General features: G+C 41.8%; 4 protein-coding genes, 1 long non-coding RNA gene and 1 pseudogene across 6 annotated transcripts; 4 read left to right on the forward strand and 2 right to left on the reverse strand.

Annotated features, from left to right (window-relative positions):
- Positions 1 to 11,762: 11,762 nt before the first annotated feature.
- LOC129829562 (tumor necrosis factor receptor superfamily member 14-like) lies at positions 11,763 to 17,251 on the reverse strand. 2 transcript variants are annotated; one of them, XM_055891333.1, is made up of 10 exons: positions 17,116 to 17,249; positions 15,340 to 15,455; positions 14,918 to 15,017; positions 14,698 to 14,823; positions 14,414 to 14,569; positions 14,165 to 14,252; positions 13,869 to 14,050; positions 13,675 to 13,694; positions 13,389 to 13,437; positions 11,763 to 13,183 (listed from the first exon to the last, which is right to left on the reverse strand). In XM_055891333.1, the coding sequence occupies exons 2-10, from the start codon at positions 15,367 to 15,369 to the stop codon at positions 13,143 to 13,145; spliced, it is 792 nt and encodes a 263-aa protein (XP_055747308.1). In that variant the 5' UTR covers positions 15,370 to 15,455; positions 17,116 to 17,249; the 3' UTR covers positions 11,763 to 13,142. The 2 variants fall into 2 exon arrangements, 1 of the variants encoding a protein (XP_055747308.1); XR_008755402.1 differs by having other exon boundaries at positions 13,134 to 13,183; positions 13,389 to 13,694; positions 17,116 to 17,251.
- A 16,657-nt stretch (positions 17,252 to 33,908) lies between these two features.
- On the forward strand, positions 33,909 to 81,523 carry LOC129829575 (tumor necrosis factor receptor superfamily member 14-like; the record flags this gene model as incomplete). The annotated part of the gene is made up of 6 exons (XM_055891357.1): positions 33,909 to 33,990; positions 65,983 to 66,072; positions 66,881 to 67,006; positions 67,256 to 67,414; positions 67,613 to 67,697; positions 68,318 to 81,523. Coding segments are annotated over 6 exons (675 nt in total), but the record flags the coding sequence as incomplete, so codon positions are not given.
- LOC129829579 (uncharacterized) lies at positions 37,185 to 46,699 on the forward strand. The gene is made up of 5 exons (XR_008755406.1): positions 37,185 to 37,452; positions 37,649 to 37,733; positions 38,355 to 38,766; positions 40,804 to 41,561; positions 46,068 to 46,699. It is a non-coding gene; the product is annotated as an uncharacterized LOC129829579 (long non-coding RNA).
- On the reverse strand, positions 51,111 to 58,843 carry LOC129829572 (tumor necrosis factor receptor superfamily member 14-like). Its single transcript, XM_055891352.1, has 6 exons — positions 56,140 to 58,843; positions 53,948 to 54,066; positions 53,518 to 53,617; positions 52,894 to 53,019; positions 52,616 to 52,771; positions 51,111 to 52,454 (listed from the first exon to the last, which is right to left on the reverse strand). Exons 2-6 carry the CDS (start codon positions 53,975 to 53,977, stop codon positions 52,363 to 52,365), a joined length of 504 nt encoding a protein of 167 aa, XP_055747327.1. The 5' UTR covers positions 53,978 to 54,066; positions 56,140 to 58,843; the 3' UTR covers positions 51,111 to 52,362.
- Positions 81,524 to 111,826: 30,303 nt separating the features above from the next.
- Positions 111,827 to 117,524, forward strand: LOC129829655 (tumor necrosis factor receptor superfamily member 14-like; annotated as a pseudogene).
- Positions 117,525 to 121,474: 3,950 nt separating this feature from the next.
- Positions 121,475 to 137,491, forward strand: LOC129829584 (tumor necrosis factor receptor superfamily member 14-like). Its single transcript, XM_055891359.1, has 12 exons — positions 121,475 to 121,748; positions 132,040 to 132,158; positions 132,747 to 132,846; positions 132,941 to 133,066; positions 133,195 to 133,350; positions 133,496 to 133,583; positions 133,717 to 133,948; positions 134,079 to 134,168; positions 134,330 to 134,372; positions 134,480 to 134,876; positions 135,990 to 136,173; positions 136,671 to 137,491. Exons 2-8 carry the CDS (start codon positions 132,129 to 132,131, stop codon positions 134,121 to 134,123), a joined length of 777 nt encoding a protein of 258 aa, XP_055747334.1. The 5' UTR covers positions 121,475 to 121,748; positions 132,040 to 132,128; the 3' UTR covers positions 134,124 to 134,168; positions 134,330 to 134,372; positions 134,480 to 134,876; positions 135,990 to 136,173; positions 136,671 to 137,491.
- The last annotated feature ends 6,688 nt before the right edge of the window (positions 137,492 to 144,179 follow it).

The following is a 144,179-nucleotide window of genomic DNA, read 5'->3' on the forward strand; positions in this document are numbered from 1 at the left end:
AAATAACCTCTCACTCAAGGTCAACAAAACAAAGGAGATGATTGTGGACTTCAGGAAACAGCAGAGGGAGCACCCCCCCATCCACATCGACAGGACAGAAGTGGCTCAGGTGGAAAGTTAAGTTCCTCGGTGTACACATCACGGACAAACTGAAATGGTCCACCCACACAGACAGCGTGGTGAAGAAGGCGCAACATCGCTTCTTCAACCTCAGGAGGTTGAAGAAATGTGGCTTGTCACCTAAAACACTCACAAACTTTTACAGATGCATAATCGAGAGCATCCTGTCGGGCTGTATCACCACCTGGTACAGCAATTGCACCGCCCTCAACCGCAAGGCTCTCCAGAGGGCAGTGCGGTCTGCACAACACATCGCCGGAGGGAAACTCCAGGACACCTACAGCACCCGATGTCACAGGAAGGCCAAAAAGATAATCAAGGACAACAACCACCTGAGCCACTGCCTGTTCACCCCGCTATCCTCCAGAAGGCAAGGTCAGTACAGGTGCATCAAAGCTGGGACCGAGAAACAGCTTCTCACGGCCATCATCCTGTTAAACAGCCATCACTAATATAGAGAGGCTGCTGTCAACATACAGACTCAAATCTCTTGTCACTTTAATAAATGGATTTAATAAAGGTATCACTAGTCACTTTAAATAACGACACTTTAATAATGTTTACATGTCCTACATTACCAATCTCATATGTATATATTGTATTCAATAAGAACTACTGCATCTTGCCTATGACGCACGGCCATCGCTCATCAATATATTTATATGTACATACAGTGCCTTGCAAAAGTATTCAACCCCCTTGGTGTTTTCCAATTTTGTTTACAACCTGTAATGTAAATGGAATGGACATACACAAAATATTCCAAATTGATGAAGTGAAAAAATAACCTGCTTAAAAAAATGCAAAAAAATAAAAAACTGAAAAGTGGTGCGTGCCTATGTATTCACCCCCTTTGCTATGAAGCCCCTAAATATAAATAAATAGATCTGGTGCAACCAAATACCTTCAGAAGTCACATAATTAGTTAAATAAAGTCCACCTGTGTGCAATCCAATTGTCACATGATCTCAGTACATATGCACCTGTTCTGAAAGGCCCCAGAGTCTGCAACACCACCAAGCAAGTGGCACCATGAAGACCAAGGAGCTCTCCAAACAGGTCAGGGACAAAGTTCTGAAGAAGTACAGATCAGGGTTGAGTTATAAAAAAATATCCAAAACTTTGAATATCTCACGGAGCACTATTAAATCCATTATTTAAAAAAATGGAAAGAATATGGTACCACAACAAACCTGCCAAGAAAGGGCCGCCATTAAAACTCACCAACCATGCAAGGAGGGCATTAATCAAAGAGGAAACAAAGAGACCAAAGATAACCCCGAAGGAGCTGCAATGCTCCACAGCGGAGATTGGAGTATTTGTCCATAGTACCACTTTAAGCCGTACACTCCACAGAGCTGGGCTTTACTGAAGAGTGGCCAGAGAAAAGCCATTGCTTAAAGAAAGAAATAAGCAAACACATTTGGTGTTTGCCAAAAGGCATGTGGGAGACTCCCCAAACATACGGAAGAAGGTACTCTGGTCAGATGAGACAAAAATTTAGCTTTTTGTCCATCAAGGAAAATGCTATGTCTTGCGCAAACCCAACACCTCTCATCACCCCGAGAACACTATCCCCACAATAAAGCATGGGGGTGGCAGCATCATGCTGTGGGGATGTTTTTCCATCAGCAGGGACTAGGAAACTGGTCAGAATTGAAGGAATAATGGATGGCACTATATACAGGGAAATTCTTGAGGGAAACCTGTTTCAGTCTTCCAGAGATTTGAGACTGGGACGGAGGTTCACCTTCCAGCAGGACAATGACCCTAAGCATACTGCTAAAGCAACACTCGAGTGGTTTAAGGGGAAACATTTAAATGTCTTGGAATATCCGAGTCAAAGCCCAGACCTCAATCCAATTGAGAATCTGTGGTATGACTTAAAGATTGCTGTACACCAGCGGAACCCATCTAACTTGAAGGAGCTGGAGCAGTTTTGCCTTGAAGAATGGTCAAAAATCCCAGTGGCTAGATGTGCCAAGCTTATAGAGACATACCCCAAGAGACTTGCAGCTGTAATTGCTGCAAAATAGGTGGCTCTACAAAGTATTGACTTTGGGGGGTGAATAGTTATGCACACTCAAGTTCTATTTTTTGTCTTATTTCTTGTTTTCTTCACAATGAAAAATATTTAGCATGTTCAAAGTGGTAGGCATGTTGCGTAAATCAGATGTTACAAACCCCCCAAAAATCCATTTTAATTCCAGGTTGTAAAGCAACTGTAAAGGTTGTCAATGTCGTTCTCCTCCTCAGACGAGGAGGAGCATGGATCGGACCAAGATGCGGATTGGTAATTGTACATGTTTAATGTAAATAACAAGAAAACACTATAAAATACAAAACAACAAACGTGACTAACCTCAAACAGTCCTGTGTGGCCCAAACACTGACACAGGAAACAAACACCCACAAAACACCAGTGAAACCCTGGCTGCCTTAGTATGACTCTCAATCAGACAAACGATACACACCTGTCTCTAATTGAGAATCATACCAGGCCGAACACAAAACCCCACATAGAAATAGAAAACCTAGACTAACCCACCCAACTCACGCCCTGACCAACTAAAACAAATACATAACAAAGGAAAACAGGTCAGGAACGTGACAGCAACAAAATACGAAAAATACCAAGGGGGTGAATACTTCGCAAGCCACTGTATTCTTATTCATCCCTTTACATTTGTGTTTATAAGGCAGTCGTTGTGAATTTGCTAGATTACTTATTAGATATTACTGCACTGTCGCAACTAGAAGCACAAGCATTTCGCTACACTCGCATTAACATATGTAGTGACCAATCAAATTTGATCATGTACTGAACAGCAAGTTGTGATCTTTGTCCATTTGATAAGGTTTAATGGGTATACAGCCATATACTGATTACCACAGCAGTGCTATAACTTTAATAGTGTCATCTATCCTTCTATATCTTACCCTAACTACAGTATAAAAGTACTATAACTATAACAGTGTCATCTATCCCTCTATACCTGACCCTAACTACAGTATAAAAGTGCTATAACTTTAATAGTGTCATCTATCCCTCTATATCTGACCATAACTACAGTATAAAAGTACTGTAACTATAACAGTGTCATCTATCCCAAACACTAACTACAGTATAAAAGTGATCTAATTATAAGTGTCATCTATCCCTCTGCCTTTGAACCATAAAGGTGGACTAACATTTAAACTAAAACAAATTTAAAAAGAAACAAAAATGAAAGTAAAAACTTGAAGCTTCAGGTTACAAGACTCTTCAAACTAAAACTGATACCAGATCAAACAGATCACAACACACATCTATCATGAAATATAAAACCTGTCAAACTAAAAGAAAACCAATGAAAAGCCACATTGGTATAGAAATCAAATAGTTAAATTGAGGAGCTGAAGTAACCTTGATCACATCACATACTTTTCTGTGTTTTTCTTTGTATTGAAGGTGGAGTTGATAGTGTGTCTGTCAGAGGTCAGGAATCAGAGGGAGGTGGAGAAGGAGGTGCAGGAGAAGAGCCAGCAGATAGCCAGTATAGAAGAGGAGTTCCACAGGCTGAGAGAGGCCAGCCATTGGTGGGGTCCTGAACGAGGAGAGTTTATAGCCCTGTTGGACAGAGGAGCAACTCAATCTGAGACAGACTGATAATGGAATTTATATGTTTAAATGAATGATTAGAATATTCCACCATGAAAACATATAATATCTGTACAATATGTCTTTATTGTATCTTAAACACAGACTGTCTGAGCAAGATTCAGTGCCGACCTGACTAGAGATTTGGGAGAGGACAGGGAGTACTTCTCAAGGTCTCCCTAATCTTTGTCGGCTGGGTAGTGATACAGTATGTGCGTAGGATACCTACCGTTTGTGTGTGGAAGTATGTGCGCAGCTATAAAATTGATGTTTTTATATTCTTGACTTTAGAACGTTCTCTGAATAAACTATACTTGCCTTTTGCATAAGCTGAGTCTTTGACTAATTATTATTATACCCATGGTATTACAAACCTCGGGGATTAGTCAAAGCTATTGATTGTTAGTAATTAGTAATTATCATTGGGATTGAAAATTCTCTTGACACAGACACCAAGCCATACAGAATGAGGTTAACCCTTAGTAAACTCGTCAGAGTTAGGAATTCGTTATTAACATTTGAATTATATAGGCTGCATGTAATGTTATCGTTTGGCATAAAACGGATCTAATCTTGCATGGGGGCCTTGTCTGAGTCTTGGAACATGGCCACAAACACAGCTCTTCAGATATATAGAGAATGCAGTGTAGAGGAAGACAACAGAGTGTCACTTACTGAACAGATGAGAGAAGTGGAGAGAACCAACCAACCACTGATGAGGGAGTTAGAGGAGGCCAGGAATAATCATGTGATCTCTTCTGGTGTGTTCACATGGAGATACAGTATCAAACACAGCTTTAGATTCTAAACTGGGGGAGGATGAGCCCACAATCCTCAATCAACCCTTAGCTCTCACCCCCTGAGATCTGAAAGGTTTGAAAAGGTATAAACAATCCTGTCAATTAAAGGTGACACTCTTATTGTATGTTATCCCAATCAATACTGTACACTGCAGGTACAGTGAGTTCCTTGTGTAGAACTCTGTCCAAAAAGGAAGGAGAGCTGATCACTGCTAAAGGCCAGCAGGATGAGTTGAGACAGCAGCTGAAGAACCAGTTTGACCAGCTACAGGTCATGTCCAGGAAGGTAGTGAAGGACAGGTTAGTCCAGCTATAGACCATATCCAGGAAGGTAGTGAAGAACAGGTTAGTCCAGCTATAGACCATATCCAGGAAGGTAGTGAAGGACAGGTTAGTCCAGCTATAGACTATATCCAGGAAGGTAGTGAAGGACAGGTTAGTCCAGCTATAGACTGTATCCAGGAAGGTAGTGAAGGACAGGTTAGTCCAGCTATAGACTGTATCCAGGAAGGTAGTGAAGGACAGGTTAGTCCAGCTATAGTCCATATCCAGGAAGGTAGTGAAGGACAGGTTAGTCCAGCTATAGACTATATCCAGGAAGGTAGTGAAGGACAGGTTAGTCCAGCTATAGACTGTATCCAGGAAGGTACAGTATGAACAGTAGGATCATACATTGAGCGGGTAGATTTGTAGATGAGGCTGTATGTGTCAATCAGACCTGGGTCATATATCTTTAAATACTACCGCTGCTCATGATTTAGCTTAACTGGCAGGTAGAGTTTGTCCTTTATGGACTATTCAGTTGTTTCCATTGTGTCTAAATATAGCACACACTTTATTTTCAGTTCACCTGTTTACATGACGGTATGAGGAACTAACTCCTGGTAATGGAGGAGGAGAATGACACCCTGATGCAGGTTGCGACACACCTTTCCTGTTACTTCATCAGATAAAAGTGTTAATACGCTACACTTCCTCTTAAAGAGACAAAGTTAGAAAGCCTGGCTCACGGTTAGGAAGCCTAAATACTTGTGTGTCTGTAATGTACACTAGAATAGAATACAGCATATCTACTGTGTGTAGTTGGAAACATGTTGTGTTTGTGACTGTTACAATAAGACAAAGCTGAAAGTGAAACTTGAAAAACCAGCCTCTTTCTGTCTTTGAGGTTTCTCATTGAAACATTGCTTGACATAATCAATGCACTTGCCCTAGTCTATTTTCATAGACATCCATGAGCAAAAATTACATCACTTTACAATGTATTTTGGTATCATTAAGTGAAAGATTAGTGGAATCTGTGTGGGTAGCTGGACAGGTAGGATGACTGACAGTGAAGGTGAACAGGTGGTCACGTGTCAGAAGAATGGATGAGACTGAGGCAGGAATTCCTGTCACGCCCTGGCCTTAGTTATCTTTGTTTTCTTTATTATTTTAGGTCAGGGTGTGACATGGGGGATGTTTGTATGTTTTTGTCTCGTATAGGGTGTTTGTATTGTATAGTTTTTTTTTGTAGATTTCATGGGGTTGTGTTCAGTGTAGGTGTTAATGTATGTCTATGGTTGCCTGGATTGGTTCTCAATTAGAGACAGCTGTCATTAGTTGTCTCTGATTGAGAGTCATATTTAGGCAGCCATAGGCATTAGGTAGGTTGTGGGTAATTGTCTATGTTTGACGTTAGTAGCTTGTGTCTGCACTTTCGTTTGTAGCTTCACGGTCGTTTGTTGTTTTTGTTTAGTTTGTATTAGTGTTCGTGTTCATTTTTCTTCTTCTTCTCAAATAAAAGAAGATGTATCTATATCACGCTGCGCCTTGGTCCTCTCTTTCACCCGAAGACGATCGTGACAGAATTACCCACCACAAAAGGACCAAGCAGCGTGATAAGCAGCAGCAGGAGCAGCGCACACAGGAATCATGGACTTGGGAAGAAATACTGGACGGTAAGGGACCTTGGGCACAACCGGGAGAATATCGCCTCCCTCGTGAAGAGCTGGAGGCAGCTAAAGCCGAGAGGAGGCGATATGAGGATGCAGCACGGAAGCGAGGCTGGAAGCCTGAGAGTCAAACCCAAACATTTCTTGGGGGGCGGGGGACTACAAGGGAGTGTGGCGAAGTCAGGTAGGAGACCTGCGCCAACTCCCCGTGCTTACCGTGAGAAGCGAGAGTACGGGCAGACACCGTGTTATGCGATAGAGCACACGGTGTCTCCTGTACGTGTGCATAGCCCGGTGCGGTACATTCCAGCTCCTCGTATCGGCCGGGCTAGATTGGGCATTGAGCCAGGTGCCATGAAGCCGGCTCAACGCGTCTGGTCTCCAGTACGTCTCCACGGGCCGGCATACATGGCACCAGCCTTACGCATCGTGTCCCCGGTTCGCCAACACAGCCCAGTGCGGGTTATTCCACCTCCCCGCACTGGTCGGGCTACGGGGAGCATTCAACCAGGTAAGGTTTGGCAGGCTCGGTGCTCAAGGGAGCCAGTACGCCTGCACGGTCCGGTATATCCGGCGCCACCTCCCCACCCCAGCCCAGCCCAGGACCACCAGTGCCTACACCACGCACCAGGCTTCCAGTGCGTCTCCAGAGCCCTGTTCCTCCTCCACGCACATGCCCTATGGTGCGTGTCTCCAGCCCGGTACCACCAGTTCCGGCACCACGCACCAAGCCTCCTGTGCGTCTCCAGAGCCCTGTGCGTCCTGTTGCTGCTCCCCGCACTAGCCTTGAGGTACGTGTCCTTAGCCCGGTACCACCAGTTCCGGCACCACGCACCAGGCCTACTGTGCGCCCCAGCACCGTCTGCGCTGTCCGTCTGCCCAGCGTCGCCTGCACTGCCCGTCTGCCAAGCGCCGCCTGCGCCGCCCGTCTGCCCAGCGCCGTCAGAGCCGCCCGTCTGCCCTGAGCCGTCAGAGCCGCCCGTCAGTCAGGAGCCTTCAGAGCCGCCCGCCAGCCAGGAGAATTCAGAGCCACCAGGAGCAGCCAGAGCCGCCCGCCCGCCAGCCAGGAGCAGCCAGAGCCGCCAGCCAGGAGCAGCCAGAGCCGCCCGCCCGCCAGCCAGGAGCAGCCAGAGCCGCCCGCCAGCCAGGAGCAGCCAGAGCCGCCCGCCCGCCAGCCAGCCAGAGCCGCCCGCCAGCCAGGAGCAGCCAGAGCCGCCCGCCAGCCAGGAGCAGCCAGAGCCGCCCGCCAGCCAGGAGCAGCCAGAGCCGCCCGCCAGCCAGGAGCAGCCAGAGCCGCCCGCCAGCCAGGAGCAGCCAGAGCCGCCCGCCCGCCAGCCAGGAGCAGCCAGAGCCGCCCGCCAGCCAGGAGCAGCCAGAGCCGCCCGCCAGCCCGGAGCAGCCAGAGCCGCCCCTCAGTCCGGAGCCGCCCCTCAGTCCGGAGCCGCCCTTCCATCCAGTTGCACCCTCTAGGATGGTATTCAGTCCAGGACTCGCTGAAAGGGTCGCCGCTCCAGAGGCGCCACCAAAGCGGGTAGTGACTATGGTGAAGTGGGGGCCACGTCCCGCACCCGAGCCGCCACCGTAGGAAGGCCCACCCGGACCCTCCCCTTCTGTGTCAGGTTTTGCGGCCGGAGTCCACACCTTTGGGGGGTACTGTCACGCCCTGGCCTTAGCTATCTTAGGTCAGGGTGTGACATGGGGGATGTTTGTGTGTTTTTGTCTCGTATAGGGTGTTTTTGTAGATTTCATGGGGTTGTGTTCAGTGTAGGTGTTTATGTATGTCTATGGTTGCCTGGATTGGTTCTCAATTAGAGACAGCTGTCATTAGTTGTCTCTGATTGAGAGTCATATTTAGGCAGCCATAGGCATTAGGTAGGTTGTGGGTAATTGTCTATGTTTGACGTTAGTAGCTTGTGTCTGCACTTTCGTTTGTAGCTTCACGATCGTTTGTTGTTTTTGTTTAGTTTGTATTAGTGTTCGTGTTCTTTTTTCGTCTTCTCAAATAGAAGATGTATCTATATCACGCTGCGCCTTGGTCCTCTCGTGCACCCGAAGACGATCGTGACAATTCCTTTAACCATAAAGTGGTATATTTACTGAGTAGTCTGTGCTGCATAACAAAGGAAACAAAATAACATGTATCCAATCAAATTCATAATCACCAAGATCAAATCATAACAATCATTCATTATTAACATAATTAGGGAATTCAACAATCCAGTTCATTAAGAAGAAGTCAATAGTAATCACCCGTGAGTCATTTAGGCTCTTAACTATTTATCATAAATCATGAAATAAATACAAACAGTGAATGGTCATTCAATCTATAATCTCCTTTAGTTTGATATCAAAGTAGATCAGTTAGCAAACAATGACGTTTCTCATTTCACCCTTTCAATTGTCTTCATGTGTACATGTAATTAATTTAATTACATATTAACCCTATCGATTGCATAACTGGCCTATGAGGATCCGTGTGGACGCGATCATTTACAATTCACATTACACAATATGTTTGAAGCGCGCGCTCCAAGCCGCGCTCCGCGGTAATAGCTATAAACAATAACTGATGGCCCACTCTCGCGATCGCAACAGATAGTTCAGATGAAAGTAACAGAGTCGGTGGATTTACGTGGATTCATGGACGCACAGAACTTCGAGCAGACGGAGTTAAGGAAGAGAAAGCAGCGAGATCAGGCGATGCCGTTTTCCTCCTTTTATGTAGATGAGATCTGTCGGTCATTGCCACCTGACCTAATTAAAGTGCCCCTGGCCCAGCTGAGTAAGTGGCCATGAATTAAAGGATTATTCCACCAACTCCATGGGCCTTTTCTACATTAAGTGTTTTGCAAGGCTTTTCACTAAGAACCACAAAAAACCTGACTCAAGCAGAAAGAGGTGTAACCATGTTTCAGACTGGAGAGGCATGGGGTTGGAACACTTCTATTCTGTGGTTATGTAACAGGGTTATATTGGTGATTCCCCTTGCCACTTTATTGTTAAGCCAATGGGTTTTTGGTTTTAGTTTTGTCTTGCCGTCACCTACTCAACATGGCATCTTATTGGCTGGTTTGCGTAGCTTGCTTACGAGGGAGGATGTTTCAGTTAGAATCGTCCCAGTGAACAAGCACCAAACCAGCGGTAAGTTGTTGGTTGCAAAGCACTGTACATCAAAAGTGATTTTTATACTCCCAAGTGATGATTTAAATGTACAATTTATATAAATTTGTTTGTAAATGTTATTCGAACATCACACATAAGATGCAGTGTTTTTTGGAGAATATTGGTTGTGCATTTTGGTTGTAAAGAATTCCCGCCAGTACTAGCTAGCAACTTACTGTGTCTGGTGGGGGGGGTTCATATATTTTGTACAGTGCGTGAGTGCAGAGTTGGATGGTGAGCCGTGCATTGCATGACGTGCAATTTTGTGCTGTTCCTATCAGAATAAATCTCCATGACTGGTGCTACACGTTGGAATTCGTGTCGAGGATTGATTGTACACAACGCAAGAAGAGTACTGTTACAGTTAGAAAGAGGCTGGTTTTTCAAGTTGTCAAGCAATGTTTCAATGAAAAACCTCAAAGATTGGCAGGTAATGTTAATGAAAGGGTTTAGATAATGTATCTCCAGCAACACAGGTCTCACATCCTGTCATGGGATAGGTTGATATAGGTTGTACTGCCCTCTAGTGTCATTAGCATTTACAGACATGAACTAAGTCTAATGTCAAGCCAATATCAATACAAACGTATTTCTCATTGATCCATTGACTCTGCGATCCTCCAAAATGTTTGTCTTTGTGAGAAGTCTTGCACAGAAAGGGTGTAGTTCACAGGAGGTTGGTGGCACCTTAATTGGGGAGGATGGGCTCATGGTAAGGCCTGGAGCTGAAAGGTTGTAGTTCACAGGAGGTTGGTGGCACCTTAATTGGGGAGGATGGGCTCATGATAAGGCCTGGAGCTGAAAGGTTGTAGTTCACAGGAGGTTAGTGGCACCTTAATTGGGGAGGATGGGCTCATGGTAAGGCCTGGAGCTGAATGAGTGGAATGGTATCAAACACATGGGAACCATGTGTTTGATGCCATTCCATTTGCTCTGTTCCAGCCATTAGGACCCGTCCTCCCCTCAGCAGCCCCCACTGGTGTAGATCATGTATCTCCAGCAACACAGGTCTGTCTTTAACTCTGAATTGTGAAGGGAATCATTCAGTGATCATCAAATGTGATCATTATCAAAGTCAAATATGATTTGATGTTTGGAGGCTCAGAATCCCTGCTTCCCCAGGAACAGTAGCTAATGAGGATCATAATAAACGTGTCTTCAATGAGAGATCCTGAAAGTGGTTGAGTCAACTGAAGAGTCATAACAATCTTCCAACTGATCCTTTATTCTGACTGATGCATAGAATGCTTGCTACAGCTCCAATCATATTATTTTCCAGAACCACAAGAGGATTGTCACAAATATAATCATATTATCGGTTGACTCTGTCCATGTCCATGTCAGCATATGCTGGAATATAATATATCTGTTTTGAATAGTCTGCACACCAGTGAGTCCGTTGTAACAAAATAAGTTAATTATTTAGAAAGAGCATGCATCCGGTCACTGGCTAGGTGGCAGTAGCATGTAGCAGTGGCATTAACAGATATTAACTAAGACTAAACAGGAAGCATCTGAATTCAATGTAAAAGAAATTGTTTAGATAATGTATCTCCAGCAACACAGGGCTTACATCCGGTCACTGTCTAGGTTGTACCGCCCTCTACTGTCAGTAGCATTAACAGATATGATCTAATGTCAATCCAATATCAATCCAAATAAATTGTCATTGATCCACTAATTGTGATTCTCTAGGTTGTAGTCCAGCTGCCTGAGGAAGTGTCCCAGAGGAAACAGGAAGAAGCTGAGGTTAAAGGTCAGACGAAGCAGCTCAGCCGGACGCTGAAAGTGGAGAAGCCTGAGAGGCCTAAGTCTGCCAGGAGACCATTGACTCTCTGAACCTGCAGAGCATCAGCAGCCTAGTGGCCCTGGAGTAGATAAAGACCAGGGTATGACTGACCTCTCTCCTCATTCATAGTCCTTATCATGCTGTCACCGTAGACAATGATGTAGTAACCAATGATGTGGTAACCAGTGATGTAGTTATAAAAAGAACAGAAAGGCCTGGACACTGTATATGCTCTTAACTACCACATTTAATGACAACGGTTCAATCCTTTTTCATCTAGACTTTATTAGGCCAGCACCTACAGTACCAGTCCAAAGTTTGAACACACCTACTCATTCATGAGGTTCTTTATTTTTACTATTTTCTACATTGTACAATAATAGTGAAGACATCAAAACTATGAAATAACACATATGGAATCACATAGTAACAAAAAAGTGTCCAAATCCAAATATAGTTTATATTTGAGATTCTTCAAAGTAGGCACCCTTTGCCTTGATGACAGCTTTGCACACTCTTGGCATTCTCTCAACCAGCTTCATGAAGTAGTCACCTGGAGTGTGCCTTGTTAATTTGTGGAATTGATTTCCTTAATGTGTTTGAGCCAATCAGTTGTGTTGTGACAAGGTAGGGGTGGTATACAGAAGATAGCCCTATTTGGTAAAATACCATGTCCATATTATGGCAAGAACAGCTCAAATAACCAAAGCCAAACCACAGTCCATCATTACTTTAAAATATGAAGATCGGTCAATACAGAACATTTTGAAAGTTTCTTCAAGTGCAGTCGCGAAAACCATAGAGCGCTATGATGAAGCTGGCTCTCATGAGGACCGACACAGGAAAGGAAGATCCAGAGTTAACTCTGCTGCAGAGGATAAGTGCATTAGAGTTACTAGTCTCAGAAACTGCAGCCCAAATAAATGCTTCAGAGTTCAAGTAACAGACAAATCTCAACATCAACTGTTCAGAGGAGACTACGTGAATCAGGCCTTCATGGTCAAATTTCTACAAAGAAACCACTACTAAAGGACACCAATAAGAAGAGACTTGCTTGGGCCAAGAAACACAAGCAATGGACATTAGACCAGTGCATCCTGCACCAGTTTCCAGTAATCTGTGTCTCAAGATATTATCAAGTCCCATTTGAAGTTCCATAGTCTGGGCTGACAGACGTTGTGGTCCTGAAGTTATGAACACATGTGACTTTCCCCTGGGAAGAGGAGAGGGTTCTCACCTCCCGAAGCTGTTACCTAGCAAGTTGAAGCTAATTTATACTCATCACATGGTCCTTTCCATTTTAGACCAGTCTGTAGGCTGTAGGTAGAGCAGAGGTTTCTCACTTATAGGCTGTAGGCAGAAGCTGATATGTTTCTGCCCTTCTGAAGCATCTTACCAGTGGCGCCCACACAAAAAGCTAGCTATTCGGTGACCCAAGTGGGGACAGTTCAGGCTGAGGACAGTTTCAAACATCCCCATATGATACAAAGGCACAGTGGTCCTCTCCCAACAGGTATCTAGAAGTCACATTCTTCCTACTGGAGGTTGGGTTTCAATGTGTTTCATTTCTTTACACTACAATTGAATGTGGTGTAGAATCCTGTTATTATACCAACCAGATTCTACAATATCACATTTAACATGTAGTGTTAAGATACACTAGCGATGGCTGGACCAGCCAGCCAGTGGACCACAGATTACAGAATGTGGAGTCCCTGACTGTGACGGGGGCTTGAATCTGGGGAAAGAAGTGATTTGTAATTGATCAGTAATTAATTTACATTCTGGACAATGTTTTGTAGTACAATAGCTTGTCCTATATTCTTGTATCATATCATTGGTCTTAGCATTGATGAAGTTATATACCATTTACACTTACTTAAAAATATGTTTGAAATTCTATTCTGTACACATATTTTGAAAACCTTGAAGGTGTGCCTTACCGTTTCCGTTTCCCCCAGACAGCATTGGTATTTCCTGATCTGGGGATGCCTATCAAATGGAATCAGAAATTAGTTAAACACATTGGGCCAGTTTCCCGGACAGATATTACACTCAGTCCTGGACTAAGAAGCGCATTCAATGAAGGCTTTCCATTTAAAATGCTTTTTATTCCAAAACTAGGCGTAATCTGTCTGGGAAACTGTCCCAATAAATTAAAATGTCAGTCAGAAGAAAGCACAAAGTAGTACAATGTGATGAAAGATATTCATAGATTTTCAAACATACCTGTGTATGTATTTGAGGGTCTATAAAAAAGACAGATGACCAATATTGTAATAAACATACCATGTAACCATGACGATAACAAACAGTAGTAATCTACACTATGAGAAGTAGAACATGTAGCATTCACAGAGTAAACTGAATATCACAGGCAATGAAAACAATGAATGGTACAAATACAATTCCAGTCATCTTACCTAAGTTTTGTCTTGTTCTCTCCATTTCTCTTTTTCTCATAAATAAAAAAACACCAGCTATGGTGGCTATCAGAAAAAAACATATGAGAACACCAGCTATGATTCCAACTATGGGAAGTGAGGCTACTCCACATTCTGAATCCGACCAAGGAGTTCCTGGTTTTATTTCCAAGAATTCACATCTGTTAAAGACAGAAATCGAGGTATGTTTTTTAAAGTTTCCATTTGAGTATATTAATGTATTTATATCTTCAGGGGAATAAACTTTTGAAACAACTAATCATGTTCACACTTACTCTGTGTGTTGTTGACAAGATGTTAATGATCCATCTGAATAAGTTTTACCGGGGCAGTCAGAACACACAGTATCTGTAGATGTTGTTCCTGCACAAATACATGTTGAAATGTTAATGAAAATTGCATTTGTTCCCTCCCTTTATTTTTAATTCCATAAACTGTAATGATTGTTCACAATGAAGATAAAAACTTGACTCAATTGAATTATGACAACACAATTAGTATTATGAGTGAGACAGAAGACCAACCTGTGTGGCTGATGAATAAACCAGGTTCACAGCTGCTGTGTCTCTGGGCTGCTCTACAACCATCCTTAGTTGGGTCTAGACAGTAGAACCCCTCCAGTGTCCCACAGACAGTGTCTGATGAAGGTCTACATGACTGCTTTACCATCAAACCCAAACCTATAGAGAAAACATGGCATGTATTATCTGATGTAGATACAACTGACATATCCTCATAGCATAACAACAGACTAACATATCAGTGTTTGTGTCTGGCTTTCAGGGCAGACACACAGCACCACTCTTACCTGGATCACAGTTGGTACACACTTTGCATTTTATGAGACCATTGGGCTCATCAAGGAATGTAGAATCAACACAGGGCACACAGCTGGTGCTGGTGAATTCAGTACAATGCTTATGTACATGATTTCCTGGGGAAGAGAATCACAATGTCATGTTTTTCTGTTAGTGTTGATGATGTATTAACGTCTGGTGATTCATATGATGTAAAGAGACGGTCCTTACCTGGTGAACACATGGGGCAGCATTCATCCCCTATTCTGTACTCGGCTCTACCACATGCAATACAGGATCCAATGCTTTCAAGCACCAATATAACAGGTATCTGGAAGTAGAGGAAAAAATACACTAATCACTAAAATTGAAACTGATGTGTATTCATAAAACTTAAAGAACTAGTTAAAATTTCCCTAACTAAAATATTCACTATTCAAATATGTAATTATGTAGAACTATTTTTAAACTGACTTTTGTAAATATGGTGGCGTACTGTGAGGTGAGTGCTGTTTGATGCCAGGAATTTCTGTTGCGTGAAAAGATAGCCTCATACAAACCATCCTGATCTCACAAGTGTACTTTGTTTCAAAGCGTACGAGGCTAGTAAAAAGATGCTAAGTCACAATGTGCAAATCAAATGTTTCACTTACAGTCCATATGAAGCTTTCAAACTGTGCCATGGTTCCTCATTCCTCTCCAACTCACTGGAAGACCCACACACTGGATTTGTGAAGTTCTTAGGTTTGAAGTATCGAGATGAACTGACCTGTAGACTTAATGTATTTTAGTACATGCACAGTAAGAATAGCTCTATTATATTATTCGGCTTAAATATTGCATACACTGCGCAGTTAATAAACATAATATAGTAATGTACGTTGGCTGGCCACCCTTGAGTTATCAGTCACCACCATCAATAGTGAATGAAACTGAAGCATAATAACCTTTCAATTTGTAAATGATGATGTCTTGCTGAATTAAATCACAGAAAGTTTAAGCTAGTTTGAGAAGTATGAAACAGAAATTGGCTATTTATTATTAGAGAATGCTGCCGTCTTGTGGTGACGTAGCCTTGTACATTGAGCAAAGTCCATTCTACCAAAGACAGCACAGCACATTTATAAACCGTGCATACGTACAAAATGGACCCTAAAACTTGCTTTTTCAAGCAAAAGTTGACATTTATAAAAACCGAACTTGACATAAAAATAAACCCAACTTCCCTCAAACTTTAGACAATGCCTACACAAAGTTTCTAGTGGTTGAAGTATAGCATTGGAAACTAGTATTTTATGCAAATGGGGGATATGACGGACAGGCTTATTCATAACAATACACAGGTAAATTAATTAGATGCAATCATTTACCGTTAGTGAGAAGAGGGAAAACTATTTTGTTAATCTTTGCATTTTAAAATAATTACAAATAGGCATCCATTTCCTAGGCAATTATTAATAAATGTGTTTTGCATAGATTGCTGTCTTGTATCTCAATTGCTTGAGGATCTGTTCTCTCCCCCTTTCATCTGCACTGATGGGTCAATACTTGACAGTTGAAATCAACATTAGGTAGATTGTTTGCTTTTCATGTATTGTGTGTATATATAGATATGTTTAGTGTAATTGATGCTCATGCATGGCTCATATGCTGAGACCATGGTCTCTTTTGCAGGACTCCCTGCTTAAAGGTTAAATAATTAAAAAATATATTTCCATGATCATTGCACAAATTCCTCACCTTTTCTGTGATATTTTCATACTCAAGAGGTAGCACAGGCCTACAACAAGGAAGCCATTCACGAGTCCTTGAATAATATAGTGTTGCTGGTCTTTAACTCCTCCCATTACATTGGCCACAAATAAAATCACTGTATATGGAAAACATATTGGCTTTTAGAGAAAAAACGATTCTAGGTGCCGCAGTAAAAGTATGCATGTTTTGACCTTTTATATACATTTTTGTAAATACATACACACGGTTTATAAATGAGGCCCCAGGTCTGTTTCGCAGCATTCTACCCCCACAGCGGGGCACAGAACAAAAAGTACAGCCAGGCAAAGTCTGGGCTGCTGACGGGCAATCATGTGATGTTGTGTTCCTTATATTCTTTTGTCCGTTTAAGATAAACAAACAAGCATTAATGAATAATGACAAGGCCATAGCGTTTCATATTTCAAGAACAGTGAAAATTCAAGTGAGTTTAGCAGCGCACTTTTAAAAATCAGAAGGGATTTACGGGAGTCAGTGGCAGAACAGAATATTGAAAACAGAAGGGCGAGTACAGCGGAGCATAGGCCTGCCTATTCGTTGTAGTAAAATGACACAATCATTCATCAATATGAAAATATATGATTCTTAATGTTAGGCTGCAGCGCTGAACATGTAAAGTAGACTATTTCTACGTAAATATGTCATATTTATATTACCGCAGCCTTGATCCCAGTAGTGTAGGGCCCTGGATTAATTTTACTTTCACTTTACGATCAGCGTCAGTGTTGCGAACTCATTTTCAGGGTAAATTGCTAGAGGCAGGTTGATTTGTTGCGTAAAGACGTTGTGATGTCATTGCGTGATAACGTAACTGCGTCATTACGTAAAATACACAATATCTCGGAAAAAAATATGATTTGACATTTGTTCAGGTACAGACTTCCACTCTTTTCTGTACGATGTTGAACGTTCTGTTCAAGATCAAAAATTCGTGACCAACTATATTCATTGGGTTTGGCTCGTCGAACCTGTACTTCTGCTGCTGCAGTCAGCCAACAATGATTTGCAATTTGTTGAAATTTCTGCAGGCCTGCTGCTGCCTGTGCACGAGCTGAGCGCCTTCTGTTGACATCAGTCACAATGCACTTTTGCATTTAACAAAATTGCTAAATTGGCATCACTGATCAGCGTAACACGAAAGTTTTCAAAATAAAAGTTCAACATAATAACAAAACGCATCGACCTTTTTAATTCATGATATGAAAAATAAGTGCTATTTTTTTCATATTTAAGTGACATTTGCAACATCTGGGTTTTAAAACATGTTCCATGGTCAAATAAATGCCCCCAGTGCAACTCACTGTATTTGAAATACATATTGGCTTAAAAGCAAACTATTCTAGGTGCTGAAGTAAAAATATTGTAGGGAATACTCAGTAGGGTCTGTAGAATGTATATTTAAGTGATAATGCCCGAGAAGCCGGTGTGGAGGATATTGGCACGGGACCGGACAAGTCGCGTGCGTGAGCATTGCAAAATAAATATATACATACATGTTATTCAATCATTGCACCCACACTGCTCACGACCGTCTAACTCCCGAGTGGGTTATCGGTCTAAGGCACTGCATCTCAGTGCTAGAGGCATCACTGCAGACCCTGGTTCGATTCTAGGCTGCATCACGACTGGCCGCGATTGGAGTCCCATAACGCGGCGCAGCATCTTTAGGGTTTGCCCGGGGTAGGCCTTCATTGTAAATAATGATTTGTTCTTAACAGACTTGCTTGGTTAAATAAAATAGAACTTTGTTCTATTTGTGACGCTCAACACGCTGCAAGTCCTGCCTCCCATCTCCTCATTGGTTTTTAGAAGCATGTACCCACGTGGGTGATTGAAAGATGAACCGAGGTCCACACTCCAGTCGGTTATGGTAATGCACCGTAAAGTTGTTTGCCAAACGCCATATAAAGTCCGAAGAAGCCTGAAGGAAAGAGGAGAGATTACTAGAAACTACATTTATCTGTGTATTCATTGTTGGAGTAGAGGACCTGCATTTCAGGTAAAATAACAATCCAATGTTTATATCCCAGGACAAATTAGCTAGCAACAGCATGCTAGATAGCTTGCTATAAATGTTTAATGCTTTTTGACCTTTCCCCAAATTAATATAATTGGTTCAGAGGTTGTTCTGATATTTCAACCTGCGTGTCCTGATCTCTGGTGTGGGGAGACAAAATCAACATGTGGGCGACGGTGCACTCAGATGCACGTGTGCAGTTTGGTCAGCATTTTTAGACCGCTGCACCACTGAGGCCCTTGCCTGTTTAACTTACCAACAAGCAAGCATTAATTAATAATGACAAGACCATAGATTTTCATATTTCAATAACAGTGAAAATTCGAGTGAGTTTAGAAGCACACTTACAAATTCGAAGGCAGTTGAGTCACTAGACATTGTAGAACAGACATTGTAAACTAAAGGGAAAGAACATCTTAGCTTGTCGTAAAATTACAAATACAGTCATTCATCAAGATTAAAATGTAATTCTGTTACTGCACTGAACATGTTAAGTAGGCTATTTCTACATATACACAAATAATGCATATTTTACCCTGCTTGGTTCGCATTGACTATTTAACATTTTTGACCAAATTGGAGGCACGGCTACTGATAAACCACTATACAGTTTAAATGGATAATCCACCCCCAGAAATAAAAACCATGAAACTCCAGTTTATTTGGTGAAAGCCTATGTTCTATCAGTGGGTAAAATAAAACATTTCCCCATGATGTAACTTCTAAGTTGTGAAAATCAGGAAATCCTGTAAGAACGCTTCACAGCTATATCATTATTGTCACTGGAGATATGGGATTACACACTGTCACATTTCATAAAACAATGACCTACACTCCAGACCGCCAAATCAGCCAATAGATGGCCTTCCTTGCCTTCTTCGTCTGGAACACATCCATCCATTTATATTGTCATGACAAAGTAAAGCTTTCGTTTAGATGTGCAAAATATAAACAGTGTACTAAATAATTAACCTCCAATTCTCCTTCAAGTACCATGTAGCAATGCGCTGAGTCTGTAGGATAACCGAACACGCTTCAAGCTAATATTAGATTTAAACAACCATTACACCATGCCCAAAACGGACACGCCATCGTGAGCAAATTGATTTTGTCCCCCCACACCAAACGCGATCACGACACGCAGGTTGAAATATCAAAACAAACTCTCAACCAATTATATTAATTTGGGGACAGGTCGAAAAGCATTAAACATTTATGGCAATTTAGCTAGCTAGCTAATTTGTACTGGGATAAACATTGAGTTAATTTACCTGAAAAGCACAAAGTCCTCTACTCCAACAATGAATCCACACATAAAACGGTCAAACGGATTGTTTCTAGTCATCTCTCCTTCCTTCAGGGTTCTTTTTCTTCTTTGGACTTTACATGGCGATGACCCAGGAGCAACTAGAGAGGAACATCAGAACAAGTCTAACTTCACCAGTACCACCATGGCTGAGGACACAGGGGGAAATGTACCATGGTACAGGACCCTACTACATGAGAAGGTACATCATTTTATACAGATTGGTGTGGCCCAGTCTGAAGACCTCCCTGTAGACACTTTAAATAGCCCCTAGTAGATCTAGAAGGATCTGATGGTTGTTAGCACTATGGTTGGCTCAGTGGGGTGTGCACCATATTGGAGGTCAGTATTGACTGTAGTTGTAGTATTGTAACCCCTCCTTTTAAAGGAGCAGAACATAGTGATGTTAGGTGAGGAAATCACTCATCTGTCAGTTTGAAGAGGTGAAGAAAGACCAAGAGATCTCTGTGCTTCAGGAGGAGCTGACAGAACTGATCCTTTCTCATTATGAGGATGTGGTCAGAGGTCAGGTAGGAAGTAGGGACTTCTCTGTACTGTATATTTCAGAGTTCTGTGAGTTTTGTAGCTTATGTACTGAACAACAAGTTGTGACCTTTGTCCATTTGATAAGGTTTAATGGGTATACAGACATATACTGATTACAACAGCAGTGCTCTATCTTTAACAGTGCCATCTATCCCTCTATCCCGGACCCTAACTACAGTATAAAAGTACTATAACTTTAACAGTACCATCTATCCATCTGCCTTTGAACAATTAAAGTTGACTAACATTGAAACTAAAACTAAATGAAAAAGAAACAAAATAGAAAGTAAAAACTTAACTTCAGGTTAGAATACTGTTCAAACTAAAACTGATACCAGAACCAACAGAGATCTAGAATTAGACTGTTCAAACTAAAACTGAAACCAGAACCAACAGAGCACAACCCACATCTATAAATAAATATAAAACCTGTCAAAATAAAATGAAACAAATAGTGAAAATGATGAGCTGAAGTAACCTTGGTCACCTCACATACTTTTCTGTGTTTCTTTGTATTGAAGGTGGAGTTGATAGTGTGTCTGTCAGAGGAGGTCAGGAATCAGAGGGAGGTGTAGAAGGAGGTGCAGGAGAAGAGCCAGCAGATAGCCAGTATAGAAGAGGAGCTCCAAAGGCTGAGAGATGCCAGCTCTGGGTGGGGTCCTGAACATGGAGGGTTCCCAGCCCTGTTGGCCTTGCCTGTGTCTTGGAACATGGCCACAAACACAGTTCTTCAGAAATAGAGAATGCTGTGGACAGTGAGGAGGAAGACAACAGAGTATCACTTACTGAACAGATGATAGAACCAACAAACCATTGATGTAGGAGTTAGAGGCCAGGAAGAATCATGTGATCTCCTCTGGTGTGTATGAACTTTGCAAGTATATAAACATCTTTAGAACTTAAACTGTGGGTGGATGAGCTCTTAATCCCAAAATACATCCCTAGCCCTTAACCCTTACCCCCTATGTACTCTGAGAACTGAAAGGTTTGGATAGGTGTGAACAAACCTGTGAACTACAGCTGACACTTATATTTTCCCAATCAATACTGCATTTGTACTCTGCAGGTACAGTGAGTTCCTTGTGTAGAACTCGGTCCATAAAGGAAGGAGAGCTGATCACTGCTAAAGGCCAGCAGGATGAGTTGAGACAGCAGCTGAAGAACCAGTTTGACCAGCTACAGGCCATGTCTAGGAAGTTATGAACATGCTTTGAGTGTGTAGATTAGGCTACATAGCTATCTATGTGAATCAGACCTGGGTGAAATATGTACTACAGGTGCTCATGGTTTAGCTTAACCAGCAGGCAGAGTTGGCACTTTTGGGACACTTCAGTTCTTTCCATTGTTCCTCAATCAAGCACATCTAAAGTCCTTTCAAATACACTGTGAATGTGACTTTTCTATGAACTGCCTTTACTTTCAGTTCTCCTGTTTACGTGAAGGAATGAGGGACTCATGAGAGTGCTGGAGGAGGAGAATGGAACAATGTCATCTTTTCACCCTTATTAACACATTGTAAATATATACTTTTACTGTTGGATATTTGGTTCACATTTAAGATGATTTCTATTAGAAGTGTATGTATCTATCAAATGTGTAAGTGGTTGGAAACATGCCATGTCTCAAAAAGTCACACTTGTTGAACAAATATAGCCTAGCTACGCCTTGTGTTAACCACCACGGAATTGTTCACAACCCCGGGTTCAAGAGTGAAAAGCATCTGCGTTGTTTGTGAGACCAAAGCTCTCTACAATAACAAAATATATACTGTATGAGCATCATCTATTAAAAACGTATGGATGTAAAGGAAGGAATATTCAAACTGATTATGTTTTAAGTTTCTCATTGGAGCAATCTCAGCCAATTAATAGGACTAACACATTACATTGTGTTACAAATTGGGATTAAAATGGATTTAATTAGGATTTTTTTGTCACCGTTTTACACAAAACACTCTTATGTACCCTGTGATTATACTACAGGATGTAGTCCAGGCGCAAGAGGGAGTAACCCAGAGGAAACAGGAAGTAGCTGAGGTCAAAGGTTAGACTAGCAGCTCAGCTGAGCATTGAAGGTGAAGAGAGAAGCCCAGAGGAGCCAGGGGAGAGGCCCAGGTCTGCCAGACCATTGACTCTCTGAACCTGCAGAGCAACAGCCTTAGTTGCCCTGGAGTAGATAAAGACCAGGGTATGACTGACCTCTCTCCTCATTCATAGTAATCTGGAGTACAGACCAGGGTATGGCTAATCTCTCTCCTCATTCATAGTCATCTGGAATACAGTCAACTGAAATACAGACCAGGGTATAATTACAATGGCGCCGGAGGAGATGGCTGCAGTTTTACGGCCTACTAACCAATTGTGCGTGTGTGTTTTCACATTATTTGTAACTTATTTTGTACATAATGTTTATGCCACCGTCTCTTATGACCGAAAAGAGCTTCTGGATATCAGGACACCGATTGCTCACCTCGGACTGGACAAAGATTTTAAATTTAACGAGTCAGACGCAAAGGATTTACTCCAGACACCCGACAAGGCCCAAATCCCCGTCATTCACATGAAGAAGACGGAGATATCGGGACGTAGGTCGGGGTGCCTTGTAAGGATCCGACGGCGAGTGTGTAATCTGCCTTTACCATCAGTCCTATTAGCCAACATACAACCATTATATAACAAAATAGACGAGCTGAGATCACGAATATCCTACCAACGGGACATTAAAAACGAATATCTTATGTTTCACTGTGCTGTGTGGCTGAATGACGACATACAGCTGGCTGGGTTTCCATGCATCGGCAAGATAGAACAGCTGCCTCCGGTAAGACAATAGGTGGGGGTCTGTGTATATTTGTAAACAGCTGGTGCACGAAATCTAATATTAAGGAAGTCTCAAGGTTTTGCTCACCTGAGGTAGAGTATCTCATGATAAACTGTAGACCACACTATTTACCAAGAGAGTTTATCCATATTTTTCATGGGCTGTCTATTTACCACCACAAACCGATGCTGCCGCTAAGACCGCACTCAATGAGCTGTAGAAGGCTGTAAGCAAACAGGAAAAAGCTCATCCAGAGGCGGCGTCCTACTGGTCGGGGACTTTAACGCAGGGAAACTTACTTCTGTTTTACCTCATTTCTACCAGCATGTTTAATGTGCAACCAGAGGGGGAAAAAACACTCTAGACCACCTTTACTCCACACACGGAGATGCATACAAAGCTCTCCCTCGCCCTCCATTTGGCAAATCTGACCATAATTCTATCCTCCGGATTCCTGCCTACAAGCAAAACGAAAGCAGGAAGCACCAGTGACTCGGTCAATAAAGAAGTGGTCAGATGACGCTAAGCTACAGGACTGTTTTGCTAGCACAGTCTGGAATATGTTCCGGGATTCTTCTGATGTCATTGAGGAGTACACCACTATCAGTCACTGACTTCATCAATCAGTGCATCGATGACGTCGTCCCCACAGTGACCGTACGTACATACCCCAACCAGAAGCCATGGATTACAGGCAACATCCGCACTGAGCTAAAGGGTAGAGCTGCCGCTTCAAGGAGAGGGACTCTAACCCGGACGCTTATGAGAAATCCTGCGATGCCCTCCGACGAACCATTAAACAGGCAAAGTGTCAATACAGGACTAATATTAAATCGTACTGCACCGGCTCCGACGCTCGACAGATGTGGCAGGAGATGCAAAATATTACAGACTACAAAGAGAAGTGCAGCTGCAAGCTGCCCAGTGACACGAGCCTACCAGACAAGCTAAATTACTTCTATGCTTGCTTCGAGGCTAGCAACACTGAAGCATGTATGAGAGCATCAGCTGTTTCGGACGACTGTGTGATCACGCTCTCTGTAGCCGATGTGAGTAAGACCTTTTAAACAGGTCAACATTCACAAGGCCGCAGGGCCAGACCGATTACCAAGACGTGTACTCCGAGCATGCGCGGACCAACTGGCAAGTGTCTTCACTGACATTTTCAACTTGTCCCTGACTGAGTCTGTAATACCAACATGTTTCAAGCAGACCACCATAGTCTCTGTGCCCAAGAACACTAAGGTAACCTGCCTAAATGACTACCGACCCGTAGCACTCACGTCTGTAGCTATGAAGTGCTTTAAAAGGCTGGTCATGGTTCACATCCACACCATTATCCTAGAAACCCTAGACCCACTCCAATTTGCATACCGCCCCAACAGATCCACAGATGATGCACTCCATTTTACTCCACACTGCCCTTTCCCACCTGGACAAAAGGAACACCTATGTTAGAATGCTGTTCATTGACTATAGCTTAGCGTTCAACATCATTGTGCCCTCAAAGCTCATCACTAAGCTAAGGACCCTGGGACTAAACAATTTCTGTAACTGGATTGTGGACTTCCTGACGGGACGCCCCCAGGTGTTAAGGGTAGGTAACAACACATCTTCCATGCTGATCCTCAACATGGGGGCCCCTCGGGTGCGTGCTCAGTCCCCTCCTGTACTTCCTGTTAACCCATGACTGCATGGCCAGGCACAACTCCAACACCATCAAGTTTGCCGACGACACAACAGTGGTAGGCCTGGTCACAGACAACGATGAGACAGCCTATAGGGAAGAGGTCAGAGACCTGGCAGTGTGGTGCCAGGCTAACAACCTCTCCATCAACGTGATCAAGACAAAGGAGATGATTGTGGACAACAGGAAAAGGAGGCCCGGGCACGCCCCCATTCTCATCGACGGGGCTGTAGTGAAGCAGGTTGAGAGTTTCAAGTTCCTTGGTGTCCACATCACCAACAAACTATCAAAGTCCAATCACACCAAGATAGTCGTGAAGAGGGAACGACAATGCCTATTCCCCCTCAGGAGACTGAAAAGATTTGGCATGGGTCCTCAGATTCTCAAAAAGTTATACAGCTGCACCATCGAGAGCATCCTGACTGGTTGCATCACCGCCTGGTATGGCAACTGCTCAATCTGTATTATTGAAGCGTAATTCATGAGCTGTAACGTTATCTTGCTAGCTGGATCGAATTCTCCGTTAGCTAGCCAGAGAAATGTTGAGCAACATTAGCCAACTTAACTGATCAAATAATTGAATTTGCTGGCTAATAAAGTCAGACAGCTAGCTAACGTTACATCAGCTAACATTAGTAACCTAACCAATTCGCTATAGTATTAACTAATTATGCCAGCAAAGGGCCTCATGCTCTGCTGCTAGCAGAGCCTGTCCACAGGCAGAAAGTGTACAATGTAATGCTTTTGCAGAATGAGATTGGGTTTATACTAAATAGTTGAGAAATACTGCACAATTAACATATTTGCCCTCCAATCCCCAAAACATATGTAAATATTGTACAATAAATTGTGCCTTCCTGTATTATACTGAAGCTAAAAGGTTTATTCTGCTCTAATGAGCCATTTACTTTATGTTCCTATTCTTATATTGTATTATTTATTATTGTTGTTGCACTTGAGAAGGAACCTGCAATAAGCATTTCATAGGACGGTGTTTACCATATCCTGTACAAACTTGAAACTTAATAACCTCCACAATTTAAAATAATAGAATAGAACAAATGTGATCTGAAAACCTCATGACATCATAATGTTAAAATGAATGATTGAGTGAATGTTGAGAGGAGACCAACCTGTGTGGGTGGTGTATTGACCATGTTTACAGCTGCTGTGTCTCTGAGCTGCTCTACAACCATATTTAGTTGAGTCTATACAGAAGCAAAAAGCTGGCTATTCGGTCTCGCAAGCGAAGACAGTTTCACACATCCCCATGTGTGACTTGAACACGATCAAACATCTCTGGATAGAACTGAAAATAACTGTGCAGTGATGCTCCCCATCCAACTTGACTGAGCTTGAGAGAATCTGCAGAGAAGAATTGGAGAAACTCCCTAAATACAGGTGTGCCAAGCTTGTTGCGTCATACCCAAGAAGACTTGAGGCTGTAATTGCTGCCAAAGGTGCTTCAATAAAGTACTGAGTAAAGTGTCTGAATATTTATGTAAATGTGATATTTATTTATAAAAACCTGTTTTTGCTTTTGTCATCATGGGCTATTGTGTGTAGATTGAGGACAATTATTTAATCAATTTTAGAGCAAGGCTGTAACTTAACAAAATGTGTAAAAAGTCAAGGGGTCTGAATACTTTCCAAATGCACTGTATATGAACTGTCACTCAGTAAAGTCGTAGAAATTGTTGGATGTTGCATTTATTTTTGGTCAGTGTACTTTAAAATACTTCCTATAGATGTAGTTGATTAGGGGCCACATTATTTGAAAATACTAAAATACCTCAATTTCTTTTAAATAGCAAATAATCAAATAGACATGTATTTGAACCCAGGTTTGATCTACACCATATGAGAAGTAGAACATGTAGAATTCAGAGTAAACTGAATATCACAGGCAATGAAGACAATGAATGGAACAGATACAATTCCAAAAGTCATCTTACCCGTTTTTCTTTTTCTCAAAAACAAACAAACACCTGCAACCATAAAAGGCTGACACGAAAATAAATGTCACAACACCACCAGCTATCCCAGCTGTGGGAAGTGGGGTTACTCCGCATTCTGAATCCAACCAAGTAGTTCCTGGATTCATTTTCTCAAGTATGCACATCTATGTTAAAGACATAAATACAGGTATGTTTTCTTAAAGGTCCAATGCAACCGTTTCTATCTCAATATCAAATCATTTCTAGGTAACAATGAAGTACCTTACTGTGATTGTTTTCAAAGACAGAACGCGTCTCCTTCCTGAGCGGTATGACGGCTGCGTGGTCCCATTGTGATTATACTTGCGTAATATTTTTTGTACAGATGAACGTGGTACCTTCAGGCATTTGGAAATTGCTCCCAATTTTTTTTCTTTGGTCTTGGCTGATTTCTTTAGATTTTCCCATGATGTCAAGCAAAGAGGCACTGAGTTTGAAGGTAGGCCTTGAAATACATCCACAGGTACACCTCCAATTGACAAAAATTATGTAATTTAGCCTATCAGAAGCTTCTAAAGCCATGACATAATTTTCTGGAATTTTCCACGCTGTTTAACGACACAGTCAACTTAGTGTATGTAAACTTCTGACCCACTGGAATTGTGATACAGTGAAATAATCTGTCTGTAAACAATTGTTGGAAAAATTACTTGTGTCATGCAGAAAGTAGAAGTCCTAACCGACTTGCCAAAACTATAGTTTGTTAACAAGAAATTTGTGGAGTGGTTGAAAAATGAGTTTTAATGACTCCAACCTAAGTGTATGTAAACTTCCGACTTCAACTGTATATGCATTTTGAACAGGATAATCTATTTTGGATGCAATTTGAAAGGAATTGATGGAGAGAGAAAATGACATGCACACTGATTTAAAAAAACTATAAAGTGATATGCTGTTTTAAGTCTACAGCAAAAAATGTATCTTTACAATAAAAAAAAATAAGGTTAACACTGAAAGCCAGATGGAGATGTGTAAATTAGACATGCATTTAGTACTTATATTACTGTAGCATATGCTGCAGCAAATGGGAAATATATCCCTGACTTCCGCAATTCCGGTCACATTTAAAATTAACTGTGCATAAATGTATTTTTTTTTATACTGACAAATAAAATTCAATCCAAACTGTGTGGTGGCAATTTGATGAATGGAAAGATACATCTGTTACAAAACACCAAAAAGTAATGACATTTGGAGATTGTCAAGCCAAGCCTACAAGGTAGGGAGGGATGTGTTTTCTGTTTGTCGAGATTGACATAGTTGATTTATTGTGGTGTTAAAAACACAAAACATGATATTGATGTGCCCAAAGTCAGTGTGTTTTGTTTATTGGTTGTGTGGTGCATTGGCACAGGAGCTTACCTCATTTGCACCCACTGTATATAGATTTTTTCTATTGTGTTATTGACTGTACGTTTGTCTATCCCATGTGTAACTCTGTTGTTTTTGTCGCACTGCTTTGCTTCATCTTGGCGAGGTCACAGTTGTAAATGAGAATTTGTTCTCAACTGGCCTACCTGGTTAAATAAAAGGTGAACTTGCACTGTACCTGTACACAGCCCATCTGTAAATCGCCCACCCAACTACCTCATCCCCATATTGTTATTATTTATGCACTGTATATGAACTGTCACTCAGTAAAGTCGTAGAAATTGTTGCATGTTGCGTTTATTTTTGGTCAGTGTACTTTAAAATACTTCCTATAGATGTAGTTGATTAGGGGCCACATTATTTGAAAATACTCAAATACCTAGAAATTTATTTTAAATAGCAAATAATCAAATATTATCAGCTGCTCTGACAGCTACAATGAGAGGGTCATGTGGAAATATTTGTAGATTACACAATTATTGCTCATGTTAATGCTGTTCATGACACACACATGGCGTTCACTGGACTTTCCAGGGGGTGTATTAATAATGGAAAACGTTTACCATTTAAGAAACAAACTGAAGCAAACAGAGCAAAACGAGAAATTCTCCCCATTTCGTTTGTTCATATTTAAGAAATGTTTTGTAACAGATTCAGCTTAATGAATATGCTCCAGCTGAACTGTAAAACAAAACCCTCAAGCAACTAACATATTTTACACGGATTATAATGTTATCTAAAATAAAAAATAACCTATACAGACTTATTTTAGCAAATTAGTCTACACCTAATTTGCATCTAAAACATACATTTTACCTTGCATAATGGGGTGCTTTTTTCCTAAATAAAATCCACATCAGTACTAAAAAGCTGATTCACCCATTTTTGAAAAGTAAATAGGGACTTTCCAAATGACATCCTGAAGATGGTGTGTGAGACACCTGGTAGACTAAAGACAGCCTTAATGAGTGGAGCCAAGACCCAACATGTGCGTCCACTACTGTTAAAGACTTACTGGAGCCCTCCTAACTACCAGGAAAACAGGTCTAATACACTATAGAGCTCATTACATTACCCACACTCACAGTGAAGTTCTGACTAGACACAATTGTGCTAAATCGGCATTTTAACAACTTCGTTCAAGTTATATATTTTTTCAAATCAATTATGTATGGAAAATAAATTGGATTTGCAAGTCAAAAACTTGGACTCTTTATAAAACTTTTGACCCAATTCACATGTAATTTGTTGTTTGACAACTGAATGTTGATCTGATATTCCAGAGTTCTCCAGGTGAACTTACTACTGTCACTTCTTTAGACAGACCGATCTGACACTCAGTGGTATATATTACTTAACAAAAAATACTTTAATGTACTATTTACTCCATACATATCCCCTGTCACCCAAAAGTACTCATTATATTTTGAATGCTTAGCAGGACAGAAAATTGTCAAATTCACACACTTATCAACCTCCCTGGTTGTCCTTACTGCCTTTGATCTGGCGGACTCACTAAATACAAACGTTTCATTTGTAAATTATGTCTGAGTGTTGGAGTGTGCCCCTGGCTATCAGAAAAATTGAAAAAACATGAAAATTGTGCTGTCTGGTTGGCTTAATATAAGAATTGTTTTATTATTCATACTTTTACTTTTGATACTTAAATATATTTTTGCAATTACATTTAGTTTTGATAGTTAAGTATAATTAAAACCAAATACTACTTTTAGACTTTTACTGAAGTAGTATTTTACTGGCTGACTTTCACTTGAGTCATTTTCAAATAAGGCATCTATACTTATGACAATTGGGTACTTTTTCCACCACTGCTGAGCCTGTCAATGACAAGGAATCCTCTCAACGCTTAGAGAGAGAAGGTCCATCTGCCTTTAGTTGAGGAAAATCAGATGTGTCCATCACGTGCCAGAACATCTGCAGATCATCCTAAAGTAATCCCTAAATCTGCCCCCTCTCTCAGGAGTAAGTTGATTCATGTCGCCAGCTTATTGAAATGAATGAATCTGTAATAAGTCCACATTTTAGCTTCAGTTGCCTTTAAAATTATAATTATCAGCCCCGTTCAGATGTTGGATTGTTCGTAACCTTCCAATCAGTGTTGTGCAAAAGCAACCATGATCAACTGGTTCTCTGAAGCCTGCAGGTGAATGGCTGCAGAAATGGAAGTTACCAGTTTAGTCTGATTGGACCCTGGAGCAGCCAGAGAGGGTAATCAGAAAACTAAGAGATCTGTATGCTTCAGGAGAAGTTGACAAAACTGACCATTTCCCATAATGAGAATGTGGTCAGAGGTCAGGTAGGAAGTAGGAACTTTTCTGCACTGTATATTTCAGAGTTATGTGAGAGTATTGTAGCTCATGTACTGGTTGTTGTGACCTTTGTCCATTTGATACGGTTTGATGGGTATACAGCTTTATACTGAATACCACAGCAGTGTTCTAACTATAACAGTTTCACCTATCCCTCTATCCCTGACCCTAACTACAGTATAAAAGTACTATAATAGTGTCATCTATCCCTCTGCATTTGAACCCTCAAGTTTGACTAACATTTAAACAAAATTAAATTAGAAAATAAACAAAAAAGAAACTTCAGGTTAGAATTAGACTGTTCAAACTAAAACTGATTCCAGAACCAACAGAGATCTAGAATTAGACTGTTGAAACTAAAACTGATACCAGAACCAACAGAGATCTAGAATTAAACCAGAACGAACAGAGCACAACACACATCTAGAATTAAATATAAAACCTGTCAAACTAAAATAAAACTAATGAAAAGCCAAAATTGTATAGAAAAAGAATAGTGAAAATGCAGAGCTGAAGTAACCTTGGTCAACTCACATACTTTTCTGTGTGTTTCTTTGTATTGAAGGTGGAGTTGATAGTGTGTCTGTCAGAGGTCAGGAATCAGAGGGAGGTGGAGAAGGAGGTGCAGGAGAAGAGCCAGCAGATAGCCAGTATAGAAGAGGAGTTCCACAGGCTGAGAGATGCCAGCCCTAGGTGGGGTCCTGAACATGGAGGGTTCCCAGCCCTGTTGGACAGAGAAGCAACTCACTCCAAGCCATACAGCATGAGGCTAACCCTTAGTTAACTTGGACATAGTTAGGATCTAATAATTTGTTATCATTTGAAATTTATATAAAGGCTGCACGCAATGTTATCTTCTGAAATATGACCTTGCATGGTAGCCTTGTCTGTGTCTTAGAACATGGCCACAAACACAGCTCTTCAGATATATAGAGAATGCTGTAAACAGTGAGGAGGATGACAACAGAGTGTCACTTACTGAACAGATGAGAGAAGTGGAGAGTACCAACCAACCACTGATGAGGGAGTTAGAGGAGGCCAGGAAGAATCATGTGATCTCTTCTGGTGTGTTCACATGGAGATACAGTATCAAACACAGCTTTAGAGCCTAAACTGGGGGAGGGTGAGCCCACAATCCTAAATCAACCCTTAGCTCTCACCCCCTGAGATCTGAAAGGTTTGGATAGGTGTGAACAATCCTGTCAATTAAAGGTGAAACTCTTATTGTATGTAATCCCAATCAATACTGTACTCTGCAGGTACAGTGAGTTCCTTGTGTAGAACTCTGTCCATAGAGGAAGGAGAGCTGATCACTGCTAAAGGCCAGCAGGATGAGTTGAGACAGCAGCTGAAGAACCAGTTTGACCAGCTACAGACCATGTTCAGGAAGGTAGTGAAGGACAGGTTAGTCCAGCTATAGACCATGTCCAGGAAGGTAGTGAAGGACAGGTTAGTCCAGCTATAGACTATATCCAGGAAGGTAGTGAAGGACAGGTTAGTCCAGCTATAGACCATGTCCAGGAAGGTAGTGAAGGACAGGTTAGTCCAGCTATAGACCATGTCCAGGAAGGTAGTGAAGGACAGGTTAGTCCAGCTATAGACCATGTCCAGGAAGGTAGTGAAGGACAGGTTAGTTCAGCTATAGACCATGTCCAGGAAGGTAGTGACGGACAGGTTAGTCCAGCTATAGACCATATCCAGGAAGGTAGTGAAGGACAGGTTAGTCCAGCTATAGACCATATCCAGGAAGGTAGTGAAGGACAGGTTAGTCCAGCTATAGACCATATCCAGGAAGGTAGTGAAGGACAGGTTAGTCCAGCTATAGACTATATCCAGGAAGGTAGTGAAGGACAGGTTAGTCGAGCTACAGACCATATCCAGGAAGGTAGTGAAGGACAGGTTAGTCGAGCTACAGACCATGTCCAGGAAGGTAGTGAAGGACAGGTTAGTCCAGCTATAGACCATATCCAGGAAGGTAGTGAAGGACAGGTTAGTCGAGCTACAGACCATATCCAGGAAGGTAGTGAAGGACAGGTTAGTCGAGCTACAGACCATGTCCAGGAAGGTAGTGAAGGACAGGTTAGTCCAGCTATAGACCATATCCAGGAAGGTAGTGAAGGACAGGTTAGTCCAGCTATAGACTATATCCAGGAAGGTAGTGAAGGACAGGTTAGTCCAGCTATAGACTATATCCAGGAAGGTAGTGAAGGACAGGTTAGTCGAGCTACAGACCATATCCAGGAAGGTAGTGAAGGACAGGTTAGTCCAGCTATAGACCATATCCAGGAAGGTACAGTATGAACAGTATGATCATGCATTGAGCGGGTAGATTTGTAGATGAGGCTGTATGTGTGAATCAGGCCTGGGTCATGGGTCAGGCCTGGGTCAGTTTACAATTGGCTCATTCATCCCCCTCCTCTCCCCTGTAACTATTCCCCAGGTCGTTGCTGCAAATGAGAACGTGTTCTCAGTCAACTTACCTGGTAAAATAACGGTAAAATAAAAAATAAAAATAAAAATATATCTTTAAATACTACCGCTGCTCATGATTTAGCTTAACTGGCAGGTAGAGTTTGCCCTTTTGGGACTATTCAGTTGTTTCCATTGTGTCTAAATATAGCACACACACGTTATATTCAGTTCACCTGTTTACATGACGGTATGAGGAACTAACTCCTGGTAATGGAGGAGGAGAATGACACCCTGATGCAGGTTGCGACACACCTTTCCTGTTACTTCATCAGATAAATGTGTTTATACGCTACATTTCCTCTTAAAGAGACAAAGTCAGAAAGCCTGGCTCACGGTTAGGAAGCCTAAATACTTGTGTGTCTGTGTAATGTACACTAGAATAGAATACAGCATATCTACTGTGTGTGCTGTTGGAAATATTGTAACAGTTACAAACACAACATAAGACAAAGCTGAAAGTGAAAGTTAAGTAAAACTTGAAAAATCAGCCTCTTTCTAACCACAGACCAGAAGTGTTCCAACCCCTGCCTCTCCAGTCTGAAACATGGTTATGCCTCTTTCTGCTTGTTTTTCTGTGGTTCTTGCAAAGCTCTTAATGATAACAAAATCCATAATTTTGTGATGTAACTTTTGCTCATGGAAGTCTAAGAAAATAGACTAGGGTAAGTACATTGATTATGTCAAACAATGCGTCAATGAGAAACCTCAAAGATTGGCAAGTAATGTAAAAGAAAGGTTTAGATAATGTATCTCCAGAAACATAGGGCTACATCCGGTCAAGGGATAGGTTGTACTGCCCTCTAGTGTCAGTACTATTAAGAATTTTTTTATTTTATGTGTTTAAAGGCGTATGTTGTATAACAGTATTTAAACACTTATTTGTTTATCTGTAACGTTTAATCTATCGTCAACGTAGAGAGCGTAGACATTTTTCTTCAGCAAGTGAAAATAGTATGCCTTCCATCTGAACAGTATTTCCTCCTTGGTAAGTTAACGAACTGTATCTAGCTAGTTATCTCAGCTACTGTCCTAATGAAAATCAAGTAATGTTAGTTCAACTATCAAATTAGCGATTCTAGCTACCCCCCAAATGGGATCAGCAAGCTACTGTACTACAGCATTAGCTACTAACTTCACAACCACCCCAACCATGTGCATGCATGTTTCCAAATATGTTGAATGCAAAGATTACTACCAAAACCCCCAATGTTGATTATATTAACATTTTAATGACGGCCTTGTATTCAGAGTTTCTTGGAGAGTAGTCGAGCGTACTCGCCTGATGTTGGAGTTGTTATTTCGGACCCCAAATAGATACCAGAGCTTCCTACTACACAAGCAGGGTTGGGTAGGTTACTTTCTGAATGTAATCTGTTAGTTACCTGTCCAAATTTGTAATCAGTAACGTAACTTTTGGATTACCCAAAACTAACGTAATCAGATGATTCAGTTACTTTTAGATTACTTTCCCCTTAAGAAGCGTTAGAATACAAAAATGTATGTTACCAATTGAACCACATCTATTGCAGGATAAATCAATGTTAAAGTTTTACATAGCTGGCAATATATGGATGTTACATTTTACTTTAAGGGCTGGTTATGTAGGCTTCTTCTAACCGAGTGGTGCAGCGGTCTAAGGCACTGCATCTCAGTGCTAAAGGCATCACTACAGACCCTGGTTCGATTCCAGGCTGTATCACAACCGGCCGTGATTGGGAGTCCCATAGGGCGGCGCAGAATTGGCCCAGCGTTGTCCATGTTAGGGTTTGGCGGAGGTAGGCCGTCATTGTAAATAAGAATTTGTTCTTAACTGCCTTGACTAGTTTGCCTAGTCGCTTTACACTACATATAATAATACAATTAAATTCTCTTTACATTCAAAACTAATGTCTATCAGAATTCCAGTCATTCCAATAAATGTTATACCCCTTGATCTTCAAGAATAGGACTTGGAAGTATAGATTAGCCAAATTGTTTTACCTGAGCATAACCCCAAAACTAAGGATTTATTAACCAGCCCTACTCTGTTTATGATTTTGTTTTCACAGAGGACTGATTGGGCTCAATGATTCGAGTTGAAAAAATAAATGCTGCGCTCATGGAATGGCATGCTTTCAGCACTACTGAAAAGTGCTATTTACATGTAAAAAAAAATATGCATATGCTGAATTTGCATATAGGCCAATTGTTTACCTTTTTGTTGGTGACACTTTGATATGTTGATAATATGCAGCTGTTTAAAGAGCAAATCCACAGATGAAACAAAAAACAGTTGCCACCTCTGTTTTGGTATGAAGCTGAGGGATGGGCCCGGAGAAATGTAACCACTCGCTGATTAATAGACAGAGCTATGGATGCTGACCCTCCAGGATATCAAAAATATTGTTTTAACCATGTTATGAGGCTATACAGTGTTTGTTTACATTTACAATGTTTACAAACATTGGAGTAAAACCAGGTTATACACTGCTCAAAAAAATAAAGGGAACACTTAAACAACACAATGTAACTCCAAGTCAGTCACACTTCTGTGAAATCAAACTGTCCACTTAGGAAGCAACACTGATTGACAATAAATTTCACATGCTGTTGTGCAAATGGAATAGACAAAAGGTGGAAATTATAGGCAATTAGCAAGACACCCCCAAAAAAGGAGTGATTCTGCAGGTGGTGACCACAGACCACTTCTCAGTTCCTATGCTTCCTGGCTGATGTTTTGGTCACTTTTGAATGCTGGCGGTGCTCTCACTCTAGTGGTAGCATGAGACGGAGTCTACAACCCACACAAGTGGCTCAGGTAGTGCAGTTCATCCAGGATGGCACATCAATGCGAGCTGTGGCAAAAAGGTTTGCTGTGTCTGTCAGCGTAGTGTCCAGAGCATGGAGGCGCTACCAGGAGACAGGCCAGTACATCAGGAGACGTGGAGGAGGCCGTAGGAGGGCAACAACCCAGCAGCAGGACCGCTACCTCCGCCTTTGTGCAAGGAGGTGCACTGCCAGAGCCCTGCAAAATGACCTCCAACAGGCTTGTATTTGGAAAGGATTGTGGTCCAGCAGAATACAAAACTAGTGATGGGCAGTGCTGCCCAATGTGTAATAAAGGTAATGTAAATGAATGCATTCTTTTAAATTGCACACAACGGGTAGGAGAAATACATTAACAGTAAACAAGAGGGAGTCACGTGTCCACAGGTAGCCTACAATATCACAATACAGTATTTCAGTAGGCCTATATACAGTCTCGTGCTGTAAATGAGAGGCATGTTTCATGGGGGGGGAAATTAATGTGACATAGGGTGTCGTTTTCTTAGCCGTTCTTCCATTTTTTATTTGTTTTGTATTTTCACCCCTTTTTTCTCCACAATTTTGTCGTATCCAATTGGTAGTAGTTACAATCTTGTCTCATTGCTGCAACTCCCATACGGACTCGGGAGAGGCGAAGGTCGAGAGCCATGCGTCCTCCGAAACACAATCCAACCAAGCCGCACTGCTTCTTGACACAATGCCCATCCAACCCGGAAGCCAGCCGCACCAATGTGTCGGAGGAAACACCGTACACCTGGCGACCGTGTCAACATGCACTGCACCCGGCCCACCACAGGAGTCGCTAGTGCGCGAGGAGACAAGGATATCCATGCCGGCCAACCCTCTCCTAACCTGGACGACGCTGGGCCAATTGTGCGCCGCCCCATGGGTCTCCCGGTCGCGGCCAGCTGCGACAGAGCCTGGACTCGAACCCAGAATCTCTAGTTGCACTGCAGTGCCTTAGACCACTGCGCCACTCGGGAGGCCCCTATCCTTTTCACTACATACTGGTATGGTTGTGGAGATAGTGAATATAATGTTTAAAAGGTGGAAAACTGACCTTTTAAAGGAAATATGTAACGTCTCAATAAGTGACATTTTATTTTCTATGATTAGGCTTGGTGGTCCGCAGAAATTGTACATTGGATTCCAGCACATCTTGCATACCCTGTATCAGAGGGACCTTCATGAACGAGGCCAATGGTCTAACCAAGTGTTTTCCCTGCAGTCCCTGTGACCCAGGTACATTTACATTTCTTCCAAACCTTCCCATCTTTCCTTTTAGCAGTACACATCATACCCTTTTCACTGCAGAGCTGAGTTGTATGGCACTGGTTTGGTTCTGCATCCACCAACTGGAAAGTACAATGTAAAATAGAAAATATCTGAGCCAGTATCTTACGTTTCAGGTCACCTCAATAGTGTGAAAAGGGTATAAGGTGCCTTCTCATAAGTAGTCCTCTGACTGAAATGAATCAACCCTGATATTTTCCAGGCACTCAGGCAGAGTGCAAACCAACAAGTAACACAGTCTGCGACATTCTAGATGGATTCTACTGTAGAAGCTACTCATCCAACTCTGAGTGTAGCTTTGCAGTAGAACATACACACTGTTCAGCGGGACAGAGTACTAAATCACCTGGTAAGTATGAAGTAGAGGCTAAATATTGTACAGGACATAATAATTCTGATGAATTTAACATGGGCTCTAGATAGCTTAGTGTTTTTTTCTCTGGTTTCTTTTTGAAGTGAAGTCATACCTCAGGTGATTTTGACTTCCACAGCACCACAATCGTTAACTTTTGAACATGTTAACATTGTTTGTTCTCACTTTATAGGTACAAAGACAACAGATACCATGTGTGAGGAGTGTCAGCATGGCTTTTACTCACAACATGGTGTCAACTGCACTGCTTGGACTGGGTAGGTCCTTGTTTGTGTACTAGTGTTTCTTGAATTGCTTTAGGTTTCTTTTAAAATAATTGGGACATTGATGATATTATATTTCAGAAAGCAGGATCAATGCTCTGATAACAAAAATCTGATTTCATTTATAGATTGCTTTCTTGCACCTTATTTGTGTAACAATCTTCAAAATGTTCTTAATTTGATGTTTTGGTGCCTCTAGGGCAATTCAGAACGCAGATTGAGGACCTTATTACTGATGAATGTCTTGGTTTTTTATGATCATGTTTTTCTTTCTACTTTTTAAATTATATCAAACTCAACCGTTTATCTTTTCCAGTAATGAAACCATGGAGGTCTCATGGTATAGTGGGGTTTTCAAAATGGGTCAAATTTGAGCACCTTTTGCTCCTGAATGTATTGTCATTCAGGTCCAAAAAGTAACTTTATAACCAATTCTTCCATAGGCAAATATGTATGGAAAGTCTTGTTTAAATCAAATGGGATGCTGCCAAAAACGGATTGAATTCAATTGATTTACCATTAACCCATATAAAACCTGACATTACAATATGCTGTAGTTGCATAGAAGTATTGATCTGTCTAATTAAATACGTGTGTGTCTCGATTACTCTGCAGTTGTGCAGCAATGGGACGCATGAAGACTGAAGATGGAAATTCTAGACAAGATGTTATTTGTAACAAAGTGCCATCAAGGAGTCATACCACTCTAATAGCTTCAATAATATTGTTATTATTAGGCCTATAGTAGCTGCACTGTTTTGTTTTCATTAAAAATATATATTTTTTAATCTAAATCCTAGTCATTTGAAGTTAATAAATCCTCATACAACATTGTTATGCAAGCAAAAGTCTTTATTGAAAAATAATTTCTAGTGAGTGAAAAATTCTGTTAATTTTATGGCTAAATAATCCAATGTTGTTATTGTCATTTAGTCTGTTTTAGTAGCTATAGCAATCCTAACTTTTGTAATACATCATAGGTTCCTTTTCAAGAAACGGGACCTGTATAAGTGACCAGTAATTCCCTGTACGTTATCTATTTGGATTCAATATTTCAGACTATCATAGTAATAACTGAGTAATGCAGATTACTTTATACTAGGGATTAGAGGTCGACCGATTATGATTTTCCAACGCCGATACAGATTATTGGAGGACCAAAAAAAGCCGATACCGATTAATCTGCTGATTTGTTTAAAACAAATGGTATTATAATTTTGGGGGGTTTTGTATTTATGACAATTACAACAATACTGAATGAACACTTATTTTAACTTAATATAATACATCAATCAAATCAATTTAACCTCAAATAAATAATGAAAGATGTTCAATTTGGTTTAAATAATGCAAAAACAAAGTGTTGGAGAAGAAAGTAAAAGTGCAATATGTGCCATGTAAAAAAGCTAATGTTTAAGTTCCTTGCTCAGAACATATGAAAGCTGGTGGTTCCCTTTAACATGAATCTTCAATATTTCCAGGTAAGAAGTTTTAGGTTGTAGTTATTATAGGAATTATAGGACTATTTCTCTCTAAACCATTTGTATTTCATATACCTTTGATTATTGGATGTTCTTATAGGCACTATAGTATTTCCAGTGTAACAGTATAGCTTCCGTCCCTCTCCTCGCCCCTACCTGGGCTCGAACCAGGAACACATCGAAAACAGCCACCTTCGAAGCATCGTTACCCATCACTCCACAAAAGCTTTGCAAGGGGAACAACCACTCCAAGTCTCAAAATGAGTAACGTTTGAAACGCTATTAGCGCACACCCCGTTAACTAGCTAGCCATTTCACAATGGTTACACCAGCCTAATCTCGGGAGTTGATAGGCTTGAAAGTCATAAACAGAGCTGTGCTTGAAGCATTGCGAAGAGCTGCTGGCAAACGCACGAAAGTGCCGTTTGAATGAATGCTTACGAGCCTGCTGCTGCCTACCACCGCTCAGTCAGACTACTCTATCAAATCATCGACCTAATTATAACATAACACACATAAATACGAGCCTTAGGTCATTAATATGTTCTAATCCGGAAACTATCATTTCGAAAACCAAACGTTTATTCTTTCAGTGAAATACGGAACCGTTACGTATTTTATCTAACGGGTGGCATCCATAAGTCTAAATATTCCTGTTAAGTTGCACAACCTCCAATGTTATGTCATAATTACGTAAAATTCTGGCAAATTAGTTCGCAATGAGCCAGGTGGCCCAAACTGCTGCATATATCCCGACTCTGTTGCACAGAACGCAAGAGAAGTGACACAATTTCCCTAGTTAAAATAAATTCATGTTAGCAGGCAATATTAACTAAATATGCAGGCTTAAAAATAGATACTTATATATTGATTTTAAGAAAGGCGCTTTTTTTGCGAATGCGCTTGTTAAATCACCCATTTGGCGAAGTAGGCTATGATTCAATGATAAATTAACAGGCACCGCATCGATTATATGCAACGCAGGACAAGCTAGATAACTACACATGGATTATATTACTAGTTTATCTAGTGATTATGTTAAGATTGATTGTTTTTATAAGATAAGTTTAATGCTAGCTAGCACCTTATCTCCTTGCTGCACTCGCATAACAGGTAGTCAGCCTGCCACGCAGTCTCCTCGTGGAGTGCAATGTAATCGGCCATGATCGATGTCCAAAAATGCCAATCACCGATTGTTATGAAAACTTGAAAATCGGCCCTAATTAAATCGGCCATTCTGATTAATCGGTCGACCTCTACTAGGGATGGGACTATAACAGTATTGTGATGCTCGTTAGTATTGTGACAAGGAAACAAAACACAAAGGAGATTTAACTTTGTTAGAAAAACAGCCCTAATGTTGTTAACAAACATCATTATGTTGTCATGCAGTCACATGTATTTATATTCCAAGCTTTAGCAGACAATACTTTACATAGAGAAGGTTTTTAAAAGGACCAAAGAGTTCGGTCTGCTTTGTGTTTTAATTTTGGTCATGGAAAGAATATTTAAATACTGGTATCGTGCCAGCCCTACTTTATAATATTACTAACTAAATGACTTGTTTGCTTCTTGTTTTCCAGAGTGGAAACAGCAGATAATGTTGCTGGTAATGTTGTAACTGGTGTAAGACTAAACTAGGATGAAATGCAATGAATGCATGCAGATACCCAGAAGGCTCTAAAACTGGAGCATGCAGATACCCAGAAGGCTGTAAAACTGGAGCATGCAGATACAGTATCTGCAGGAGATGACATGAATCTAGTAGTTATGAAGAGGACTGGCCACCCCTCAGAGCCTGTTTCATCTAGGTTTCTTCCTAGGTCCCTGCCTTTCTAGGGAGTTATTCCTAGCCACCGTGCTTCTACATCTGCATTGTTTGGTGTTTAAGGCTGGGTTTCTGTATACCACTTTGACATCTGCTGATGTAAACCGGCTTTATAAATACATTTGACTTATCAGGAGTGGACAGTTGAATACAGTGACTGAAATTGGTCATCCATAGCCACCTTTTCTTAAATCCTACCACTTCTTATATCTGCCAGGACATTAACACCTTTTACTTAAACTTTTATATTAACAGTACCTGTGCATTTAACTAAACTTTTCTAAATTCACTCTTTGAAACACCCAAACTGTTTTGATGACTGTTTGACTAACAATTAAATTATTGATTCTCATAAATGAATTTACACTGTCAATCCATGAGATGGCGCACAAGTGTAACAGTTACAGCAACGCTCAAGAACTTCTTTGTTCTAGTTCTCAGTCACAGAACCCTGGAGACGAAATAGAATGGGCTAATCAGAACCTAATAGCCCAGTGATCAGAAGAGGTGCAGGTTGGTATCGGTTTGGTTGTAACATTCAGATTAACGATTACAAACACACATCTATTTAAAACCCCACATTTTATATTATCTTCAAAAATAAAAGGTTATTACAAAAAAATGTCACAATGGATTAAATGAGTTAATTTCCTGAATTTGTAGCAGTAATTTCATAAGGCCTATCATGGCACTTAAAATGTAAATGAATGCCATATTTTACTTAGGTAAATGTCCTAAATCAACGGGCATTGGTGTAAAGTACTTAAGTAAAAATACTATCTTACAGAGTAGCTATAACTAACTAGCCAGCTAGCTTTGTAGCCATGGATTGTGCACCTTCCATTGTTTAGCCAAGTAGCTATCTGGTTGATGTTTTCCTTGTTAACAGAGCAGATGAAAGCAACATTAACCTCCACAAATGCTGTTTAAATCGATATCCATACTGAATGAAGCAGTTATGGGACTTTATGAGCATCCTTAACTTTTTCACTTAATTTAAAATATTTTGTGCAACTGACTTAAAGTTAAGGAAACTTTAAGGCAAAAAGGGGGAAATTAACTTAAGGTGTTTTATGCAACTGGGCCATGTACTTTACTATTTATATTTCTGCCAAATTTTACTTCACTACATTCCTAAAGAAAATAATGTACTTTTTACTTGAGTCATTTTCTATGAAGGTAATGTTACTTTTACCCAACACCGTCAACAGCCCCCTAAAGTCGGTAACCATAGCAATCAATCCCAAACGTGCCATGGAAATGTGTATCTTCAAGTGAGGCCTGTTGATACAGATTTGTTTAGTTGTCTGGTAGTTCCCATCCTGGATTACAATGCCTTCTAGATACGGATCCCTGGTGGACCTGGGCTCGGAGTACGTGACAATTAAAGCGCACTACAGCGGGTAGTATTTAACAAATCGGTTATGTCCTTGAGGCGTCACTCAAGGGTTACTTTGTATCAGTTTTTAAACCGGATTGCATTTGCAACATAATGCTCATAACAAATATGCAGGTTGGCTTTCTTCTAGATTAAAAAGTATGAGAATCTGCGTGTGTTGATGTATCGACGACTGTAACCCACCTGTGGAATGGTTAGAGTTCAAATTCCCCATTGACAACCGTTTAAGTACTACAGTATGGCCAGCAGAACACTCTCTAGTTTAGCCTATACTCGTTTCAAAACCTTTTACAGTGACATAAGTGTCACTGTCAAAGACGGAATAACATTGTGAATTAAATAAATCCAAGGTGCGAAATAGTCATAGCCTAGGAAATTAGGTAGTTCAGAGGCAAGGTGAGGATGGGCAAAATTATAACTAACTACAATTTATAAAGGCTGAAGCAAAGGTAGCCAGCAGATCTGACCCTCTTGTTTACAGCTACATTAAGTTAGTGCCATCATTCCTGTGTTGATTAAGACTCCATGGAGCCAGTAAGAGATATGGCTCGGAAAACCTACCTCAATCCACGGATGGGAAATTAGTTGTACTCGGAATTGTACCATTACACCAACTGATACACCGAGAAGATTGAACGACTACAGTAATTGTCCTATTAGAGTGATCCTTGCTATATGAGCAACATTACAATTCGCACCAAATGGCTTAACCCTATTGGCGCGATGCGTAGAGTGTTTGCCTTTAACGCCAGCGACCTGGGTCCGGAACGTGTGCGAGGATTGAGTAGTCAAACCACCGGGACGTGCAGGCCCGGCAGCAGGATTAACTCGGCAAGGGAGCATCAGAAATGACTATGGGGGCACAACTATTTTCGCTTGCTGATAACAGGATGGATAATAATCGATAGTACACAATGTATTTGCACCCAGGCAGGCCGTCTTGTCGCAAGAATACAGGCTACTGCACCGCTTTACAAACGTGGACATTTCATAACCGTCTGAAAAAGTGCAAATTATGACAACACTACACAGCTACATGCACAATACCCATCAATGCAATGCAAGACAGTTGCTATTACCGTAATAACACTTCCCATGCCAACACAATGCATTTCCAATCGCAGAAAGCAAACGATAATGTACAATGCACTCACTACCACGAGTTCTGTAAAACGCAGCTTGGACACAGCTACCAAGCTGGCTTCTGTCGTGAAAATATTTGGACAATCATATATCACAAATACCGGAGCATGCGAGTTCAAATATACTTTTTATTACTTCATAATAATAGCCGAGCTGGAATCATGAAAACTTCTTTCCAGCCTTGGGGCACATGTTTTATACATGTGTCCTCCTTACGTCACTCATAGTAACTCCTTAAAATGGCTCATCACCTCTGGCATTAAGCCACCATTATCATATTGCCTTCATATTAGGACATTTGACCTGTAGATTCACAGAAATAGTTTACTGCATGTAGGACCATAGCAACAGACCTTGGCACCCTACAGGTTTAACCAATACATGACATCCTGCTGACTCCACTGAAAGGGGAACCAACCCCTCCCTGTTCTGAACCCCCCCCCAAAAGGTGTAACCATAGTTGGCCATAACAGTTACAAGAATAACCACGTGCATGTCTAATGGTGTCCAATGACCTAGAGCAGAGTGCACTAGTTTTGCTGGCTCCTTCTGAAGTAATTAATTGCCTCATATGTACTGAAAAATTCACAAGAGTGCCGTACTATGCTGCGCATGATAGATACATTAGTATTACATAGCAACGAGTTGTTTATGTCAACCCTATAGTTACATCGTTACTCAACCATTGGTCAAGGTCTGCCCACCCTCAATGTAATGCAAAGCACCTCTACCATATAAAACCAACATTAAAAACAATCCGATTATATTATAAACCAAACATTTCCAATCCAAAAATCACATCACAGAAATCAAGCAGTAGATTTGGCAGCAACGCCAATAAAGAAAATCACGTCTACGTCTATTTCTGATATTTGCCACGCATTTCCAAAAGCAGGCAAATAAAATAATACAAGCCCAACCAGGCTGCCTGTTCTTACCCAGATTCAGAAGAGTTGCAGCCGCCTTGCTGTGTTGAACCTCCTCAGCAGTCTTGTTCCACTCCCCACGGAATTTGCTTCTAAAATCTCTCTCAAATACTAGTTGAACCAGCTGCGATTTCCTCCTGTGCAACATGCTCCGGTCTGTGCTAACTGAAAATGTTTTTCAATGTTGAAAAAAAAGAGTTATCGCAGATATCGCTGGACGCTCCAAGTGTTAATCCCCGTTGCAATGCCATCACAGTCAGCATTGCTGTGAGGCCCGGAGAGTCTATCCAAAATGATCTGCGTAGTCCATTTCTCTTCACCGGATCCGGCAATTTCAGTCTGTAGAAACTGGCGCGCGACATTCGTGGTTTCACTTTTTCCACATCCATAAAGGTTTAATTCTCTGGGTGCAAGGCACACAGGGCGTCAACAAATTGTCTGTTTCGTTCGTTAAATCTTCCTGACATTTCTCCCAGTACAGAATCCAGACTGGTAAAAACAAATATTTGTATTTTGCACTCCCTCTCATTATAACCTCTTATTGCTGGCCCATTGTTGTTTCGACCACATATTCTTTCAGATTTCTCCTCACTACTCGTTGCCGTTTGCTTTGGATTTGGGTTTCCATGTGCTTGTATTTCCCATAACTCATCAAGCTGCAGGAATACTCCAGCCACGCTCTGCCTTTAAAAAACGCGCAACAAAATGCCAGTTTCCTTCCACAGTGCTACAGGCGGGTTGGGTATTTCTCCAGACAAACCTGTGCTGGCTCCTCATCACCGAGGTCGTCAGGCACTAACGGGGGCGTCGGTGCTTGTAATATCCTGGTGGTGCTGCTGTTAGGTTCGGTCTTGGCGGCTGCAGGCCCCTCGGGTTGGTTACCGCTGTCACCAGGCTGCAAGACGGAAGCGCAGGTGCTTATTTGCTGCGCGTCCTTGGCCTCCGTGATTAGCGTCGGCTCGGCGGCCTTGGCCTCTGTGGCAGGCTTTTCTCCCCTGCGCTCCGCTCCGCTTTGGTCCGACGCTGCCGTTGTGCCCTGGCGACTTTCTAATGTCCATCATGCTATCAGCTACCTACCTAACTGTTAACATGAGCTACATTCCATCCAGCTGAGCGGTGAAACTTTTTTTCTCGTAGTAAGTCACTTTGAATGTAAACCTGAAGTGTCAAATTGACTCCGCCCTTAACAGTTTCTTTCAACTGGTAAAATGTCTAAAAATAGCCTACATCTGGTGAGATTATTTTGGGGAATTCTGCAGTTTCATTTACGATTTTAATTGGCTATATGAACAAGTGAGAAACATCCAGCACTAAACTAAATATAATTGTATTTGCTTACGAGCCCTTCCCAACAATGCAGAGTTGAAAAATAATAAAAAGTGAAAAGATTAATAAAATACAAGAATGGAGCTATATACAGGAAGTACAGTACCAGATCAAACAAGAGGAAGAAAATACAAGAACTGTCATAGAGATCCCCACCTGTCATAGTGTATGTTATCGAATTCTAAATTAGTTTTCGTCTCAATGTTCATTCTTGTACTTTTCCAGAGACATGCCTCTTTAGGGCTTTGTGTCAATGAATGACCCCACCAGCCTCCACTTTATCCAGTATTTTCTATCATAGTCAATGTGGTAAGGAGATGGCTGACAGGAATTTATATTCCCTCAAGGGTTGCACTTTATGTTTCATTTAGTTGAGGTTTCCTTTTACTAGGTATCAGACAGAGAGAACATCAATGCTGTTTGTGGGAAAAAGAACAGGTAAAGTAGCCTATTATCAGGACATTATCAGGGTTTTGTATGTACAGAATGGTATGAGTTTTGTAAACTTGACATCTTATTATGCTTAACAGATTCAAGCCTCCAGGACATTCATCAGAACAATCCAGTCTGGACTAGGCAGTAGGCCTCATTTACCACTCCATGGTAAATGTGATCTAGACTCCATTTTTAAATATTGGAGGCTGGCACATTTGTTTTGTGGTGTACAGATGAAAAAGACCATGCCCTTGATAGATGGCCTGAAACCCTAAAATGTAACCAAATATATATATATATATATGCACAGTACCAGGCAAACGTTTGGACACACCAACTCATTCCAGGGTTTGTCTTTATTTTTACAATTGTCTACATTGTAGAATAGTGAAGACATCAAAACTATGAAATATCACATATGGAATCATGTAGTAACCAAAAAAGTGTTAAGCAAATCACAATCTTGGCCTTCTTTCAAACAGCTTCATGAGGTAGTCACCTAGAATGCATTTCAATTAACAGGTATGCCTTTAAAAGTGAATTTGTGGAATTTCTTTCCTTAATGTGTTTGAGACAATCAGTTGTATTGTGACAAGGTATTGGTGGTATACAGAAGATAGCCCTATTTGGTAAAAGACCAAGTCCATATTATGGCAAGAACAGCTCAAATAAGCAAAGAGAAAGGACAGTCCATCATTACTTTAAGACATGAAGGTCAGTCAATGTGGAAAATTTCAAGAACTTTTAAAGTTTCTTCAAGTGCAGTCGCGAAAACCATCAAGTGCTTGTCACGTGTGCTTCCTCTCCGGCCTCTAGGTCACCAGGCTGCTCGTTAATGGTGCACACCTGTCACCATCAGTACGCACATCAGCACATAATGACACTCACCTGGACTCCATCACCTCCTTGATTTCCTGCTCTATATATGTCACTCCCCTTGGTTCCTTCCCCAGGCTTAATTTTTTCTGTTTCTTGTCTGTGTGCTGTTAGTTTTTCTTGTTCCAAATGTTAGATCTTTGGGTCCAGAGTAGGTGAACGGATGATCTCCGCATGTGTGGTTCCCAGCGTGAAGCATGGAGGAGGAGTTAAAATGGTGTGGGGGTGCTTTGCTGGTGACACTGTCAGTGATTTATTTAGAATTCAAGGCACACTTAACTAGTTGGCTACCACAGCATTCTGCAGCGATACGCCATCCCATCTGGTTTGCGCTTAGTGGGACTATCATTTGTTTTTCAACAGGACAATGACGCCACACACCTCCAGGCTGTGTAAGTGCTATTTGACAAAGAAGGAGAGTGATGGAGTGCTGCATCAGATGACCTGGTCTCCACACTCACCCAACCTCAACCCAATTGAGATGGTTTGGGATGAGTTGGACTGCAGAGTGAAGGAAAAGCAGTCAACAGGTGCTCAACATCTGTGTCACCTCCTGTTGGAAAAGCATTCCAGGTGAAGCTGGTTGAGAAGCTGAATAATCAGAAACATAAAATACATTTTGATTTGTTTAACACTTTTTTTCAGTTACTACATGATTCCATGTGTTATTTCATAGTTTTGATGCCTTCACTATTATTACCCCTTGGCAGTGTAATTGGACAGCACAGCATTGATTTCACTGCTACTCAGACAATACACAACTTTACATTTGTCACCAGAGTATTTTAGTCCCATGGATACATTGATTAGACTGTATTAGTGATTTAAATACTCGGATGGCTCACAACTTCCTCCAGCTAAATCAAGACAAGACCGAGGTACTTATTGTTGGAGCCAAAGCACAGAGAGAGAATCTGGAAGCACATTTTAATTATCGGGCAATAAAGATAAAAAACCTAGGTGTTATTGTAGCTTCTGAACTCAATTACAATTCACACATTAGGAATGTGACCGAAATAGCTTTTTACCACCTGAGGAAAATTGCCAAGGTGCGGCCATTTCTCTCACAGGCTGATAGACTCATCCATGCTTGACTACTGGGATGCTCTCTGAAGACCACACATTACATTGGTTTTAAGGTCACTGCACTGGCTGCCAGTTTTAGAATTAATTTAATGATTCTTCTATTGGATTTTAAATCAATCCATGATTGTGCTCCACAATACATGTCAGACATGCTTTTGAGTTATGTACCCAGTAGGTCCCTCACATCCTCTGGCACTGGCCTTTTAACTATTCCAAAGCCTAGGACCAAAAGGTGTGAAGAGTCAGCCTGTAGTTATTATGCCCCCAGCTTCTGGAATAGCCTGCCAGAGAACCCGAGGGGGACTGAAACTGTGGATCTATTTAAGAGCTCTTAAAACACACATTTTTAGGTTTGCTATTCATTGCGGTGCTTGGGGTGTTTCTGTTATTTTTCTGTGAAGCACATTGCATTGCATTCCATGTCTGAAATGTGCAGTATAAATAATAAAGATTTGAATGTGTCCATATGGCAAAGGCTGGTGCTCTTGCATTAGTTTAATTTAAACTTTTACATTTGTATAATTTTATGGTTAACCACATAACAATACATTTGAGAAACAAACATTGTTGAAAAGAAACTGTTCCATGAAAATGCGCATATAATCATAACTGGCACGCAGATTGGTAGAAATTGTTAAATAAATTGTAAGCTTCTCCAAACTTGAAACTCAAGAGCTGCCTATGGTCTATATCATAACACTCATTAACAACATTTTCAAGCGCGTGCACACAGGAGGTCCCGTGAAATAAAACGGGCCCTCCTATAGAAATCAAATGCCCATCCTGCTGATTCATTCTGCAGCTGGTCTGTCATTTCTCACAGATACCTGCTGGTCCTGCTGGTCTGAGTGCTGTATGTGCCACTCTTTTTGATACCTGTTTAACTTTGAATGTGAATTTGTGCCCCTTAGGCTCAGCCAATCAAAAAACTGCCAGTCCATCTTGGTAGTGGGGGCGGTCGTTGCCTACTGGACCAGCCAAATGCTCAATATAGATTATTATGACAACAGAGAAATTGCACAAAAGTAATCAAAAACAGGCTCATGACCAGCTGTCCATGTGTATTTGTAGATTTTTTTTGACCTGCCCACCCCAATAATTGTCCGGCATTTCTGGCATTTGCCAGACTGCCAATGGAGCAATGTCCTACACCTGGGAGCAGGCACAAATAACTACGAATGCCTACAGCTAGGCCACGTCAGGGCATGCTGACGTTAGCTATATTATTTTGTCCATTTTTTTGTTACAAACAAGCAAGCTTTAATTTTTTTTAAATGACATGGCCAAAACTTTTCATGTTTCAAGAACAAGGAAAGTTCGATTGAGTTCAGCAGCGAACTTTCAAATCAGAAGGAAGTTGAGTCACCAAGAGGTAGAGAACAGACATTGTAAAAAAGGGTAGAGAACAGCCTTGTCGTAAAATTACAAACGCACTGTCATTCATCAAGATTAAAATATTATTTTTTCAGTTACTGCACGTGTAACGGATGTGAAATGGCTAGCTAGTTAGCGGGTACGCGCTAATAGCGTTTCAATCAGTTACGTCACTTGCTCTGAAACCTAGAAGTAGTGTTGCCCCTTGCTCTGCAAGGGCCGCGGCTTTTGTGGAGTGATGGGTAACGACGCTTCGTGGGTGTCAGTTGTTGATGTGTGCAAAGGGTCCCTGGTTCGCGCCCGGGTATGGGCGAGGGGACGGACATAAAGTTATACTGTTACACACGGAACATGTTATTGTATTTTGTTTCTACATATACACAAATAATCCATATTTTACCCCGCCTTGGTTTACATTTTGACCATTTTACATTCACTTGGCCTTTCCACATAAAGTTTCCGACACGTGGGAGGCAAGGCTACTGATAAACCAACCCCAGAAATAAAAATCATGAAACTCCTGTCAATCTGGTAAAAGCCGACGTTCTATCAGTGGGTAAAATAAAATGTTTCCCCATGATTTAACATCGTGTAGAAACGCGTAATAGCTATATAAACCTTGACACTGGAGATATGGGATTACACACATTTCATAACCCATTTAAAACAATGATCTGCGCTCCAGATCACCAAATCAGACAATTGACCACCCTTTGTTAAAGTATTTTTTATATTTTTTAAAAGCTGAAAAACGGCAAAAGAACGTTGGCAAAACTGGAACATTAGCGTGAGCCCATAGCAGAGCCTCTTATGACTGGAGCGATGCTTAGAATTACATTCCGCCTAAATGTCACAAAAACATTCACTCATTTTTATTTTACCACTACAATCTGTTCTTCGTACGAAACCGGGAAAAAATAACTCTTGTAGAAAGTTAACATCGGCACCTCGATGGTGTCAACCGCGTTTATGTCTGAGTAATGAGAAAGTAGGGAAAACATGAACACTTCTACTCCTGGTCTAGTGATCGATGACAACCGAGCTCGCTGCCCAGATTTACATAATTACAAAAAGGAGATTCTCCTGATTAAAATGGTGTCCGACTTGAAAGAATCTAAATAAACACACTGTGAGATATTTGGCGAAATAGACCAGCATGCCTCTCCATAGGAAAACAACTCTGGCATACTTACAGAAACAGACTCAATGATGAGCATGACCTCCGTGTTACACTGTCAAAACCTGAGTCCAGAATAGACATGATTGTTGAAAACTTTAACCTGTGTGATTTGATCAATCAGTTTATTCCAGTTCAAAATAAACAAATAGTTATTGTATTTTAACAGCAACAGTTCCAACTTAGTTTTTTTTCAACAATACTTTCTACAGTAAGATACTGTACTATTACTGTTACTTAGGGTTGCACTATCAAAAACTGAGCCTGTGTGTGTGTTCTCTAATACATCTGTGTGATGTGATCAATCAGATTATTCCAGATCAGAATGAAAATTATTTATTGTATTTTAACAGCAACAGTTCCAACCAGGACATATATGGGGCCCTCGGAGTGTGGTGTCAGGAAAATAACCTCACACTCAACGTCAACAAAACAAAGGAGATGATTGTGGATTTCAGGAAACAGCAGAGGGAGCACCCCCCTATCCACATCAACGGGACAGTAGTGGAGAGGGTAGTAAGTTTTAAGTTCCTCGGCGTACACATCACGGACAAACTGAATTGGTCCACCCACACAGACAGCATGAGGCTGAAGAAATTCGGCTTGTCACCAAAAGCACTCACAAACTTCTACAGATGCACAATCGAGAGCATCCTGTCGGGCTGTATCACCGCCTGGTACGGCAACTGCTCCGCCCACAACCGGAAGGCTCTCCAGAGGGTAGTGAGGTCTGCACAACGCATCACTGGGGGAAAACTACCTGCCCTCCAGGACACCTACACCACCCGATGTCACAGGAAGGCCATAAAGATCATCAAGGACAACAACCACCCGAGCCAATGCCTGTTCACCCCGCTATCATCCAGAAGGCGAGTTCAGTACAGGTGCATCAAAGCAGGGACCAAGAGACTGAAAAACAGCTTCTATCTCAAGGCCATCAGACTGTTAAACAGCCACCACTAACATTGAGTGGCTGCTGTCAACATACTGACTCAACTCCAGCTCACTTTAATAATGGAAATTGATGGGAATTGATCAAAAATGTATCACTAGCCACTTTAAACAGTGCCACTTAATATAATGTATATGTATATACTGTACTCTATATAATCTACTGCATCTGTAACGGATGTGAAATGGCTAGCTAGTTAGCGGTGGTGCGCGCTAATAGCGTTTCAATCGGTTACGTCACTTGCTTTGAGACCTTGAAGTAGTGGTTCCCCTTGCTCTGCAAGGGCCGTGGCTTTTGTGGAGCGATGGGTAACGACGCTTCGTGGGTGACTGTTGTTGATGTGTGCAGAGGGTCCCTGGTTCGCGCCCGTGTCGGGGCGAGGGGACGGTCTAAAGTTATACTGTTACACATCTTGCCATCTTTATGTAATACATCTATCACTAGCCACTTTAAACTATGCCACTTTTATGTTTACATACCCTACATTACTCATCTCATATGTATATGTAACAGTATAACTTTAAACCGTCCCCTCGGACGTCCCCTCGGAAGTCCCCTTTCTACCATGTATTTATATCTTCAGGGGAATAACCTTTTGAACTAACTAATCATGTTCACACTTACTCTGTATGTGGCTGACAAGATGTTAATGATCCATCTGAATAAGTTTTACCAGGGCAGTCAGAACACACAGTATCTGTAGATGTTGTTCCTGCAGAAATACACGTTGAAATATTAATGAAAAATTGCATTCGTTCCCCCCCTTTATTTCATTCCATTAACTGTTAATGATTGTTCACAATGAAGATAACAACTTGACTCAATTGAATTAGAACGATTCAATTACTATTATGAGTGAGACAGAAGACCAACCTGTGTGGCTGATGTATTGACCAGGTTTACAGCTGCTGTGTCTCTGGGCAGCTCTACAACCATCCTTAGTTGGGTCTAGACAGTAGAACCCCTCCAGTGTCCCACAGACAGTGTCTGATGAAGGTGTACATGACTGCTTTACCTTCAAACCCAAACCTATAGAGAAAACATGTCACTTGGTATCTGAAGCTAAATGTAAAGTCTGTTGTATTTCATCAAAACAACAGCTGATATAGTAAAGTAGCTCAGTGTTTATGCCCAGAACACAGAATTCTCACCTGGATCACATGTGGTACAGTCGTTGCATGTTGTTTTACCACTGGGCTCATCAAGGAACGTGGAGTCAATACAGGGCTCACAGGGGGTGAATGTAGATTTAGTACAATGACTATGTACACGATATCCTGTTGAAAAGTAAACCAGAAAATAATAATATTTTGGTATTATTATTATTATTGTAATTATTTTTTTGTTAATTTTACTATAATCAACCTGGCCGTTCTGCCGACCTAGGCGAGACAAAATAATTGCTGCCCCAGCAAAACTAGAATAGCAAAATGAAGTTGAAAAGATGTCTAAAATACATATTTTCCAAATGTTGAAGTTAGCTTCAATTTAGGTTCCGAATGAAAGGTAAAAAAACGTATATCCCGGACGTTGAAATCAGGTAATAATTAATGAATTGTAATATAATTATTAATTAATATTATAATTAACCCTTCATAAAAATACACAAGGTCCTTACCAGGGACCGTACATTATGCAATCTCTATCACCTATTTTATAGATGGCTGGATCATATGTGGAACAGTGATCAATGTTTAGAAGTATAAAGTTATATGTTGGTGATGATGATGTATTAACGTCTGGTGATTCATATGATGTAAAAAGAGGGTCCTTACCTTTTAAACACATGGGACAACATTCATCCCCTATTCTGTACTCGGCTCTACCACATGCAACACAGGATCCAATGCATTCAAGCACCAATATAATAGGTATCTGGAAGTAGAGAAAAAATACACTAATCACTCAAATTGAAACTGATGTTGTGTATTTGTAAAACTTACAGAACTAGTTAGGAAAATTCAAACAAAAATTTGCACAAATCAAATATAATGTAATTATGAAGAACCATTGTAAACAGGCTTTTGTAAATGTGGTGTCGTACTGTGAATTGAGTGCTGTTTGATGCCAGGAATTTCTGTTGCGTGAAAAGAGCCTCGTACAAACCATCTTGATCTCATGAGCTTACATTCTGTTTCACGGCGTACAAGGCTAGTAAAATGATGCAAAGCCACAAAATGTGCAAATCAGAAATGTTTCACTTACAGTCCATGTCAAGGTTTCAAACTGTCCCATGGTTCCTCATTCCTCTCCAACTCACTGGAAGACCCACATACTGGACTTGTGAAGTACTTAGTAGTTTTGAAGTATTGAGATGAACAGACCTGTTGACTTAATGTATTTTAGTACCTGTACTGTACAGTAAGAATAGTTCAATTATATTCTGCTTAAATATTGCATACACTGCGCAGTTAATAAATATAATATAGTAATGTATGTTGGCTGGCCACCCCTGGGTTATCACCACCATCAATGTGAATAAAAGTGAACTGAATCATAATAAAAATAACCTTTAAATTTGTAAATGATGATCTTGCTGAATTAAATCACAGAAAAAAAGTTTAATAAGCTAGCCTGAGAAGTATGAAACAGAAATTGGCTAATTATTATTAGAGAATGGTGCCCTCTTGTGGTGAAGTAGCCTTGTACATGGAGCAAAGTCCATTCTACCAAAGACAGCACAGTATGAAGACAGACTAAAACTGCTTCACCAATAGAAATCTTCGATCACCATTGTAGGCGATGTCATGGCTACTTTGGCTTGCCAAACTCATGCGTAGAAACACGTCATCGGGTGTAACGGTCGTCTAGAGCTGAACTGCGCATGTGCAACATGTCAACTCAAAGGCCCTCCTTCGATATAAAATTGTTTTTGACGAAAATGAAAACGTGTGAATTTGTCACTTTCACGAGGTTGGAGTAATAAAATGTTCAACTACTTAAGGCATTGGCTCCAATCTAGGTTGCGCCTTTAGAATTTGAGAAAATGTACAACTAAGGAGGAATTTTTCAAACCCGGTCTGGAGCCTAATTTATAAACCGTGCATATGTACAAAATGGACCATAAAACCTGAGTGTGACAGTTTTAAAACAAAAATTGTCATTTATAAAATCTGAACTTGACATGAAAATGTGCTCACCTTCCCACAAACTTTAGACCATTTCCCGCAAAGTTTCTAGTTGGTGAAGTATAACATTGAAAACAGGCAAGTAGACTAGTATTGTGTGCAAATGGGGGTTATGATGGACAGGTTCATTCATAACAATAAACAGGTTAATAACAAAATGCAATCATTTTCCATTAGTTAGAAGAGAGGAAATCTATTTAGTTCATCTTTGCATTTTAAAATAATTACATATAGGCAGCTATTTCCTAGGCAATTATTTATAAAATGTTGTATTTTGCATTGATTGTTGTCTTGTATCTCAATTGCTTGAGGATCTGTTCTCTCCACCCCTTTCATCTGCACTGATGGGTCAATACTTGACAGTTGATATCAATATGGTTGCTGAAATCATCATTAGGTCGATTTTTGTGTTTGCTTTCATGTATTTATTTATATGTATGTATTGTGTAATTAGATATGTTTAGTGTAATTGATGTGTATACAGATATGTTTAGTGTAATTGATGTGTATACAGATATGTTTAGTGTAATTTATGTGTATATAGATATGTTTAGTGTAATTGTTGTTGATTGTGTAATTGTTGTTGATTGATGTTCATGCAGGGCTCATCTGCAAAAGAGACTATGGTCTCAGCATGACTCCCTGCTTAAATAAAGTTTATAAAAATAAATAAAAAGTGTTGATGGCCTTTAACTCCACCCATTATTCACCACAAATAAACTCACTGTATATGGAATACCTACTGGCTTTTAGAGCAAAAACTATTCTATGTGCCGCAGTAAAAGTGCGCATGTTTTGGGGTCAAGTTGTTTTTACATATACACGGTTTATAAATGAGGCCCCAGGTCTGTTTCGCAAGCATTCTACCCCCACAGCGGGGCAACGAACAAAAAGTTACAGCCAGGAAAAGTCTGGGCTGCTGACTGGCAATCATGTGATGTTGCTTCCTTATATTATTTTGTCCGTTTATTCAGTTACAATCAAACAAGCATTAATGAATAATGGCAAGGCCATAGCGTTTAATATTTCAAGAACAGTGACAATTCGAGTGAGTAGCAGCGCACTTTTAAAATTAGAAGGGAGTTACTTGAGATAGAACAGAATATTGAAAACGAAAGCGAGAAAACAGCATAGCGTAGGCCTGCCTATTCGTTCTAGTAAAATGACACAATCATTAATCAATATGAAAATATATTATTCTTAAAGTTATGCTACAGCGCGGAACATGTAAAGTAGGTTATTTCTACGTAAATACATAATTTATATTACCGCAGTCTGGAAGTTGATTCCTCAGGGTGTCCAAGATGGCGTCGCTGTGAGAGGGCGTGTTCTCGCGCTTGTCAAAGCAACATTGGGGGTTAGGTGGTTAACAGTTAACATTGGCTATCACTGTTGAAAGAAACTAACTACAACTTGTTTTAGCGGCTTAGGATACGTTTAGATTTCGTTTTTGTCAAGTTGAATGGGAAGAACACGACAGAAAGACAATAGTAAACGGAATATCCAAGCCTCACATAAGACGGCAGACATTCTAGTTAGCCCCGACGAGAACCAAAGCAGCATGGATACACAAGATGCTGCGAGCTCAAGCAAGAAAAAGAACAAAACTGACCAGGATGAAATCCTTGCAACCTCTTTACCTCAGACTCCAATTAAAAATCCACCGGTGAAAAAAGTAATAGGACATTTCCATGTCTGAACTTTTCTCTGCAATCCAGTCCCTGTCTACTAAACAAGACGCCACGTTCCCCAGTGTGTCATAGAGCGGGCCACCGAAGAAACATCAAAGAAGATCGATCATTTGTCAGAAACTGTCAGTCAGCTTCACAAAATTGTGAGCGAAAACAAAAGATAACGTTCCTAGAGAATGAGTTTAAGAAACGGCAACCCCCAAATAATGAGCTGTGAGAATGTAGCTAAACTTCAAAGGTACTCTCGCAGGTGGAATCTGAAAATCCAAGGTGTAAAAGAGGTAGAGGAATATTAGGGAAGCAGTCATTAATATCCTGGGAAAGGTGACTCCGTGCATCAAAGACAAGCTAAGAGACGTGATCGACTTGGGAAACGAAGATATGATGGACCCCCTCGCAATATCATTTTGCGCTTAACTATGCGCCATTCCAGGGACATAATCTGGAAAATGACCACGGGGAACAAGTTTCTGGACGAGAAGAAGCTCCGCATCAAAGAGGCTCTGATACCGTTTATACAGAAGGCAAGGCACGACGAGAGGAAAAGAAGGCTGGGTTCAAGGGCCCACACGCGTTTATCGAAGAAATGATTACTGGGTAACTGACATTAACTGAACTGGAACTGTGCGTACTGCCATGAGTAAATGTACCGCTTGAACTAAGTTAACCTATGAACACTTGCCAAAAGGAAATGAACATATTTTTACTGTTAACCACCGCTACCTCAACTGTGCGTAATTTTCCGTCGGAGTAATCCCTCAAGCTTCACTGTTTTATTGTTCACATTACCACTTCTGTTATCTAATTTGTGTTCTTTCTTTTAAATGCAGGAGTTCGTTTTCAACTCAATATCGTTAGTCTGAATGCTAGGGGTTTGAGAGATCTTACAAAAAGGAAAGCCTTATTTTTATATTGTAAACGCAGGAAACTCATTTCGGGTGAGTGAATTTAAATCACAATGGGGAGATATGGTCTATTTCAGTCATGCATCAAATCATTCTGCTGGTATTTTGACACTTATTTACAAGTTTAAAGGTGACATTCTTGAATCCACATCTTCACAGGATGGGAGATGGGTCATAGTAACTGTTAAACAGCAAAAATCGCCGAAGTTGGAGACTTATTTCCCTCACCAACTTTAAACATCTGCTATCTGAGCAGCTAACCGATCGCTGCAGCTGTACATAGTCCATCTGTAAACAACCCACCCAATTTACCTACCTCATCCCCTTACTGTTTTTATTTATTTATTTTTCTGCTCTTTTGCACACCAGTATCTCTACTTGCTCATGATCATCTGATGTTTTATCACTCCAGTGTTATTAATCTGCTAAATTGTAATTATTCGCTCCTATGGCCTAGTTATTGCCTACCTCATGCCTTTTGCACACAATGTATATAGACTCATTTTGGTTTTTTTCCTACTGTGTTATTGACTTGTTTAATGTTTACTCCATGTGTAACTGTGTTGTCTGTTCACACTGCTATGCTTTATCTTGGCCAGGTCGCAGTTGTAAATGAGAACTTGTTCTCAACTAGCCTACCTGGTTAAATAAAGGTGAAATAAAAATAAAAAAACTTGACAATGCTATTTTCATCATTTGTAATGTATATGGACATAACTCACATGCTCCAAATAAGACAATTTTTACCCAATTTACCATAAAAGTACAGGATTTATGCAACAAATACTCAGAGGCTTTTCTAATTATTTCAAGGGATTTTAATTAAACACCTGATGCATCTGTTGATCGTTTTCCTCCTAGAACGAGTCAAAGCCTTCAAAATAGCAATATCATCACTACATTATGCAAGGATCTCTGTTGATGATGCCTGGCGTTATTTCAATCCGGATACAAATGGTTATACCTGGACCAACAAAACTATGTTACGTAAATCTAGAATAGATTTATTCCTAATTTCCCCCATTTTGTTATAGATGTAGATCATCAGTTGACTCCCTTTCCTGATCACTTGATTTCCCTGAATTTGCAAGCTACTAAAAACAAATCTAAAAAAGGTACTCGAGGATATTGGAGATGAAACACACTTAAAGAGCCTACTCTCATGTGAAACATCAAATTGTTAGCCAAAAATATTTTTGCAAGAAAAGTCTTGGGTCATGGAAGTATTTGGCAATTTTTCAAATTGATGAGCAAGCTTGACAGATTACCTTTAGAAAATTCAAGTTGAAGAGTCTGTATTTAAGTCTTTACAACTAGAATTAGAACAGCTTTACACGGATCTGGCAAAGGGTGCCTTTGTAAGGTCAAGAGAAATGGATTGAAGGGGAAAGAAACACTTGTGACTTTTTGCACTTGAAAAAAGAAACTACAAAAAAATCTAGCTCCACTCAAAATGTATGTTTTATGCAAAGATCACATTACAATAACATTTGTAAATTATTTTTATGAAACCTTTACAACTCACAATTTCAGGAAGATGGTTGTGAAAGCTACATCTGCCACATTCAGAATTATGTCCCTGTAATTGAGGATGATTTCCACTCAGTTTGCGATTCACCTGTGTCAATGAAAAAAGGGAAATCACCTGGCCCGGATGGCCTGTCAGTTGAATTCTATAGACAGTTTGAGTTACTAGAAGACCCTATTTTTAACATGTTTCAAGATTGCATTAAAAATGGTGAAATGGTCTCCACTATGAAACAGGGCCTTCTCTCATTGACAATTGGAGACCAATTACTTTATTAAATATTGATTACTAATTGATTGTTCTGGTTTATTTTAAAAGATTAAAGGAATAGATACCATTATAAATGAGACAAACAGGATTTATGAAGGTGTTAGGGTGGTTTGTTCTTTACGTCCTTCTTTGTCAATCATTGGTTCATTGGTGAAATTAGCATTATGACAATATCTTTAATTAAATCATTCAAAAACCTTTATTAATGCAATTGCAGACAGAAGTTGACAAACAGGAACATAGCACGCATGTTTCCGAGTAAGTTCTGCATCAAACAAAAGGTCTCAAGTTGTTTTATTAAACCGAAGTCCCGCCTTAGTGATGTCACTGACTACGTCATTACCTTTTTACTCCTGAGACCAAAACCCTATATAAACAATGGCTTTTAGTGTTATCTTAAACTTAGCAGTAAACGTCCACTCCCCAAAGCTGATTTCTTGTGGAATGTTTGACTAGCCTTATCTCCACCACTCCCCTGCAGAGCTCCTTCTTCACAGTCACACATTACTCAGAGGAGCCTCTTCATAATGAAATAGAGAGAACTAAAAACAATTGTGGAATACTAATCCTCTACAATGAATTTATATTGTTAATCTGTAGTTTATGACCCTATAAATGTAAGGAGGGAGGGGTCTTATAACCCCTCCCCTTCTATTAATATAACATAAGCATAATCAATTATTCTAATACACCAAACGTTTGTACAGCCCCAATCATGACCCCTAGGTAAATCCTGACAAAGGGCCGTCACATAAGCTCTAACATTCGTTTAGTCTTGGACCTTATAGATTATTAAGATGCAATGGACTCAGATGCGGTTGTCTTATTTTTGGACTTCTGTAAAGCCTTTGACACAATTTAAGATTAATTTCTCTTTAGGTCACTTAGAATTTTCACAGACTCAAAAGTTTATCAAAGTCATTCGCATGTTTTACAAAGATATAAAATAGTTCTGTGTTAAACCTTAATTAATACTTCCAAAAGATTCAGTATCAACAGAAGTGTAGGACAGGGATGCCCAATTTCGCCATTTATAGTAATTTTGGTTGTTGAACTTCTATCTCTAGATATTCTGAATAATGCAAATCTGTACGGCTTAACCATTTAACAAAGAAATCAAAATTTGCCAACTGGCTGATGATACGACTCCTTTTTTAAGAGACAAAGACCAGGTCGCCCATGCCCTTAATGCTATAACTGCATTTTCTATTGCATCAGGATTAATGCTGAATGTTTCTAAATGTGAAATCTTACATTTATTTGACTCTGATAAAGAAATAGAAAATATTCCTGTAAAGGACTGTGTTAAATATTTAGGAATACATCTGTCAAAACACCACGTAGTCAGACATTTGAATTTCTCCTAAAATTAAGAATATTTAAATATTTAATAATTGGCTACAAAGAGATATTTCTATACTTGGGAGAGTAATTCTGTCCAAGGCAGAAGGACTGTCTCGTTTTGTGTACCCCTCATTGTCTTTATTTGTAAATCCTTCTACTTGTAAAGAGATCAAAAAGACCTTTCTTGACTTCATCTGGAACAATAAATCAAACTAAAAAAACGTCAGTCCTCTCTAATAAAAGAGCTGAAGGCGGTCTGGAAGTGTTCGATTTTGACACAACACTTTCAAGATTAACTGGTTGAAAAGATGTTTGATCGATACTGATTCAATATGGTATTTCATTCCAAATAATGTGTTTAATAAGTTGGGAGGACTTACATTTTTACTGAAACGTAATTATATTCCTGAATGATTACCCGCTAAATTGGCTATGTTTCACCAAGCTTTAATGGCCTGGAATGTTTCCTGCACAAAGCTCTTTTGTGGAATAATTCAGACATAACTGTAAGGAATAAGTCATTGTTCTACACCAGCTGGCATGAGGAATATTGACTTTGTTCTTGATGTTTGACAACAGGGGTAATATTCTTACATATGAACAATTTATAACATTGAAAGAGTTTCCAATACCTTTCAGAGTTTATTTCTGTGATCAAAGCCGTTACCCCAGTGGTCTAACTACACTAATGAAAACTCATCTTAGCTTTGGTAATGATCACAGTTTATCCAGAACTCAGATTGGAAGGCGTGGGCTTACTTGAGAAATCTTGTTGTAAATATATGACAAATTCTCCATTCACAAAACCAAGTTACACCGAGAGGAACATTTCTGGAACATGTTTATTCCTGACATTGTCTGGAAAAATGCATGGTTAAGGCCTTACAAATATTGTATACCAAACAAATTTAAGGAAGTGCACTTTAATTTTACATAAGATATATCCATGTAATTCTGTTATCCAAATGTGGCTACTGATGGATATCCGTTTTCTGTGAAAAAGGTGAGAATCTGTCTCACTTGTTCTTTGAATGTAAATTTGTCAGACTTTTGGGAAAACCTTGCAGAACACTTATTTACCATTATGAACACTACCCATGTTTTTGACATGAAGGATATAATGTTACTATTGCAATGATAACAAGACCATTGAAATGATTGATTTAAAAAATATATATATATTATTGCCAAATACTTTATACACAAACAAATTCCAAAATTACACATGATTGAATTTAACTATTTTATTAAAACCCTAGTGAATAACAAGAATAACATTTGTGAATCATTATAAGATTTTTTCAGAGTTAATAGAATTGTTTATTTTTTATTATGTCGTTGATTTGTTGTATGTTTGTATTTTCTTGTTAATACCTGCGTTCTGTTTCGTATGATGTAGCAATGTAAGTTGTTGATCTGTTATGAATAAAATAAATTGATTCCTCAGGCTTTGTAACGAGTAAGCTACATCAGCGTCATTTCTGGTCACAACTTGTAGACTTCTTTACGTGCTGCTGTGCGGTTTGTTGCCTGCCAACTTCACGTTTTTTACTTTTTAATGACCGTTTTATATTTTCCCCCTCGCTCGACTTCTCACCCCGGACATGTTTCTACACGACCTCCACCAGCCGAAGCTATGTAGTAACATTATGCCTTCTAATTGCAGTCGCTGTACTCTTAATATACAGGATAACGATCACCTTATGGCGGGGATAGCCATGCTGCATGCCCAGCTTCAGATGCAATCCTTAGGCAAGAGTCATTTACGTGTAGGAAAGGATTAAACAGCGTCTGTGCCACCAATAAGTACAGATAGTAGTAAAAATCCCCTCGCACAGTCCCCGCAGCCAGACAATTTTCTCATGGCTTCTGGGAGGAAATGCTCGTCTGGTGTCGCTCATTCAGCCGACAAACTTTAAACCGGTTCTCCCCATTAAGCAACGAGTCAAAGTCTTCTCTGGTCTCTCCTCCACTCATTACGGGGTCTGAGACGCCAAAGCCTCCCACCATTAGCTCTGACAAATTGAATAAATCCTTCCTATTTGGCCCTGTCCGGGGGTATCTTCGGATGGGGCCACAGTGTCTCCTGACCGCTCCTGTCTCAGCCTCCAGTATTTATGCTGCAGTAGTTTGTGTCGGGGGGCTAGGGTCAGTTGGTTATACCTGGAGTACTTCTCCTGTCTTATCCAGTGTCCTGTGTGAATTTAAGTATGCTTTCTCTAATTCTCTCGTTCTCTCTTTCTTTCTCTCTCTGAGAACCTGAGCCCTAGGACCATACGTCAGGACTACCGGACATGACGACTCCCTGCTGCCCCCAGTCCGCCTGGCCTTGCTGCTATTCCAGTTTCAACGGTTCTGCCTGCGGTTACGGAACCCCTACCTGTCCCAGACCTGCTGTTTTCAACTCTTAATGATCGGCTATGAACAGCCAACAGATTTATTCCTGATTATTATTTGACCATGCTTGTCATTTATGAACATTTTGAAAATCTTGGCTCTCTCTAATTTTCTCCTTCTCTCTTTCTTTCTCTCGGAGGACCTGAGCCCTGGGACCATACGTCGGGACTGCCGGGCATGGTGGCTCCTTGCTGTCCCCAGTCCGCCTGGCCTTGCTGCTGTTCTGCCTGCGGTTATGGAACCGCCACCTGTCCCAGACCTGTTGTTTTTCAACTCTTAATGATCGGCTATGAAAAGCCAACTGAATATTATTCATGATTATTATTTGACCATGCTTGTCACTTATGAACATTTTTGAACATCTTGGCATAGTTCTATTATAATCTCCACCCGGCACAGCCAGAAGAGGACTGGCCACCCCTCATAGCCTGGTTCCTCTCTAGGTTTCTTCCTAGGTTTTGGCCTTTCTAGGGAGTTTTTCCTAGACACCGTGCTTCTACACCTGCATTCTAGCTGTTTGGGGTTTTAGGCTGGGTCTCTGTACAGCACTTCGATACATTAGCTGATGTATGAAGGGCTATATAAAATAAACTTGATTGATTGATTGAATACCCTAGTCATTGGTGACTCCATTACCCGTAGTGTTAGACTTTAAAATAATCATCCAGTGATCATACATTGTTTACAAGGGGGCAGGGCTACCGACGTCCAGGCTAATCTGAAGATGGTGCTGGCTAAAGCTAAAATTGGCGAGTATAGGGATATTGTTATCCACGTCAGCAACAACGATGTTAGGATGAAACAGTCAGAGGTCACCAAGCGCAACATAGCTTCAGAGTATAAATCGGCTAGAAAGATGTCGGCATCGAGTAATTGTCTCTGGCCCCCTCTGTTAGGGGGAGTGATGAGCTCTACAGCACTCTCAACTCAATCGCTGGTTAAACTGTTTTCTGCCTCTCCCAAAAGATAGAATTTGTAGATATTTGTCCCTCTTTCTGGGATTCACCCACAAACAGGACCAAGACTGGCCTGCTGAGGAGTGACGGACTCCATCCTAGCTGGAGGGGTGCTCTCATCTGATCTATGAACATAGGCAGGGCTCGAACTCCTCTAGCGCCACAATGAGAGGGTGCAGGCCAGGCAGCAGGCTGTTAGCCACCCTGCCAGCTTAGCGGATTATTAATTATAATATAATAATTATTTGTTCTTAACTGACTTGCCTAGTTAAATAAAGGTTAAATAAAATAGAACTTGGTTCTATTTGTGATGCTCAACACGCTGCAAGTCCTGCCTCTCCCATCTCCTCATTGGTTTTTAGGAGCATATACCCACCTGGGTGATTTAAAAGATTAACTGAGGCCCACACTCCAGTCGGTTGTGGTAATGCACCGTAAAGTTGGTTGCCAACCGCCATATAAATTTCAAAGAAGAAGAAGCCTGAAGGGAAGAGGTTACTAGAAGCTAACTAAAACGCTGACCAGACCGCACGCGCGCTTCTGAGTGCACCATCGCCCGCATGTTGATTTTGTCCCCCCACACCAAATAAGATCAAACACGCAGGTTGAAATATCAAAACAAACTCAACCAATTATATTAATTTGGGGACAGGTCGAAAAGCATTAAACATTTACGGCAATTTAGCTAGCTTGCTGTTGCTAGCTAATTTGTCCTGGGATATAAACATTGAGTTGTTATTTTACCTGAAATGCACAAGGTCCTCTACTTCAACAATTAATCCACCCAAAACGGTCAACCGGATTGTTTCTAGTCATCTCTCCTTCATTCAGGCTTCTTTGGACTTTACATGGCGATGACCCTGGAGCAGCTAGAGAGGAACATCAGAACAAGTCTAACTTCACCAGTACCACCATGGCTGAGGACACAGGGGGAAGGTATCATAGTACATGACCCTACTACATAAGTACATTTTATACAGATTGGTGTGGCCCCCAGTCTGAAATCAAAACATCCATGTTGACACTTTTTTGATAACCCAGATCTGAGGTTGTTAGCACTATGGTTGGCTCAGTGGGGTGTGCATCATATTAGAGGTCGGTATTGACTGTAGTTGTAGTATTATAACCCCTCTTTTTAAAGGAGCAGAACATACTGATGTTAGGTGAGGAAATCACTCACCTGTCAGTTTGAAGAGGTGAAGAAAACCAAGAGATCTCTGTGCTTCAGGAGGAGCGGACAGAACTGTACATTTCAGAGTTCTGTGAGTATTTCAGCTCATGTACTGAACAACAAGTTGTGACATTTGTCCATTTGATGGGTATACAGCCATATACTGAATACAACAGCAGTGTTCTAACTATAACAGTGTCGTCTATCCATCTGCCTTTGAACAATGAAGGTTGACTAACATTGAAACTAAAACTATTTGTGGCCTACCGGAGGTCATTTTGCAGGGCTCTGGCAGTGCACCTCCTTGCACAAAGGCGGAGGTAGCGGTCCTGCTGCTGGGTTGTTGCCCTCCTACGGCCTCCTCCACGTCTCCTGATGTACTGGCCAGTCTCCTGGTAGCGCCTCCATGCTCTGGACACTACGCTGACAGACACAGCAAACCTTTTTGCCACAGCTCGCATTGATGTGCCATCCTGGATGAGCTGCACTACCTGAGCCACTTGTGTGGGTTGTAGACTCCGTCTCATGCTACCACTAGAGTGAGAGCACCGCCAGCATTCAAAAGTGACCAAAACATCAGCCAGGAAGCATAGGAACTGAGAAGTGGTCTGTGGTCACCACCTGCAGAATCACTCCTGTTTTGGGGGGTGTCTTGCTAATTGCCTATAATTTCCACCTTTTGTCTATTCCATTTGCACAACAGCATGTGAAATTTATTGTCAATCAGTGTTGCTTCCTAAGTGCACAGTTTGATTTCACAGAAGTGTGATTGACTTGGAGTTAATTGTGTTGTTTAAGTGTTCCCTTTATTTTTTTGAGCAGCGTATACATATATGCTATGTCATTACAGGTTTTCATTTGGTGCTTGTATTTGGAAAGGATTGTGGTCCAGCAGAATACAAAACTAGTGATGGGCAGTGCTGCCCAATGTGTAATAAAGGTAATGTAAATTAATGCATTCTTTTAAATTCCATTTTTACAATTGCACACAACGGGTAGGAGAAATACATTAACAGTAAACAAGAGGGAGTCACATGTCCACAGGTAGCCTACAATCTCACAATACAGTATTTCAGTAGGCAGTCTCGTGCATGTTTCATGTGGGGGGAAATAATGTGACATAGGGTGTCGTTTTCTTAGGACCCGTTCTTCCATTTGTTTTGTATTTTCACCCCTTTTTTCTCCACAATTTCGTGGTATCCAATTGGTAGTAGTTACAATCTTGTCTCATCGCTGCAACTCCCATACGGACTCAGGAGAGGCGAAGGTCGAGAGCCATGTGTCCTCCAAAACACAATCCAACCAAGCCGCACTGTTTCTTGACACAATGCCCATCCAACCCGGAAGCCAGCCGCACCAATGTGTCGGAGGAAACACCGTACACCTGGCAACCGTGTCAGCATGTACTGCACCCGGCCCACCACAGGAGTCGCTAGTGCGCGATGAGACAGGATATCCAAGCCGGCCAAACCCTCTCCTAACCGGACGACGCTGGGCCAATTGTGCGCCGCCCAATGGGTCTCCCGGTCTTGGCCAGCTGCAACAGAGCCTGGACTCGAACCCAGAATCTCTAGTTGCACAGCTAGCACTGCAGTGCCTTAGACCACTGCGCCACTCGGGAGGCCCCTATCTTTTTCAATACATACTGGTATGGTTGTGGAGATAGTGAATATAATGTTAAAAAGTGGAAAACTGACCTTTTAAAGAAAATATGTAACATTTTAATAAATTGTATTTTCTATGATTAGGCTTGGTGGTCCGCAGAGATTGTACATTGGATTCCAGCACATCTTGCATACCCTGTATCAGAGGGACCTTCATGAACGAGGCCAATGGTCTAACCAAGTGCTTTCCCTGCAGTCCCTGTGACCCAGGTACATTTACATTTATTCCAAACCTTCCCATCTTTCCTTTTAGCAGTACACATCATACCCTTTTCACTGCAGAGCTGAGTTGTGTGGCACTGGCTTGGTTCTGCATCCACCAACTGGAAAGTACAATGTAAAAAATAAAATATCTGAGCCAGTGTCTTACGTTTCAGGTCACCTCAATAGTGTGAAAGGGGTATGAGGTGCCTTCTCATAAGTAGTCCTCTGAAATGAATCAACCCTGATATTTTCCAGGACAGGGCCTGTTCACTCAGGCAGAGTGCAAACCAACAAGTAACACAGTCTGCGACATTCTAGATGGATTCTACTGTAGAAGCTACTCATCCAACTCTGAGTGTAGCTTTGCAGTAGAACATACACACTGTTCACCGGGACAGAGTACTAAATCATCTGGTAAGTATGAAGTAGAGGCTAAATATTGTACAGGACATAATTCTGATAAATTAATATAATATGGGCTCTAGATAGCTTAGTGTTTTTTTTCTCTGGTTTCTTTTTGAAGTGAAGTCATACCTCAGGTGATTTTGACTTCCACAGCACCGCAATCGTTAACTTTTGAACATGTTAACATTGTTTGTTCTCACTTTATAGGTACAAAGACAACAGATACCATGTGTGAGGAGTGTCAACATGGCTTTTACTCACAACATGGTGTCAACTGCACTGCTTGGACTGGGTAGGTCCTTGTTTGTGTACTAGTGTTTCTTGAATTGCTTTAGGTTTCTTTTAAAATAATTGGGACATTGATGATATTATATTTCAGAAAGCAGGATCAATGCTCTGATAGCAATCTATAAATTAAATCAGATTTTTGTTTTCTTGCACCTTATTTGTGTAACAATCTTCAAAATGTTCTTAATTTGATGTTTTGGTGCCTCTAGGGCAATTCAGAACGCAGATTGAGGACCTTATTACTGATGAATGTCTTGTTTTTTTATGATCATGTTTTTCTTTCTACTTTTTAAATGATATCAAACTCAACCGTTTATCTTTTCCAGTGATGAAACCATGGAGGTCTCATGGTATAGTGGGGTTTTCAAAATGGGTCAAATTTGAGCACCTTCATCTCCTGAATGTTTTGTCATTCAGTCCAAAAAGTAACTTTATAACCACTTCTTCTATAGGCAAATATGTATGGAAAGTCTTGTTTAAATCAAATGGGATGCTGCCAAAAACGGATTGAATTCAATTGATTTACCATTAACCCATATAAAACCTGACATTACAATATGCTGTAGTTGCATAGAAGTATTGATCTGTCTAATTAAATACGTGTGTGTCTCGATTACTCTGCAGTTGTGCAGCAATGGGACGCATGAAGACTGAAGATGGAAATTCTAGACAAGATGTTATTTGTAACAAAGTGCCATCAAGGAGTCATACCACTCTAATAGCTTCAATAATATTGTTATTATTAGGCCTAGAGTAGCTGCACTGTTTTGTTTTCATTTAAAAAATATATTTTTTAATCTAAATCCTAATCATTTGAAGTTAATAAGTCCTCATACAACATTGTTATGCAAGCAAAAGTCTTTATTGAAAAATAATTTCTAGTGAGTGAAAAATTCTGTTAATTTTATGGCTAAATAATCCAATGTTGTTCTTGTCATTTAGTCTGTTTTAGTAGCTATAGCAATCCTAACTTTTGTAATACATCATAGGTTCCTTTTCAAGAAACGGGACCTGTATAAGTGACCAGTAATTCCCCGTACGTTATCTATTTGGATTCAATATTTCAGACTATCATAGTAATAACTGAGTAATGCAGGTTACTTTATACTAGGGATTAGAGGTCGACCGATTATGATTTTTCAATGCCGATACAGATTATTGGAGGACCAAAAAAAGCCGATACCGATTAATCGGCCGATTTGTTTAAAACAAATGGTATTATAATTTTTGGGGGTTTTGTATTTATGACAATTACAACAATACTGAATGAACACTTATTTTAACTTAATATAATACATCAATCAAATCAACCTCAAATAAATAATGAAAGATGTTCAATTTGGTTTAAATAATGCAAAAACAAAGTGTTGGAGAAGAAAGTAAAAGTGCAATATGTGCCATGTAAAAAAGCTAATGTTTAAGTTCCTTGCTCAGAACATATGAAAGCTGGTGGTTCCCTTTAACATGAATCTTCAATATTCCCAGGTAAGTAGTTTTAGGTTGTAGTTATTATAGGAATAATAGGACTATTTCTCTCTAAACCATTTGTATTTCATATACCTTTGACTATTGGATGTTCTTATAGGCACTATAGTATTGCCAGTGTAACAGTATAGCTTCCGTCCCTCTCCTCGCCCCTACCTGGGCTCGAACCAGGAACACATCGAAAACAGCCACCTTCGAAGCATCGTTACCCATCAAGGGGAACAACCACTCAAAGTCTCAAAATGAGTGACGTTTGAAACGCTATTAGCGCACACCCCGCTAACTAGCTAGCCATTTCACAAAGGTTACACCAGCCTAATCTCGGGAGTTGATAGGCTTGAAAGTCATAAACAGAGCTGTGCTTGAAGCATTGTGAAGAGCTGCTGGCAAACGCACGAAAGTGCCATTTGAATGAATGCTTACGAGCCTGCTGCTGCCTACCACCACTCAGTCAGACTACTCTATCAAATCATAGACTTAATTATAACATAACACACTATCATTTCGAAAACCAAACATTTATTATTTCAGTGAAATACGGAACCGTTTCGTATTTTATGTAACGGGTGGCATCCATAAGTCTAAATATTCCTGTTAAATTGCACAACCTTCAATGTTATGTCATAATTACGTAAAATTCTGGCAAATTAGTTCGCAATGAGCCAGGTGGCCCAAACTGCTGCATATCCTGACTCTGTTGCACAGAACGCAAGAGAAGTGACACAATTTCCCTAGTTAAAATAAATTCATGTTAGCAGGCAATATTAACTAAATATGCAGGCTTAAAAATAGATACTTATATTGATTTTAAGAAAGGCGCTTTTTTTGCGAATGCGCTTGTTAAATCACCCATTTGGCGAAGTAGGCTATGATTCAATGATAAATTAACAGGCACCGCATCGATTATATGCAACGCAGGACAAGCTAGATAAACTAGTAATATAATCCATGTGTAGTTAACTAGTGATTATGTTAAGATTGATTGTTTTTAATAAGATAAGTTTAATGCTAGCTAGCACCTTACCTCCTTGCTGCACTCGCATAACAGGTAGTCAGCCTGCCACGCAGTCTCCTCGTGGAGTGCAATGTAATCGGCCATGATCGATGTCCAAAAATGCCAATCATCGATTGTTATGAAAACTTGAAATCGGCCATTCTGATTAATCGGTCGACCTCTACTAGGGATGGCACTATAACAGTATTGTGATGCTCGTTAGTATCGTGACAAGGAAACAAAACACGAAGCAGATTTAACATAGTTAGGAAAACATCCCTAATGTTGTTAACAAACATCATTATGTTGTCATGCAGTCACATGTATATATTTTCCAAGCTTTAGCAGACAATACTTTACATACAGAAGGTTTTTAAAAGGACCAAAGAGTTCTGCTTTGTGTTTTAATTTTGGTCATGGAAAGAATATTTAAATACTGGTATCGTGCCGGCCCTACTTTATAATATTACTAACTAAATGACTTGTTTGCTTCTTGTTTTCCAGAGTGGAAACAGCAGATAATGTTGCTGGTAATGTTGTAACTGGTGTAAGACTAAACTAGGATGAAATGCAATGAATGCATGCAAGATACCCAGATGGCTCTAAAACTGGAGCATGCAGATACAGTATCTGCAGGAGATGACATGAATCGAGTAGTTATGAAGAGGACTGGCCACCCCTCAGAGCCTGGTTCATCTAGGTTTCTTCCTAGGTCCCTGCCTTTCTAGGGAGTTATTCCTAGCCACCGTGCTTCTACATTTGCATTGTTTGGTGTTTAAGGCTGGGTTTCTGTATACCACTTTGACATCTGCTGATGTAAACCGGCTTTATAAATACATTTGACTTATCAGGAGTGGACAGTTGAATACAGTGACTGAAATTGGTCATCCATAGCCACCTTTTCTTAAATCCTACCACTTCTTATATCTGCCAGGACATTAACACCTTTTACTTAAACTTTTATATTAACAGTACCTGTGCATTTAACTAAACTTTTCTAAATTCACTCTTTGAAACACCCAAACTGTTTTGATGACTGTTTGACTAACAATTAAATTATTGATTCTCATAAATGAATTTACACTGTCAATCCATGAGATGGCGCACAAGTGTAACAGTTACAGCAACGCTCAAGAACTTCTTTGTTCTAGTTCTCAGTCACAGAACCCTGGAGACAAAATAGAATGGGCTAATCAGAACCTGATAGCCCAGTGATCAGAAGAGGTGCAGGTTGGTATCGGTTTGGTTGTAACATTCAGATTAACGATTACAAACACACATCTATTTAAAACCCCACATTTTATATTATCTTCAAAAATAAAAGGTTATTACAAATGTCACAATGGATTAAATTAGTTAATTTCCTGAATTTGTAGCAGTAATTTCATAAGGCCTATCATGGCACTTAAAATGTAAATGAATGCCATATTTTACTTAGGTAAATGTCCTAAATCAACGGGCATTGGTGTTAAGTACTTAAGTAAAAATACTATCTTACAGAGTAGCTATAACTAACTAGCCAGCTGGCTTTGTAGCCATGGATTGTGCACCTTCCATTGTTTAGCCAAGCAGCTATCTGGTTGATATTTTCCTTGTTAACAGAGCAGATGAAAGCAACATTAACCTCCACAAATGCTGTTTAAATCGATATCCATACTGAATGAAGCAGCTAAGGGACCTTATGAGCATCCTTAACTTTTTCACTTAATTTAAAATATTTTGTGCAACTGACTTAAAGTTAAGGAAACTTTAAGGCAAAAAGGGGGAAATTAACTTAAGGTGTTTTATGCAACTGGGCCATGTACTTTATTTATATTTCTGCCAAATTTTACTTCACTACATTCCTAAAGAAAATAATGTACTTTTTACTTTTACTTGAGTCATTTTCTATGAAGGTAATGTTACTTTTACCCAACACCGTCAACAGCCCCCTAAAGTCGGTAACAATAGCAATCAATCCCAAACGTGCCATGGAAATGTGTATCTTCAAGTGAGGCGTGTTGATACAGGTTTGTTTAGTTGTCTGGTAGTTCCCATCCTGGATTACAATGCCTTCTAGATACGGATCCCTGGTGGACCTGGGCTCGGAGTACGTGACAATTAAAGCGCACTACAGCGAGTAGTATTTAACAAATCAGTTATGTCCTTGAGGCGTCACTCAAGGGTTACTTTGTATCAGTTTTTAAACCGGATTGCATTTGCAACATAATGCTCATAACAAATATGCAGGTTGGCTTTCTTCTAGATGAAAAAGTATGAGAATCTGCGTATTGTGTTGATGTATCGACGACTGTAACCCACCTGTGGAATGGTTAGAGTTCAAATTCATTTACATTTAAGTCATTTAGCAGACGCTCTTATCCAGAGCGACTTACAAGTACATACATTCATACTTTTTTGTACTGGCCCCCCGTGGGAATCGAACCCACAACCCTGGCGTTGCAAGCGCCATGCTCTACCAACTGAGCTACACGGGACAATTCCCCATTGACAACCGTTTAAGTACTACAGTATGGCCAGCAGAACACTCTCTAGTTTAGCCTATACTCGTTTCAAAACCTTTTACAGTGACATAAGTGTCACTGTCAAAGACGGAAAAACATTGTGAATTAAATAAATCCAAGGTGCGAAATAGTCATAGCCTAGGAAATTAGGTAGTTCAGAGGCAAGGTGAGGATGGGCAAAATTATAACTAACTACAATTTATAAAGGCTGAAGCAAAGGTAGCCAGCAGATCTGACCCTCTTGTTTACAGCTACATTAAGTTAGTGCCATCATTCCTGTGTTGATTAAGACACCATGGAACCAGTAAGAGATATGGCTCGGAAAACCTACCTCAATCCACGGATGGGAAATTAGTTGTACTCGGAATTGTATCATTACCCCAACTGATACACCGAGAAGATTGAACGACTACAGTATAATTGTCCTATTAGAGTGATCCTTGCTATATGAGCAACATTACAATTCGCACCAAATGGCTTAAACCTATTGGCGCGATGCGTAGAGTGTTTGCCTTTAACGCCAGCGACCTGGGTTCGGAACGTGTGCGAGGATTGAGTAGTCAAACCACCGGGACGTGCAGGCCCGGCAGCAGGATTAACTCGGCAAGGGAGCATCAGAAATGACTATGGGGGCACAACTATTTTCGCTTGCTAATAACAGGATGGATAATAATCGATAGTACACAATGTATTTGCACCCAGGCAGGCCGTCTTGTCGCAAGAATACAGGCTACTGCACCGCTTTACAAACGTGGACATTTCATAACCGTCTGAAAAAGTGCAAATTATGACAACGCTACACAGCTACATGCACAATACCCATCAATGCAATGCAAGACAGTTGTTATTACCGTAATAACACTTCCCATGCCAACACAATGCATTTCCAATCGCAGAAAGCAAACGATAATGTACAATGCACTCACTACCACGAGTTCTGTAAAACGCAGCTTGGACACAGCTACCAAGCTGGCTTCTGTCGTGGAAATATTTGGACAATCATATATCACAAATACCGGAGCATGCGAGTTCAAATATACTTTTTATTACTTCATAATAATAGCCGAGCTGGAATCATGAAAACTTCTTTCCAGCCTTGGGGCACATGTTTTATACATGTGTCCTCCTTACGTCACTCATAGTAACTCCTTAAAATGGCTCATCACCTCTGGCATTAAGCCACCATTATCATATTGCCTTCATATTAGGACATTTGACCTGTAGAGTCACAGAAATAGTTTACTGTATGTGGACCATAGCAACAGACCTTGGCGCCCTACAGGATTAACCAATACATGACATCCTGCTGACTCCACTGAAAGGGGAACCAACCCCTCCCTGTTCTGAACCCCCCCCAAAAGGTGTAACCGTAGTTGGCCATAACAGTTACAAGAATAACCACGTGCATGTCTAATGGTGTCCAATGACCTAGAGCAGAGTGTACTAGTTTTGCTGGCTCCTTCTGAAGTAATTAATTGCCACATATGTACTGAAAAATTCACAAGAGTGCCGTACTATGCTGCGCACGATAGATACATTAGTATTACATAGCAACGAGTTGTTTATGTCAACCCTATAGTTACATCGTTACTCAACCATTGGTCAAGGTCTGCCCACCCTCAATGTAATGCAAACATTTCCAATCCAAAATCACATCACAGAAATCAAGCAGTAAATTTGGCAGCAACGCCAATAAAGAAAATCACGTCTACGTCTATTTCTGACATTTGCCACTGTAAGAAATTGTATTAGATATTGGTAACTTGTTTTAACAACTTCTCAACATTACCTATAAGTTGACACAACATACACACCCCCTCTTTCTCTTGGACATATGCTGGACACATAGGACATATACACGGCACCCACAATTCCCCTCCCCCATGACAATCACACAGACACACCCAACCCATGGTTGGACCTCAGGACAAAGAACTCTCAGGAACCAATGGAACGTGGACACCAGGCCTGATCAGGACTACCCAAGACCCAGATCGACCAATCGGAAGGCCGGACTCGCAGATCTACCTACTTTGCTTGTTGTCTATATAGTACTGAACAATTCTGGAAACTCCCTCTTTCCCGGACGATTCACTAGGAGTCAGACTGAAAGAGCCTTGCTGCAAGATTTTACTAAGATATCTTTACATGTAATTAAAACTGCCTTATTATAAAATATCCACCTCGTCCTATTGTCTCCTCTTGTTCTCCTGTCAACAGTAAACGTTTTACTAACAAACTTGGTAGCAGAGGATGGTTAAAACATATTTGTATACGGCCCAATAGAAAATCCATCGGACAGGAGACGAGAGGGAGAAATTTATCCAGAGGAGAGGTGACCTTTTCGAGGGAGAATCGCGATTCAACACACACAGGAAACTGATCAAAGAGCTCGAAACTAAAGAGGTGAGCAGATGCCCGTTTGACCAAAATCTGTATATTGTATTATAGCCAATATCTAAATTCAATGATCAGGAGTACTGTGGTGAGTGAATTGTTGCTAAATTTATGTGGAATTGTTTAGAATTTAAGGCATTGTGTACAGATATCTAAGTATTAATAGGTCAAAGACTTATTCACATAGTCTGGCACTACGCGGTATGCTGATCGAGTAGGTGTACAGTGAAGAATAAGCTTTATAACGATTCACATAGTCGGGCCATATTTGACAGTCGATCAGGTAGGGGTTACCGTGAAGAATCCATAATTAAAAGATGGGATCCAAATAGCCGGGCAGTAGTTAGATTTGGCAAATCAGCTAGGTGTTACCGTGAAGACCCATAAAAAAAAAAAATTAAAAAAAAAATATATATATATAACGATTCACACAGTCGGGCCATATTTGACAGTCGATCAGATAGGGGTACCGTGAAGAATCCATACGTTTTCAAATAGTCGTGCAGTAGCTATACTTAGCTAGGTGTTACGTGAGAAATCTAATGTGAATTCAAATAGTCGTGCAGTAGCTATACTTAGCTAGGTGTTACGTGAGAATTCTAATGTAATATTGCATGTGTAAGTTGTGTTGTAATTATATGTGTAAGTTGTGTTGTCGCAATGTGGGGGATTGAACGTTCCACGAGACCAATTGCTACTAACTAGCCATATGCTAGTTGAGGCTGTGATAAAGTGACCGCCGTGTCGATGTGTATATATTGCTGTGAAGCAACTATTTTCTGCTGATGAGTTGACCGGATTTTTCCCTCTCCTGCTGTTGATAAATCCCTAAGGGTGAGAATCAATTTGAAAATTATTATAGAAGCGCGTGAATTACTAGTATACTGTCCCCAAAGGAAATTTCTGAAATGTTTTGGCAAAGTATTTAATTAATCGGAAAAAGTTCAAATTAAATCGGAAAAGTTAATAGAAATAATATCTTTCGAATTATATATCATATAATTGCCATTCCAATTATATCAGGAGCGCCTGAATTACTAGTATATTGTCCCCAAAGGAAACTTCTGAAATATTTTGCCAAAGTATTTAATTAATTAAATTAGCGAAAAGCAATAATGTTTTTTATTAAAAGTACCTAAAACTGTCATTCCAATTATAACAGGAGCGCGTGAATATATTCGTATATTGTTTCAAAGAGATATAGCTGATATATTGTTGGAAAACGAAAATAATTCATCGAATACACGCCAATAAAATCCTTTGTCCACGCGAGTCGGACACGGGACTGGGGGAAGAGAGGGGAAGAAAAATACATCGCTGGTTTCGATCAGTAACGGGCTAAAGTATACAAAGACAATAATAGACCCAGACATAGCTTAACGACAAAATGACCACGACTATCGTCCCCAAACACAAATTCAACGAATATTTAGATCAGAGAATGAAAGACAGAGCAGGCGGGAAATTACACTACAAACCCGTTAAAAAGATTTGGGAGGAAGTGAGGCTGAAATGGACTCAAACAGGTTTTCTTAGTGGAGTCGCCCCATCAAAAGGGCAACTCCTCATTATGGAGAAAGAATTGGAGGAAGCAGTGAAGCAAGGGATAGAATGTGAAGTTGATAAGAATAAGAGTCACTTATTTAAAAAAAGAAGGGACAAAGCAAAGGGAAAAGGCACAGGCTGAGATGAGAATAGGTTTATGGGCAATTGAGGAAATTAGGAAAGCTCTCCCTTACCGGAAACCTGATACGATGGGAGTGGTCACTGGAGCACCAACTGACACCAAAGAGGGCAGGCCCAATAATAATGATGGCCCACCTACCACCACAGCAACCCCATCGGCCCCCACCCATCTATACCCAGAACTGCCACAGGGAGAGAAAAAAGCACCACCTCCCTATTTTCAAAATCCATTCACTCAGCAATCACCTCCCCCCTTCCAGGGCATGTCTGACGAATATGCTCCATGGCCCTGAAGCTGCTCACCACTAACCTACACTCATCATTGACCTGGACTACTGAAGCATCAAAGGCTTTTGCACTCTTGAAAACAGATCTCTAAGTGGCAGTAGCCTTAACAGCACCTGACTAAAAAAAAAACAAGTTCCATCTGGATGTTTCTGAAAAGGAGGGATTTACATCATCCATCCTTTTCCAGAACCTAGAGGGGGAGAGAAGAGTGTTGAGGTATCACTCCTCCAAACTGGACTACATTGAAGAAGGACAAACCACATGTTCCAGGTATGTGGCTGCAGTGGCAAAAGCTATTGGAAAAACAGCCCACATGATAATGTGCCATCCATTGGAAATCCACACCCACCATGGGGTTGCAGCATATCTGATGAGCAAAGAATTCACGTTCAGCGCTGAAAGGAAAACGAAAATCCAGAATAAATGCACACAATCACACATCACATTTGTCAACACTGACAAAAACATGGCAGACGCACTCAATGCTGAAGGTCTACCCCACTCCTGTGCAGAAAGAGCTGCACAGGAACTGAAACGGAGACCTGACCTGGGGAATGAACCACTCACCAACACACACAGATATGGGGAAAGACAATGTGACTAATGGAAAAAGGTACCTGTTAGTTATGGTAGACAGGTTCTCTAAATGGGTTGAGGCAATACCAACAGCAGGGGAGGATGCAAAATAGGTCATTAAGTGGCTGCAAACCAAACTCATGTGTGTTGTTTAATGACAAACGCTCCATGTACCAATAGGGTCGGATGTGTAAATGTCAACTGATTAATGGATGTTGTTTAATGATGGGGTTAGTGTACAGGCCACAATCTCATAAGTCTCGTGGAACGTGCCAATCAAATGTATGTGCAGGTTTGAAGTTGATTTGGGTTGAAGTCCTGCCCCTGGCGTTGCTGGCCATGATAGCCTCTCCAGGTGCAGGCACCCATCTCTCTCCTCATGAGACAATGGCTGGAGGAGTCATGCTTGGTCCACCAAGGAAGGGAGGTCATATGCCCGCCCTTGATGTACAACAAATTGTAATGTTTGATAATTGACGGAACATTCTGCAGCTCTCTCCACACAGATTCATAAGGTCCAACGGGGAAGCAGAAGGGAGATCTGGCACACGGAAGTTAAAATTGGTGACTGGGTGGGGTTAATGTCCACAAGAGAAAGTGGCTAGAACCCAGGTGGAATGGACAGTACGAAGTGAGGGAGGTTACTTCACACTCAGTCCAGGTCAAAGGTAAATCAGGCGCACCTTGGCACCACCTCACACATTGCACTCCAGCCCCAATCCCTTCTAGAACACTGACAGAAGTCAGAGCTGATTTAAACAGCTTAAATTCGATTCCAAATGAAGACATTTCTGATTCAGGTGATGCGGAATCAAACTCCGCCTCCCCTGATAAAGGAACCTCGCCCAGTTAGAGGGATATTTCTCCCTCCCTGGGCAAGGCTAGGGATATCTGGCCCCTTATTTGTGATATTCCTACTGACATTTGGGGTGTCCCTGGGCACTTTCACATGGTTATTAGAATAACTATAACCGGATCCCCATGGATGTATGTCACGGACACTCTAGTCTAACTAGGTAATAATAGATTAAAAAATTAAAAAAATTAAAAATTTAGAAAACAATAGTTAAAATAAGAAACTAATATGGCTCAAATTGAGAAGGTTGAATAAGAGTGGGTGGAGAGCTATGCAGAGAATGGACAGAAGATGGCAGTATTGCAGCACCCAATGGTCTCCCAGCCGACTGGTTGAATGCTGGTGACATAATTTTGTTTTTTGGAGTAAACATTAAGGTTAAGGGTTTCCGTGTACCCAGAGATAAGATATCTTAAAAGAATACACTCATATGGGAATAGGAGTTTTACTTTCTGAGTTTTATTTAGGCAAGGGACTTTGAGAAGATAAAGGGTTCTTTTGGTATGTTTAGATATGGAACACGAATGTAGGTGTAACATTTTGACCTGTTTTCTGTTTCCATTGCATTTTCCGGCGACTTGATCACTCGCGGGGAAATGTGGTGAGAATAATGAGATTGTGTCATTTGGGATACTAGTTTTGAGGTAAATTGATTATAATAGAGTTTATAACTCTTGACCATAAGGTAAGCATTTGTATTGGCCATAAGAAGATAGAGATAGGTTAATTAAGGTTATGTTAGGACTTTAAAGGTTGACACTATAAGACCTGTGGTTATTTTTAAATCCATGCAGATAAAGTCAAAACAGTGAGACACTTAGTTAATATTGTGAAGGAGCACACAGTTGTTATTGACTATTATTACAAAAAGGCAGACAGATGGGTCTACCCCGCACTGTTCAGACCTTGAAGGTTTGAGAGCAGAGTGGGGAGGGTGGACCAGGAAATGAGCAAGGTAGGCTGTGAAATAAGATAGGAGAAAGGGGTTAACATATATAAGCAGCACAGATACATTTCAAAGTAGATAAGCCACTTGACAGAGAATTGGAAAAGAATAGATATGAATGTACGCCCAAGGGAGAATTGGATATGCGGGGAATAAAAGGGACGTTCCTAGAATATGATGTACTAAGTTATTATTTAGAGTAGGTAAGGTTGATACCTGGCCAGAGCCAGGTATCAAACGAAGGAGGGTACATTGTGGACTAGGAAAGGATGGGGCCTATTGGATAATAAACTTATTTAAAATTAAACATTTATAGCTAAAAAATTAGGCATAGAAGTTAAATATATAATCAGAAAGAACAAATGAGGAACTGTTTGCTAACCAGACCTGTATGTCCAAGAGTTTATACATTGCAGGTGAATTAAGGGAGAAGGTGAATCACTCGACCTGGGGGCATATCGCACTTGGAGGGTGAGACACACTGACACTGCCGAATGATCACAGAGTTAAGGAGAAGAACTGTTGCTAATAAAGCTCAGGGGTCAACTCCTTAATGAAGAATTCCCTGACCCCGACCTTTCCTCACTGTGTTCGTTCATAGAAGTGAAAGTGTTGCTTGATCTCTGGCTGATGATGTGTTCTCTGGGAGAGGGTGGGGTTTTACAGGACTGCTTGTAGTCCTGAGCTGTCTGATCAGGATACGATGGGGATGATACCATCGCAGTGCTGCCGGAACCACCACCAGTTCCAACGGACCAGGGTTCAGCCGGCCTCCTCCACCACTTCAAGACCAAGTCCCACGCCATCACCTAAGCTCTCCAATCTGGTACAGATAATAAATATAAAAGACATCTCAGATAGTGAACATTTGGGGACTGAAACTGAGTATGAGGAAAGGGAGAATATGTGGTTGACCTACAAAACACTTAATAGAAAGGACTGTGTCGTATGTGGACATGCCAGACCTATTCTGGCTGCTCACCCATTTGTCCTAAGTAATGGGGAAGGTTGGATGTGCATATTGGAAAAGTTCGAGCCAAATTCAACCCTGTGTAAAACTCTGAGTCTTGTGTTCCCAGTGGTCCCTCCCCAGAAGGTACCGTGGGGAGTTAAGGCATATGGGGGATATAACAGCTGTATCCCTGGCACAGGTAGCGGTATGGACTATGGAGGGCTCCCTGCTACTACCTGCATCACTAATACCACTAGGAACTGGAGGTGTTGCTGATGTATGGTGGATGTGTGGACCTGCCAGGCGGTTAACCCCATTTTTGAAAGGAAATTGTCGTTGCTCATGTGTTTTGGCCAGTCTGATACCACCGTTGCCTATTATTATAGCTAATCAACTTCTGGGAGCTACACAGGACACAGAGGCTTGGGACCAACCCAGGAGACGGCAGAAACGTGACGCTCCTTGGTCCGAGGGTACAGATAACATGCACACCAACCTGTTGGGGGTCCCAATAGGGGTCCCCCACGAATTCCAGACATTAACCAGGAATGATGGCCTGTGGCATCTGATGCCCATCATTGGCCCAGCTATTGTTGATGTTAAAACAAAAGGTCTGGATCAATTATAAACACACCCACACAGGACTTACAGGGATGGCTGAACAATTGGATGCTGCCTCACAAACCAGTAGACACAATAGACTAACACTGGACATAAGTCTGGCCAACAAGGGAGGTGTAACAGTGTTGCACGTTTGTTCCTAACAATACTAGTCCGGATGGGAGCATTTCAAAAGCTCTGAGTGGGTTGGCAAGGTTAACAGTGGAGATGAAGGGTCTTGCAGGTGTGGAGGAGAGTGGACTGTTCCCCTGGCTGGGTGGTTGTTTTGGTAAGTACACTGCAATGATGATTACTGGATTTCTGACACTAGTTGTGGTTTTTCATTTCTGTGTTGCCTGTATCATACCTTGTTTGAAGAAGTTTGTTACAGATGTGTAAGGAGCCTCTAGTATGATGCCGTTGCTTGATGCTCCAGTTGGAGAGGCTGATACGAAAACGAGCTTCCGCAGGAGAGTGGGCTGACAGAGGAGGACCCTTGGTTTGCTGTAGTTGATGTTGAATGAATAAAAAGTGATGTTTGTCCTCCCTGTTGTGAAGGTTTGAAGTTCCCGGGTGGCGACGAGCCCACCTGGTACAGGTTGCATAGAGGGATGGACCTGAGGGTTTAACATATTCTCGTTTTTTGGTTTACTAATGTGTGGTTGGCCACTCCAGGGGTAGTTATTGGAGTGGTCTCCTTTTTGGTCCTTGCTCATTTACGACTCAACTTACATTGATGCTATTGGTCTCCCTAGGGGGTGCCAGATGAATATAAACTGGCGGACCAAGTGACAGCTGGGTTTGAATCATCATTTTGTTGGTGGTGTACAGTTAATAAAAATGTGGACAGAATTAACTACATTCATTTTAATGTCCAGAAACTGGGCAATTGGACTCAACAAGGCTTCGAGGCGGTCCATGGACAATTGGCAGCTACGTCCTTGATGGCATTTCAAAATAGAATCGCGGTTGATATGTTATTGGCTGAACGGGGGGGGGGGGTCTGTGCAATGTTTGGTGCACAGTGTTGTACCTTCATTCCCAATAACACAGCTACGGATAGGAGTCTGACTGTAGCATTGGAGGGACTTCGTACCCTTAATGGTAAGATGAAACAGCATTCTGGAGTGGACACTACTATGTGGGACTCATGGATGGATGCCTTTGGTAAATATAAGACGCTGGTTTCCTTTATCCTAGTATCAATTTCTGTTTTTGCGGCCATTCTTGTAATAACTGCAGCCATAGACCCTAATCAGGAAAGGGCCCAAATGTTCCCATTGCTTGAGGATGGGGAAGCTGGACCTGTCTATCTATTTGAGGACTAAGATACTATTATGTCACGTCTCTCGTGAGACGTGAAGAGAGGGAATCAAAAATTTGTCTTCTGACAAATTTTATCCCTTAGCTTTGTCTTTTTATACTTTTATGTCACGTCTCTTGTGAGACGTGAAGAGAGGGAATCAAAAATTTGTCTTCTGACAAATTTTATCCCTTAGCTTTGTCTTTTTATACTTTTATGTCACGTCTCTTGTGAGACGTGAAGAGAGGGAATCAAAAATTTGTCTTCTGACAAATTTTATCCCTTAGCTTTGTCTTTTTATACTTTTATGTCACGTCTCTTGTGAGACGTGAAGAGAGGGAATCAAAAATTTGTCTTCTGACAAATTTTATCCCTTAGCTTTGTCTTTCCATACTTTTATGTCACGTCTCTTGTGAGACGTGAAGAGAGGGAATTAAAAATTTGTCTTCTGACAAATTTTATCCTTTAGTTTTGTCTTTTATATACTTTTATGTCACGTCTCTTGTGAGACGTGAAGAGGGGGATTTGTAAGAAATTGTATTAGATATTGGTAACTTGTTTTAACAACTTCTCAACATTACCTATAAGTTGACACAACATACACACCCCCTCTTTCTCTTGGACATATGCTGGACACATAGGACATATACACGGCACCCACAATTCCCCTCCCCCATGACAATCACACAGACACACCCAACCCATGGTTGGACCTCAGGACAAAGAACTCTCAGGAACCAATGGAACGTGGACACCAGGCCTGATCAGGACTACCCAAGACCCAGATCGACCAATCGGAAGGCCGGACTCGCAGATCTACCTACTTTGCTTGTTGTCTATATAGTACTGAACAATTCTGGAAACTCCCTCTTTCCCGGACGATTCACTAGGAGTCAGACTGAAAGAGCCTTGCTGCAAGATTTTACTAAGATATCTTTACATGTAATTAAAACTGCCTTATTATAAAATATCCACCTCGTCCTATTGTCTCCTCTTGTTCTCCTGTCAACAGTAAACGTTTTACTAACACCACGCATTTCCAAAAGCAGGCAAATAAAATAATACAAGCCCAACCAGGCTGCCTGTTCTTACCCAGATGCAAAAGAGTTGCAGCCGCCTTGCTGTGTTGAACCTCCTCAGCAGTCTCGTTCCACTCCCCACGGAATTTGCTTGTAAAATCTCTCTCAAATACTAGTTGAACCAGCTGCGATTTCCTCCTGTGCAACATGCTCCGTCTGTGCTAACTTAAAATGTTTTTCAATGTTGAAAAATAGTTATCGCAGGTGGCCGTGGACGCTCCAAATGTTAATCCCCGTCGCAATGCCATCACAGTCAGCATTGCTGTGAGGGCCGGAGAGTCTATCCAAATGATCTGCGTAGTCCATTTCTCTTCACCGGATCCGGCAATTTCAGTCTGTAGAAACTGGCGCGCGACATTCGTGGTTTCACTTTTTCCACATCCATAAATGTTTAATTCTCTGGGTGCAAGGCACACAGGGCTTGGCCTCGGTCTCTGTGGCGGCCTTGGCCCCTGTGGCGGCCTTGGCCTCTGTGGCGGGCTTCCCCCCCCGCCGCTTTGGTCCGACGCTGCGGTTGTGCCCTGGCAAAGCCACTTTCTAATGTCCATCATGCTATCAGCTACCTACCTAACTGTTAACATGAGCTACATTCCATCAAGCTGAGCGGTGAAACTTCTTTTCTCGTAGTAAGTCACTTTGAATGTAAACCTGAAGTGTCAAATTGACTCCGCCCTTAACAGTTTCTTTCAACTGGTAAAATGTTTAAAAATAGCCTACATCTGGTGAGATTATTTTGGGGAATTCTGCAGTTTCATTTACGATTTTAATTGGCTATATGAACAAGTGAGAAACATCCAGCACTAAACTAAATATAATTGTATTTGCTTACGAGCCCTTCCCAACAATGCAGAGTTTAAAAATAATAAAAAGTGAAAAGATTAATAAAATACAAGAATGGAGCTATATACAGGGAGTACAGTACCAGATCAAACAAGAGGAAGAAAATACAAGAACTGTCATAGAGATCCCCACCTGTCATAGTGTATGTTATCGAGTTCTAAATTAGTTTTCGTCTCAATGTTCATTCTTGTACTTTTCCAGAGACATGCCTGTAAGAAATTGAAATAGAGACTGGAAACTAGCAATAACTACACTTCAACATAAGCCATATATTATACAAAAACACACATACTCCTCATTTCTCTTGGACATATGCTGGACTTAAGACACCAACTATAGACACACATAATTCCCCTCCCCCATAATAACCACAGACACACCCAACCCATGGTTGGACCTCAGGACAAAGAACTCTCAGGAACCAATGGAACGTGGACACCAGGCCTGATCAGGACTACCCAAGACCCAGATCGACCAACCGGAAGGCCGGACTCGCAGATCTACCTACTTTGCTTGTTGTCTATATAGTACTGAACATTTCTGGAAACTGCCTCTTTTTCCGGACGATTCACTAGGAGTCAGACTGAAAGAGCCTTGCTGCAAGATTTTACTAAGATATCTTTACATGTAATTAAACGGCCTTATTATAAAATTATCCACCTCGTCCTATTGTCTCCTCTTGTTCTCCTGTCAACAGTAAACGTTTTACTAACATGCCTCTTTAGGGCTTTGTGTCAATGAATGACCCCACCAGCCTCCACTTTATCCAGTATTTTCTATCATAGTCAATGTGGTAAGGAGATGGCTGACAGGAATTTATATTCCCTCAAGGGTTGCACTTTATGTTTAATTTAGTTGAGGTTTCCTTTTACTAGGTATCAGACAGAGAAAACATCAATGCTGTTTGTGGGAAAAAGAACAGGTAAAGTAGCCTATTATCAGGACATTATCAGGGTTTTGTATGTACAGAAAGGTATGAGTTTTGTAAACTTGACATCTTATTATGCTTAACAGATCCAAGCCTCCAGGACATTCATCAGAACAATCCAGTCTAGACTAGGCAGTAGGCCTCATTTACCACTCCATGGTAAATGTGATCTAGACTCCATTTTTAAATATTGGAGGCTGGCACATTTGTTTTGTGGTGTACAGATGAAAAAGACCATGCCCTTGATAGATGGCCTGAAACCCTAAAATGTAACCAAATATATATATATATATAGATATGCACAGTACCAGGCAAACGTTTGGACACACCTACTCATTCCAGGGTTTGACTTTATTTTTACTATTTTCTACATTGTAGAATAGTGAAGACATCAAAACTATGAAATATCACATATGGAATCATGTAGTAACCAAAAAAGTGTTAAGCAAATCACAATCTTGGCCTTCTTTCAAACAGCTTCATGAGGTAGTCACCTAGAATGCATTTCAATTAATAGGTGTGCCTTTAAAAGTTAATTTGTGGAATTTCTTTCCTTCTTAATGTGTTTGAGACAATCAGTTGTATTGTGCCAAGGTATTGGTGGTATACAGAAGATAGCCCTATTTGGTAAAAGACCAAGTCCATATTATGGCAAGAACAGCTCAAATAAGCAAAGAGAAATGACAGTCCATCATTACTTTAAGACATGAAGGTCAGTCAATGCGGAAAATTTCAAGAACTTTTAAAGTTTCTTCAAGTGCAGTCGAGAAAACCATCAAGTGCTTGTCACGTGTGCTTCCTCTCCGGCCTCTAGGTCACCAGGCTGCTCGTTAATGGTGCACACCTGTCACCATCGGTACGCACATCAGCACATAATGACACTCACCTGGACTCCATCACCTCCTTGATTTCCTGCTCTATATATGTCACTACCCTTGGTTCCTTCCCCAGGCTTAATTTTTTCTGTTTCTTGTCTGTGTGCTGTTAGTGTTTCTTGGTCCAAATGTGAGATTTTTGGGTCCAGAGTAGGTGAACAGATGCTCTCCGCATGTGTGGTTCCCAGCGTGAAGCATGGAGGAGGATGTAAAATGATGTGGGGGTGCTTTGCTGGTGACACTGTCAGTTATTTATTTAGAATTCAAGGCACACTTAACTAGTTGGCTACCACAGCATTCTGCAGCGATACGCCATCCCATCTGGTTTGCGCTTAGTGGGACTATCATTTGTTTTTCAACAGGACAATGACGCCACACACCTCCAGGCTGTGTAAGTGCTATTTGACAAAGAAGGAGAGTGATGGAGTGCTGCATCAGATGACCTGGTCTCCACACTCACCCAACCTCAACCCAATTGAGATGGTTTGGGATGAGTTGGACTGCAGAGTGAAGGAAAAGCAGTCAACAGGTGCTCAACATCTGTGTCAACTCCTGTTGGAAAAGCATTCCAGGTGAAGCTGGTTGAGAATGCCAAGAGTGTGCGAAGCTGAATAATCAGAAACATAAAATACATTTTGATTTGTTTAACACTTTTTTTTCGGTTACTACATGATTCCATGTGTTATTTCATAGTTTTGATGCCTTCACTATTATTACCCCTTGGCAGCGTAATTGGAAAGCACAGCATTGATTTTCACTGCTACTCAGACAATACACAACTTTACATTTGTCACCAGAGTATTTTAGTCCCATGGATACATTGATTAGACTGTATTAGTGATTTAAATACTCGGATGGCTCACAACTTCTTCCAGCTAAATCAAGACAAGACCGAGGTACTTATTGTTGGAGCCAAAGCACAGAGAGAGAATCTGGAAGCACATTTTAATTATCGGGCAATAAAGATAAAAAACCTAGGTGTTATTGTAGCTTCTGAACTCAATTACGATTCACACATTAGGAATGTGACCGAAATAGCTTTTTACCTGAGGAAAATTGCCAAGGTGCGGCCATTTCTCTCCGTGCTTGACTACTGGGATGCTCTCTGAAGACCACACATTACATTGGTTTTAAGGTCTCTGCACTGGCTGCCTGTTAGTTTTAGAATTAATTTAATGATGATTCTACTGGATTTTAAATCAATCCATGATTGTGCTCCACAATACATGTCAGACATGCTTTTGAGTTATGTACCCAGTAGGTCCCTCACATCCTCTGGCACTGGCCTTTTAACTATTCCAAAGCCTAGGACCAAAAGGTGTGAAGAGTCAGTCTGTAGTAATTATGCCACCAGCTTCTGGAATAGCCTGCCAGAGAACCCGAGGGGGACTGAAACTGTGGATCTATTTAAGAGCTCTTAAAACACACATTTTTAGGTTTGCTATTCATTGGGGTGTTTCTGTTATTTTCGTTGTCTTTATTTTTCTGTGAAGCACATTGCATTGCATTCCATGTATGAAATGTGCAGTATAAATAATAAAGCTTGATTTGAATGTGTCCATATGGCAAAGGCTGGTGCTCTTGCATTAGTTTAATTTAAACTTTTACATTTGTATAATTTTTATGGTTAACCACATAACAATACATTTGAGAAACAAACATTGTTGAAAAGAAACTGTTCCATGAAAATGCGCATATAATCATAACTGGCACGCAGATTGGTAGAAATTGTTAAATAAATTGTAAGCTTCTCCAAACTTGAAACTCAAGAGCTGCCTATGGTCTATATTATAACACTCATTAACAACATTTTCAAGCGCGTGCACACAGGAGGTCCCGTGAAATAAAACGGGCCCTCCTATAGAAATCAAATGCCCATCCTACTGATTCATTCTGCAGCTGGTCTGTCATTTCTCACAGATACCAGCTGGTCCTGCTGGTCTGAGTGCTGTATGTGTCACTCTTTTTGATACCTGTTTAACTTTGAATGTGAATTTGTGCCACTTACGCTCAGCCAATCAAAAAACTGTGCCGGCCCATCTTGGTAGTGGGGGCCTACTGGACCAGCCAAATGCTCAATATAGATTATTATGACAACAGAGAAATTGCACAAAAGTCATCAAAAACAGGCTCATGACCCCCTGGCCATGTGTATTTGTAGATTTCTTTTGACCTGCCTACCCCAATAATTGTCTGGCCTTTCTGGCATTTGCCAGACTGCCAATCCACCCATGCATGGAGCAATGTACTACACCTGGGAGCAGGCACAAATAACTACGAATGCCTACAGATGACGTTAGCTATATTATTTTGTCAGTTTTTTTGTTACAAGCAAGCGTTTATTTTTTTTTAAATGACATGGACAAAACTTTTCATGTTTCAAGAACAAGGAAAGTTCGATTGAGTTCAGCAGCGAACTTTCAAATCAGAAGGCAGTTGAGTCACCAAGAGGTAGAGAACAGACATTGTAAAAAAGGGTAGAGAACAGCCTTGTCGTAAAATTACAAACGCACTGTCATTCATCAATATTAAAATATTATTTTTTCAGTTACTGCACGGAACATGTTATTGTATTTTGTTTCTACATATACACAAATAATCCATATTTTACCCCGCCTTGGTTCACATTTTGACCATTTTACATTCACTTGGCCTTTCCACATAAAGTTTCCGACACGTGGGAGGCAAGGCTACTGATAAGCCAACCCCAGAAATAAAAATCATGAAACTCCTGTCAATCTGGTAAAAGCCGACGTTCTATCAGTGGGTAAAATAAAATGTTTCCCCATGATTTAACATCGTGTAGGAACGCGTAATAGCTATATAAACCTTGACACTGGAGATATGGGATTACGCACATTTCATAACCCATTTAAAACAATGATCTGCGCTTCAGATCGCCAAATCAGCCAATTGACCACCCTTTGTTAAAGTATTTTTTATATTTTTTAAAAGCAGAAAAACGGCAAAAGAACGTTGGCTAAACTGGAACATTAGCGTGAGCCCATAGCAGAGCCTCTTCTGACTGGAGTGATGCTTAGAATTACATTCCGCCTAAATGTCACAAAAACATTTACTCATTTTTATTTTACCACTACAATCTGTTCTTCGTAGGAAACCGGAAAAAAATAACTCTTGTAGAAAGTTAACATCGGCACCTCGATGGTGTCAACCGCGTTTATGTCTGAGTAATGAGAAAGTAGGGAAAACATGAACACTTCTACTCCTGGTCTACTCCTGCCTCTCCATAGGAAAACAACTCTGTCATACTTACAGAAACAGACTCAATGCTGAGCATGACCTCCGTGTTACACTGTCAAAACCTGAGTCCAGAATAGACATGATTGTTGAAAACTTTAACCTGTGTGATTTGATCAATCAGTTTATTCCAGTTCAAAATAAACAAATAGTTCTTATATTTTAACAGCAACAGTTCCAACTTAGTTTATTTTCAACAATACTTTCTACAGTAAGATACTGTACTATTACTGTTACTCAGGGGCGAAAATCTGATATCAACCTTGGAGGGGACAATTACATTACATTTTCTCAAGAGCAATTCCTGAGGGGGACACCAAAAGTAGTGCTGTAACACATAGCCTACGTTGTAATATGTTAAATGTATATTGAGGAACCATAATTCCTACAACTGAATAATTGATAGGTACAGTAGTTAACTGAAGGGTTTAACCAACTTGTTCAAATGTTTAAATCATTATAATACTACTACTAATAATAGTTATAGCAGTGCTCCTTACCAGTCCAGTATGTATGCAGGTATTCGGACTTACAACTAGCAATATCAAGAAAGGCCAGTAGGTAACAATGGTACTGTACACTGTATGGGTGTAGTTTTCATAAATACAATGAACATGGTGTGATCTCATCTAAAAGAGTCTCCATTGAGAACCATCACAAAGTTAGTCTCCGTATTGAATTGACCTTTTAATTGTACTTTTTCTGATACATTTATATAGTCATTAAATGTGCCACTGGCCTGAGTCTACTACAATATCTTTACAAGAACAAAAAGCTTAAAATAAGTACAGTTCTAAAAGCAAAATAACTACTTCAATGAAAAACCCAAATAAATCAAACAAAATATCCTTCAGTCAGTGTCTCAACTCTTCAAACAGCAGCTATGGACAAGTATGTCGCACAAAGTATGCAATTTTAAATAAAATAACATGAAATAAATAATTTGTAAGTGTACTGTCATGTACTAAAAACTACTCTTCTCTAGGCTGCTTAGTACCCGCTCATACTGCCCTAGCACAGCTCTAATAGCAGTATTCCGCACAGTCCACCTTGTTGGACATAGGGGTTTCCGGGTGGGCAGATGTGTTTCTTTGGACGTGGCAATTGATTCAAACATGCTCTTAAACCTTCCTGACTGGCCATAGAGGACACCTAACTGATGGACCCAAGAAAGGGAATCCCGGATCAGTGGGGAGGCTGAGCAGCAAGCCTGTGTAATCAGATTTACACAGTGTGCTCCACAATGGACATAGAGGGCTAATGGCTGCTGCCTTCTCACAATTGCCTGTGCACCTGTGTATTTTCCTGCCATGTTTGAGGCACCATCGTAACTCTGCCCACGTAAGCCAGACATGGGCAAATTGAGCCTCAACAACACTTCAGTTGCCACTTTCGCAATGCCCTCGCCTGTTGTCTCCGACACCCTGTATAGCCCAATAAACTCCTCGTGAGGGACAAGGTCATGGTCAACATAATGCAAAAAGACACTCTCCTGTTCAGCACCAGAGACATCTTGAGTACCATCAACAATTAATGAAAATTGTACAATCGGAAGAGACCTAATCTCAGCTGCAATGCCTCGAATGATTGTATTGGCCATGATGTTCAGAATTTCATTCTGTGCTTTGGGGCCTCTTGAAACGTCAACACTCTGTTGGCAAGAGTTTGCGGTTCAAAAATTGTGGGTGTGGCTGATATGGTTTTGTGCCATCACTGAGGTAACTGGACAATGCTGTGCCACTGTCCCCTATACTGGTGCTGCTGGCAACAAGGGTGACACCTGGTCCTGCCGTGGCTGTGACATTGTTCTCTGAAGTCTCTCTCCCTGGCTCTTTCCCTTTCACCACCCTCACTGACTCAGTCTGTCTCCTAGAAAAGAAATAAGGTGTTTGCCGTACTCCTAACTACCGGTACCCAAAACTACACAATTAATCACAACAGCAATACCATTGCCGTAAACAAATCTTAGTTTAGTCATCAGTTTAAGTTGAGAGCGGGGGTATCCATGGCATTTTCCAATTATGTCCCTATTTTACAAGTCAAAAAAATTGAGAACCTTTCATAATGTTGCCAAACAAAGACTCAACAAACTTACCTGAGACTCCCTGTCTCTGCCAATCTGTCCCTGCATATCTGTCCCCAACTCTGCTGTCTGTGTGCCATCTGTTGCCTGCTCTGCCTAATGACATCATTGTGAAACATTTCCATTAGCATTTCACTTCTTTCTTATGAACATTTTATCAACTCGTCTTTGAGATATTAGGCTACTAGAGTTCTTACTATGCGTTTTGGTGTACTGAAAAATACTGCCATTTTTCTACCTGTCTGGCTGGCCGGTCTAGCTGCACACACACACATTTACACAACATATGCTACAACCTTTTCTAATTCTAGTTTGTTTCATATTGGCTGGCTTCCAACAATAGCTGAATTTGTAAAGCTAGCGAGCACCAATTCCGTTTCTGTGGTGTTTGCCATAATCTAAAAAAAAAAAAAAAAAAAAGTGAAATAAAATAAATTTAAAAAAGTTCACTAGCGACAACTTAGCTTTTGCAACGAGACCATTAAATATATTTAAGACAATGGTATAAGAGAGTGTAGTTCTGTTCAGTTTGGACTTCAGTTTATCGCTAACCTTATCACAGGGACTTTGAAGCACTACAGCTGAATGATGATCTTGGAATAAAATGACGATAGCAAAGATTCCATCTTTGACGACGCCACATAAATGGAATAGGTACTAGCTAGCTTGATAGTTAATGTTTGCTTTAGTTTGCGCGCTAGCTCTGCAAATTCAGCTAGTGTGTGAACCCTGCCAACATAAAAATGTAAACATTACTATGGCGCGATTGACTGGATTAACCTCACGTCAGTTACGTACATTGAGTGCCTTTCGGACAGTAGATACGAACCCTCTATTACCTTGCCAGCTAAAGAACTGGCAGTGGATCAAACCATTGTGAGGCAAAGGGCGGGGTGGTCGCAATCTTTTGAAACTTAAAAAGGCTCTATTAAGTGTCTATAATCAGCACAACTGCTTTCATTGCGTATTATTAATATTATTGAAATTACATAGTTATGTTTACAGTGATAGATTGGGGGGGACAAATATCATATTTTTCCCAGGATGGGGGGGTCGTGTCCCCCCCGTCCCCCCTGGGATTTCCGCCTATGCTGTTACTTAGGGTTGCACTATCAAAAACTGAGCCTGTGTGTGTGTTCTCTAATACATCTGTGTGATGTGATCAATCAGATTATTCCAGAACAGAATGAAAATGATTTATTGTATTTTAACAGCAACAGTTCCAACCAGGACATATATGGGGCCCTCGGAGTGTGGTGTCAGGAAAATAACCTCACACGCAACGTCAACAAAACAAAGGAGATGATTGTGGACTTCAGGAAACAGCAGATGGAGCACCCCCCTATCCACATCGACGGGACAGTAGTGAAGAGGGTAGTAAGTTTTAAGTTCCTCGGCGTACACATCACGGACAAACTGAATTGGTCCACCCACACAGACAGCGTGGTGAAGAAGGCGCAACAGCGCCTCTCCCTCACCTCAGGAGGCTGAAGAAATTCGGCTTGTCACCAAAAGCACTCACAAACTTCTACAGATGCACAATCGAGGGCATCCTGTCGGGCTGTATCACCGCCTGGTACGGCAACTGCTCCGCCCACAACCGGAAGGCTCTCCAGAGAGTAGTGAGGTCTGCACAACGCATCACTGGGGGCAAACTACCTGCCCTCCAGGACACGTACACCAACCGATGTCACAGGAAGGCCATAAAGATCATCAAGGACAACAACCACCCGAGCCACTGCCTGTTCACCCCGCTATCATCCAGAAGGCGAGGTCAGTACAGGTGCATCAAAGCAGGGACCGAGAGACTGAAAAACAGCTTCTATCTCAAGGCCATCGGACTGTTAAACAGCCACCACTAACATTGAGTGGCTGCTGCCAACATACTGACTCAACTCCAGCTCACTTTAATAATGGAAATTGATGGGAATTGATCAAAAATGTATCACTAGCCACTTTAAACAATGTCACCTAATATAATGTATATGTATATACTGTACTCTATATCATCTACTGCATCTTGCCATCTTTATGTAATACATGTATCACTAGCCACTTTACACTATGCCACTTTTATGTTTACATACCCTACATTACTCATCTCATATGTATATACTGTACTCGATACCATCTACTGCATCTTGCCTATGCCGTTCTGTACCATCACTTATTCATATATCTTTATGTACATATTCTTTATCACTTTACACTTGTGTGTATAAGGTAGTAGTTGTGGAATTGTAAGGTTAGATTACTCGTTGGTTATTACTGCATTGTCAGAACTAGAAGCACAAGCATTTCGCTACACTGGCATTAACATCTGCTAACCATGTGTATGTGACAAATAAAATTTGATTTGATTTATATGGGTATTTCTTTTAACTGTTCTTTGTTTTTGTCTATATTGCATTTGTTTTAGGCAGCGTTCAACATCGCCGGTTTACTAATCACTGGCTCTGACAACCACACCTGGCACAATCGTTATACGCACCTGCGCCTCATCATGAGAAAGACCTGGACTTCATTAATTTCGTTGAAAACCTCCCCTGTCACTCCCTTAGTTCCATTCCCCAGGCAGTACTGGTTATATGTTTCATGTCCAGACGCTACTCTTGGTTTTGTATCGTTTCCTTTATTAATAAACTCACCCCCTGCACCTGCTTCTCCACTCCCAGCGTTTCCGTTACAATCCATTTATATCGTCATGACAAAGTATAGATTTCGTAGATGTGCTCAATCTAAACAGTGTACCCAAATTATTAACCTAATTTTCTTTATTTCTGAATTTGTCCCTCAAACGCCATTGTTTAGATTGACATAATTTAATAGGATTTCTGTGGTAGGCTAACAACTAATTTACATATAATGAATATAATGGGCTTGTAACCTCTAATCCTGGCCATTAATTATATTTCTATGTAACAACCACTCTATGACATCAGCAGCCATAGAGATAGAATGTGTTTCATCTCTTTGATGCCAGTCTCATAGAAAAACTGTATTCTTTGAGATGGAATGTTTAAACCTTCTATGTAATAACCATAGAGATATATGATCTTGGTCAAATTTAAACAAAACATTTAAAATAAAATTTAAATATAAAATGTAAACAAAATTTTAACATAAGTTCTGGTCACCTAATTTCTAAATTATTATTAAGATAGAAGTCACCTATCACTGCTTTCTACAATAATATGCTACATGAACTTTCTTGACATTCCAAAGATACATTAGTAAACCTTTCCTGATGGTGGTTTCCAACTGCAGTATATCCCTCCAAGGTAAACAATGATGAGAGCAGCAGGCGAGTCACCAGGTAGGCCAAACACAGCCATGGGAGCAGCAGGCGAGTCACCAGGTAGGCCAAACATAGCCATGGGAGCAGCAGGAGAGTCACCAGGTAGGCCAAACACAGCCATGGGAGCAGCAGGCGAGTCACCAGGTAGGCCAAACACAGCCATGGGAGCAGCAGGCGAGTCACCAGGTAGGCCAAACACAGCCATGGGAGCAGCAGGCGAGTCACCAGGTAGGCCAAACACAGCCATGGGAGCAGCAGGCGAGTCACCAGGTAGGCCAAACACAGCCATGAGAGCAGCAGGCGAGTCACCAGGTAGGCCAAACACAGCCATGGGAGCAGCAGGCGAGTCACCAGGTAGGCCAAACACAGCCATGGGAGCAGCAGGCGAGTCACCAGGTAGGCCAAACACAGCCATGAGAGCAGCAGGCGAGTCACCAGGTAGGCCAAACACAGCCATGGGAGCAGCAGGCGAGTCACCAGGTAGGCCAAACACAGCCATGGGAGCAGCAGGCGAGTCACCAGGTAGGCCAAACACAGCCATGAGAGCAGCAGGCGAGTCACCAGGTAGGCCAAACACAGCCATGAGAGCAGCAGGCGAGTCACCAGGTAGGCCAAACACAGCCATGAGAGCAGCAGGCGAGTCACCTGGTAGGCCAAACACAGCCATGAGAGCAGCAGGCGAGTCACCAGGTAGGCCAAACACAGCCATGGGAGCAGCAGGCGAGTCACCAGGTAGGCCAAACACAGCCATGAGAGCAGCAGGCGAGTCACCAGGTAGGCCAAACACAGCCATGGGAGCAGCAGGCGAGTCACCAGGTAGGCCAAACACAGCCATGAGAGCAGCAGGCGAGTCACCAGGTAGGCCAAACACAGCCATGGGAGCAGCAGGCGAGTCACCAGGTAGGCCAAACACAGCCATGGGAGCAGCAGGCGAGTCACCAGGTAGGCCAAACACAGCCATGGGAGCAGCAGGAGAGTCACCAGGTAGGCCAAACACAGCCATGAGAGCAGCAGGCGAGTCACCAGGTAGGCCAAACACAGCCATGGGAGCAGCAGGCGAGTCACCAGGTAGGCCAAACACAGCCATGGGAGCAGCAGGCGAGTCACCAGGTAGGCCAAACACAGCCATGAGAGCAGCAGGCGAGTCACCAGGTAGGCCAAACACAGCCATGGGAGCAGCAGGCGAGTCACCAGGTAGGCCAAACACAGCCATGGGAGCAGCAGGCGAGTCACCAGGTAGGCCAAACACAGCCATGAGAGCAGCAGGCGAGTCACCAGGTAGGCCAAACACAGCCATGAGAGCAGCAGGCGAGTCACCAGGTAGGCCAAACACAGCCATGAGAGCAGCAGGCGAGTCACCAGGTAGGCCAAACACAGCCATGGGAGCAGCAGGCGAGTCACCAGGTAGGCCAAACACAGCCATGAGAGCAGCAGGCGAGTCACCAGGTAGGCCAAACACAGCCATGAGAGCAGCAGGCGAGTCACCAGGTAGGCCAAACACAGCCATGAGAGCAGCAGGCGAGTCACCAGGTAGGCCAAACACAGCCATGAGAGCAGCAGGCGAGTCACCAGGTAGGCCAAACACAGCCATGGGAGCAGCAGGCGAGTCACCAGGTAGGCCAAACACAGCCATGAGAGCAGCAGGCGAGTCACCAGGTAGGCCAAACACAGCCATGGGAGCAGCAGGCGAGTCACCAGGTAGGCCAAACACAGCCATGAGAGCAGCAGGCGAGTCACCAGGTAGGCCAAACACAGCCATGGGAGCAGCAGGCGAGTCACCAGGTAGGCCAAACACAGCCATGGGAGCAGCAGGCGAGTCACCAGGTAGGCCAAACACAGCCATGGGAGCAGCAGGCGAGTCACCAGGTAGGCCAAACACAGCCATGGGAGCAGCAGGCGAGTCACCAGGTAGGCCAAACACAGCCATGGGAGCAGCAGGCGAGTCACCAGGTAGGCCAAACACAGCCATGGGAGCAGCCAAGACCCAACATTCAGATTCAGATCAACTTTATTATCCCACTAGGGGGAAATTAATTTGGTCATGTGCTTAAAAAGACGGTACAAACAAACATGAAAACACAGAAACGACACAATATAATTAATTATAGCTACAGATTTACAGGGAAGGAGCAATATGCTGTATACTCAATGAACCAACAGACTCTCTACTATACATCTGCTCCTGAAAAGGACTTGTGGACCTCTCCATTCTCCCAGGAAAACCAGGTACCCAGACTTACCAGACATCTTCTATAATGTTGTAACGGGCTGTAGCAGCATCTGACTGTCAAACTCAACCTTTCTGGTCCGGTGGGAACCCCACTTTGAATCCAGTTCAGAAACGGTGATTTACATTTTTTGGACCCAGGAGCAGCTAGAGAGGGTCATCAGAACAAGTCTAACTTCACCAGTACCACCATGGCTGAGGACACAGGGGGGAAGGTACCATGGAACATGACCCTACTACGTGAGAAGGTACATCATGTTATACAGATTGGTATGGCCCAGTCTGAATACCTCCCTGTAGACACTGATTACCACAGCAGTGCTCTAACTTTAACAGTGTCATCTGTCCCTCTATCCCTGACACTAACTACAGAATAAAAGTTGTATAACCACAGTATAAATACAGTATATATTTTGGGCTCCCGAGTTGCGCAGTGGTCTAAGGCACTGCATGTCAGTGCTAGAGGCGTCATTACAGACCCTGGTTTGATTCCAGGCTGTACCACAACCGGCTGTGATTGGGAGTGCCATAGGGCGGCGCACAATTGGCCCAGCGTCGTCCGGGTTTGGGTTTGGCCGGGGTAGGCCGTCATTGTAAACAAGAATTTGTTCTTAACTGACTTGCCTAGTTAAATAAATTAAAAATCAAATAAATAAAAGTGCTATAACTTCAACAGTGTCATCTATCCCTCTATCCCTGATCCTAACGACAGTATAAAAGTGATCTAACTATAACAGTGTCATCTATCCCTCTATCCCTGACACTAACTACAGTACAGTTCAAACTAAAACCAGAACCAACAGAGATCTAGAATTAGACTGTTCAAACTAAAACCAGAACCAACAGAGATCTAGAATTAGACTGTTGAAACTAAAACTGATACCAGAACCAACAGAGATCTAGAATTAGACTGTTCAAACTAAAACTGATACCAGAACCAACAGAGATCTAGAATTAGACTGTTCAAACTAAAACTGATACCAGAACCAACAGAGATCTAGAATTAGACTGTTCAAACTAAAACTGATACCAGAACCAACAGAGATCTAGAATTAGACTGTTCAAACTAAAACTGATACCAGAACCAACAGAGATCTAGAATTAGACTGTTCAAACTAAAACTGATTCCAGAACCAACAGAGAACTAGAATTAGACTGTTCAAACTCAAACTGATACCAGAACCAACAGAGATTTAGAATTAGACTGTTCAAACTAAAACTGATACCAGAACCAACAGAGATTTAGAATTAGACTGTTCAAACTAAAACTGATATCAGAACCAACAGAGCACAACACACATTGTCACGGATCCCCCCGGTACTGCTGCTCATTCTGTTCACCAGCTCCGGAAGGTCAACATCACCGGATTTCTAGGCGTCACTGAACTGGATCATTACCACCAACCCCAGACTGTCTTGTCTCATTATGCACATCTGGTTCCCATTCCCTCTGATTAGTATGTATATATGTGCCCTCTGTTCCACATTGTCCTTGTTGATTATTGTTCCATGTCCGTTGGTCTTGTGAGTACCTGTGCTCTGTTGTGCCAGCTTTCGTGTTACCATGTACTTGTTATTACGGGTCTCGTCCCGTGTATTTATTAGAGGTTTACACCTCGCTTTTGTTTGGGTTACCGCCCTGTGTTATATGTGTTTGTTTTGGGCTTCGTCCCCGTCATGTTCATGACATACGCTATTTTGTGTAGAGAAATAAAAAAACTTTTCATATTCCTGTGCCTGTCTTCTATCATTATACAACGCGACACACATCTAGAATTAAATATAAAAACCTGTCAAAATAAAACTAATGAAAAGCCAAATTTATTTAAAAAAGTGAAAATACGGCACAGAAGTAACCTTCGTCTCACATACTTTTCTGTGTTTTTCTTTGTATTGAAGGTGGAGTTGATAGTGTGTCTGTCAGAGGAGGTCAGGAATCAGAGGGAGGTGGAGAAGGAGGTGCAAGGAGAAGAGCCAGCAGATAGACCGGATAGAAGAGGAGCTCCAAAGGCTGAGAGAGGCCAGTTCTGGATGGGGTCCTGAACATGGAGGGTTGCTAGCGCTGTTGGACAGAGAAGCAACTCACTCAGAGACAGACACCAAGCCATACAGAATGAGGTTAACCCATAGTTAACTTGGTCAGAGTTAGGAATGAACCATTTGTTAACATTTTAAATTGATATATTGGCTGCATGTAATATTATCTTCTGAAATTTGACCTAAAACTGATCTAATATTGCATGGTGGCCATGTCTGTGTCATGTAACATGGTGACAAACACAGCTCTTCAGATATAGAGAGAATTATGTGGACAGTGAGGAGGAAGACAACAGTTTATCACTTACTGAACAGAGAGAAGTGGAAAGAACCAACACACCACTGATGAGGAAGTTAGAGGCCAGGAATAATCATGTGATCTCTTCTGGTGTGTTCACATGGAGATACCGTATCAAACACAGCTTTAGAGCCTAAACTGGGGGAGGATGATTCCACAATCCTAAATCAACCCTTAGCCCTCACCCCCTGAGATCTGAAAGGTTTGAAAAGGTGTGAACAATCCTGTCAATTAAAGGTGAAATTTGTGTTGTATGTTATCCCAATCAATACTGCATTTGTACTCTGCAGGTACAGTGAGTTCCTTGTGTAGAACTCTGTCCTTTAAGGAAAGAGAGCTGATCACTGCTGAAGGCCAGCAGGATGAGTTGAGACAGCAGCTGAAGGACAGGTTGGTCCAGCTATAGACCATGTCCAGGAAGTTCTGAGCATTCTTTGAGTGTGTAGATTAGATTCTTTGAGCATGTAGATTAGGTTATATACAGTATATATATATATATATATATATATATATATATATATATATATATATATATATATATATATATATATATATATACAGTGGGGAGAACAAGTATTTGATACACTGCCGATTTTGCAGGTTTTCCTACTTACAAAGCATGTAGAGGTCTGTAATTTTTATCATAGGTACACTTCAACTGTGAGAGACGGAATCTAAAACAAAAATCCAGAAAATCACATTGTATGATTTTTAAATAATTAATTTGCATTTTATTGCATGACATAAGTATTTGATCACCTACCAACCAGTAAGAATTCCGGCTCTCACAGACCTGTTAGTTTTTCTTTAAGAAGCCCTCCTGTTCTCCACTCATTACCTGTATTAACTGCACCTGTTTGAACTCGTTACCTGTATAAAAGACACCTGTCCACACACAATCAAACAGATTCCAACCTCTCCACAATGGCCAAGACCAGAGAGCTGTGTAAGGACATCAGGGATAAAATTGTAGACCTGCACAAGGCTGGGATGGGCTACAGGACAATAGGCAAGCAGCTTGGTGAGAAGGAAACAACTGTTGGCGCAATTATTAGAAAATGGAAGAAGTTCAAGATGACGGTCAATCACCCTCGGTCTGGGGCTCCATGCAAGATTTCACCTCGTGGGGCATCAATGATCATGAGGAAGGTGAGGGATCAGCCCAGAACTACACGGCAGGACCTGGTCAATGACCTGAAGAGAGCTGGGACCACAGTCTCAAAGAAAACCATTAGTAACACACTACGCCGTCATGGATTAAAATCCTGCAGCGCACGCAAGGTCCCCCTGCTTAAGCCAGTGCATGTCCAGGCCTGTCTGAAGTTTGCCAATGACCATCTGGATGATCCAGAGGAGGAATGGGAGAAGGTCATGTGGTCTGATGAGACAAAAATAGAGCTTTTTGGTCTAACTCCACTCGCCGTGTTTGGAGGAAGAAGAAGTATGAGTACAACCCCAAGAACACCATCCCAACCGTGAAGCATGGAGGTGGAAACATCATTCTTTGGGGATGCTTTTCTGCAAAGGGGACAGGACGACTGCACCGTATTGAGGGGAGGATGGATGGGGCCATGTATCGCGAGATCTTGGCCAACAACCTCCTTCCCTCAGTAAGAGCATTGAAGATGGGTCGTGGCTGGGTCTTCCAGCATGACAACGACACGAAGCACACAGCCATGGCAACTAAGGAGTGGCTCCGTAAGAAGCATCTCAAGGTCCTGGAGTGGCCTAGCCAGTCTCCAGACCTGAACCCAATAGAAAATCTTTGGAGGGAGCTGAAAGTCCGTATTGCCCAGCGACAGCCCCGAAACCTGAAGGATCTGGAGAAGATCTGTAGGGAGGAGTGGGCCAAAATCCCTGCTGCAGTGTGTGCAAACCTAGTCAAGAACTACAGGAAACGTATGATCTCTGTAATTGCAAACAAAGGTTTCTGTACCAAATATTAAGTTCTGCTTTTCTGATGTATCAAATACTTATGTCATGCAATAAAATGCAAATTAATTACTTAAAAATCATACAATGTGATTTTCTGGATTTTTGTTTTAGATTCCGTCTCTCATAGTTGAAGTGTACCTATGATAATAATTACAGACCTCTACATGCTTTGTAAGTAGGAAAACCTGCAAAATCGGCAGTGTATCAAATACTTGTTCTCCCCACTGTATATATATATATATATATATATATATATGAATAAAACCTGGGTCAAATATGTATTTAAAATAATATAAATATTAATGGGGGAAATTTTGCAGGCTTAAGGATTTATACAAGTGTAGCCTTGTCGTAAAATTACAAATACAGTCATGCATCAAGATTAAAGTATGTCATTATTTTTTCAGTTACTACACTGAACATGTTAGGTAGGCTATTTCTGTATATACACACATGCAGATTATGTGGTTGGTTCACAGTTTGGTTCACAGTTTGACTATTTTACTTTCACTCTGACTTTTCAAATAACGTTTGCGAAAATTGGGAGGCAACCTATTGATAATCCACTATACAGTTTAAATGGATAATCCACCCCAGAAATACAAATCTATTTGGTGAAAGCCTATGTTCTATCAATTGGTAAAATACATTTCCCTCCGTGATTTAACTTGTAAATGGTCCGCCTGTGAAAATCTGGACTTCGTTTATGAACGCCTCATAACTAGGCTATAGAATTATTGTCACTGATCATCTGACCAGATAGTTATGTTCTTCGTTTTATTATAATTATAGTTACTACAATCACTGTTGCACTCACAGCTAGTACCACCGCCACAACACCAGATATTATTGCAGCTTTGGGAAGGGAGGTCTGTGGTCCACATTCAGAGTCGGACCAATGAGTTCCAGGTTTAATTTGCTTTAGCTCCAAGGTATCGCATCTAATATAAGAAAAATAGACAATTGGTAATCAACAATTTGGTCATCCAACTTTCAGTTTTACATTTCATTGTTAATATTGTAGTATTTAGATTATATTTAGGGGGAAATAACCATTATACATGAGCCACACTTACTGTGTGTATGGCTGGCAGGATGTTAATGATCCATCTGAATAGGTGTCACCAGTACAGTCAGAACACACAGTATCTGTAGATGTTGTTCCTGCACCAACACAGGGTGAAACTCATTAAGGATCCTAACTTGAGATGTGCTTAACTCACGACTGCATAAATCATGTACTGATGTCAATGGAAGATTTGCATGAAGACAAACCTGTGTGGCTGATGTATTGACCAGGTTTACAGCTGCTGTGTCTCTGGGCTGCTCTACAACCATCCTTAGTTGGGTCTAGACAGTAGAACCCCTCCAGTGTCCCACAGACAGTGTCTGATGAAGGTGTACATGGCTGCTTTACCTTCAAACCCAAACCTATAGAGAAAACATGTTTTAAAAATATAAATATATTTATTTCACCTTTATTTAACCAAGTAGGCCAGTTGAGAACAAGTTCTCATTTACAACTGCGACCTGGCCAAGATAAAACAAAGCCACCAAATGTCACTTGGTATCTGAAGCTAAATGTAAAGCCTGTTGTATTTCATTATTAACAGCTGATATAGTAAAGTAGCTCAGTGTTTATGCCCAGAGCACAGAATTCTCCCCTGGATCACATGTGGTACAGTTGTTGCATGTTGTTTTACCACTGGGCTCATCAAGGAATGTGGAGTCAATACAGGGCACACAGACAGGTGCTTGTGTAGATTTAGTGCAAAAACTATTTTTTGGGGGTATTATTATTATCATAATTATTATTGTTTTATTATTATAATTAACCCCTCATAAAAATACACAAGGTCCTTACCAGGCCTACACATTATGCAATATCTATCACCTATTTTATAGATGGAGCGATCATATGTGGAACAGGGTTCAATGTTTAGAAGGATAAAATGTATCTGCAAATAGAGAAGAAATAAAACATCAGCATACATTACATTTAAAGATGTGACACCAAACCCAAGATAACCTGTTATCTGCAAATTCAGTCAATAAATGTTACTGAAATGTACTTCTCCCTACCACGTTTTTTCTACGAGGTTTCAGTAAAATTATATAGTAGGCTAATAATAACTGATTCATATTTCACGAAGGAAATATTTACATTTGATAATTCGTTTTTTATACATGCCAAGCCACACAATGTGCAAATCAGAAATGTTTCACTTACAGTCCATATGAAGCTTTCAAACTGTTCCATGTTTCCTCAATTCTCTCCAACTCACTGGAAGACCCACACACTGGATTTGTGAAGTACTTAGGAGTTTTGAAGTATTGAGATGAACTGACCTGTGGACTTAATGTATTTTAGTACATGTACTGTATAGTAAGAATAGCTCTATTATATTCTGCTAAAATATTGCATACACTGCACAGTTAATAAATGAACTCAGCAAAAAAAGAAACGTCCCTTTTTCAGGACCCTGTCTTTCAAAGATAATTCTTTAAAATCCAATTAACTTCACATATCTTCATCGTAAAGGGTTTTAACATTGTTTCCCATGCTTGTTCAACGAACCATAAACAATTAATGAACATGCACATGCGGAACGGTCGGCAACAGCTGTAATAGCTTACAGACGGTAGGCAGTTAAGGTCACAGTTATGACAACTTAGGACACTAAAGAGGCCTTTCTACCGACTCTGAAAAACACCAAAAGAAAGATGCCCAGGGTCTCTCCTCATCTGCGTGAACGTGCCTTAGGCATGCTGCAAGGAGGCATGAGGACTGCAGATGTGGCCAGGGCAATAAATTGCAATGTCCGTACTGTGAGACACCTAAGGGAAACAGGATGGACACCTGATTGTCCTTGCAGTGGCAGACCATGTATAACACCTGCACAGGATTGGTACATCCGAACATCACACCTGCGGGACAGGTACAGGATGGCAACAACAACTGCCCGCGTTACACCAGGAACGCACAATCCCTCCATCAGTGCTCAGACTGTCCACAATAGGCCGAGAGAGGCTGGACTGAGGGCTTGTAGGCCTGTTGTAAGGCAGGTCCTCACCAGATATCACCGGCAACAACGTCGCCTAGGGGCACAAACCCACCGTCGCTGGACCAGACAGGACTGGCAAAAAGTGCTCTTCACTGACGAGTCATGGTTATGTCTCACAAGGGGTGATGGTTGGATTCGCGTTTATAGTCGAAGGAATGAGCGTTACACTAAGGCCTGTACTCTGGAGCGGGATCGATTTGGAGGTGGAGGGTCCGTCATGGTCTGGGGCGGTGTGTCACAGCATCATCGGACTGAGCTTGTTGTCATTGCAGGCAGTCTCAATGCTGTGTGTTACAGGGAAGACATCCTCCTCCCTCATGGGGTACCCTTCCTGTATGCTCATCCTGACATGACCCTCCAGCATGGCAATGCCAACAGCCATACTGCTCGTTCTGTGTGTGATTTCCTGCAAGACAGGAATGTCAGTGTTCTGCCATGGCCAGCAAAGAGCCCGGATCTCATCCCATAGAGCACGTCTGGGACCTGTTGGATCGGAGGGTGAGGGCTAGGGCCATTCCCCCCAGAAATGTCCGGGAACTTCAGGTGCCTTGGTGGATGAGTGGGGTAACATCTCACAGCAATAACTGGCAAATCTGGTGCAGTCCATGAGGAGTAGATGCACTGCAGTACTTAATGCAGCTGGTGGCCACACCAGATACTGACTGTTACTTTTGATTTTGACCCCCCCCCCCTTTGTTCAGGGAGACATTATTCCATTTCTCTTAGTCACATGTCTGTGGAACTTGTTTAGTTTGTGTCTCAGTTGTTGAATCTTATGTTATTTCAAATATTTACACATGTTAAGTTTGCTGAAAATAAATGCAGTTGACAGTGAGAGGACTTTTCTTTTTTAATGTTTATAATATAGTATTGTACGTTGGCTGGCCACCCCTGAGTTATCAGTCACCACCATCAATGTGAATAAAACTGAACCGAATCTTAATAAAATATAATATCCTTTCACTTAGTAAATTATGATATCTTGCTGAATTGAATCACTGCAAAAAAAAACTGTAATAAGCTAATGATCAACTTTGAGAAGTATGAAACAGAAAATGGCAAATAGTTAGAATGGTGCCCTCTTGTGGTGAAGTAGCCTTGTACATGGAGCAATGTCCTTTCTACCAAAGACAGCACAGTATGAAGATCGACTAAAACTGCTTCACCAATAGGAATCCTCGATCACACTTGTAGGTGATGTCATGGAGACTCATGCTTAGAAACACGTAAATCGGGTCTAACGACTGTCTCGAGATGAACTGCGCATGTGGAAGCCGTCAAATCAAAGACACGCGTTTGATATAGAGTCGTTTTTGACAAAAATATAAACTTGTCAGTTTATCACTTTCACGAGGTAGAAGTAATAACATGTTCAACTACTTAAGACATGGGATCCAATCTAGGTTGTGCCTTTAGATTGAGAATATACAACTAAGAAGGAATTCTTCACTTCTTAAAACCCGGCCAGGGGCCTCATAAACCGTGCATATGTACAAAATAGACCCTAAAACATGCGTGTGCCAGTTTTCAAGCAGAAGTTGGCATTCATAAAAACGTTACTTGATATGAAAATGTGCTCATCTTCCCGTAAACTCTAGTCCATGCCTACACAAAGTTTCTAGTGGTTAAAGTATATAATTGATAACAGGCAAGTAGACTAGTATTTTGTGCAAATGGGGGATATGATGGACAGGCTTATTCATAACAATAAACAGGTTAATAACAAGATGCAATCATTTCCCCTTAATGAGAAGAGAGAATATATTTTGATAATCTTTACATTAAAAAATAAAGTCAAGTGGAAAGTCTAAGGAGCAACAACAGCTCAGCCGCGAAGTGGTAGGCCACACAAACTCACAGAATGGGGCTGCTGAGTGCTGAAGTGAGTAAAAAATTGTCTGTCCTCGGTTGCAACACTCAATACCGAGTTCCAAACTGCCTCTGGAAGAAACTTCAGCACTAAGAACTGTTTGTCGGGAGCTTCAGGATTGGTTTCCATGGCCGAGCAGCAGCACACAAGCCTAAGATCAACATGCGCAATGCCAAGCGTCGGCTGGAGTGGTGTAAAGCTCGCCGACATCGGACTCTGGAGCAGTGGAAATGCGTTCTCTGGAGTTATTAATCAAGCTTCACCATCTGGCAGTCCGATGGACGAATCTGGGTTTGGCGGATGCCAGGAGAACGCTACCTGCCCCAATGCATAGTGCCAACTGTAAAGTTTGGTGGAGGAGGAATAATGGCCTGGGGCTGTTTCCTCCATGGTTCAGACTCCTTAGTTCCAGTGAAGGGAAATATTAACGCTACAGCATACAATGACAGTTTAGACAATTCTGTGCTTCCAACTTTGTGGCAATTGTTTGGGGAAGGCCCTTTCCTGTTTCAGCATGACAATTGCCCCAAGCCCAAAGCGAGGACCGTTCAAAAATGGTTTGTCGAGTTTGGTGTGGAAGAACTTGACTGGCCTGCACAGAACCCTGACCTCAACCCCATTGAACACCTTTGGGATGAATTGGAACGCCGACTGGGAGCCAAGCCTAATCACCCAACATCAGTGCCCGACCTCACTAATCCTCGTGGATGAATGGAAGCAAGTCCCGGCAACAATGTTCCAACATCTAGTGGAAAGCCTTCCCAGAAGGGTGGAGGCTGTTATAACAGCAAAGGGGGCCCAACTCCATATTAATGCCCGTGAGTTTGGAATAAGATGTTTGACAAGCAGGTGTCCACATACTTTTTCATTTTCATGTAGAGCATTTAACAGAGGTTTAGATGGTACAATGACTCTCTACAGCAGGGGTTCCCAAACTGTTTCACTCAGGCCCCCCTTCCAACATTGGGGAACATCCCGCGCCCACTTCTATTTCTATGGGCACAAGCACTTTTCATGACACAAACTGTAAAAAACTTTAGATGACATGGGCAAATTGATCTGGACATTTCTGACAAGTTATAAATAGCTCTCTAAGTTATGCAATGACTGACATGACAAGAGGAACTGATGCACTACCCAATTTGAAATTGCACCTTCGGAATTCTGATCGGTTTTATGTAATAACTCAAAACTTTTAAAAGTGAGGTGTCACTTCGCTTTGGGACTTTTGATGCGTATACTAATGCAAAGCCATATGTGACTTGTTTCAGGTAACTAGGTGTATGTCGTGTGTCAGTACTTTACAGGAGAGGCATTTTAATGTAAAGACACATTTTTTATCAAAATGCATTTTTTTTGCAATAAATGCCTGCTGGAACATGTGAACTTTCATGTGCCTTAATAACAAACTTGTATGCCATCTGTAAATACAAATTAAATTGTTAAATTACGAGCCTAGTTGGTTTAGCCACGAAAAAAGACAGGAACCTTCCTGCTAGCCATCATTGGCTGAGATAATGGATGGGCTGGACATGCCGAAAGATAAGTTTGGATTGGTCTGCCATGTAGCTCACTTCTGTCTATAACATGTGTTGCTCAGTATGTGTAGGTAATCCATTCTAGCGTGGTTATTTTGAAAGATATCACAAAGAACTGCATAAGTGTTGCTAATGCACTTTCTGGAGGACCGAGTTTTGAAATCAGTGGAATACCTGGTGGAAGCAGAGTATGATAGCTAATGAGATGGAAAAAAATCCGCCACTTGATTGCAAATAATGCGGAGGGAGTCAGAGAATACACAGAAAAAGGCTGGTGTATAAAACATCTGTTTCTGGTTTACATCTTCAAACTATGGGCAACCATGGCATCCATGACAGAGGGAGTAGAGTTCATCCATGTATGCGGGTAAGAGAGTCTAGCTAGCTATATTTTCAGATATTATACGTTTCTAATTTTGTCAAAGTCGTTTTCACTGCAAGTTAAAGAGTAGTTAGCTAGCTAACTAACCTTAGCTGGCTGGCTTGCTAGCTAACGTTACTTGTATGATCTGTGGAGTAATATTGTTTGTACCTCAGAATCAATTGCATTGCTAGTTATAGCCTAATATTAGCTAGCCAGCTAACATTGAACCTAGCTAGTTGGTTAGCTTTAGCTACCAGCAGATTGATGCAGGATAGTAACATTATGAGTTGGGATTATAGTTAACTGTTTTGCTAGCTAGCTAACGGTGACTAACCCCATTCCGTACAAATTTGCGCAACCGCGACATTCAAACGAGGCTGCAATGAAAACCAATGGGGCTGTGGCAACTGCGTTGACATCAAAATCTGGGGTGTGAACTACGTTTCAATACAAGCGTTGATTGACACGGTAATGGCTCTATAGTATTTTTTTATTTGATTTCACCTTTAATTAACCAGGTAGGCCAGTTGAGAACAAGTTCTCATTTACAACTGCGACCTGGCCAAGATAAGGCAAAGCAGTGCAACAAAAAACACAGAGTTACACATGGGATAAACAAACGTACAGTCAATAACACAATTGAAAAATCTATATACAGTGTGTGCAAACCAAGTAAGGAGGTAAGGCAATAAGTAGGCCAATAGTGGCGAAGTAATTACAATTTAGCAAATTACACTGGAGTGATAGACGTGCAGATGAGGATGTGCAAGTAGAAATACTGGTGTGCAAAAGAGCAGAAAAACAAAAACAAATATGGGGATGAGGTAGGTAGTTGGTTGGATGGGCTATTTACAGGTGAGCTGTGTACAGCTGCAGCGATCGGTTAGCTGCTCTGACAGCTGAAGCTTAAAGTTAGTGAGGGAGATATAAGTCTCCAACTTCAGCGATTTTTTTGCAATTCGTTCCAGTCATAGGCAGCAGAATTCTGGAAGGAAAGACTTTGGGGGTGACCAGTGAAATATATCTGCTGGAGCGCGTGCTACGGGTGGGTGTTGCTATGGTGACCAGTGAGCTGAGGTAAGGTGTGGCTTTACCTAGCAAAGATTTATAGATGACCTGTAGCCAGTGGGTTTGGCTACGAATATGTAGCGAGGACCAGCCAACGAGAACATACAGGCCGCAGTGGTGGGTGGTATATGGGGCTTTGGTGACAAAACGGATGGCACTGTGATAGACTGCATCCAATTTGCTGAGTAGAGTGTTGGAGGCTATTTTGTAAATTATATCGCCGAAGTCAAGGCTTGGTAGGATAGTCAGTTTTATGAAGGTATGTTTGGCAGCATGAGTGAAGGAGGCTTTGTTCCGAAATAGGAAGCCAATTCTAGATTTAATTTTGGATTGGAGATGCTTAATGTGAGTCTGGAAGGAGAGTTTACAGTCTAGCCAGACACCGAGGTATTTATAGTTGTGCACATATTCTGAGTCAGAACCATCCAGAGTAGTGATACTACTCGGGCAGGCAGCGATCGGTTGAAGAGCATTAATTTCGTTTTACTAGCATTTAAGAACAGTTGGAGGCCACAAAAGGAGTGTTGTATGGCATTGAAGCTTGTTTGGAGGTTTGTTAACACAGTGTCCAAAGAAGGGCCAGATGTATACAGAATGGTGTCATCTGCTTAGAGGTGGATCAGGGAATCACCCCCAGGAAGAGCGACATCATTGATACAGTTGAAGTCGGAAGTTTACATACACTTAGGTTGGAGTCATTAAAACTTGTTTTTCAGCCACTCCACACATTTCTTGTTAACAAACTATACTTTTGGCCTCCCGGGTGGCGCAGTGGTCTAGGGCACTGCATCGCAGTGCTAACTGCGCCACCAGAGTCTCTGGGTTCACGCCCAGGCTCTGTCGCAGCCGGCCGCGACCGGGAGGTCCGTGGGGCGACGCACAATTGGCATAGCGTCGTCCGGGGTAGGGAGGGTTTGGCCGGTAGGGATATCCTTGTCTCATCGCGCTCCAGCGACTCCTGTGGCGGGCCGGGCGCAGTGAGCGCCAACCAAGGGGGCCAGGTACACAGTGTTTCCTCCAACACATTGGTGCGGCTGGCTTCCGGGTTGGAGGCGCGCTGTGTTAAGAAGCAGTACTAAGAAGCAGTACGGCTGGTTGGGTTGTGCTTCGGAGGACGCATGGCTTTCGACCTTCGTCTCTCCCGAGCCCGTACGGGAGTTGTAGCGATGAGACAAGGTAGTAATTACTAGCGATTGGATACCATGAAAATTGGGGAGAAAAGGGGATAAAATAAAAATAAAAAAATAAAAAAAACTATACTTTTGACAAGTCGGTTAGGACATCTACTTTGTGCATGACACAAGTAATTTTTCCAACAATTGTTTACAGACAGATTATTTCACTGTATCACAATTCCAGTGGGTCAGAAGTTTACATACACTAAGTTGACTGTGCCTATAAACAGCTTGGAAAATTCCAGAAATATATGTCATGGCTTTAGAAGCTTCTGATAGGCTAAGTGACATAATTTGAGTCAATTGGAGGTGTACCTGTGGATGTATTTCAGGGCCTACTTTCAAACTCAGTGCCCCTTTGCTTGACATCATGGGGAAATCAAAAGAAATCAGCCAAGACCTCAGAAAAAAATTGAGACCTCCACAAGACTGGTTCATCCTTGGGAGCAATTTCCAAATGCCTGAAGGTACCACGTTCATCTGTACTTACAATAGTACGCAAGTATAAACACCATGGGACCATGCAACCATCATACCTCTCAGGAAGGAGAAGCGTTCTGTCTCCTAGACATGAACATACTTTTGTGCGAAAAGTGCAAATCAATCCCAGAACAACAGCAAAGGACCGTGTGAAGATGCTGGAGGAAACAGGTACAAAAGTATCTATATCCACAGTGAAACGAGTCCTATATGGACATAACCTGAAAGGCCGCTCAGCAAGGAAGAAGCCACAGCTCCAAAACCGCCATAAAAAAGCCAGACTAAAAAAAAGGGGACAAAGATCGGACTTTTTGGAGAAATGTCCTCTGGTCTGATGAAACAAAAATAGAACTGTTTGGCCATTATGACCATCGTTATGTTTGGAGGAAAAAGGGGGAGGCTTGCAAGCTGAAGAACACCATCCCAACCGTGAAGCACGGGGGTGGCAGCATCATGTTGTGGGGGTGCTTTGCTGCAGGAGGGACTGGTGCACTTCACAAAATAGATGGCATCATGAGAAGCAAAATTAAGTGGATATATTGAAGCAACAACTCAAGACATCAGTCAGGAATTTAAAGCTTGGTCACAAATTGGTCTTCCAAATGGACAATGACCCCAAGCATACTTCTAAAGTTGTGCAAAGGGGCTTAAGGACAACAAAGTCAAGGTATTGGAGCGGCCAGTACAAAGCCCTGACCTCAATCCTATAGAAAATTTGTGTGCAGAACTGAAAAAGTGTGTGAGAGCATGGAGGCCTACAAACCTGACTCAGTTCACCAGCTCTGTCAGGAGGAATGGGCCAAAATTCACCCAACTTATTGTGGGAAGCTTGTGGAAAGCTACCCAAAATGTTTGACCCAAGTTAATCAAGTTAAAGGCAATGCTACCAAATATTAATTTATGTCTGTAAACTTCTGACCCACTGGGAATGTGATGAAAGAAATAAAAGCTGAAATAAATCATTCTCTCTACTATTATTCTGACCTTTGACATTCTTAAAATAAAGTGGTGATCATAACTGACCTAAGACAGGGAATTTTTACGAGGAGTAAATGTCAGGAATTGTGAAAAACTGAGTTTAAATGTATTTGGCTAAGGTGTATGTAAACTTCCAACTTCAACTGTATTATATTGGTGCTTGTAAGCATTGGATGCTGTATTGCATGTGGTAGAGCTGAGAACAGAATAGGGGATGAATGTTGTCCCATGTGTTCACCAGGTAAGGACCGTCTCTTTACATCATATGAATCACCAGACGTTACTACATCATCATCACTAACAGAAAAACATGACATTGTGATTCTCTTCCCCAGGAAATCGTGTATATACGCATTGTACTGAATTCACCAGCACCAGCTGCATGCCCTGTGTTGATTCTACATTCCTTGATGAGCTCAATGGTAAAATGCAAAGTGTGTACCAACTGTGATCTAGGGGGTGGTACAGTGTAAGGGTGGTCCTGTGTGTCTGTACTGAAACACAGACACAAACACTGATATGTTAGTCTATGCTGTTATGCTATGAGGATATGTCAGTTATATCTGCATCAGATAATACATGCCATGTTTTCTCTCTAGGGTTGGGTTTGATGGTAAAGCAGCCATGTACACCTTCATCAGACACTCTGTGAGACACTGGAGGGGTTCTACTGTCTAGACCCAACTAAGGATGGTTGTAGAGCAGCCCAGAGACACAGCAGCTGTAAACCTGGTCAGTACATCAGTCACACAGGTTGGTCTCCTCTCAACATTCACTCAATCATTCATTTTAACATTATGATGTCATGAGGTTTTTGATTTACATTTATTCTATTGGGTTCTTTTAAATTGTGAAGGTTATTCAGTTAAGTTTCATTAGTCGTATGTAAAGGATATGGTAAACACCGTCCAATTAAATGCTTATTTGCAGGTTCCTTCTCGACAATGCAACAACAACAATAAGAAATAAATAAAATCTAAGAATATGAACATAAAGTAAATGGCTCATTAGAATATAATAAACCTTTTAGCTTAATTATAATACACAAAGGCACTATTTTATAGGACAATATTTACACGTGATTTGGGGAAAATACAATTGGGGGGTAAGTGTTTAAATTGTGCAGTATTTAGCCGTATTTAAAATTAACCCAATTTCCTTCTGAAAAAGCATTTTAATTTCATACAATGTGCACTAATGGCAATACATGACTGCCCTCTAGAGGTGACCCCAAATGAAATCCGTGTGAAATACCAAGGCAGGAAGCATGTGAAAGACAACTGTTTAGAATGGCCGGGAGAGGGTAACAAAACGAAACAGGTGTCAACATACAGTACCAGTCAAAAGTTGACACACCTACTCATTCTAGGGTTTTTCTTAAGTTTTACTCTTTTCTACATTGTAGAATAATAGTGAAGACATCAAAACTATGAAATAACACATATGGAATCATGTAGTAACGAAAAAAGTGTTTAACAAATCTAAGTATATTTTATATTTGAGATTCTTCAAAGTAGCCACCCTTTGCCTTGATGACAGCTTTGCACAGCATTCCATGGCTTTTTTTTTGCAACTCTGCCTAGAAGTAACTTGTAACACAATATAACGTGTTAGTCCAATTAGTTGTCGGAGATTGCTCCAGTGAGAAACCTAAAACATAATTGCTGTGGGTGAATCTTCCTTCCTCTACATCCAAACGTTTTTACTAGATGATGCTCAAACACTGAGTATAACAAACATTAGTAACACATTCTAAATATTGAGTGGCACCCCCCCTCCTTTTGCCCTCAGAACAGCCTCAATTTGTCGGGGCATGGACTCTACTAAGTGTCGAAAGCATTCCACAGGGATGCTGGCCCATCTTGACTCCAAGGCTTCCCACAATTGTGTCAATTTTGCTGGATGTCCTTTGGGTGGTGGACCATTCTCGATAGACACAGGAAACTGTTGAGCGTGAAAAAACCCAGCAGTGTTGCAGTTCTTGACACAAACCGGTGGACCTGGCACCTACTACCACACCCTGGTTAAAGGCACTTACATCTTTTGTCTTGCCCATTCACCCGCTGAATGGCACACATACACAATCCATTTCTAAATTGTCTCAAGGCTTAAAAACCTTTCTTTAACATGTCTACACCCCTTAATCTACACTGATTCACATTTCCACAACCTCAAAGTGTTTCCTTTCAAATGGTACCAAGAAAATGCATATCCTTGCTTCAGGGCCTGAGCTACAGGCAGTTAGATGTGGGTCTGTCATTTTAGGCGAAAATTGAAAAAAAGAGTCTGATCCTTAAGAGGAAGTGTAGCTTATAAACAAAGTTATCATATCACAAGTTCCATTCTCCTCTTCCAGCATTATCACGAGTTCCTCACACCTTCACGTAAACAAGAGAACTGAATTTAAAGGCAGTTCTTAGAAAAGTCACATTCACAGTGTATTTGAAAGGACTTTAGGTGTGCTTGATCTAGGCACAATGGAAAGAACTGAAGTGTCCCAAAAGTGTAAACTCTGCCTGCTGGTTAAGCTAAATCATGAGCACCTGAAGTATGTCGTGGACATTCTAAACATTAAAGGGAAGGCAAGAGAGGTTGCAGGTTCTCTCAAACAGCAAAGTTCTTTAATAAGATTAGCAAAAATGTAGCTGGTTAGCAGAGACCCAAAATGGTACACAGCGAAGAGCCCCCAAACACATTTTAAACTGTCTTTTATAGCTTTCCTTAGCATCTATCTTTGCCAGCTGGCAAAGAGCCATATGTCCATATATGGTTACACATTTTGCAGTGTTGCTAAGCATCTCATACTTCATGACATACCATGAGAAAACAGGAACCGTATCCTGTACAGGCCCACTTGAACAGGGTCAGACAAGTCTACCGAAACCAGTCGTTTCCTGCTTTCTCAGGGCATAGCGCACAGCTAAGATTAATAACAGAGTAAGATTTATGCTTGTATAAATCCTTAAGCCTGCAATATTTGCCCCATAAATATTTCAATTATTTGAAATACATATTTGACCTCGGTTTGATTCACAGTTATAGATATAACCTAATCTACACACTCAAAGCATGTTCATACCTTCCTGGACATGGCCTGTAGCTGGACCAACCTGTCCTTCACTACCTTCCTGGACATGGCCTGTAGCTGGACCAACCTGTCCTTCATACCTTCCTGGACATGGCCTGTAGCTGGACCAACCTGTCCTTCATACCTTACTGGACATGACCTGTAGCTGGACTAACCTGTCCTTCACTACCTTCCTGGACATGGCCTGTAGCTGGTCCAACTGGTTCTTCAGCCGCCATCTCAACTCATCCTGCTGGTGTCACGTTCCTGACCTGTTTTCCTTTGTTTTTGTATTTATTTAGTATGGTCAGGGCGTGAGTTGGGTGGGTTGTCGATGTGTGATTTTTATGTTGGGATTTTTGTGTGTTCGGCCTGGTATGATTCTCAATCAGAGGCAGCTGTCAATCGTTGTCCCTGATTGAGAATCATACTTAGGCAGCTGGGGTTTCACGTGTGTTTTGTGGGTGTTTGTATTTCGTGTCAGTGTTCATGCCACACGGGAATGTTTTTCGGTTAGATTCTCTTTGTTATTTTGTTTCGTGTAGTGTTCAGTTTATTTCTTAATAAAACATGGACACTTTCCACTCTGCGTCTTGGTCTGATCCCTACACCTCCTCTTCAGACGAAGAGGAGGAAATCGGCCGGTACAGAAACATCCACCAACAAAGGACCAAGCAGAGTGGAAAAGGGCAGCGACAGCAGCAGCAGAAATCCCAGGACTCCTGGACATGGGAGGAGATTTTGAACAGAGAAGGACCCTGGGCACAGGCTGGGGAGTATCGCCGGCCCAAAGCTGAGCTGGAGGAAGCGAAAGCTGAGCGGCGGCGATATGAGGAGGCAGCACGGCAGCGCGACAGGTACGAGAGGCAGCCCCAGAATTGTTTTTGGGGGGGGATAGAGAGGAGTGTGGCTAAGCCAGGTAGCAGACCTGAGCGCACTCCTCGTGCTTATCATAAGCAACGCGTTACTGGTCAGGCACCGTGTTATGCGGTTAAGCGCACGGTGTCGCCAGTGCGTGCCCATAGCCCGGTGCGCTATAGGACAGTGCCCAGCGCTGTCTGAGCTGCCTGCCTGCCCAGCGTCATCTGAGCCGCCCGTCTGTCCCGAGCCGTCAGAGCTGCCCGTCTGTCCCGAGCCGTCAGAGCTGCCCGTCTGTCCCGAGCCGTCAGAGCCGCCCGTCTGTCCCGAGCCGTCAGAGCCGCCCGTCAGACAGGAGCAGCCAGAGCCGCCCGTCAGACAGGAGCAGCCAGAGCCGTCCGCCAGACAGGAGCAGCCAGAGCCGTCCACCAGACAGGAGCAGCCAGAGCCGTCCGCCAGACAGGAGCAGCCAGAGCCGTCCGCCAGCCATGACCAGCCAGAGCCGTCAGCCAGCCGGGAGCTGCCAGAGCCAGCAAGCCAGGAGCTGCCAGAGCCAGCCAGCCAGGAGCTGCCCCTCAGTCCGGTGCTACCCCTTGGTTCAGTGGGGTTGATATGGAGGGTGGTTGTGGTTAGGAGGCCACGGGGGCGATTAAGGAGGCGGGAGAAAACATTGTTTAAGTGGGGTCCACGTCCCGCGCCAGAGCCGCCACCGCGGACAGACGCCCACCCAGACCCTCCCCTAGAGTTTTAGGTGGTGCGCCCGGAGTTCACACCTTAAGGGGGGGGTTCTGTCACGTTCCTGACCTGTTTTCCTTTGTTTTTGTATTTATTTAGTATGGTCAGGGAGTGAGTTGGGTGGGTTGTCGATGTGTGGTTTTTATGTTGGGATTTTTGTGTGTTCGGCCTGGTATGATTCTCAATCAGAGGCAGCTGTCAATCGTTGTCCCTGATTGAGGATCATACTTAGGCAGCCGGGGTTTCACGTGTGTTTTGTGGGTGTTTGTATTTCGTGTCTGTCAGTGTTCGTGCCACACGGGACTGTTTTTCGGTTAGATTCTCTTTGTTATTTTGTTTCGTGTAGTGTTCAGTTTATTTCTTAATATAACATGGACACTTTCCACTCTGCGTCTTGGTCCGATCCCTACACCTCCTCTTCAGACGAAGAGGAGGAAATCAGCTGTTACAGCTGGCCTTTAGCAGTGATCAGCTCTCCTTCCTTTATGGACAGAGTTCTACACAAGGAACTCACTGTACCTGCAGAGTACAGTATTGATTGGGAAAACATACAATAAGAGTGTCATCTTTTATTGATAGGATTGTTCATATCTTTCCAAACCTTTCAGATCTCAGGGGGTCAGAGCTAAGGGTTGATTGAGGATTGTGGGCTCATCCTCCCCCAGTTTTGAATCTAAAGCTGTGTTTGATACTGTATCTCCATGTGAACACACCAGAAGAGATCACATGATTATTCCTGGCCTCCTCTAACTCCCTCATCAGTGGTTGATTGGTTCTCTCCACTTCTCTCATCTGTTCAGTAAGTGATACTCTGCTGTCTTCCTCTACACTGTCCACATAAGTCTCTGTATATCTGAAGAGCTGTGCTTGTGGCCATGTTCCAAGACTCAGACATTGCCACCATGCAATATTAGTTTTAAGTCAAATTTCAGAAGATAACATTACATGCAGCCTGTATATCAATTTCAAATGTTAACAAATGATTCATTCCTAACTCTGACAGAGTTAACCTCATTCTGTATGGCTTGGTGTCTGTCTCTGAGTGAGTTGCTTCTCTGTCCAACAGCGCTAGCAACCCTCCATGTTCAGGACCCCATCCAGAACTGGCCTCTCAGCCTTTGGAGCTCCTCTTCTATCCTGGCTATCTGCTGGCTCTTCTCCTGCACCTCCTTCTCCACCTCCCTCTGATTCCTGACCTCCTCTGACAGACGGAATATATATATATATATATATATATCAATAAAACACAGGGCTGTAACCCAAACAAAGAGTGGGGTGTAAACCTCTAATAAATACACAGGATGAGACCCGTAATAACAAGTGCACACTAACACGGTAACACACAAGCCGATACAACAGCGCAAAGGTACTCACAAGACAAATGGACATGGAACAATAATCAACAAGGACAGTGGAGGACAGAGGGCACAAATATACACATACTAATCAGGGGCAATGGGAACCAGGTGTGCGTAATGAGACAAGACAGTCCGGGGTTGGTGGTAATGATCCAGTTCAGTGACACCTAGTAATTTTAGATATCCGTTGGTTCTGGTATCAGTTTTAGTTTGAACAGTCTAATTCTAGATCTCTGTTGGTTCTGGTATCAGTTTGAACAGTCTAATTCTAGATCTCTGTTGGTTCTGGTATCAGTTTGAGCAGTCTAATTCTAGATCTCTGTTGATTCTGGTATCAGTTTTAGTTTGAGCAGTCTAATTCTAGATCTCTGTTGATTCTGGTATCAGTTTTAGTTTGAACAGTCTAATTCTAGATCTCTGTTGGTTCTGGTATCAGTTTGAGCAGTCTAATTCTAGATCTCTGTTGGTTCTGGTATCAGTTTTAGTTTGAACAGTCTAATTCTAGATCTCTGTTGGTTCTGGAATCAGTTTTAGTTTGAACAGTCTAATTCTAGATCTCTGTTGGTTCTGGAATCAGTTTTAGTTTGAACAGTCTAATTCTAGATCTCTGTTGGTTCTGGTATCAGTTTTAGTTTGAACAGTCTTGTAAAGTGAAGGCTCAACGTTTTACTTTATTTTTTGTCACTTTTATACTGTAGTTAGCGTCGGGGATAGAGGGATAGATGACACGGTTAAAGATAGAGCACTACTGTTGTAATCCGTATATGTCTGTATACCCATTAAACCTTGTCAAATGGACAAAGGTCACATGTTGTTGTTCAGTACATAAGCTACAATAGTCTCACAGAACTCTGAAATATACAGTACAGAGAAGTCCCTACTTCCTACCTGACCTCTGACCACATCCTCATTATGAGAAAGGATCAGTTCTGTCAGCTCCTCCTGAAGCACAGAGGTCTCTTGGTCTTTCTTCACCTCTTCAAACTGACAGATGAGTGATTTCCTCACCTAACATCAGTATGTTCTGCTTCTTTAAAAAGAGGGGTTATAATAGTACAACTACAGTCAATACCGACCTCCAATATGATACTGGGTACCTGGTTTTCCTGGGAGTGTGGAGGGGTCCAGCAAGTCCTTCCCAGGAGCAGACTTACATAACATTACATAAACCACCACCAGGAAATGTTTACTAAGTGTATTTTTTGGATGTTAAGAAAGTTCATGTAGCATTTTATTGTAGAAAGCAATGATAGAAGTTGCCTATCCTAATAATAATTTAGATGTTAGATGATCAGTACTTATGTTTACATTTGACCAAGATCATATATCTCTATGCTTATTACATAGACGGTTTAAACATTCCATCCCAAAAAATACAGTTTTTCTATGAGACTGCCGTCATAGAGATGAAACACGTTCTATCTCTATGGCTGCTGATGTCATAGAGTGGTTGTTACATAGAAATAGAATTCATTGCCAGGGTTAGAGGTTCCAAGCCTGTTATATTCATGCTATGTGTTTGGGTGTTAGCCTATCACAGAGATCCTCTTAAATTATGTAAATCTAAACAATGGTGTTTGAGGGGGCCAATCAGAATGAATGAGAATGAACATGCATTGCTTCATTCTAAGAACAGTCCTTAAGGTACAGTATATCACAAAAGTGAGTACACCCCTCACTTTTTTGTAAATATTTGAGTATATCTTTTCATGTGACAACACTGAAGAAATGACACTTTGCTACAATGTAAAGTAGTGAGTGTACAGCTTGTATAACAGTGTAAATCTGCTGTCCCCTCAAAATATCTCAACACACAGCCATTAAAGTCCAAACCGCTGGCAACAAAAGTGAGTACACCCCTAAGTGAAAATGTCCAAATTGGGCCCAATTAGCCATTTTCCCTCCCCGGTGGCATGTGACTCGTTAGTGTTACAAGGTCTCAGGTGTGAATGGGGAGTAGGTGTGTTAAATATGGTGTTATCGCTCTCACACTCCCATACTGACTGGTCACTGGAAGTTCAACATGGCACCTCATGGCAAAGAAATCTCTGAGGATCTGAAAAAAAGAATTGTTGCTCTACATAAAGATGGCCTGGGCTATAAGAAGATTGCCAAGACCCTGAAACTGAGCTGCGGCACGGTGGCCAAGACCATACAGCGGTTTAACTGGACAGGTTCCACTCAGAACAGGCCTCGCCATGGTCGACCAAAGAAGTTGAGTGCACGTGCTCAGCGTCATATCCAGAGGTTGTCTTTGGGAAATAGACGTATGAGTGCTGCCAGCATTGCTGCAGAGGTTGAAGGGGTGGGGGGTCAGCCTGTCAGTGCTCAGACCATACGCCGTACACTGCATCAAATTGGTCTGCATGGCTGTCGTCCCAGAAGGAAGCCTCTTGTAAAGATGATGCACAAGAAAGCCCGCAAACAGTTTGCTGAAGACAAGCAGACTAAGGACATGGATTACTGGAACCATGTCTTGTGGTCTGATGAGACCAAGATAAACTTATTTGGTTCAGATGGTGTCAAGCATGTGTGGCGGCAACCAGGTGAGGAGTACAAAGACAAGTGTGTCTTGCCTACAGTCAAGCATGGTGGTGGGAGTTTCATGGTCTGGGGCTGCATGAGTGATGCCGGCACTGGGGAGCTACAGTTCATTGAGGGAACCATGAATGCCAACATGTACTGTGACATACTGAAGCAGAGCATGATCCCCTCCCTTCGGAGACTTGGCTGCAGGGCAGTATTCCAACATGCTAACGACCCCAAACACACCTCCAAGATGACCACTGCCTTGCTAAAGAAGCTGAGGGTAAAGGTGATGGACTGGCCAAGCATGTCTCCAGACCTAAACCCTATTGAGCATCTGTGGGGCATCCTCAAATGGAAGGTGGAGGAGTGCAAGGTCTCTAACATCCACCAGCTCCGTGATGTCGTCATTGAGGAGTGGAAGAGGACTCCAGTGGCAACCTGTGAAGCTCTGGTGAACTCCATGCCCAAGAGGGTTAAGGCAGTGCTGGAAAATTATGGTGGCCACACAAAATATTGACACTTTGGGCCCAATTTGGACATTTTCACTTAGGGGTGTACTCACTTTTGTTGCCAGCGGTTTAGACATTAATGGCTGTGTGTTGAGTTATTTTGAGGGGACAGCAGATTTACACTGTTATACAAGCTGTACACTCACTACTTTACATTGTAGCAAAGTGTCATTTCTTCAGTGTTGTCACATGAAAAGATATACTCAAATATTTACAAAAATGTGAGGGGTGTCCTCACTTTTGTGATATACTGTATATGCCTTACTGCGTCATTGCAGCATTATTGTTTGTATTTCGTGTTTTATTTTATCACAGCTTCAAGTACGTGAAAACAGTGGGGATTACAAAAACGAATTAATCAAATTAAATTGCAGGCTAAATGTTCTTTAAAAACAAGAAAACATACATTTAATATGGATTTAAAATGGGGTTAATATCCACTCAGAATAAACATGATCCCTTTTGATGACCTTTATGGGTATTTAAATCCAATATTAGTTTATAGGTTTATTAGGTTATCCTACAGACACGGCACATTGCTACATGGTACATGAAGATGAAACGGAGGTTATTAACTTGGTACACTGTTAAGATTGAGCACATCTAAGCGAAATCTATACTTTGTCATGACAATATTAAAGGATGGATGTGTGGCCATACCATCTATTGGCTGATTTGTCGATCTGGAGTGTAGGTCATTGTTTTGAAAGCGTTATGAAATGTGATAGCGTTCAAACCTGTATCTCCAGTGACAATAATTATATAGCCTAGCTGTGATGTGTTCATACACGATGTCCAGATTTTCACAGGTGGACCATTTACAAGTTAAATCACGGGGGGAAATGTATTTTACCAATTGATAGAACATAGGTTTTCACCAAATATATTTTTATTTCTGGGGTGGATTATCCATTTAAACTGTATAGTGGATTATCAGTAGGTTGCCTCCCACTTTTCGCAAACGTTATTTGGAAAGTCAGTGAAAGTAAAATAGTCAAACTGTGAACCAAGACGGGGTAAGATACAGATTATTTGTGTATATGTAGAAATAGCCTACTTAACATATTCAGTGCAGTAACTGAAAAAATAATGACATACTTTAATCTTGATGCATGACTGTATTTGTAATTTTACGACAAGGCTGTTCTCTTCCTTTTGTTTTCAACGTCTGTTCTGCCTCTTGGTGACTCAACAGCTTTTTAATTTGAACGCGTGGTGCTAAACTCAATCGAATTGTCCCTGTTCTTGAAAAATGAAAAGCTTTGGTCTTCTCATTTTCAAAGAAAAATAATTATAATTCTGCTTGTTTGCAAAAAAAACAACGGACAAAATAATATAGCGAACGTCAGATGCCCTGACTTGGCCTGACTGTACTGTACACTCTAATAGTAAAAGATTGCTGGAGTATCCTTTAGGAGAACCTCTATAAATTCTTCAAAGAACCCTTTAATATGGTTCTTCAAATAACCCCTTTTAATGGATCGTCGAATTACGTTTTGGGATACATTCTTTAACTCCCCCCTCCCCTATTATTAATAATAATACACATAACAATAACAACAAGAACACAACATTTCAGTTGTCAGTGTTAATAATGATTTTAGTGGCAAAGCAGAATTAAAAATCCAAAGATGAGAAAAATTTCCAGCCGAGCCCCAAGTCCAATGGATATATCCTCTGTGGTGTTGATGTTAGTCTTTATGACCTCTGCATCCATAGCCAGAATGGTGGTGGTCGAGCAGGTTTCCTGTTGTATTCATCAGAGGTGTAGGGAGGGTGAAGTGTGTGAATCCCAAAAATTGCAATTATACAGATTTTTTTTTTTAAACGTGCGAATACCTTGCTTTTTGTGGTAAATGTGAATTTAAAAAACGGTTCACTTTTGATTATGGTTTTTATACAAATACCTTGTCCATAATGTAGAGGCCTCTGGGATTCTCATTGAAGAGGTAAGGGAGGCTGCTGTGACTGAGTCCTATAAGGTTTTAGAGCAGGGGTGTCAAACTCATTCCACGGAGGGCCTAGTGTCTGCAGGTTTTTGGTTTTTCCTTTCAATAAAGCCCCTGACAACCAGGTGTGGGGAGTTCCTAACTAATTAGTGATGTTAATTCATCAATCAAGTACAAGGGAGGAGCGAAAACCCGCAGACACTCGGCCCCCCGTGGAATGAGTTTGACACCTGTGTTTTAGAGGAACCTGTCACGTTCCTGACCTATTTCTGTTAGTTTGTTGTATGTGTTAGTTGGTCAGGACGTGAGTTTGGGTGGGCATTCTATGTTGTGTGTTTCTATGTTGGTTTAGGGTCGCCTGGTATGGCTCTTAATTAGAGGCAGGTGTTTTGCGTTCCTCTAATTAAGAGTCATATTTAGGTAGGTTGTTTCACTGTGTTCGTTGTGGGTGGTTGTCTCCTGTGTCAGTGTTTGTCGCACCATACGGGACTGTTCGGTTTGTTTGTTCATCGTCATTTATGTGTAGGCTATTTTCCCTGTTCGTGCGTTCTCGTGTTTTATTGTAAGTTCGTATGTCCAGGTTTGTCTACTCCGTTTTGTTATTTTGTTAATTAGTCAAGTGTATTTCGTTTTCGTGTTTCCCGTCTTTAATTTAATAAATATCATGTCTTCACAATCCGCTGCATTTTGGTTCAATCCCTGCTCCTCCTCTTCGGATGAAGAGGAGGAGGACAACCGTTACAGGAACCAAAATGAACTGTCGATGATGTGATCTGCACAACATACTAATGTGTACAATACCTTTGTGTGCCTCCTGGTCAGTATACCTGCAGACTCAGGCACACACAACAGTGAGAGGTATAGTCATCTGCACCCAATGCAGCTATAACCTTCAACATGATCTTACCTTTTTGTTGATTTGATATCCGTTCAATTGTCCATTTTCTGTTTTATAAATTATTTTAGAAGGGAGAAAGTGTCAAACACGGCCATTTTTTACAAATATGAAAAGATAGAGGGTATGTGTAACGGTAGTCCTCCTCCTCTTCATCCGAAGAGGAGGAGCATGGATTGAACCAAGGCGCAGCGTTGTGAAATGACATTTTTATTTAAGACACGACAAAACAACGAAGACAGAAAACGAACTATACTTGAATAAACTAACAAAATAACAAAACGAATGTAGACAGACCTGGACGACGAACTTACATGAAACACGCAATAACAGGAAAACTGACTACACAAAAACCGAACGAACAAACATACCGAGAACAGTCCCGTGTGGCGTAACATACAGACACTGACACAGGAGACAATCACCCACAAAAACAAAAAAAACAAAAAAAAAACAGTGTGAACACACCTACCTTAATATGACTCTAAATCAGAGGAAATGAAAAACACCTGCCTCTAATTGAGAGCCATATCAGGTCACCCAAAACCAACATAGAAACAGAAAACATAGACTGCCCACCCAAACTCACGTCCTGACCAACTAACACATACAAAAACTAACAGAAAACAGGTCAGGAACGTGACATAACCCCCCCCTTAAGGTGCGAACTCCGGGCGCACCAGCACAAAGTTTAGGGGAGGGTCTGGGTGGGCATCTGACCATGGTGGTGGCTCAGGCTCTGGGCGAGGTCCCCACCCCACCATAGTCAATCCCAGCTTACATCTCCCCCTTAGAATGACCACCCTCTTTTTCCACCCACCTAATATAAGGGGCAACACCAAGACAAGGTAGCTCAGGACAGCGAGGTAGGTCGAGATAGAGAGGTAGCTCAGAATAGAGTGGTAGCTTAGGATAAAGAGATAGCTCAGGATAGAGGGGCAACTCCGGACTGAAAGGCAGCTCCGGACAGAGAGACAGCTCTGGACTGAGGGGCATGTCTGGATTACTGGCAGCTCCGGGCTGGCTGACGGCTCTGGACGCTCATGGCTGGCTGACAGCTCTGGACGCTCATGGCTGGCTGACGGCTCTGGACGCTCATGGCTGGCTGACGGCTCTGGACGCTCATGGCTGTAGGGCAGCTCATGACTGGAGGGCAGCTCATGACTGGAAGGCAGCTCATGACTGGAAGGCAGCTCATGACTGTAGGGCAGCTCATGACTGGAGGGCAGCTCATGACTGGAGGGCAGCTCATGACTGGAAGGCAGCTCATGACTGGAGAGCAGCTCATGACTGGAGGGCAGCTCATGACTGTCTGATGGCTCCGGCAGATCCTGTCTGGTTGGCTGCTCTGGCAGATCCTGTCTGGTTGGCGGCTCTGGCAGATCCTGTCTGGTTGGCGGCTCTGGCAGATCCTGTCTGGTTGGCGGCTCTGGCAGATCCTGTCTGGTTGGCGGCTCTGGCAGATCCTGTCTGGTTGGCGGCTCTAGCGGCTCCAGTCTGGCGGAATGCTCTGTAGGCTCATGGCAGACGGGCGGCTTTGAAGGCTCAATACAGACGAGCAGTTCATGCGGCGCTTGGCAGACGGACAGTTCAGGCACCGTTGGGCAGACGGCAGACTCTGGCCGGCTGAGACGCACTGTAGGCCTGGTGCGTGGTGCCGGAACTGGAGGCACCGGACTGGAGACACGCACTTCAAGCCTAGTGCGGGGAGCAGGGGCAGGGCACACTGGACTCTCAAAGCGTACTATTTGCCTGGTGCGTGGTACCGGCACTGGTGGCACCGGGCTGAGTGCACGCACATCAGGACGAGTACGGGGAGAAGGAACAGTGTGTACAGGGCTCTGGAGACGCACAGGTGGCTTAGTGCGTGGTGCCGGAACTGGAGGCACTGGACTGGAGACACGCACCATAGAGAGAGTGCGTGGAGGAGCAACAGGGCTCTGGAAACGCACTGGAAGCCTGGTGCGTGGTGTAGGCACTGGTGGTACTGGGCTGGGGCGGGGAGGTAGCGCCGGAAATACCGGACCGTGCAAGCGTACTGGCTCCCTTGAGCACTGAGCCTGCCCAACCTTACCTGGTTGAATGCTCCCCGTCGCCCGCCCAGTGCGGGGAGGTGGAATAACCCGCACCGGGCTATGTAGGCGAACCGGGGACACCATGCGTAAAGCTGGTGCCATGTAAGCCGGCCCAAGGAGACGTACTGGTGGCCAGATATGTAGAGCCGGCTTCATGGCACTTGGCTCAATGCTCAATCTAGCTCTACCAGTGCGGGGAGGTGGAATAACCCGCATCGGGCTATGCACACGTACAGGAGACACCGTGCGCTCTACTGCGTAACACGGCGTCTGCCCGTACTCCCGCTCTCCACGGTTAGCCTGGGAAGTGGGTGCAGGTCTCCTACCTGCCCTTGGCCCACTACCTCTTAGCCACCCCCCAAGAAATTTTTGGGTAGTACTCACGGGCTTTTCGGGCTTCCGTGCTAGACGCGACCCCTCATAACACCGGTTCCTCTCTCCGGTTTCCTACGCTCTCCGAGCTGCCTCCAGCTGTTCCCATGGGCGGCGATTACCTCCAACTTTAGCCCATGGTCCCTTTCCTTCCATGATCTCCTCCCAAGACCAGAAATCCTGTTTTGTGCGCTGTCCGTGAACCCGCTGCTTGATCCGGGTTTGGTGGGTGATTCTGTAACGGTAGTCCTCCTCCTCTTCGGATGAAGAGGAGGAGGACTACCGTTACAGTATGATCATAAAACAATATACATTTAGATCATACAAGGGAGAAACCTTACCTTATATTGAGGAAATCTTTACATTTTTCAGTTAAGTGCCTGCACCTGCTGTCATCTCAAATTCAAATCCAAATGTTTCAGTTGGGCAGTTCCTGCAAGAACCCCCACCACCTAAGGAAGAACATTTTGGAACCCCCACCACCTCTTGGAAGAACATTTTGGGGGCATTTTTCAGAGCCAAGAACCATGGGGAACTTCGAGGAACTTTTAGGATCTTAGAAGAACGCTTGTTGGAAAGCTAACTTTTAGAGTGTAGGCATTCATTGTTATTTTGGCCTGCTGCCAGGTGTAGGACATTGCTCCATGCATGGGCATATTGGCCATCTGACAATTCTGGCAAATGCCAGAAAGGCCAAACCAGTTTTTATTGGGGTGGGTTGGTGAAAAATTAAAAAAAATTAATAATGTTTTATTTATACAAAAAAACATTGCCTGTGGGTCATGAGCCTGTTTTTGATTACTTTTGTACAATTTCTCTGTTGTCATAATAATCTATATTGAGCACTTGGCTGACCAGTAGGCAAGACCGCCCCACCCTCCCAAAATGGTTCGGCGCGATTTTCTGATTGAATGTGTGCCACTTCAGCTCAGCCAAAGTCAAACGGGTAACAAAAGCAGTGATACATACAGTACCGGTCAAAAGTACACACCTACTCATTCCAGGGTTTTTCTTTATTTTTACTATTTTCTACATTGTAGAATAACAGTGAAGATATCCAAACTATGAAGTAACACATATGGAATCATGTAGTAACCAAAAAAGTGTTTAAAAAAATCCAAATATATTTCAAAATTGAGGTTCTTCAAAGTTGCCACCCTTTGTCTTGATGACAGCTTTGCACACTCTTGGAATTCTCTCAACCAGCTCCATAAGGTAGTCACAAAAGCTTTAAAATTAACAGGAGTGCCTTGTCAAAAGCTAATTTGAGGAATTTCTTTCCTTCTTAATGCGTTTGAGCCAAGCAGTTGTGTTGTGACAAGGTAGGGGTGGTATACAGAAGAAACCCCTATCTGGTAAAAGACCAAGTCCATATTATGTCAAGAAAAGCTCAAATATGCAGAGAGAAACCTCAGTCCATCATTACTTTAAGACATGAAGCTCAATCAATCCGGAATATTTCAAGAACTTTGAAAGTTTCTTCAAGTGCAGTTGTAAAAACCATCAAGCACTTTGATGAAACTCATGACGACCCCCACAGGAAAGGAAGACCCAGAGTTACCTTTGCTGCAGTGGATAAGTTCAGTAGAGTTACCAGCCTCAGAAATTGCAGCCCAAATAAATGCTTCACAGAGTTCAAGTAACAGACACATCTCAACATCAACTGTTCAGAGGAGACTGCGTGAATCAGGCCTTCATGGTCGAATTGCTGCAAAGAAACTACTACTAAAGGACACCAATAATAAGAAGAGACTTGCCTGGGCCAAGAAACATGAGCAATGGACATTAGACCGGTGGAAATCTGTCCTTTGGTCTGATGAGTCCAAATTTGAGATTTTTGTTTCCAACCGCCGTGTCTTTGTGACGCAGAGTAGGTGAACGGACAATCTCTGCATGTGTGGTTCCCACTGTGAAGCACGGAGGGGGTGGTGTAATGGTGCGGGGGTGCTTTGCTGGTGACACTGTCTGTGATTTATTTAGAATTCAAGGCACACTTAACCAGCATGGCTACCACAGCATTCTGCAGCGATATTCCATCCCATCTGGTTTGGGCTTAGTGAGACTATCATTTGTTTTTTCAACAGAACAATGACCCAACACACCTTCAGGCTGTTCAAGGGCTATTTGACCAAGATGGAGTAAATGGAGTGCTGGATCAGAGGACCTGGCCTCCACAATCTCCGACCTCATCCCAATTGATATAATTTGGGATGTGTTAGACCACAAAGTGAAGGAAAAGCAGCCAACAAGTGCTCAGCATATGTGGGAACTCCTTCAAGACTGCTGGAAAAGCATTCCAGGTGAACCTGGTTGAGAGAATGCCAAGAGTGTGCAAAGCTGTCATCAAGGCAAAGGGTGGCTACATTTTGATTTGTTTAACACTTATTTACTCTTAATGATCGGCTATGACAAGCCAAATGACATTTACTCCTGAGGTGCTGACTTGCTGCACCCTCAATAACTCCTGTAATTATTATTATTTGACCATGCTGGTCATTTATGAACATTTGAACATCTTGGCCATGTTCTGTTATAATCTCCACCCGGCACAGCCAGAAGAGGACTGGCCACCCCTCATAGCCTGGTTCCTCTCTAGGTTTTGGCCTTTCTAGGGAGTTTTTCCTAGCCACCGTGCTTCTACACCTGCATTGCTTGCTGTTTGGGGTTTTAGGCTGGGTTTCTGTACAGCACTTTGAGATATCAGCTGAGGGCTATATAAATAAATTTGATTTGATTTGTTTTATTTATTTTCTTTTTTTACACCTCCAACAGTGGGAATGCAGATGACAAGCATATTATGCACATAGAAACACATTGAGCTTATTCAGGACAGATTTTGGCGAGAGTGAGTCCTCTTGCTTCACCTTTTCCTCTCTGTTGAAACTAGCGAGCGAAACAGCACCCCTCTGTTTTACTATATGTATCCCAATGTAGCTGATTCTGTCTGGCCAGAAAAGTATGACATGTCATACTCTTTTGATCAGAGTATGTGAGCGGAGCTGAAGCAGAGCGTGCTCAATTTGACTGGATCTTGCGAGATTCCCAAAGGCTGGAGCATCGAGCTTCTTGCCCACTCCAATTTCGCTCCAGCAGTGCTCACTTCAGGGGCTCGGGTTATGCCCGCCCCAGCATGCATTTGTAGTCTACGTGTGTGCTTGCTTTTGCTGCTGTCATGGGGTTTCGCTAAATATTTTCATAAAGAAACTGATAAAAAACACAGGTGCTAAATCAAGGTGACTTACAAAGATGAGGTCCAAGAGCAAGAGAGGGAGTGCAGTGATGTAGTGTCCACTGGTATGTTTAAGGCTTGGATGCCACCTGCTGGTATGGTGCTAAACTGTTAAGTTACAGACCGAATGCCATTGTTCTATGTGCAGGATATGGAAGTTGTTACAGGCTGGCTACATGAAACCTCCACAACTAAAGGATCATTGTGGTATACCTTAAACCTCCACAACTAAAGGATCATTGTGGTATCTGAAAAGACACGTATCCCAAAAGTATGATGGTGTACTTACTACGTGCACATGCTAAAAGAAAGGAACGAGGTAGGCCTGGCATATTCCCACGTTCAAAGAGCTTTCCGATTTGATTGGATTATTTTGCGTAACAACCTTTAGGCCAAACTATAGAAAAGTTTTGAAAAATAACTCTGCATCTCTGCCCAGCCTGGCAAGAGTGGCCGAAAGGGTGTTTAGCATCCCCAGTGGCTCTGCAAGTGTGGAGAGAATATTCTCCGCTGCTGGCCGGCTCTTACAGGCACCATCGCATGAGTCTGCATCAGTCTGGAGGCAGAGGCTCCCTTCCTACTTTGACGTCCAAAACTACAAGCCACTTGTTGACGTTGTCAATTGCGAGGCATCGTCTGGGAGGTACTTTGTTCAGTTGATAAAGATGTCATTGAAACAATACAACTGGACATTAGTAAATGTATTGGTAATGCTACTGGTGGAGCTGCAAACATACAAGACCATTACAATGGTTTCTCTGCCTTGCTATCCTCACACTCTCCCAACCAAGTACATGTGGGGTTACACACACATCCTGACTCTTGTGATGACAGACACAATAGGAGTAATTATGGCTGTTCTCTCTACTAAATAACCTGGCAGTGTTCATTCCAGAGTCCTACCAAAGAATCAATGTGTGGGGAAAAATGAGCCTGGACACTCCCACAGACGTCTCTCTCCTATAGGAGAAACACGCTGGTGGGCCAAGGATGTATTCTTTGGCAACCTACAAAATGCTCTGTTTGTGGATGTAATTCTCACCTCGATGGCTATTGAAGAGATGGCAGGTCAAAGGCCAACTGTACATGTCAAGGTCAGAGCATTAACAGAGGCCCTGCTCAAGGTACAACACAATCTTCACTGCCCAAACAGTTCTGTCTATATTTGAGAAAACGTCCCCTCTCTCCAAGTACCTACAAACCAGTGGCATGGACATCCTGACAGTAGGATGGTATTGGGAACACAAGAGGCTCTGCAAAAGAATGTGAGGAACTTGCTGTGAAGAGGGCTGCAAACAGCTTTGTGCAGTGGTCCACTGACAAGCTGCAATAACAGGATGAACACACCGAACTGGAAGTACAAGCTGAGATGCTTCAGAAGAGAACAAAGAAAAGGAAGACCATGCCATGATACCATGATAGGGATGCAGAGAGGGTCCACAAGACTACGGTGCACTATGTCATCATGGATACAGTCACTGAGAGCATCTGTCAGCTCTTGCTGACACCAGGCACGTTGTACACAGACTTTACTCATCTGGACCCCAGCAGGTTCTCAGAGATACAATATAATGGATTGCCCCAGACATCACTTGCAAAACTCTTGCTTGAGTTTGACAGCCGAGCCGATGTCAGCACTTTGCAGTGTGAGTTGACTAGTTTTACCGGTCAATGGGAGAGACTGAAAACATCAGCAGTGGAGAAGTACACAACCAGGACTGTGAGTGAGATAGCTGCAGATGGACATGATGAAGAACACGTGGAGATGATGAATACAAGTTGTTCAACATGTAAGAACTGTGCTGTATGTTGTTATCAATGTCTACGTTGGTACATCTTGTTGACAGAGGCTTACCATGTTATAGGCCTGGGGTACAAGTTCCTATTCACCCTGTCTATCACCCAGGTAGCCTGTGAGAGGAGCTTCTCAACTCTCAAATTCATACAACATCGACTCAGGAGCACCCTATTCTATGATCACTTGGAGGCATTTATTCTGATGGCAACTGAAAAGGAAATCCTTATGGTCCTGGATACAGATTATGTCATTGACAGGGTGACAGAAGAACTGCTGTGTCACCTGCTGACAAAAGGGTAGGGAGGGCAGAGTGACAGCAGAGGAGAACAAGAGAGACAGACAGACCAGACCAGACCAGACCAGACCAGACATCTGAGGAGAATCACAGACAGACTGGCTGACAGACAGACTGACAACAAAGTTACAGTCAGAGTTACAGACAGAGTGACAGATCAGAACAAGGAGAATCACAGAGGGACAGTGACAGCAGAGATGCAGAGACAGACAGCACAACAGGGAGAAAACAGACTCAGAGGCCCAGTTATAGTGATGAGTTGTATCTCCAGACTCCAGTGGTGTTTTAACATGTATTTGTTTTAAACATGAGCTGGTTAAAAAGAGCTGGTTAAAAAGGAGGGAGACCATGTTTCTTCACTCACTGGTACAGTAAAGGTTGGAAATCTCTGTACTATAGTGTACTACTGATGTTATACACTGCAGGTTAGGAGGGTTAGGTTAAGGTTAGGAAAGAGGTTAGTGTTAGCGGAAATGCTCTCCTAACCTGCTACAAAAATCACTTCCGGTCGTAGCTGTATCAAGTGTCAAAGATGGCAACATTCTCTAATAACTACACGCCTAATTCTGTTTCATACTTCTCAAAGTTGATAAGTAGCTTATTCATTTTTTCTTTAGTGATTCTATTCAGTAAGATATAATTTACAAATTGAAAGGATTAGATTTACATATACTAAAACACATGAATTCAACAGGTCTGTTCATCTCAATACTTCAAAACTCCTAAGAACTTCACAAATCCAGTGTGTGGGTCTTCCAGTGAGTTGGAGAGGATTGAGGAACCATGGCACAGTTTGGAACCTTGATATGGACTGTGAGGGAAACATTTCTGATTTGCTTGGCATGTTTAAAAAACAATTATCAATTTAAATATTTCCCCTATGAAATATAAATCAGAGTTATTTTTAGCCTACTAGTTCTGTCAATTTTAAAGAAACCTTTTAGAAAACACGTGGTGGAGAGATGTACATTTTCACTAGGTCACCGTTTCCCAAACTCGGTCCTGGGGCCCCTAAAGGGTGCACATTTATTTTTTTTACCCTAGCACTACACAGCTGATTCAGATAATGAACTCATCATCAAGCTTTGATTATTTGAGTCAGCTGTGTAGTGCTAGGGCGACAACCATAACGTACACCCCTTGGGGTCCCCAGGACCAAGTTTGGGAAACGCTGACCTAGGTTTAGGGTCTGGTGTCACACCTTTAAAGACAAATAAAATCACACCAGGGGGCACCACCACACTCACAAAATACTGTTTAAAATGGTCCCATATAATTTTATTTTATTTGAAATGTGAATATTTGGGTTAGAATTATGTTAACTACTTCTGTAAGTTTTATGAAAACACACCATCAGTTTAGATTTTGTGATTTGTTTCCTGACATTTTCTCTACTTCCAGATAACTATTATATTGGTGCTTGTAAGCATTGGATCCTGTATTGCATGTGGTAGAGCAGAGTACAGAACAGGTGTTGAATGTTGTCCTATGTGTTCACCAGGTAAGGACCCTCTCTTTACATCATATGAATCACCAGACGTTAATACATCATCAACACTAACAGAAAAACATGACATTGTGATTCTCTTCCCCAGGAAATCATGTACATAAGCATTGTACTGAATTCACCAGCACCAGCTGTGTGCCCTGTGTTGATTCTACATTCCTTGAAGAGCCCAATGGTCTCATAAAATGCAAAGTGTGTACCAACTGTGATCCAGGTAAGAGTGGTCCTGTGTGTCTGTACTGAAACCCAGACACAAACACTGATTTGTTTGTCTGTTGTTATGCTATGAGGATATGTCAGTTATATCTGCATCAGATAATACATGCCATGTTTTCTCTATAGGTTTGGGTTTGATGGTAAAGCAGCCATGTAGACCTTCATCAGACACTGTTTGTGGGACACTGGAGGGGTTCTACTGTCTAGACCCAACTAAGGATGGTTGTAGAGCAGCCCAGAGACACAGCAGCTGTAAACCTGGTCAATACATCAGCCACACAGGTTGGTCTTCTGTCTCACTCATAATACTAATTGTGTTGTCATAATTCAATTTAGTCAAGTTGTTAACTTCAGTGTGAATAATCATTAACAGTAAATATAATATAATTAGTAGGGGAAAATGAAATGCAATTATGTATTTATGCAGGAACAACATCTACAGATACTGTGTGTTCTGACTGTACTGGTGACACCTATTCAGATGGATCATTAACATCTTGTCAGCCACACACAGAGTAAGTTCACATACGTTTACATAAATCAAAAGTCTAAGATAAATAATACAATATACTAAAGTACAAATCTACAATTGAACGGGAAGTTGAATGATCAAATTGCTGTCGCAGACTGTTTTATTATTTGTTTCAGGTGTAAATCCTTAGGTCTTCAAGAACTTAGACCAGGAACTCATTTGTCCAATTCTGAATGTGGACCACAATCCTCACAAATAGAACCTGGAATCATCATTGGTGTTGTTCTGGCATCAGTCCCAATAGCTCTTGCAATAACAATAATAATAATAATAGGATTTGTAATTCTATGGAGGAGAAAAAGTCCAACAACAGTGACTTTTTCTCCAGTGACAGTAAATGCTGTAGAGGTATGTTGATATAATCTACATGTTGAACAGTCACTGTGCTAAGGTTAGCTGAGCAGATGTTATTATTGCTCTACTTACTCTGGGGCTGAACTAGAAATGTTTTATTGAGTAATATGTTTCCTTCTATTAGGCATCATCAGATTTAGAGGAAACACCAAGCAATGTAGCACAATGAAACAGAAGAAAGTACAGCAGCTTGCAGGTGTTAGTTTTGTAGATGGTGAGTTGTCAAGAACTTCAGCCGTATGACTAAAGGTGTATGTTCTATTACTTCATGTTATCAATGCAATGATGACAACTAAGATATGGTCAAAGTGCTATGAAACTATAGCTTCACCTTCACACGGTCCTTGTTCATTACTGGTTTATTCTCTCCCACAGATTCAAGCTCTGACCGCACTCATCATTACAAATGCTACCTGAGGTACGTCCAGATTCTGTATAATAGTTAGGCCTATATCCTCTCATATCCCTCAATTCACGCCCTGCTTTTAACCATAAGACATCTCAGTGATTGTGTCTGTTAAACAGGTGAACTTGTGGTAAACTGGGAACTCTGGGGAAAGGACAAGGACAACACTAAAAGGGCACTGAACCCACACGTGGCGCCTCCACAATACACTGAACCCAGACGTGGTGCCTCCACAATACACTGAACCCACACGTGGCACCTCCACAATACACTGAACCCACACGTGGCGCCTCCACAATACACTGAACCCAGACGTGGTGCCTGCACAATACACTGAACCCACACATGGCACCTCCACAATACACTGAACCCACACGTGGCACCTCCACAATACACTGAACCCACACGTGGCACCTCCACAATACACTGAACCCACACGTGGCACCTCCACAATACACTGAACCCACACGTGGCGCCTGCATGATACACCTGAATACCTGCATACATACTGGACTGGTAAGGAGCACTGCTATAACTATTATTATTATTAGTATTATAATGATTTAAACATTTGAACAAGTTGGGAAAACCCTTCAGTTAACTACTGTACCTATCAATTATCCAGTTGTAGTGATTATGGTTCCTCAATATACATTTAACATATTACAACGTAGGCTATGTGTTACAGCACTACTTTTGGTGTCCCCCTCAGGAATTGCTCTTGAGAAAATTTTATGTAATTGTCCCCTCCAAGGTTGATATCAGATTTTCGCCCCTGTGCATGTTACAACATTAGAATACAAGTTGTACTAATCATTAAGGTGGTTGTCAGCATGACTTTCAACTGCACAATATGCATGAATTCAAAAAGGTTCTGCTGAGTTGACCCTAGAAATGTAGTCTAGATAGTATCACTTCTTTTCCCCCCTTGTGAAACAGGTTCTACTACCAGCAAGTAAATACACTTCTATCCACAGTTCTGTGGGAAATACATTCACCCAAAAGCACCTTTTTACTGAATTACTGTAGACATATCATTTACAGTTGACAGTCTTTTAACATCCCCCACAAAACACATCGTTGTAACCTGTGACTAGATGCAAATCATCGAACTGAAGAAATAAAAGAGCAATAGACTTTTAAAACGTCCCTAATGTTCGCTGTTATACAACTGTACATGTTGGTTTCACTCTAAGCTATAGGTCAAGGTTTCCTACCTCATTAAACTACCCACTCTTCCTGTTTTCTAGCTCTACAATCAATGGACAAATGTATCTACAATTAAAATAATCTAACAACAATACAACTGTTTGCAGTTTAGCAGTATTATTATGATGAATTTGTCTGACTACTCTGACAGATAGGTAACAGAATGTAAATCTAAGCCTGCAAGCATTGGGTACTTTCCACACTGCCTAACACGTTTCATAAAAAAACTGCAGGGACTTTCCTAGTCGTATAACAAACTGGACGGGTGAAAACAAATACCATAATGCTTTCACCTGTCTCCTGTGCAGATGAGTGACAATGAAAGATAGGAGATAGAGGAAGCCCCTGTAGACTATTGAGGTGCACCCCTACAGTAGGCTGTGGCTGCCTTGTTATCAGTCTTGTGTTTCTCTCCCTCAGGAATGGCAGACCAAGGAGCGGCTCTCACTGATGACTCCACTGTCTGATGAAGAAACAAAGCCGCTTGATGACATTGGATCCTCCTCAAGAGGTCAAAGGGCAGACTAACCTCTCAGGCAGTAACATCCCAGTCTGCTTCAGTGGCCCAGAAATCAGGAGCAAACCAAGACTCAGAGATGGATAGGTAAGAGATAGCATTATCATAATCAAACCCAGACTCAGAGCTGGATAGGTAAGAGATAGCATTATCATAATCAAACCCAGACTCAGAGCTGGATAGGTAAGAGATAGCAGCATGATAATCAAACCCAGACTCAGAGCTGGAAAGGTAAGAGATAGTAGTATCATAATCAAACCCAGACTCAGAACTGCAACACCTCTTGTTATACACTACACTTATGAACATAAGGTTGTCTGTGAGACAGAAGTTTTATATTTAATTCAAACCATCACATCTTAATTTATCTTCCCACGGGCAGTTAAGACGGCATATTATAGAGCTCACCAGATTGTGGTCCTAAAAAACTGAGCCTAACCTAATGCAAGCACAATGGCCCCTCACACTAAGTCACCTTTAAGTGCCGGGTTTAACTGAGTCCATTTATGCTCCATATCCATTACTTTGAGTGTTTTATATACATAGCATGACTAAATATGTTTATTTCTGTGTTGCACTGGCAGTCAAGAAATGGAACAGCAAGGCCACAGAACATGACATACGCAGAGCTGTGGGAGACCACATGAAGCATAGGTAGAGCCAGAGGAATTCACCTTTACCACGCCACCACCAAACGCCTTCAACAGGCTTGAAAAGTTTGATTCATCTGTTTGATCCATTTGTTTGTTTCAGTTTTCAGTAGTTGAATCCTTTGACGTATTGTTGCTTTTTTTTTTATAATCATTTTCAACAACAATGCAATGGATTGGTTTAAAGGTGATACTAAACTTATATACCATGCACAATTTTGACATAGTGGAAGATATACTGAATTTGTACCGTTTTTCATTCTGAGATGGACCAAGATGTACGTAGCTTTTGCAGATATTTGTTCATTAGTTTTGCAAAAGTGTTGATTGGTCGATCATTGGGTTCAATAGTTTTGCAATATATTGATGCCAATGATTAAAAGAGTAAGAATTTGATGCAATATCCAACCCAAAATATAAGCTTGTTTTACTCCATTGTTTGCAAACAATATAATTGTAAAAAACAAAAGTCAGTTGGTTGCATAAATAATGACGATTACTAAATGTTACCTGAAATGTAAACATGAAATATCAGAACCGAATTGAAACGCCTTTGTTAAAATGTAATGGCAATAATTCACTTAACGGTAAGGCATGGAATAATGGACGTTGAGCAGGTGATGATTTGAGTCATTCTTCTTCAGTAGTGGAATAAGGACCATTAGAAGTAGTTTTGAACAGAAATACTGTGTGTAAATACTGTGTGTAAATACTGGAGTGATGTATGATTGTTAATAAAATTGTATAGGCTGCAAGTACGTTGAAATGAAGTTGTTTTCAAGTCGTTGAAACTTTCAACCAAAACCAAACAGAGATTGGACGTCGGGCATAGTCGTCTTTTCAACTACATTTTGCTAGGTGGGTATAGCCTGCTACGTCTTCCATCCTCTCAGGTCAGAGAAACAATATATGAATTAATGGTTGGATCAGAATCACCGTTATAATCATTGGCCATTATGGAGAATTAAGTGAAACCACAAGTCGAAAACCTTATCTCCATCCATGACTAATTTAGGAAAGGACTGATTTTAACTAGCTAGCTATCCACCGGAGGATAAAGACAGATTTATTTTCAGTTGAAGCCAAATCCTAACTGGCTTCCCTTGACAATTGTTTTGGGTGCACCAGAACCATTCACAGTTGAGCTCAGTCAGTTTAGGTCAACGCCGATTGGCTACTTTTTTATACTATTTTTGCTAGCCAAATGCTCACTGGCTTCCCTTGCAATCAATGCTACGGGCGTCAACAATGTCATACTTATTTTGACCAGACAGCATCAGATAGATGGGCTACACGTAACTGAGACAGAACTCCACTCCTTCCTAGAGGGAATCTCGCTACCTAAACTATCAGAGACCGACCAAGAAGATCTCAACTCCCCCTTCACTCCTGAGGAGATCCTGGAGGCAATTACCTCCATGCCACCTAACAAGTCCCCAGGCCCAGAAGGATTCCCCAGAGAGTTCTAGAAAGCTTTTTGGCCCCAGCTCAGCCCAATTTTCATGCCAATGCTGGAGGATTTTGGCAAAAACGGAGTTCTCCCAGACTCAATGCACACAGCTCGCATTACAGTGTTGCTCAAAAAAGACAAGGACCCTTTATCCTGCTCGTCCTTCCGGCCCATAAGCTTGTTGGATTTCGACTACAAAATAATTACCAAATTGCTCGCCAAAAGACTAAACACTCTTCTTCCCAAAATAATAAAAGCAGACCAAACTGGATTTACTAGAGACAGATACTCTTCTGATAACATTCACCGTCTTTTTGATATTATTGATCAAGTAAACGCACAGAAGACCCCTGTCCTGCTGGCTTCACTAGATGCTGAGAAGGCGTTCGACAGGATGGAGTGTAGCTTTCTGTTCTCAGTCTTAGAAAAGTTCAATATGGGCCCAAACTTTATTAAATGGATCAAATCACTATACTCTCATCCAAATGCCATGGTGACTACTAACGGACTGAACTCTGACAGATTCCCTTTGGGACGGGGCACAAGACAAGGGTGCTCGCTGTCCCCCCTGCTCTACTTGTTGGTGGCGGAGCCTTTGGCAGAGTTGATAAGGAGCAATCCAAGTATTATAGGTGTTTCTGCAGGCGGCCTGCAGCACAAGATTTCGATTTACGCGGATGATGTCTTGCTGTACATATCCAACCCTGAGAAATCCCTCCCATTTTAGACACAATTGCTCAGTATGGCAAGTTTTCAGGTTATAAGATACATTTTAACAAATCCACTGTCTGCCCTATCAATATTACACTCACCAGCTCTATGAAGACTGTGTCTTACATTTCAATGGAAGACACAGGGGTTTCAATACCGTGGGATCTTCATAACACCAGATCTGAATAGCCTCTTCAAGGAGAAGAACCTGGATCTCCCTCCCAATTAGCTTAGTAGGAAGAATTAATGTCATCCGTATGAACATCCTCCCTAGACTGAACTATTTATTTCAGATGCTCCCATGCTATCTCCCAGCTTCCTTTTTCAAAACAACTAACCAAAGCATCACCAAATTTATATGGGGCAATAAAAAACCTAGGATCATGTTCTCCACTCTATCGAGACCTGAATCTAAGGGTGGTCTTGCCCTTCCCTCCCTTCAATTGTACTACTGGTCTGCCCAAATCCGCAACATGCTAACATGGATCACAAACAGACAAGAGTCAACGTGGGTTCAGATAGTGGCAATGAACCACAGGATTGGGCTTCTAAGCTCAATTATATTCATTAATAACTTTAGTGAAGTGGGCAACATAGCCAAAACCTTTGTGATTTACAGCACCCTACTAGCGTGGAGGGACTGTAAGAAATACCTGGGCATTTCCTCCCAAATATGTTCTCACTCGCCTATAGTAGGCATCCCAGACTTGCCAAAAGCCCTGAGGGATGCCAACTTTAATCTTTGGCATACTCTAGGAATCAGGACCTTTTCAGTCCTATTTCATCAGAAAACCACTACACTGAAATCCTTTCAAGAGCTCTGCAGTGAATTCAATGTGCCAAGATCCCATTTTTAAAAAATATCTTCAAATTAGACATGTCATTTCCTCATTTACTTCCAAGAGGAAGTTTAGAACTCAGTTGAATGAAGTTGAAACCCTTCTTGTCACAGCACAATCCATTAAAGACAAAATATCTTATCTATAGACTCCTTTCTGAGAAAGGAGGCTCCTCCTTTACTCCTTTTGAAAATAATCTGGGTAAAGGATCTTTGTCTGACTATCAGTGATGAGTTATGGGCGGAGGTTTGCAACAGGGTATACTGCTCCTCTACTAAGGTAAAAATGAAACAATCTAATTACACATTTTTGTACACATTTTATTACACTCCCTTGAGACTCCATAGAATGAAAACAGACATTTCTCCTAACTGTAAAAGATGTACCTCTGAAAGTGGAACCTATATGCATGTGTTTTGGAGCTGTAGAGAGATTGCCAGATTTTGGCAATCTATACATACTGCTGCACAGAAAATACTAGATGTACAGTTTGATATGACCCCGTGTATCTATCTTCTTAATGCCCAGCAGGACTTTGTTCTTGATCCTGACAGAGAAAATTTGCTTATGACCATTACATACTTTGCTAAGAAATGTATTCTTCTATTGTGGGCCTCTAATACCTCTCCTACATTTTTAAAATGTGGATTGACCAGATTGTTGACTTTCTCCCTCTTGAAGAGCTCACTTATGACCTCCGCAAGGGACAGCCCAAGTTTGATAGACTCTGGTCTCCACTACTCAACTATATTTCAAATTGGACAGAGTGAATGGGGGTGATTAGGGAAATGAGCAGATACATGTTGTGTAAGGTGCTGTAAAATCTAAAAACTAATTATTTGCTCGTCGTCTCAGCTAAGGCTGGAAATAGCTAATAAGAACCTTGATAGTGTGCCTGCAAGTTTTATATTTTAAATGTTTTAATAATTATTCTTTGTGTATATATATATAATTATTTATTTTTTAAATTATTATTATTTTATTATTTTATTTTAAAAGTCTGTCACATCTGTGAATGTGTTTTGCTGGTTGATTGAAAAACAAGAAAACTTAATAAAACTAAATTGAAAATACAAAAATTAAGAACGGAAATATCACATTTACAAAATTATTCAGACTCAGAACTATGTTGAAGCACCACTTTTCTCTGCAGATCCTCTCAAACTCTGTCAGATTGGATGGGGAGCCTCGCTGCACAGCTATTTTCAGGTCTCTTCAGAGATGTTAGATCGGGTTCAAGTCCGGGCTCTGGCTGGGCCACTCAAGGATAATCAGATACTTATGCCGAAGTCACTCCTGTGTTGTCTTGGCTGTATGCTTAGGGTCGTTGTCCTGATGGAAGGTAAAACCTTTGCCCCAGTCTGAGGTCCTGAGCGCTCTGGAGTAGGTTTTCATCAAGGATCTCTGTACTTTGCTCTGTTCGTCTTTCCCTCAATCCTGACTAGTCTCCCAGTCCCTGCCACTGAAAAACATCCCCACAGCATGATGCTGCCACCACCATGCTTCACCGTAGGGATGGTGCCAGGTTTCCTCCAGACGTGACGCCTGGCATTCTGGCCTAAGAGTTCAATCTTGGTTTCATCCAGACCAAAGAATCTTGTTTCCCATGGTCTGAGAATCCTTTAGGAAAACTCCAAATGGGCTGTCATGTGCCTTTTACTGAGGAGTGGCTTCTGTCTGGCCACTCTACCATGAAGGCCTGATTGGTGCAGAGATGTTTGTCCTTCTGGAAGGCTTTCCCATCTCCACAGAGGAACTCTGGAGCTCTGCCAGAGTGACCATCGGATTCTTGGTCACCTCCCTGACCAAGGCCCTTCTCCCCGATTTCTCAGTTTGGCTTGTCAGCCAGCTCTAGGAAGAGTCTTGGTGGTTCCAAACTGCTTCCACTTAAGAATGATGGATGCCACTGTCTTCTTGGGGAGCTTCAATGCTGCAGAATTGTTTTGGTACACTTCCCCAGATCTGTGCCTTGACAAAATCCTGTCTCGGAGCTTTAAGGACAATTCCTTCGACCTCATGGCTTGGTTTTTGGTCTGACATGCACTGTCAACTGTGGAACCTTATATAGACAGGTGTGTGCCTTTCCAAATCCTGTCTAATCAATTGAATTTGCTACAGGTGGATTCCAATTTAGTTGTAGAAACATCTCAAGGATGATCAATGGAAACAGGATTCACCTGAGCTAAAGTCTCATAGCAAAGAGTCGGCATACTTATGTAAATCAGGTATTTCTCTTTTTCATGTTTAATACATTTGTAAACATTTCTACAAACCTGTTTTCGCTTTGTCATTATGGGGTATTGTGTGTAGATTGATAAGGATTTTTATTTATTTTATCCATTTTAGAATAAGGCTGTAACGTAACAATGTGGGAAAAAGGGAAGGGTTCTGAATACTTTCCCAAATGCACTGTATACATTATTGGTTTCCACTAGTTACCACAGCCACGAAGCTATATCATAGAAATTCATGAAAACAAACATTAGCTTTTTGGTCTTAATTTAACGTTAGGTTTAGGAATTGGTTCAGCAGTGTTGTTAAGGTTAGGTTTAAAATCACATTTAAAACACAAATGTTTTAAATAGGTGGGGTTTATGACATTGTGGCTTTGGTAACTAGTGACGACCGTTGTTCACTTACTCATACAATTATTTTAAATTATCTGAAGCTGCAAAAGAAAAAGGAAATCAGCTGATTTAATTTAAAAAATTGTTGACGTAGGCTACATGCGCGTGTAATTAGATAACGTCCCTAACAAGTAAATAGGAGACTGCTGCGTGTCATGGGATTAGATCATCTCCATAAACAAGTGAAAGTGGAAGCATAGGCAATTTCGACACACAAGGCTCAACCGTACATTGAAATTGGAGGGAAAACATCAGACTGGGAGTTGTGATCATTGTCAGGAGGAGATGAAGACAGTGGAAGACGTTCTATTTCAGTGCCAGAAATATGGGAGGTAAATGGAGTGATTGTTATTAGATTTGAGGAGTAATGGGGTTGAAGAGCCAGAATTACGTGAACTGCTGGGGAAATCTTCAGGGAGGTAGTATTTAATTATGTATTTAGCTTCTTTGGTGATGTCACGCCCTGGCCTTAGTATTCTTTGTTTTCTTTATTATTTTAGTTAGGTCAGGGTGTGACATGGGGAATGTTTATGTTTTGTTGGTTTTGGGTGTTTCTATGGTAAAGGGGTTATGGGGTGTAGTATATGGGTTTGTGTTGAGTTCAGATGTCTAGCGTTGTCTATGTATGTTTAGTTATCTAGGAGAGTCTATGGTTACCTGAATGAGTTCCCAATTAGAGACAGCTGATTTCGGTTGTCTCTGATTGGGAGCCTTATTTAGGGTAGCCATAGGCTCTCATTGGTTGTGAGTAATTGTCTATGTCAGAACGTTTGTAGCCTGTTGTATGTGCACGACGTTTATTAGCTTCACGATCGTTTGTTGTTTTGTTAGTTTGTATTAAGTGTTTCGTGTTTATTTTTCGTCATCTTTTAAAATAAAAGAAGATGGCTTACTTTCCAAATGCTGCGTTTTGGTCCATCAATCCGCCACACGATCGTGACAGAATTACTCACCATTATAGGACCAAGCGGCATGGAAAGCGGCAACAGGACCTACCTACACAGGATTCATGGACATGGGAGGAGATACTGGATGGTAAGGGGCCGTGGGCTCAACCGGGAGAATATCGCCTTCCTCGTGAAGAGCTGGAGGCAGCTAAAGCCGAGAGGAGGCGATATGAGGAGGCAGCACGGAGACAAGGCTGGAAACCCGTGAGTACAACCCAAAAATTTCTTGGGGGGGGCCTTAAAGGGAGTGTGGCGAAGTCAGGTAGGAAACCTGCGCCTACTCCCTGTACTTACCGTGGAGAGCGGGAGTACGGGCAGACACCGTGTTATGCAGTAGAGCGCACGGTGTCTCCTGTACGCGTGCATAGCCCGGTTCGGTACATTTCAGCTCCACGTATCGGCCGGGCTAGACTGAGCGTTGAGCCGTATGTCATGAAGCCGGCCCAACGCATCTGGTCACCAGTGCGTCTCCTCGGGCCGGCGTACATGGCACCAGCCTTACGCATGGTGTCCCCGGTTCGCCTACATAGGCCGGTGCGGGTTATTCCACCTCCCCGCACTGGTCAGGCGACGGGGAGCATACAACCAGGTAAGGTTGGGCAGGCTCGGCGTTCAAGGGAGCCAGTACGCCTGCACGGTCCGGTATTTCCGGCGCCACCTCCCCGCCCCAACCCAGTACCACCAGTGCCTCCTCCACGCACTAGCTATATGGTGCGTGTCTCCAGCCCTTTACCACCAGTGTCTAAACCACGCACCAAGCCTCCTGTGTGTCCCCAGAGTCCTGTGCGTCCTGTTGCTGCTCCCCGCACTAGCCCTGAGATGCGTGTCCCCAGCCCGGTGCCACCGGTCCCGGCACCACGCACCAGGCC

This window comes from Salvelinus fontinalis, chromosome 31 (genome assembly GCF_029448725.1).
Source record: "Salvelinus fontinalis isolate EN_2023a chromosome 31, ASM2944872v1, whole genome shotgun sequence".
Lineage (NCBI taxonomy): Eukaryota > Metazoa > Chordata > Actinopteri > Salmoniformes > Salmonidae > Salvelinus > Salvelinus fontinalis.

Excerpts from the sequence above, each read along its gene's own strand:
- LOC129829584 (XM_055891359.1), top strand. The coding sequence starts at position 132,129 with ATGGCACAGTTTGGAACCTTGATATGGACT. Across the intron at positions 132,159-132,746 it reads TTGGAACCTTGATATGGACT|ATAACTATTATATTGGTGCT; the intron begins GTGAGGGAAACA and ends CTCTACTTCCAG. Across the intron at positions 132,847-132,940 it reads TTGTCCTATGTGTTCACCAG|GAAATCATGTACATAAGCAT; the intron begins GTAAGGACCCTC and ends TCTCTTCCCCAG.
- LOC129829562 (XM_055891333.1), bottom strand. The coding sequence starts at position 15,369 with ATGGCACAGTTTGAAAGCTTCATATGGACT. Across the intron at positions 15,018-15,339 it reads TTGAAAGCTTCATATGGACT|ATACCTGTTATATTGGTGCT; the intron begins GTAAGTGAAACA and ends CTCTACTTCCAG. Across the intron at positions 14,824-14,917 it reads CTGCCCCATGTGTTCACCAG|GAAATCATGTACATAAGCAT; the intron begins GTAAGGACCGTC and ends TCTCTTCCCCAG.
- LOC129829572 (XM_055891352.1), bottom strand. The coding sequence starts at position 53,977 with ATGGGACAGTTTGAAACCTTGACATGGACT. Across the intron at positions 53,020-53,517 it reads TTGTCCCATGTGTTTAAAAG|GATATCGTGTACATAGTCAT; the intron begins GTAAGGACCCTC and ends ACTTTTCAACAG. Across the intron at positions 52,455-52,615 it reads TCAATACATCAGCCACACAG|GAACAACATCTACAGATACT; the intron begins GTTGGTCTTCTG and ends GTATTTCTGCAG.